This window comes from Capricornis sumatraensis, chromosome 15 (genome assembly GCF_032405125.1).
Source record: "Capricornis sumatraensis isolate serow.1 chromosome 15, serow.2, whole genome shotgun sequence".
NCBI classification, from domain to species: domain Eukaryota; kingdom Metazoa; phylum Chordata; class Mammalia; order Artiodactyla; family Bovidae; genus Capricornis; species Capricornis sumatraensis.
In genome coordinates, this window is record NC_091083.1 from 66,487,286 (window position 1) to 66,619,979 (window position 132,694).

A 132,694-nucleotide genomic window follows, 5' to 3' on the forward strand; every position below is an offset into this window, starting at 1 on the left:
TCACTCCACTCCAGCCACACCTGCCCTCTAGCTGTTCCTCTCTCATATAAACTAGTTTTGTTGCAGGAAGGGGGATCCCCTTCCAGGGCCCAAAACTGGGCTCTTGTCTAACACTCGGAAATGAATTGTCCGAGGAGACACGTGCTGACAAAGCGAGAGATTTTATTGGGAAAGGACTCCCGGGTGGAGAGCAGTAGGGTAAGGGAACCCAGGAGAATAGCTTTGCCACTTGCAGTCTCGGGTTTTATGATGATGGGATTAGTTTCCAGGTTGTCTTTAACCAATCATTCTGACTCAGGGTCCTTCCTGGTGGTGCACGCCTTGTTCAGCCTAGATGGATGCCAGAGAGAAGGATTCTGGGAGGTGGTCGGACATGCGTCTCCTTTTGATCTTTCCTGAACTCTCCAGTTCAGTTCAGTTCAGTTCAGTTGCTCAGTCGTGTCCAACTCTTCACAACCCCATGAATCACAGCCCACCAGGCCTCCCTGTCCATCACCAACTCCCAGAGTCTACTCAAACCCATGTTTATTGAGTTGGTGATGCCATTCAGCCATCTCATCCTCTGTCGTCCCCTTCTCCTCCTGCCCCCAATCCCTCCCAGCATCAGGGTCTTTTCCAATGAGTCAACTCTTTGCATGAGGTGGCCAAAGTATTGGAGTTTCAGCTTTAGCATCAGTCCTTCCAATGAACACCGAGGACTGATTTCATTTTGGATGGACTGGCTGGATCTCCTTGGAGTCCAAGGGACTCTCAAAAGTCTTCTCCAACACCACAGTTCAAAAGCATCAATTCTTCAGTGCTCAGCTTTCTTCATAGTCCAACTCTCACATCCATACATGACCACAGGAAAAACCATAGCCTTGACTAGACGGACCTTTGTTGGCAAAGTAATGTCTCTGCTTTTTAATATGCTATCTAGGTTGGTCATAACTTTCCTTCCAAGGAGTAAGCGTCTTTTAATTTCATGGCTGCAATCACCATCTGCAGTGATTTTGGAGCCCAAAAAAATAAAGTCTGACACTGTTTCCACTGTTCCCCCATCTATTTGCCATGAAGTGATGGGACCAGATGCCATGATCTTCGTTTTCTGAATGTTGAGCTTTAAGCCAACTTTTTCACTCTCTTCTTTCACTTTCATCAAAAGGCTTTTTAGTTCCTCTTCACTTTCTGCCATAAGGGTGGTGTCATCTGCATATCTGAGGTTATTGATATTTCTCCCAGCAATCTTGATTTCAGCTTGTGCTTCTTCCAGTCCAGCGTTTCTCATGATGTACTCTGCATATGAGTTAAATAAGCAGAGTGACAACTCTCCGATTGGTGGTGGCTTATTAGTTCCGTGTTCCTTACCAGGACCTCCTGTCATAAAACAACTCATGTAAATGGTTACTATGGTGCCTGGCGAGGGTGGGTGGTTTCAGTCAGTGTGTTTCCCCTAAGAGTTTCTGCCTCGGGGCCTTTGCACTTACCCTCTTTCTAGAATGCTCTTTCCCCAGATTTTCCTATAGGTGGCTCCTTCCCTCTATTCACTATTGTCCAAAAGTCTGCAGAGAGGTCTTCCCTGGCCAATGTTTAAAATAAACCGCACCCACTCCCATTATTCTCTAGTCTCTTACCCTGCTTCATTTTTATTCATCTTTGACATTATATTAGACACTTCTTTATTGTCTGTTCCCCTCATTAGAAGCCCACAAGTTCAAGGACTTTTGTCTGTTTTGTTCACTGGTATATCTACAGTGCCCAGAACTTCCCTGGAATTGCTCGATCAATATTTGTTGAGATAATCTGAGAAAACAAGGTCCCCTCCACAATCCCCTCCTCCCACCTCACAGAGGCCAAGTTTCCCCAGTAAGAATCCTCCATGTAGGCTGAGAGAGAGCTGGGAAGTAATGTCTGATATGAAGGGCTCTTTCCTTTGTCTTAAAAGGGAGCTGAGAATATCTGGGACAAATGAAAAGGCGGTGGCTTGGAAGTCTCAGCTGACAGAGCAGGTATCCTGCCTGGCCCAGGAGAACCGGTTGGACCCATTTTATCACCCCTGGGGAGGAGGGAGTGACAGCGGCAGTTGCAGATGCTCCCAATCCCCAGGGTTGCCAGCATGTGCCCTACGGGTTCTCAGGACCTGGAGGGGGTTGGTGTCACGGAGTTTAACAATTCTACATCAGGGTTGGGGGTGACTCCCTCGACTGGCCAAGGGTCGCTGGCGTATGGTTCGTCACAGAAGCTGAGGCAGGAGGTCAAGGCCCAACTTCACTGTGTTGAATCACAGAGAGTGAACTGAAGCCCGGAGAGGGGAAGGGTCTTCTTAGGCTCACTGAGTTCATATCCAGCTCTCCTGACCTGAAGGATCATAGTGACTCTGGCGAACCTGAGGTTCTTTGTTGGGAAAGAATTCAGAGACAAGCAGAGAAGTTAAGAAAGTAAATGAAAGTTTATTTAAGCAAAGATATATTCTCAGAGGCAGAGGGGGCAGACAGGTGAAGAACTGCTGCCCTAGGCCTCTTTGGCAATCTGGTTAGGAGGGGCCTACAAGTAAAGGGGTGGAATATTCACTGGGGAAGGAGGAGTTTGGGGGTCGGCTTCCCTGACTTTCATGGTTGGTGATGCCATCCAACCATCTCATACTCTGTGACCTCCTTCTCATCCTGCCTTCAATCTTTCCCAGCATTAGGGTCTTTTCTAATGAGTTGGCTGTTCACAGCAGGTGGCCAAAGTATTGGAGCTTCAGCTTCAGCACCAGTCCTTCCAATTCAGGACTGATTTCCTTTAGGATTGACTGGTTTGATCTCCTTGCAGTCCAAGGGACTCTCAAGAGTCTTCTTCAGCACCACAATTCAAAGGCATCAAGTCTTCGGTGCTCCATCTTCTTTATGGTCCAACTCTCACATCCATACATGACTACTGGGAAAAACATAACTTTGACCAGACGGATCTTTGTCAGCAAAGTGATGTCTCTGCTTTTTAATACACTGTCTAGGTTCGTCATAGCTTTTCTTCTAAGGAGCAATAATCTTTTAATTTCATGGCTGCAGTCACCATCTGCATATATGTCACCATACATGGTTACAAATTGTTTTTTTTTCTTGTGCTGAAGATATTTTCAAAAAGCAATCCCAGACCCCCTCCCCGCCAAAAAAAAAAAACCCTGACCTGAATCTGACTCCCTCACATTGTTATTCATGGGCACCTAGTCCCCATGAACCACCTGAAACCATGCTGGTGGCTCACTGTAGAGTCCGCTTGACTCCCACTCTGAATTGAGGAATGTACACTTGAACTTTAAAACAGATTCTCCTTGGGAAGGAGAGCCACAGGGCAAGCTGCTTGGCAGAGTGGCTGCCAGGGCGTTGTTCGGGGAGACGACCCTGGTCTCCCGAGAACTGCCACTGGTCATGGGACGTTTGGGAGCTTCAGGAGCACTGAGGGCCAGCACAGGTCTCCCTCGTGAACAGGCATCCAGAACATGGGACTAAAAGGTGGGCTCCCAGGCTGAACGCAGAGACCCTCAGGAAGACAGTGTCACCAGCACGAGGCATGGGAATGTGTGTCCCTCTGGTCTGTGAGATCCAGGGGGTTATGCAACAGACACACAATGTCACAGTAGGTCAGAGGTTCCAACAAAGGAGCCCAGAGAGGGGCATGGAAGGAAAATGGCTCTATCTCTGGTGGCCATCTTGAAAAGGCCAAGTGTAGGTTTTGAAGCAAAACCAAAGGTCTGTGTCCCCCATCAGAATGATGCCTACAAGGTACCAAATATATGGCAGGGTGTCTCTAACCACACGACCTTGGGTGATTTCTACTTTGGTGGTTCTCAGTTTTCTCAACTGTAACATGGAGATGGTATAATAATGCTTCTTTCATGGGGCTTTGGTGGATAGAGACGAGATTTTTGACTGCAAGATATTTTGTAAACAAATCAAAACTTTCTATGCTTCTATTGTTGTTTTTACTAGGGACATTTTTTAAACTTCAATGTAACATGTTTAGTTAAGTGTATAAAGTATGCAAAGGACACTGATCTTAAGTATAAAAATATATATTTGTATACACCCATGTGAACACCACTGAATCTGGATATAGAACCTGTCACCACACCCACCATGGTAATTTTGCCTGGTATATACTATCCCAGGAAGTAACTACTATTCTGACTTCTGTCACCATTGATTATGCATGCTTTGCCTGTTTTTCTACTTTGTGTAAATGGAATCACACAGGCTTGTGTGTCTAATTTCTTTCAGTTAGCATAATATATGCAAGCTATTCAAGTTATTGCAAGTCATGGTAGCCCATTCTTTTCACATAGTTTTTAATGAGCTAATACTGAGGTAGGAGGTAGATGGGCCCCTGGGCTGGACAGTTGGTGTTTGTTAAGCGGAGTTAAATTCAAAGTTTGTTCTCACCCAGACACACTCCAAGGACAAAGCTAGTGTCAGAAGCTGAGCTTTGCTAAAGTAGAGATAGAGTGCCCACTCCTGAGGTCAAAGAAGACTTCCCTATCTGCACGTGCGCAAGAAGGCTTTTTGGGGGTTGAAAAGGGAGGCAATCCCACCCATAATAAATGTGGGCATGTGCCCAAAGTGTTCTGAGGTAGGATACAGCTTAGAGAAAATTTGCATATGCATCTAGGGGAGGGTACGTCGACCAGTTAGGTGTGAAGAAAGAAACAAGATAATTGGCCAAATGTAGAGAAAGACCTTGAAGCACTGTCTTATATAAGTGACTTGAATATTTATTTATTTGGCTGTGCCGGGTCTTCACTGTGGCATGCCATGATCTTTAGTTACGGCATGCGTACTATTAGTTGTGGCAACATGGGATCTAGTTCCCTGATCAGGGATCCAACCTGTGCTCCCTGCATTGGGAGCACAGAATTTAGCCACTGGACCACTAGGGACCTTCCCTATGTGAGTGATTTAAATGACCTTTTTACTGCGCTCCCCGTTCCGGACACCTGTATGCTTCACTGGGTGTGTGTACCTGCCTAGCTTCTGACTTACCGTGCTCCTCCTCTTTGGAGAGGAGGCCCATATCCTTTCTCTCTGGGTACGTATTTCTGCCTTGCTTCTGTCTTAAATAAACTGTTTCTCTGGGCGCTCTCCTACATGTTATGCTATGTCTCTAATAATAAACTTTCCTATTTTCACAGTTTTTTGCCTCCTTGAAATATTCTTGCTTTCAAGCTTGGTAAAGAGTCAGGGCCCTTTGCTTCTGGCTTCTAGCCCCTGGGTTTTCATCCAGGTTACCCACCCAGTTCAATTTCTGGGCAGGGAACTAAGATCTCTCTTCAGGACTGCTCACTGCTCTCCCTCTGAGATCAATAACAGTCGGCCTCAGTTTGAAAAAGCTATGCATTTGCCCAAGAGACCAGAGACCAGAAAAAATGAAGACTAGGGAAGCCCAGTATTGCCCTGAGAATCTCTACCAAGGCAGCTGAATCCTCAGTCATGATGGCAGCTACCTTGCCCATATGTCACCACCTCCCATCTCACACACACTAGGCAGACATCATGAATTGATCTCAGCATATTTTTACAAAATGTCCTGATGCAGACTCAGACTTCTTCTCAACCCAATAATCTGAGTGACCCACACCAAATGATTGTGGTTGGTATTAAAGATTACGTGTTCTGCTATCATATCCCCAAGATGTTTTTCTGGGCTCCCAGAGTTATGACATGAGGGGCTCTGATAGCATCCATGGTTTTCCCCACAGCAATACGAGACTGGTGGTGGTGAGGTCTACAGAGTCTGGTCATTCAAATATTCTTTGGATCATGGCTCAAACCCAGCAAGTGTTTGTTACCTGTGTGTCTGGTTGCACCATGACTTAGCTAAGAGGGGAGAGGCTGATTGCTTAGATATGGAGGGGTTGTTCTACCCATTAGATGACTTGATGGAAACCTCCTTGTTTCTGTTTCTTATTTTGATAAAAATATTGTCATTGTTGTTTAGTCGCTCAATAGTGTCTGACTCTTTTGTGACCTGACGGACTGCAGCCCACTAGGCTCCTCTGTCCCTGGGGTTTCCCAGGCAAGAATACTCGAGTGCGTTGCCATTTCGTTCTGCAGGGGATCTTCCAGACCCACGGATCAAACCCAAGTCACCTGCATTGCTGGCAGATTCTTTACGACTGGCAAAGCTTGTTAAAATACTGCAATGTCTCAGTTACAAAACAAACTCAAGTCTGGCTTATGTTTCACAATTTATGTTGCTGAGAATTCTTGACAATTCTAGCATGTCTCTTACATTTGAAAAAGTGTTTCCAACCTAGAAAGCTGGGTGAGATGGACTCTTTCATCCTCTGGAAATAGTTACCTGTAGATGCAGGCTGGGGTTGTGGCAGATTACAGCAACAAAACATCAAGGATCACATTCAAAGCTTGTTTTTGTCTACATGCAGATAATAGTCTGGGGAGGAGACAAGATTCATATATGTGAAATAATAGAGGAGAAGTTCCATTAAGCTCTCATTTATCTGAAACTCTGTTCCTAGGCAACAGAGTCCAGGAAGTGATAAAAAAAAAGAAGAAGAAGTTAAGTTTTTCTTCATAGGTAAGCACTTCAGCTCCTCATTCAGAACAGGTTTACTCAGAACTGGTTTACTAATGAAAAAGACTGGAAGCAACAAATTAGATTGGTGGGCTTGAGGGAAATATTGGCTACTAGACTCACTGCTAATAGACAGAGAAGTGATTCTTGACAGCAAAAGACAAAGGAAAATAATGATATGTGAACCCATAGCCAGTTGGCCTTTGTAATGAACGGGCAAAAAAATAAAATAAAAACAACCCTCAATACTTCTGCTACTTTTTGAAAGTTTTGAGTCTTCTCCTGGTTTAATTGCTATTGTGCATAATAATGACCTAGAATAAAATACACATTTCTGAGCACCTACTGTGCTAGGCCTATAACTCCCTATCTTACACAAGCTCAGAGGTGGTCCTGTTATCTCCAGTTAACAGTTTCGGAAAGGGACACACACAGAGGAAGGGAGGTAACGTGTCCGAGTAAGTATTCAAGGAGGGTTCTGAACCTTTGCAGTCCAGCTTTGCTGTTAGCCTCTGCTAGGTTTCAAAGAATCAGTTAGGTGAATAAAGCATAGAAAGGCATTGCAGGTAGAGGAACAGCATATGTGAAGACATGGCTAGTAAGTTAAGCTAGTCAGTCACTCAATTTCTGAGTCTTGGTTGTTGCTGTTCAGTTGCTAAGTTGTACCCAAATTTTTGCGAACCCCTTGGACCGTAGCCCACCAGGATCCTCTGTCCATGGGATTCTCCAGGCAAGAATGCTGGAGTAGCCTGCCATTTCCTCCTCCAGGGGATCTTCTCTAACTAGTGATCAGCCTGTGTCTCTTGTTTAGCAGGTGGATTCTTGACTACTGAGCCACCAGGGAAACCTGAGTCTTGCTGCTGCTGCTGCTGCTGCTGCTGCTGCTGCTGCGTCGCTTCAGTTGTGTCCAACTCTGTGTGACCCCATAGACGGCAGCCCACCAGGTTCCACCGTCCCTGGGATTCTCCAGGCAAGAACACTGGAGTGGGTTGCCATTTCCTTTTCCAATGCATGAAAGTGAAAAGTGAAAGTGAAGTTGCTCAGTCGAGTCCGACTCTTCCCGACCCCATGGACCGCAGCCTACCAGGCTCCTCAGTCCCTGGGATTCTCCAGGCAAGAGTACTGGAGTGGGGTGCCATCGCTGTTACCTGCAAAATAGTAAGTCCTAAAGGAGATCACTCCTAGGTGTTCATTGGAGGGACTGATGTTGAAGCTGAAACCCCAATACTTTGTCCACCTGATGCGGAGAGCTGACTCATTTGAAAAGACCCTGATGCTGGGAAAGATTGAGGGCAGGAGAAGGGGACGACAGAGGATGAGATGGTTGGATGGCATGACCGACACAACGGACATGGGTTTGGGTGGCCTCCGGGAGTTGGTGATGGACAGGGAGGCCTGGCGTGCTGCGGTTCATGGTGTCACAAAGAGTCGGACACGACTAAGCTACTGAACTGAACTGAACTGAACTGAACTGAACTGAAAATAGTAAGAGTATTATTTCACAAAAGCTTATGACAAGTAAATGTGATAATGCAAGTAAAGCACTTCACAATGTTTGGATCACAGAAACTGCATAACGTTAATTACTGTTTTATAAAATATTCTTACTTCTCTTCCTGTTTTTCCACCCCCGCCCCGACAAAACTAGTTCCAAGGAGACTACATTTCCCAGCATGCCACCCCGCCCTTTGATCCTAGCTAGACCAAAAAGACGCGCCGCCGAGTGTCTTCAGCCGGAAGACTATAGCCTCCCGGCATCCAGCGCGCCTCCTTCCATTAGCTTTGAAGCACGGCCGGCGCGTTGCCTACCGGGAGTTGTAGTCAGCGTCGTGTTGCCCTGACGCCTGCCGGGCCGGGCGTGGGGGCCTGTGGGAGGTGGCGCGGCCGGGCCCAGCTGCGGGGCGGAGGTGAGGAGAGGCCTGCGACGGCAGGGAGCGGCGGGGAGAGGAGCGGGCGCGCGAGCCGAGCCGAGCCGGAGCGGACGGCGTAGGCCGGCGCGGCTAGGAGCAACCATGTCGGTGTTCGGGAAGCTGTTCGGCGCTGGAGGGGGTAAGGCCGGCAAGGGCGGCCCGACCCCCCAGGAGGCCATCCAGAGGCTTCGGGACACGGAGGAGATGCTAAGTAAGAAGCAGGAATTCCTGGAGAAGAAGATCGAGCAGGAGTTGACGGCTGCCAAGAAGCACGGCACTAAAAACAAGCGCGGTGAGTCGGCCGGGCCCCCTCAGACTCCCTTGGCCGGACTCCACCTTCGTCAGACTTGCTCCAGTGTTTGCTCGGGACCTGAAACTCTTTCTTACCTTGTTAGACTCCCTTCCTTGCCTTTCTGGGTCCGGGACCCCTCCCCATCCGACTGCCTTCAGTGTCTCCCGGAGCCTTGGACCCCTGCATCGTCACACTGTCATCCCAGCCCTCTCGTCTCAGGCTCTCCGCTCTCTGCCAGGCCCCTTCAGACCCTAATGTCACAGCACTTCTCCCTCTTCTTCCGCCTTCACTCTGTTCTTTCTCTTCCGCCTTTTCCTCCTCCCTCTTGCCTGCCCTCACAGCCCCCCCCCCGCCCCCCCCGATACTGCCGTCGCCTCCTTGGCTCATTTCAGCCCTCCATCCCAACACTTGTGTCCTTCCTGGTCCCACCCCTGCCCTCTCCCGATTCCTCTGTGAAGTCCATGAGCTGTCCCTGGCCTCTCCCCATCTCCTGTTTCAGAATTCTCCTTGAGAAGCCTCGATGGAGAGGAAAGGGAACTAGGGGAGAGGAAACTCCCTGGTTCCAGCTCTGTTCACTTGCTGAGTGATCTTGAGCAAGTTACTATTCTTCTTGAGCCTCATTTCCCCCATCCATCAGCCAGGGTTTGTCCTCTGTAGGCCTGAAGTGCCTTCCAGCTCTTGTGATTCACTTCTTGTTGCTTTATCAGAGTTTCACGTAGCGCAAGCCTTCACCCGGTGACTCACCGCTTCGCGATCCCTGTGTACCAGAAATAAGGATTCCTTGCCTCCATTGGCTCTGACTCCTCCCCCAGTCCCCACTACTGTGGTTCTGGGCGGGGCTGTTGAACTCTGAGGCACTTTACTTACTGTTGTGTGGCTTTCTGGGCAAGTGGTTTGTATTCCTCTTAAGTCAGGTGAATGTAAAAATGCTTTAATAACTATAAAGCAATTTAGAAATATTTGATTTTTCTCGTTGTTATGGCAATAGGAGGGTGAACCGTAGCATGACAACCCTTCCCCTGAGAAGCGGGAAAGGTGAGAGGGGTTTAGGAGCTTGACAAACAAGTATTTAACTGAGAAATCTGCAAGTCACTAGCTGTGTGACCTTGAGCTAGTGAATTTACCTCTGAAAGGAAGATCGTGGATTTACAGTGCCCAGAATATAGTAGGGGTTAATTCGATGTTTTCATCATTCTAACAGAGGAGCAGAATAACCCACCCTGAGGATGCTCCTTTGCTGATGATAGTCAACAGATACTCTGGAAATTCTTTTGGGGGGCTTACTACATTCATGGTATTCAGAGGGTGAACAAAACACAGCTTCCACCCTCATGAGGGAGAAGACAGAAATATAGATGAAGAAAATATTGTCTAGTGGTGGAAAGTGCTAAAAAAAAACAAACCAAAACGGGTTGGGAGTGATGGGGTAGGAAGGGGTGCCACTTTAGATAAGGTGGTCAGGGAAGTCCTCTTGAAAAAGGTCAAGTTTGAACTGAACCTTGAGAAGTTATTAGTTCTGTAGAAATCTAGGGGAGAATCCTTCCAGGCAAGCAGACAGCAGTGGAAAAGGCCCAGAGATTGGCCTCTTTTAAGAAACAGAAGACCTCTGTTTGTGGAATACAGTGACTGAAGAGGAGAGTGGTGTAATGCAAGTGGGTGTGGAGTGGACTTTGAACTTCCTGGTGAAGAGTTTAGATTTTATTCCAAGTGGATGGAAAACTGTTGGAGGATAATTATGGCTGTCCTGATCATTCACATTGTTTTAAAAACACATTGGGCCTCTCTTTGGAAAACAGACCTGTGGGGGTGAGAATGGGAATGGGGGGTGCAAATGGGAGAGGGAAGACGGGTGAGGACCGAGGCAGCTGGGCATTTGCAGCTTGGACTCCAGTTGTAGTTCCGGAGCTGGAAAGCAGGGTTAGATTTTGCTGTCTTTAGCATTTTTCTTTCATGACTCTCCCTCAATCAGGATCCTCTGTTGTTCACAGAGGTAGTGAGCGTTGGTGTTTTGACCAGTCTGCATTTGGGGAGGGCTTTGCCCGTTGCTGGGCGGAGGAGGGCATCAGTTTACATCATCTCCCATCTGAGAGGGCAGGTCTCCTGTGGTCTTTTGGTCTGGAGCTAGTTTTGTTTCTGCAGTTCTAGAGGTGATTGAATTGTCAGAGAGATTGCCAGCCAACTATGAGACTACCAGGCTCAGCTAGCTGTGAGAACATTTTGGAAAGCAGTCTGTTTTCTTGAGTTTACCTAAGAGGACAGGAGCTACCTCCTCTTCTTTTTAGTGTCCTCCAGGGGAAAAGTTGTATTTACTTATAGGGACAGTGCTATGAGGTGTTAACACCACAACCTATCATTTAGTCACTGATTGACTCGAACTCTGCTGGGACTTGAAAGAGATGAAAATACACTGTGCCTGCCCTCCTTTTGGAAGTGTGTGTGTGTGTGTGTGTGTGTATGTGTGTGTGTTTAGTTTGTGTGTAAGAGGATGAGGAGGAGAGAGGAGGAAGAGTGGGAAGGGAAGGAGGAAAGAACACCAGTCAGTGCTGAGATATGAGTGTGTGTGTTTACATGGGGCTTAGGCTGCCGAGAAGAAGACTCTTGTCTGGAGGGCAAAGGGCAAAAGCAGCTTGGCTGAGGAGGGAGATGTGAAGTGGTCAGCAAGGGTATTGGGGAGCCCCAAGTGACAGCATCCCCTGGTGGGAGTCTCTTGGGCAGGAGAGCAGGTGGGTAACCCTGGGGAGTGACCTGTAGCCTTGAGACTTTGACCTGGAGATGGTGAGGAGCACTGGCTATCTTAAAGCAGAAGAGATCAGTCAGCTTGGATTTCTGAAAGCACTGCAGCAGTTTCAATGAAGGAGTGTCAGCTGACCAGGAAGGGACTGGGGGCAGGAGTCCAGTAAAGGGTCAGGGTGGAATCTCATGGCCAGTGCGTTTGAGCTGGCTTCGTCATGAACCGTGTCTTGGGCAGGTCACTCTGTACCTCAGATTCCTCTTATCAGTAGGGATACTAGTATCTACCTTATCAGATTAACTTATGATATGCATGTAAAGCTCTTAGTAGAATGCCTGGCATACAGTGACCAATCAATGGTGGCCATTATCATTATTACAAGGAGACTCCAGGTGGGAACAAAGGGCCTAGAGAAGCATGGAAGACTTGACAGGAAGTAATAGACATCGGAGGCTTTTCTGAAGGAGAATCAAAAGGCTGGTGGTTGATCACAACTGTGGGCACGATGAGGGAGCGGGAGGAGTTGAAGGTGATTCTTAAGTTGACAGCTCAGACAGTGGGTGGATAGCGAAGCCACTAATCAAGTTTGGAAACACAGAGGCGGGGCAGGACTTCATAACTGTGAGTCTTTTGACGTTTGTGAAACTCCTTTTTTCTCATGATATTTCCTTGAGACTGAGCCCCATGAGACAGGATATGTTAGTCATGTTCATTACTGTGTCCACTGGACTTTGCACGGTGCTTACATGTAGTATTTATGCTCAGTAAGTATCTGTTAAACGCATGCAAACAGTCTTGAGGGTATGTTCTGTCATTCCTGTTGTCTGGAGAGGAAATCGAGGCTGGAGAGAGGAGGTAACTCGACTCAGAGACCAGGTTTTCCGGTGGCCATGGGCATCTTGTGTTCTGTTTACTCCCGTGCTGGCTGCAGGCCTCATCATGACCTTTGTCATCGCTTAGCTCATTAAACACCCACCTGTGCAAGGTGTGGTGCTGAATCGGGGAAAAGAAGTGAGACAGGGCTAGGCCCTGCCCTGTGAAGTGTGTAACCAAACATGGATGTTATTTTTGTGATATACATATTAGAAAGATGACAACTGGTTCTTTGAAACAAACCTCTGCAGTTCAAGTCAATTATTTGCATCAGGCAAGTATGTTCCAATAAGTGGTTTTAGTTAGGGGCCTAGAACAAAGTTTGGATTACATATTTTTTTCCCCAAATTTCTTTTCACTTTCTTTAGTTATATATTCATTCTTAGGCATGTGGCAGGTTCTTAAACTGTGTCTTAGGTCCCATGCTTAACACGAGGAGCTTAGTACTGGGAATATAGAGAAAACAGATACATCCAAGGCACTTAAATATTGTCATTTTTCCTTTTCTATCAAGTGGAAATAGTATTCATCTTACATGACTATGGTGTGGATTAGCTAAGATAATATAAGAAAGAGTGTGGCACACTGTAAATATTGAATAAGTAAACTATCCTTTACTGATAAAGTTATTGATCAAAACTTTTTAAAATTTTTATTTTTAATTGGAGGATAATTGCTTTACAATGTTGTGTTGGTTTCTGCCATACATCAATCTGAATCAGCCATAGGTACACAAATGTCCTCTCCTTCTTGAACCTCCCTCCCATCTCCCACCCCATCCAACCCCTTGAGCAATCTTCTTGGGTTCAGTTGTCAAGTGGAAAAGTTCTTTCTCTGAGAACTGGATGGGAACCAGAGTTGCGGTGTAGGTGAACTGACAAAAATCTCCCCAGCTTAGGTCTTTTTTGGGATCTTTCTAAACAGTGCCTGGTTGGTTTTCTCCTTAAGAAAGATGATCATATAGCAAACATTGTTTTCTTCTTAAGGCATTGTAACTAGTTATGAAATGAGCTACCCTATGTGGCTCAGATTTCTCTGTTTTCCCATTTTAATAAAAATGAAAGCTGACTGTTGAAATATTTTTAGTTTAACAAGAGACTTACATGAGATTGAGAAATACAGGTTGGATACCTCCCCCTACACTGGTACATTTCTCTTGGATTTATGGATGCAAATCAGTTCATTTTTAGGTTCATTTGGGTTCAGTTGAAAATGTCTCATGGAGGCAGATAGGCCAGACGCTCATGGGAAATAAATCTTCATTAAGTCCTGTTCATTGCTGGAGCCAAGGTGGCTTTCTCATGTTTAATAAAGTTGCTCTAAAATGTTAGCATGTGGGAAGACATCTTCATAAGTTAAATTTATAGTGATCGTGGCTTTTTGGTCCTCTGTAATCAAGATGTCAGGTTGAAAAGGACAGCGTCTTAATGGTACATGTACCAGCAGGAGCGCCTGTCCCAGAGGCCCAGGGACGGAAAACCTGAAACCCACCCAGGGAACTGAGCAATGGCGATTGCCCCTGGTGCTGCTTAAGTTTCTTGTTTAAAGAGATGGTTGGCCAGATTGGCTTTGGTTTATTTCTTAAGACAGATGGAGTGTCAGAGAGGCCTTATGTGTTGGCTCTCCAAACATGCTAGCGCCTTTGATTCAAGTTACAAAAAAAAAGATTTTTTTTTCCCTATTGGGTGGGAAGATTAAACATTTTTAAAGTGCCTGCCAGTGGGTTTCTAGTGTGATTTGAAATTCAAGATAGATTTTGTTTGGAAGTTTAGCTAAACGTGAGGACCTTTTGAGCTGGAGTATTTTGCTCAAGGAAGTTCTGAGTTGTTCTGAGTTGGGTTTGAGTGTAGAGAGCTAGGTTCTGGAGAAGAGCTTGTGAAGATGTGTTTGAACCATATACTTCTGGGGCAGAAAGCCAGGGCCTGATGTTTACAGTGGTCCAGAGTCCTGAGATGGAGTTCTGGCCTGCTGGGAGGAGACTGGGGTTCTTGGGGCCTTGAGAGATTCCTTTGCATAGGAAAAGTTTGTGAAAACTTGATCCTCTTACCCAGAGTTGTTTTGTACTCTGCCACTGTCTTTAAAAAAAGTGAGAAAGAGGAAATCCAAAAATTGACAACCGTATATTGGTCACTTTGAGGATTTGTTGCTTAGTCTCCCAAGTCGTGTCCGACTCTTCTGTAACCCCGTGGATTTTCCAGGCAAGGATACTGGAGTGGGTTGCCATTTCCTTTCCTCCTTTGAGGATGGATGGTTATAATTAGAAGGAAAATTTGAGCATAGCAACAGGAAACAAGAGGCCTAGCTGCATATAGTACTGGGCTGTTTTTAAGGTGTCTGGCTCAAGTCAGCAGACGTTTGTTGAGTTCCTTTTAGGAGGAAAGTAGCACAAAGGTGTAGGTAGAAGATTTCCAAACGGAGTGCCAGTTCACCACTCACCAGCAATACCTTGGCATCCTCTCTGAGTCTTGTTTCCCCATCTATAAACACAGAGAAAGAACAATACTTCTTAGGGTTCTTGTGAGGCTGTAGAATAAAGTGACACGTGTAAAGTGCCTAGCAGAGTGCCCAGCACAGAGGAGGCGCGTACGTTTCCTTGGGTTCCCAGTGCAGTCTCAGGCACACTAAGAGGTGGAAAGATGGATGAGACGCTACAAGGGCACACAGTTAGTGAAGATGACACGCACACGTACGAGTAACTGATAAAAGGCAAACCATGTACAAATGAAGTGTTAGAGAAAAATCCAGCAGGAAGAGATGAATTCATTTCTGAGGGTTGGCAGGTTCATCTCACACAGCCGCGCATCCAGTACCCAGATTCCCTTCGCAGTGTTCCTGCTGAGCGATTAGCCTCTGATTGAACCTCTCTGCCGACAGGATTTGTATTAGGTGCCTTGTCCTCTCACGCTACTGCGTAGTCTGCCTTTGGACGGCTCTGACTATAAATCCACCTTTCTTACTTGAAACTGAGATCCGTCTTCCTGTAGTGCCGACTTCTGGTACAGGCTGGGGTGGTGGCTCCGCAGGGAAGCAGCTTGGGCTGGTGGAAAGAACGTGGGATCTGGAGTTAGAAGGTTTAGGGGCGAATGCCACCCCTGACACTAGACAATGGTGAACTGTTTGCTTCAGCTGGAAAAACAGGTGGTGAATTCTGCCTCGGAAAACAGGTCTAATCCCCCTTTGGGAAGATAGATCAAGGCAGATGGGGCTTAAGTCTCAACTTGCACCTCTCTTGGACAGATCTTCTGTGTTCCTTTGACTGTTCCTGGCCTGGTGTTTTTCTTCTTTCCTTGTTACCCTCCTGTAGGTGGGCTCCTGTTCATCAGTGTCGCTCTTAAGGTGTGAAGTGGGCAGAGCTGACCACTCTATAAATGTGCCAGCTGAGGTCTGAGCACTGCAGCCCAGAACACGCAGGACTGGCTGTTTGTTAGGAATTAGTTTAGTTCTGTGTGCTGTATGGCCCTGATAATTTCCATATCACTGAGAATTTTTCTTGTTGTTGTTTTTTTTTCGCACTTGATTGATTACACTTTCCCGTGGCCTTTCATTAGTGAAGGAGCAAGCATCTAGGAGCCCCTAAAATTTGTTCCAGGTGGCACAGTGGTAAAGAATCCCAAGAAACACTGGTTTGATCTCTGGGTCAGAAAGATCTGCTGGAGGAGGAGATGGAACCCACGCCAGTATTCTTTTTTTTTTTTTTTTAATATTTATTGTTTTTGTTTATTTGGCTGCACTGGGTCTTAGTTGCAGCGTCGGAATCTTCCATGTTCATTGCAGCATGCAGGATCTTTAGTTGTGGCGTGTGAACTCTTAGTTGCAGCATATGGGATCTAGATTCCCCACCAGGGATCGAACCAGGGCCACCTGCGTTAGGAGTACAGAGTCTTAGCCCCTGAACTGCCAGGGAAGTCCCCTCCAGTATTCTTGCCTGGGAAACTCCATGGAGAGAGGAGCTTGGTGGGCTATGGTCCATGGGTTCGCAAAGAGTAGGACACAACTGAACATGTGAGACACACACACAGAGTTTGTTTGATCCTTCTTAAGGAGCCTTAGCTGAAGGATTGAATGATTTAAGTTCTTAACACGAGCATCTGGCTGGCTTGATTCTCCCATAGCTTCTATTTCTAGCTTTCCCTCCTCCCTCTACGTTACATGGCAGAGCTGGTGGGAGGGCTAACTTGAGGGATGCAGGAAAGCTATATGTCTTCATGGTCCTGGATGTTTAGCTCAGGAGGATATGGTCTAGTAAAAAAAGCTCTAAGTTTGGGATCGGGCGACCTGAATTCACATTCCACCTCTGCTTGCTGGTAAAAGTCTCCTCCTGTCTCTGACCATCAGCTTCTTCAGCTGCAAACACAGGATACAATATTTACTATACAACTTTGCTTCTCATGCAGAGAATAAACAGGTGGTTGCTGGAGGAGGACAGGAGTGTGTGGATGTGAATGACATAGGTGAGCGAGATGAAGAGGTACAGACTTTCAGTTATAAAAATAAATGAGTTAGACTTCCCCGGTGGTCCAGAGTTAGGAACCCCCCTGCCAATGCAGGGGACATGGGTTTGATCCCTGGCCTGGGAAGGTTCCACGTGCCACAGGACAGCCAGGCCTGTGCCACCACTACTGAGCCCACACGCGGCAATGACTGAAGCCTGCGCTCCTAGAGCCCGTGCTCCACAACAAGAGAAGCCACCGCCATGGGAAGCCTGCCCAGCACGGCTAGAGAAAGCCCGAGCACAGCGTCAAAGGCCCAGTGCAGCCCCAAATAAAACAATGTTAAAAAAAAAGTCAGAGGACATGTGCACAGCATGGGGAATTTAGTCAGTAATATTGTAATAACTTTGTATAGTGACAGATGATAGCTCGGCTTATCAGGGTGCTTGTTTTGTATAGAAATGTTGAGTCACTGTGTGGGCACCTGAAACTAACAGAATGCTGTAGGTCAATTATACTTCAGTTAAAACAAAAGACACCAGTGTTGTAAATTGACTTCAGTTTTTAAAAAATTGAAAACAACAGCAATAACAGCAGAACTTTGCTGCTGGAAGTGTGGTCTGTGGGAACACTGTGAAATTGTTAGACATGCGGACCCCCAGTGAAGCTGAACCTGCATTTTTGTGAGATCTTCAGGTGGTTTGTATGCACGTAAAAGAGACGCCTCTCTATAGTTACATAGCTTTCCCTCTTCCTTCTTGCTTACGTTGTAGGGATTATGTGAGGATGCTGGGCGTTTTTCACATGTCCATGCCAGTATTCTTTCTTTTCCTAGACACTCAGGAATTCTGTGTACCTGGCTAATTTGCTCACTCGTTTTGCGGCTTAATGATTGAACTCTTATCCAGCTTAGCCTATCCCAGCTACCTTCAGAGTTCTGATGAGGCCACAGAATAGTTGGAGATTTCAGTGAAAGGCTGCCTTCCTTCCCTTGAAAAAGAACTGGAACACGTGTCCTGCTGATGGGGTAGCAGCCTTCTTCATGAAAGAAGCCTGCCATCTAGATAACTGACATGCATTCAGTAAAGCGGTCGGTCATGAAGGCCCACTGACTGGCAGGCGCCAGCAACCCCGGCTGGTGTTGCTCATAAGTTAGAGGTAGTTGCTAATACGTTAACGGTAGTTCCCTTCCTCAGTGAGCATCACTGCCTGGTGGGAGGACCAGGGGGTAAAGAAAGAACTTTCTTTTGCCCAGTGAGCTTGTGTAGAGCACCAGAAGGACCCCAGGTGCAGAGATAACTCCACCTGGAGTGGGCTAGGAAGTGAGTTTTTTAAAGTCATATTTTTTTTCCACCAGAAATCTTTTTTCAGTGAGTTCTGATTTCTTGGTTCAGTGGCTTTATGACTGTTTCCTGTTCTGTTCATCTGGCACTGATACTGTTCTGGTCCACCAGTTTTCTGCATCAGGAGGAACAGATGTTCTCCGAGTGCCTGTTCTGTGTTGGGAGCCGTCTGAGATGCTGTGTGGATTTCCAGGCAGTGAAAAAGACACAGCTTGGACCAGTGGATCCTACCATTGGACAGATCTGTGGCTTTCTCAGAGAAAGAAGTTATCACAACTAAATAGCGCATACGTTTTCTGACTGGAGTCTTAGAACCATCCTAGGTAAAGTATCTCTTTCAGGAGTTTCTGGATAAAGTAAAGCTAGAAAAATCCAAGGAGTTTCTCAGCTAGGCAAGAGGGAGTGAGGTGGGATGATAAAACAGGGAATTCCACCATTAAACTTGCCCTATTTGATTCTGTAAAATGACATCTTTTGTGGATTTTAAGGTGTTAGTGAGTTTTTGAGCAGGGATTCCTGATTGGGTTTAAAATCCAGCAAAAAGCTTTGTCATCTCTTTTTCACCCTCAAAATAAAACAACAACAACAACATATTAAAAAATACAACACAACAAAACAGAAAGCCCCAGCATCAAGCATCAGGTTGCTTAGAAGTCTTGGCCTGGAGCTTGGCACAACCTGCTGAAGTCAGTTTTCTCCCATTGAACAATCAGGGCGGTTGGGTTTGCTCAGTGCCAGGAGGCTCTGTGGTCCCAAAGCAGGAGTTCAGGCCTTCACCCAGTCAGGGTTTCCAGCTGAAATGTGGGGCCCTGCCTTACAGTCCTGCTCCCGGGAGGCCCAACTCCTGGTGAAGGGATAAACCCTGGACAGCAGTAATTAAAGTCCAAAATTGGCCATGGGTGCCACCCAGGAGGACACCCTAAATGCAGCTCGGTGGAGATTTGAGTTTGGGAGATTGGCCTCAGTTTAGGATTGGGGATGGCAATGTGATCTTTTGCATTAGGCTGGTGACTCAGACGGTAAAGAATCCTCCTGCAATATGGGAGACCTGGGTTTGATCCCTGGGTTGGGCAGATACCCTGGAGAAGGGAACGGTTACCCACTCCAGTATTCTGGGCTAGAGAATTCCATTTACTGTATAGTCCATGGGGTCAAAAAGAGCTGGACATGACTGAGCGACTTGCGCTATAAAGGAGTAGGTAGCTGCGAGGTGGGGCAGGGTGAGATGGGGGTTGGGTGTAAGCCTTTCATTTTTGGTATATGACACCACCTCAGCTCTAGTTACAACGGGGAGAACTTTTGCTTTCATCTGGCTTTTTGAGGAGAGTGTGTTTGAGGAAGGGGTTTGAAATGAATTTAGAGATTGTGCACTGTTTCGGGACTCTGCTGTTGAGATCCCAAATCTTTTCTGTCTTCATTCTGCATAGGTAAGACATTTGCGTTTTGTTTTTTGTTTCAGATGGTCCATTTTATTTTTTAAAATTTGTTTTTATTTATTTACTGATTGTACCACATGGCAGGCATGTGGATCTTAGTTCCCTGAACAGGGATCAAATCTGTATCCCTTGCATTGGCAGTGTGGAGTCTTAACTGGACTGCCAAGGAAGTTCTGAGATAGTCCATTTTGAAAGAAGGTTGCTAGAAACTTTTGTTTCATTCATGTACCCATTTGATAAATATATGTGAACTTGAGCTGTGTGCCAGATACTGTCCTAGTTTACTGGGTAAGTGCAGATGGAGTCAGGTCATTGCCAGTGAGGTGCTCACAATCTAGCCAGAGCGACAGACAAGTAAACAGATGTAATCAAGGTACAGTGTGATCTGTTCTAGAAGCACATTTAGATTTCACGGTACAGGATATGCTGTGAGGGAGTCAAAACAGCTCTGTGTGTGTGTGTTACTTGAATCTGTGTTTTATTAAATAGTTATTTTGGAGAGTAGTAGAATGTTAAAGCAAGTAGGGAATTCAAAACGTGTGAGTGCTTGAAACTTTGAATTAATAGGAAAAGTTTTGAGAAAGGACAACCAGGAGCATAGTAATATAATGTGCCATGTGATCAGTCGTGTCCGGCTCTTTGTGACCCCAGGGACTATAGCCCACTAGGCTCTGTCCATGGGATTTTCCAGGCAAGAGCGCTGGAGTGGGTTGCCATTTCCTCTTCCAGGGGATCTTTCTGACCCAGGGACTGAACCCGTATTTCCTGTGGCTTCCTGCATTGCAGGTGGATTCTTTACCCACTGAGCCATCAGGGAAGCCCTATGGTAATATATGTAGTACTTTGAAAACATACCTTATTTGAATCAGAAGCCCCTTTGGTGGGGAGGTAAGAATGGATAAATGTTTAACTTGGTTGGGTGATAAAAATAATTAGCTTTAGAATATTGAAGTGTAGCTTATTCTTACTTCCTATAAAAAGAGATAGTGACTAATAAACCTGAGGAATAGCTTCTTTACTGTCTGCTAAAGCAGGAACTGTAAGCTCTTTGTAATCTGTGTAGATTTGATAGTTGTAAAAGCAAACAGACTTGTACACATGAGTAGCCTGGCTGCTGCTCTCTGCAGAGGCTTGCAGAGGAGTTGCCACTCAGATGAAGCCATCTGAAAGGCTCCCCATTTGGGTGAGGAGTTTGATTAGCTCTCTGTCCCCAGAGTTCATGAGACTAGTTTCTTAATTTTCTGTTAGCTGGATCAGTCGCTTTCACCTCTCCAGAGCATTTTCTCCTTTTAGAATCTTGCTCAAGGGTAGTCAGTGGTTGTAGATTGCTTGGCAGGTCTGGAGTTAAAAGATTTAGGTGATGAGTTGTAGTGGATGCTGAGCCCTGTGTGGCCATGTCCCAGGGGGGAGTTGGTATCAACCTGGCATTCAGCTTGTTGCTCTTAGGAGTCAGGGCTGCAGGGCTTGCGGCTACGACAACCCCCCCACCCCACCCCACCCCTTTCTTTTGGCCACATCATCGGCATGTGGGATCTTAGTTCTCAACCAGGGATCCGGACTATGTCCACTGCAGTGGAAGCATGGCGTTTTAACCACTGGACCACCAGGGAAATCCCCGACCACTCTTCTTATGTTTAGATTTTAGAGGTAATTTCAGAGGTATAAAGGACAAATAACACTATAAAAACACCTTAAGTTATTTTCATCATTCTAAAAAAATTTTTTTGAAGCAAAAAATTATTTTTTCAGGGGAAAAATCTTCAGAAAATGAAAATATTCCCCCCATCTTTGGGAAATGGCATGGACTCTACAAACTTGATCACATTTGACCTTTTCAACAACGTTGTATATGAAGTGGTATTACCTTCCCACTTTTAGAGATGAGAAAGCCAAGGTTCAGATTACTTGAATCACTGGGCTGACCCAGGAAGCTTGGGCATCCTGAGATGGGCTGCATCACGGTGGGCTCTGGTATCTTTGGTGTTCCATAGGACCAGGACTCTATAATCTTGAGTGCTTATAACATACCAGTGGATAAAGTCTTGTCATTAGAAAGTAATTTTTACAATATTCCCTCTAGAGTATGAGCACCTGTTACTCTGCAGGAGAGTGCTTCACATTTGTGCTGGGTCTGTGGCTTCCAAAACCCTTTCCACATCCATGATCTTATTTTGAAACCCAGAGAAAGTTCTATAAGGCAGGTGGGACAAAGTGATGTTAATCCATTTTGCAGAGAGAGAAACTGAAAGCTCAAAGCAATTAAGTGGTTTCCCTAGGGCCTGAGCCAAGGCTAGCCTTCCTGAGGCCCCAGGTCTCTCCTGCCCCATCCTGCACCATCCTGACTCCCTCTCATTTACGCTCAGTCTTGAAAGGCTGAGTGTCAGTAATGGGCTGGGTCAGATTGAGGAGGAGCAAGGCTGTGGGTTCTTAGAGTGACTGAATCATCTTAACACAGTGGGACTAGTGCCAGAGAGAAGATGGACAGGAGATTGTTCTTACGTGTCTGGAATGGTTTGAGAGCTTTTCTTATTCACTGTATTCATTCATTCCCAGTCTGCTACATCAGCATTGTGCACTTCCCAGCCTGGTTCCATTCTTCTACACCAGTAAGCTCCTTCTCTCAGTGGCCTCTAGAGCAGTGTTTCTCTGCCTCAGCACTGTGGACATTTTGGGTTGGATGGGGAGTGGTCCTGTGCATTGCAGGCTGGTTAGCAGCACCCTTGGCTTCTAGCTCACTAGATGTCCACAGCACACCCCCACCCCAAACTGGCCACCAAAAATGTCTGCAAACACTGCTGAGTGTCCTAGAAGACAAAAGCTCCTGGAGTTGAGGACCACTATTCTAGGACTGGTGAACCCACACAGGTACAGCTCTAAAGCTTCAGAGGTTGGCCTAAGGGGGAGGGATCTTAAGGAGCAGAGCCGGGAACACCTGTTAGAGTGTTTTTTAATTTTTAAATTTATTTTGTTGAAGTATAGTTGATTTACAGTGTTTATTAGCTTCTGCTGTACAGCAAAGTGGTTGATACCTATATACATTCCTTTTCATATTCTTTTCCATTATGCTTTATCACAGGGTGTTGAATGAAGGGAGGGCTTCCCAGGTGTCTCAGTGGGTAAAGAATCTGCCTTCAATGAAGGAGCCACAGGAGACACGGGCGGCTTCAGTTCCCTGGTTGGGAACATCCCCTGGAGAAGGAAATGCCAACCCGCTCCAAGATTCTTGCCTAGGAAATTCCATGGATAGAGGAGCATCGTGGGCTACAGTCCGTGGGGTCACAAAGAGTGGGTTTGTGATAGTTGATTTACAGTGTTTATTAGTTTCTGCGGTACAAAGTGATTGGTACATTTATACATACATTCTTTTTTATACTCTTTTCCATTATGTCCATATGTTTTTTGGAACTAGGTAAGGGTCCTCCAACCTGAAAAGACCGAGGGTCTCTGGGGTGATGAAAGAGTGCTCTACAGTAGGATCTTGTTTATGCATCCTGTATGCAATAGTTTGCATCCACTAATTCCAAACTCCCAGCCCTTCCCTCCCCTCCCCCCCACTGTTTTGGCAACTGTAAGTCTGTTCCCTAGGTCTGCAAGTCTTTTTTGTCTCATAGATAAGTTCATCTGTGTCATGTTTTAGATCCCACACATGAGTGATACTGCGTGGTGTTTGTCTTCGTCCTGCTTCCTTTAGTATGATAACGTCTAGGTCCATCCATGTTGCTGTCTGTGTGTATATACCACATCTTTACCATTCATCTGTTGACGGACCTTTAGGTTGCATCCTTGTCTTGGCTGTTGTAAATAGTGCTGCGTGAACACAGGGGTGCATGTGTCTTTTTGGATTATAGTTTTGTCTGGATATATACCCAGGAGTGGGATTCTTGGATCATATGGCCCCTCTATTTTTAGTTTTTCGAGAAACAACCGAACTGTTTGCATTAGTGGCTGCACCATTTACATTCCCACCAACAGTGTAGAAGGCGTTCCTTTTCTCCACATTCTCTCCAGCATTTGTTATTTGTAGGTGTGTGTGTCTGTGTAGATTTTTAATGATGGTCATTCTGACCAGTGTGAGGTGGCACCTTATTGTAGTTTTCGTTTGCCTTTCCTGTTAGATTATCTTTGTTGTTGTTCTGCTGAGGAAACCAAGGTTTGGAGATAGCTCAGGGCCTCCTGGCTCTGCTTTCTGGGAGTGTAGTTAGTATCAGGATCTGGACCTGAATCCCCCACCAGGACTCTTTCATCACCCCAGAGACCCTCGGTCTTTTCAGGTTGGGGGACCCTTACCTAGTTCCAAAAAACATTTGGTACGGTCGTGTGGTAATAGTTGTGCTTTTAGTACCCGTTAATTAAGAAGGTACATTATTCCCTTCAACCAGTGTTTATTGAATACCGACTATTTTGTGTCTCTGTCCTAGGAGTGTGTCTGAGATGAATGGTAGAAGGTGGTGAGGTGGTGGTGGTTTTAGTTATTGTGTGATATATCCATCACTCAGTGTGCAGAGAGTGCTGGGTCGGTGCATTCAGAGAGCAGCGGAGTGATAACTGTCCCCGTGGGCCCACACCCATAGGCCGGGAACCAGTTGACGCATTATACCATGCGATTTGAGAGAACAGCAGGCCTCAAACTCCAGGCTCTTCTTGAAACCATGAATTGATAGCCACACTCGAGATGGAAATCTCTACACTCTGTGGAAATAAAAAGCCAGCAGGCTACCCAGTGTCCTCAGGGCAGCCCTCTCAACAGCTCTACACTGGGGCATTTGTGATACAAGAAGAGGCATTTGGCTGGAAACAAGCTTTAAGTTCTTAGCATTAGTTGGTCAATGGGGCGTGGGCCTAAGGGGAGTTGAAAATAATGACCTTGTACTTGAAAATGTGTGTTTCCAAAGCCTCTCATCTCAGACACTCAGCTTCTCTGACAAGAACTATTGCTCTTATTTCAGAGATAAGAGGCAGAGAGGCCAGGCCACACAAATGGTCCCTACTCCCAAGTTTTGGAGCTGGCACTCTAGTTGGCATCCCAGGATGTAGCTGTTTGTTTCTGTCAGATGATGATGGAAAAGGGTGGTTAGATTAAGTTCCACCCAATTTGGCCAACATTTTGAGTGTTCTGTGAAAGACTCCATGTGAAGGGACTGTACAGGACCCAGCTGAATGGGGCACAGATGAAGGGATTGGGGACAGGGAGGGGATTAGGGTCATTCTAGGCAGGGGGGATTGTGGGAGCCAAGGTCCTATGCCTTGTGTACATGGCAGGGGTGGGAGGATTATGGGGTATGGGTAGGGGTGGGGGTGGCCCCGGGTGGAGTAAGAGTTGGAAAGGTAAGCTGTGGCTTCTCTGAGGAGGCCCTGGATGCTAAGCTGAGGAATCTGTGTTATTGATTTTAGTGGGGCACATGCCTGAGAGACACATTCTATCTGGAGAGCAGTTTGGTGGGGCCTAGCAGTCCATGGGGAGAAGGCAATGGCACCCCACTCCAGTACTCTTGCCTGGAAAATCCCATGGATGGAGGAGCCTGGTAGGCTGCAGTCCATGGGGTCGCTGAGAGTTGGACACGACTGAGCAACTTCACTTTCACTTTTCACTTTGATGCATTGGAGAGGGAAATGGCAACCCACTCCAGTGTTCTTGCCTGGAGAATCCCAGGGACGGTGGAGCCTGGTGGGCTGCCGTCTATGTGGTCACACAGAGTCGGACACGACTGAAGCGACTTAGCAGCAGCAGCACCAGTCCGTGGGGTTGCAAAGAGTCGGACACGACTGAACAACTGAACTGAGAGCTGAGCGGCCATGTTTCTCCAGCACCTGGTGAGGTTTCCCACCGGTAGACTTTCTACCCATTATTACTTGAGAGGATGAGGCGGGTAGAGGGGCTGTTGCCTTATAACAGGGGACACATGGCTCACCACCCTTTTTCTCCGTTGCTTCTTCCTGGTTCCCCTTCTGCTTTTTCCGAAGCCCAGCACACCCTAGGCAGCTGGATAGAGGCAGAACAGCAACTTTTTTTTCCACTCTGAGAGAATCTCAGGTTACATGCTGAAGGTAAGCAGGCTCATAAATATTTCCTGCCTAAACTAGCTCAACCCAGCCTCCTTTATTTAATCAGGTCGTTTGCTGCTTCATATAGTGCATTTCACCCCAGCTGCCTGGCTGGCTCACTCAGTTAGTTGTGATCTTTGCTATTATTTAATCGTCTCTTTATATTTATCTTTGAGCCAAAAGAGAGCTGGTGACTCCCTTGGCTGATGACAAGGGCCTCTGTTCACGAGGCCGTATACTTCAAGTTCGGCCTGGACTCTTCTCTCCTAGTCACAAAAATCTGAGAACTAACTCTTTTTCCCCCCTTTTGTTTGCTGAGGTCCTGGACTCCTGTTAGTTTTCCTGTTCCCTGGGTGCTGCCTCCATGCAGGATGGTCGAACTGAGCCTTAGGACTTACAGCAGCCTGGTTCTAGTTTTGACTCTGTCAGCTGGTATCTTTGGGCGAGTGCCTGCCCAACTCTGGGCCTTTGTTTTCTCAACAATAAAACGAGAAGGACGGATTAAATGAATGCTAAGGTTCCTTCCTGCTCTAACATTCTCTGAGTCAACAAGTGCCATATTACAGCAATCCTCCAGAGAACCAGATGTTGTTCCAAGCAGTTTTGCTGTGTAAAAAGATGGAGTAGCTCAGCATTCATTTCATGTGTTAACAGCGCGTGTTCGTCCCTGCTCATTGTAAAAGTTGGGGAGGCTATAGACTATTTTGTAAAAGGTCATTTTCCATTTCAGTTCTCTGGTTCAGAGGCCAGAGCTGCATAATGGCATTTAGCTGCTCCCCTGAGGCTCCATCCAGGCAACAGCACAGACGCTGGAGGACATCTCTCCTCATCTGGATCAGTAGCCTGCCTCTGACTAGACTGCCAGCTTTTTGGCAAATCAGACCCACAGGTTTCTGCTGGGGCTCGAGCAGGTTCAAGCTTGGCTGGACAAAAACTCGGCTCCCCTGCAGTAGGACTTGACTTCCTCACTGACCCAGCTTTGAGGCCATGGAATGTAGGGGACTTATCTCCTGTGTGAGGGGAGTGGAGAAAAGAACCAGCTACCAAGACTGGCCTGACTTGACTCACTTAAATTAAATCTGCTCTTGAGGATTACAGTTGTAGATGATGCTGGGGGTCTTGGGAAGAGCCATGGCCTTCTCTGCAAAGGCGTTCTGCGCTTAGTGTAAATCTGCTACCACCACAAGCAGCTACGTCTCTTAGGAATATGGAAGACATTTACTTACCTGGTTCTAAATTAAGGCCTTCAAAACCTCAAGTTTCTACTAGTGCCCATTAAAAGAGTTCGCTCCCTTATATTAACTTCCACACTACATTCCTGTCTCCTAAACAGCTCTGGAGGATCACACAACTTTAGAACTCTTTTGTCTTGTATACAGAGGGGTGTCCCAGGCCCAGAGAGTTTGGTGACCAATTGAAAGTGACATTACTCATGAAAGCCAGCCTGGGACTGGAATCCACAGCTCCTGTCTCCTCGTTTCAGTGAGTTGTGCCTCACTACTTCTCAACAAATGCTGTCGTGGCATGTTCCCAGCCCTGCCAGAATGATCTTGAAAATAAAATTGCCATGCAGGAAAGCCCGCTAACAGGCGTGGTGGAGCAGACAGCTGCTATTTTGAAGGGTTTTTTTTCTTTTGAGTTATAACTGGCTGTTGGTGGTTTTGTGGGCTGCCTGGAGGATCTAGACCTCAGGGTCTTGTTGCTACATTCCTGACACTCTGTGTAACCCAGCTGTCTTTCTCTGCCTCTCAGGATCCTCCTGTGCAAGGGATCTGAACAGTCCCTACCTCTGGCCCATTTTGCAGGACTCCGGAGGACTAGGACGTCTATAAAGAGACCTAGGAAAGAGTTGGCATATGAATAGCAATTTTTGGTGCTTCTTGATTTTTTTTTTTTTTATTGAGATATAATTTATTTATGGTGAAGTGACAGGTCTGAAGTGGACTGCTTAGTGAATTTTTACAAATGTATGTACCCATGTAACCACCACCCCAGATCAAGATATTGAATACTTCAGCACTCCAGCAGCCTTGCTTTCTTAGGATCCCAGGACCTGAGAAGAGAGTGGTGTTTGTTTACTTTCAGGAATCTCGGAGGCCATTCTGTCTTCGTTCTGTTGCTCACTCAGCGTCTGTTTTCCTAAACACCTAGTGGTGCAGGGTTCTGTGCTGGGAGTATAGAAAGCAGTAAGTGTTGTCCTGTCTCGGCTCACAACCCATCAGGGATGATAGAATCCAAGGGACAAAGAGAAAGGCTGTGAGAGACAGCGTGGAGGAGGGAGGCTGACGCTTGCTGGGAGGGGAGAGGATGTGTGTATTCTGTAGACGCAGATTTTTACCCGCTTCCCTTACTGTCTAGGAAAGGGGCCAGATTATAGACTTTCAGTCTCTTCTCAGCCAGTTGTTTACATTCTCAGGCCATGCTGGGAACTTGGAGAGGTGCAGGCCCAGATAAAACCTCCGTCTGTGGGGTTTGCTCAGCTTTTCCTTCTCTGCTGAGAAGCAGGGGAGAGTTCAGCAGTGTGGAAGAAAGCAAAACCAAGAGGGACCCCCACCCCTGCCCCCTGACTTCTTTGGCCCTAGGCTCTTTAGGAGCTGACTTCCCTTCTCTCTTCAGTTTTAAGACTCGTAAGGCCACAAGTCTAACGTGAGTTAATGTTGATTTTGACCTGAATTTCTCTGCCCACTTTGGCTTAATACTTAAAACAAACATTTTCTGTCTCTTAAACAGACTTTTCTGATCTTTTTTCATGTGTGACAACAAGTTTTTGTTCTGTTTTGATTATTAATAAAGGCGTATGGCTCTGGTTGACAGGAGGGCAGAAGGTCATTCCAAAGTAGACACAAGGTGATTCTTTTCTTTAAAGAGTTCCTGAAGCAGTGAAGACCAACACCTGAGACACGGTCATCATGACGAGATAACATGCTACGACATCTGCATGTGATGGGACTGTATCTTGGACCATGTGTAGCCAGGGAAGAAGGAGGGGCGGAAGCCTTAGTCTGACTGATACTTGTTCAGGTTCTGATGAATTACTGTGTCTTGGAAATATAAGAGACTTGGATCAGGGGTCCCCAGCCTCCAGGCCGTGGATCTGGTACCTGTCCGAGGTCAGTTAGGAACTAGGCTGCACAGCGGGAGGAGAGCAAGCAAACGAAGCTCCATCTGTATATACAGCCACTCCCCCTCGCTTGCATTACCGCCTAAGCTCTGCCTCTGGTCAGATCAGTGTCGTGGGCATTGGATTCTCATCGAAGCACAAACCCTACTGTACTGGAATCATCCCAAAACCACCCCACCCTACTGGCCATGGCAAAATTGCCTTCCATGAAACCAGTTCCTGGTGCCAAAAAGGTTAGGAACCTTTGACTTAGATCATCTGTGTCTTTTCTGCACCCTCATTTTAAAGACGGAGAAACTAAGACTTTGATTTGACTAGAGCTGGAACTAGAGCCGAGTTTCATATCTGGTGGCATATGAAGATGTTCTCAAGGAGTGAGTGTTCAGCAGGACTTGAAAGAAAGCTTGGCTGAAAGAGGGTGGCGGTGATGCAGTGAACAGAGTGGCAGGAGCATGGGGTGGTTCCCCACATTTGGAGTCAGAGAACCAAAGTGCCGAGGCCGATGGGAAGTAAGAGTGGAGAGGCAGCCAACCATCTCTGGGGAGGCCCAGGAGCCCCACAGCAAGGGGACTTGGGGCTGTGGTGGTCGTGATTAAGGATATTAATTGGCTGGAGAATCTTTAGTGTTTCTCCTTATCTTTTTGTTTTCTGGTTGACTACTTGGGGACACTTGAGGTACATACTGCTTTCCTTGACAGGAAGCTTGCTTTCTGACATTGCTTTCTTTGCATTCTTTTCTAAATAATCAGACTATAATCTAGAACTGTTGTATATTTTTCAGGGAATAGAGATGATCTGCCGGTTCTGCTAATTCTGTGCACTTTAGAGTAGATACTCCAGTTTTATTATTCTCAGTCACATGTATGGTTACAGGCTACAGTGTTCAAGAGAGAAGTGAAGTTGCTCAGTCTCTTTGCGACTCTTTGCGACCCCATGGACTGTAGCCTACCAGGCTCCTCTGTCCATGGGATTTTCCAGGCAATAGTACTGGAGTAGATTGCCATTTCCTTCTCCAGGGGATCTTCCCAACCCAGGGATCCATCCTGGGTCTCCTGTATTTAAACAGACGCTTTACCGTCTGAGCCACTCAAGAGAGAAGACCAGATAGCAAACCCATGAACCTATCTGGGTTTTTTTTTTTGGTGGTAAATTATACGTAACATAAAATTTACCATGTAGACCATTTTCAGGTGTACTGATTTGTGGCATTAAGTACATTCACTTTGCTGCAGCAGGTCTGTTTTTACTTTTCAAATTTTGGTGGGCCAGGATTAACCATTCAGCAGAAAGGTACTCAAACTGGATGTCTGCCATTAAGAGAAGCTCTCTGAGTGTCTGTGTCCTTATCTATAAAATGGAAGGAATAATGATAGTAATAAGAACTTTGGAGTCAGACAAACTGGGTTTCAATTCAGGCTTCATTACTGTCTTTTTTTTTTTTTTAATACGTCTATTTGTGTATTTTTGGCTCTGCTGGGTCTTCACTGCTGTGCAGGCTTTTCTCTGTTTTCAGAGAGTGGGGGCGGCTCTCTACCTGCAGTACTTGGCTTTTTATTGCGGTGGCTTCTCTTGCAGATCACGAGCTCTAAGGCTCATAGACTTGAGTAGATGCAGCCTGTGGGCTCGTAGTTGTGATGCGGGGGCCCAGTTGCTCTGTGGCATGTGGGATCCTCCTGGAACGGGGATCGAGTCTGTGTCCCCTGCATTGACAGGTGTACTCAACCCTTGGACCACCAAGGAAGCCTTCAGGTTCCGTTACTTTCTAATTGCAATCTTGGGGAAGTTACTTAGCTTTCTGAGTCTCTTGTTTCCACTCTCCATTTTGAAGGGGAAAGGAAGGAGGATTTACTGAACATCCGCTATAAAGTATCATGCTACACAAGTATCTCGTATGTGCTGCCTTGGTGCCCAGTGAGATGCTGATGTTATTATTCTCATTTGACACATACGGACTGTGAACCTCAGAGAGGTTAAGTGACTTGCCCAAGGTCACCTGCTTAATCAGTCTTAGGAAGAGCCTTTTAGAAGTGACTGTCATGGTACTTTCTGAAATGGGATTTTTTTTCCTCATACAGATTCTGATTCAGTTCATTTTTGCTGAGTCTGTCTCAGGTGATAGGCATGGTTGGTTCATGCCAGGATTATTTTATAAATGAGGAAATAAAGGCTCACCTAGGGTCACCCAGACTGTAAATGATAGAGCCATGCCTGACTCCTACCTCGAGCCCATGGGCCACATCTACTGAAGTCTATGCACTCTAGAGCCTTTGCTCTACAAAAGAAGCCACTACAATGAAAAGCTGGAGTACTGCAAGTAGAGAATAGCCCCCTACTCTCTGAAAAGTCCGCACAGCAATGAGGACCAGGCACAGCCAAAAATAAATAAATAAGTATGTCTTTAAAAAAAAGAGCAAGAGAGAAAGTAATGAAGCCTGTACCTCAGGATGGCCTGATTGTGGCCCAGTTGTTTCAAGCAGTTGTTGATAAAAGTGACTTTCATTCCAGCGTTAGAAATTGGCTAGTCCCAAGAAGTTAATTGCAATGAGATTTGACTTGAGTCACAAAATAATAAAAGGTATTGGAGTGGGGCTGGGGATAAGGAAGAGGCCTTCTCAGCCATTATTAGCATGTCTGTTCAGAAGCTTTGCAAAGAACAGAAATAGAGAAGCTATCATTCTTTGTCTTATATTCTCAGGAGGTTGGAACTAGAGACAGATTCCTTCTTTCCTCTCTCCCTGACCTTGGGAGGTAAACCTGTGGGGGTCTGGCAAGGATAAAATTCTTATTAGAGCTTGCTCCCAAAGTTTTCAAGATCTCAGGTTGTTGTTGGGGGTTTTGGGGCTTCCCTTTTGACTCAGCTGGTAAAGAATCCACCTGCAGTGCGGGAGACCTGGGTTTGATCCCCGGTTGGGCAAATCCCCTGGAGAAGGGAAAGGCTACCCACTCCAGTGTTCTGGGCTGGAGAATTCCATGGACTCTATAGTCCATGGGGTCACAATTAGTTGGACGTGACTGAGTGACTTTCACTTCACTTCACTTATTCCTTTGAGGTAGTTCTCAATTTTTTTTAAGCAACATCATTCAAATTAACTCTTATGGAGAACAATGACGGCAGGTCCTTGGGCAGTTTAAATCCTGGCTTGGTAGAAAATGTTTGGTTGTTTGACAAGCTTCTAAAACATTTTCCTTAAGCCCAGGGGTCCTAGAAAACCACTGACAGAGGCAGAGTAACTGCCCAGACTGTAGGCATTGCTTCCTCGTCATTCATTCAAATGACACGTGGGCTCGAATACCTCACCTATGCCAGGGACTGTGCCCAGGAGGTTCACTGGGCTGTCTAGGGGCATGCCAGCTATAGCACAGTGTTAGGGCTTTTGAGCAGCCTTCAGCAAGAGTCTGTGCAGGAGCATGCAGGGGAAGGGTCGTAGCCTGGCTGGGGCAAGGACACGAGGGCAATGGTGGTTGGGTGATAAAGAAACTGGTGCCTGGGGGCTTCCCTGTTGGCTCAGTGGTAAAGAGTCCGCCTGTCAACGCAGGAGACATGGGTTTGATCCTTGGTCCGGGAAGATCCCACATGCCACAGAGCAGCTAAGCGCATGCGCCACAACTACTGAGCCTGCGCCCTAGAGCCCGGGAGCCACAACTGCTGGAGCCCGTGCGCCCTAAAGCCCGTGCTCTGCAACAAGAGCAGCCGCCGCAATGAGAAGCCTGCGCGCCGCAGCTAGAGAGGAGCTCCTGCTCACTGCGACCGAAGGAAACCCCACAGAGCAATGAAGACCCAGTGCAGCCAAAAATTTTTTTAAAAAAAGAAGCTGCTGCTGCCTGGACAGTCCTGTAAGACCAGTGGAGGATAGCCAGATGATGCATGAGAAGAGCAGCTGGGGAGAACTGGAAGCCTAAGGAGGCTGCAGAGAATGAAAGTCAGTATCATGTTTTCTTGGCAGGGGAGTAAAATGTTACAGTCTGTGTTTGGAAAGACCACTGGTGACAGGTGATGAAGGGACCAGTGGGGGGTGTGGCCTGGCAACCCCTAATCCCACAGGGTCCTGCCCAGGACACAGTACTCTTGCTCTTGGGCCTTCATTGCTCCAGCTACTGGGGACGCGGGTGGGGGTGAGGGCCTTCCCTAGGTGTGCTGAGGAGCTAGGAGCTGCGGCTTAGGCCGATGATCTGTGTGTGGGCAGAGGGGCTTTCTGAACCCCTAAGGAGGGAGAAGCTGAAGTTGTCTTCTGTGTTCTGGCCTTGATTCAGGTTGGCTAGAATTGAGAGGGGTGGCAAGTGACTATGGGAGAGGAGGTGGGGATTGCTGACCAGCTAACTTCTTAGTTAGGGAGAGTGAGTTAGAAATAAGAGGCAGGAGACAGGTCTTTAATCAAAGTCCAGCCATATCCCTGTGACCCAGGTGGCTGGCAGGGTGCATGTAGGGGAAGAAGTGGCCCTGTCTTCTTGAGATGCACTTAGCTCCACTTCCCTTTTGCCCTGAGATCCTCAGAATCTTCACTGTATGTTTCTCCCCACCTTAGGACAGGATCTGTGATTGAAAGAAAAGAGAAGAGGGAGGTTTTCATCCTGGAAAGTAAAGTGAAAGTGAAGTCGCTCAGTCGTCTCCGACTCTTTGCGACCCCATGGACAGCAGCCTACCAGGCTCCGCCATCCATGGAATTTTCCAGGCAAGAATACTGGAGTGGGCTGACCTTATATCATCCAAACAGAACACTTAGAGAGTGGAAGGGGATGCCATTAATGTTTACTCTGGTACAACAGATATAAACTGGGACTGTCCCAGGAAAGCCAGAAACTTATGATAATCTAGTTCTCTGTCTCTCTCTCACACACACACAGACACACACATGTTCCTGAGGGCAGAGGAGAGCTAGAAGAAAATGTCAGTTCTGTAGTTATCTTTATGGAGGCAGTAAGGTCTGTGCAGAGGCTATTGCAATGGTAAAGGCATGGAGGAAATTCAGGGCAGCAGGGCTGGGAGATGAAATAGTAAGGAAGTTGACCTACAGAACTTGGTGGACCAGGGGTTCTGCTTTGGGAATGTCTGTCTCTTTTTGCTGTAGCTCCCTCATATTTAACTCTTTGGGAGTCATGGGTTCTTTCAAAAATATAGTAAGTGCCTCAGAAAACTGCACATACAATATACATGGGAAATTTTGCATGTTGTGTTAGGGATTCTGGAATCCAGGTTGAGAATCCCTGCTCCAGCTTCTCTCCCCTTGCTTTTTTTCTGTTCTACTTCATTTCTAGAATGGGCCAGTCGGTTTTTAGTTGCTGGTGAGGGGGAACTTGTTGAGTCATGACTGTAGGGAAGGGCAGGATGGACCTGGTCTCTTTCTGCTGATTATTGATTTACTGACTGATTTTCTGTGAATCTGGGCCATGGCCGAAGGCTGCTCTGGCTTATCTCTTTGGATCCTGGGTGTAAAAGAATCTATACCTGCATTCTTCCCTTGTTTCTCTCCTTTGGAATCTCTTAGCAGATTTTTGGAGAAGGAATCTGATTGGCTGCTTGGGTCATGTGCTCATGACTAGATCAATCTCTGTTTTGGAGGCCAGGGCTGTTCTGCAGCCCAGCTTGCATCACAAACCTACTCCACGCCTATGGCCAGGGAGGCAGGGTCTGTTTGCAAAGGTTTGGAGTTTGAGGGGTTTGGTCTCTAGGAAAATAACCGCACCTGCACTTTTCTCGCCATCCCTGGTAGAGCTCACTGCTGGTCCTCATCCATTTTTTCCCCAGCCCCAGTAGGGCTTGTGGAGGACTGAAAACCTGGGTTCTGGTCCTAGGCCTGCCCCTGCACCAGGCTTGGGTTCAGTAGGGGTTTACTAAGTACTTACTCTGTGCCTAAATATCCCTTGGCCTTAGTTTCCTCCTCTGTGCAAGCAAGGTTGGATTTATTCCCCCAGAATGTGTTTGTCCAGCCATCAGTCCCTCACTGAGCACCTGTTGTGTACCAAGAATACTGAGGTGAAGAGAGACAGTCCCTCCTCCCAGGAGGTCACATTCTAGTTGAATAACAGGCAGTATGAGGGACTTCGTTGGTAGTCCAGAGGTTGAGAATCGGCCCTCCAATGCAGGGGACTTGGGGTCGATCCCTGCTTGGAGAACTAAGATCCCACAGGCCTCAGAGCAACTAAGCCTGGGTACCACAACTAGAGAAGGCCCGCATGTCACAAGGAGGAGCCTGCATGCCACAATGAAGACCCAGTGCAGCTCCCCCCCCAAAAAAAAAAAAAAATTACAGGGAACATAAAAATGGAGATATTTTCATAGGGTTCCAGGACTCTGAGATTCTGTGCCCCTGAGATTGTCTTTTTCCAGAAAGGCATCAGCTTCCTGTGGCTCCCCTTGCCCTCCATCTCTTGCTGCCATTTGGGTAAGAAAGGTGGTTTGTCTTTATAACCCTCTCATGTGCCTCTGATTCTAAAAGGAGAAAAAGCTGGTTTGGTGTTCTCTCTTGCTTGGGAGAAACCCTGAAAAGTGATATTCTGTTGGCATTCCCTCCCTCCCTACACAGCCCCCTCACTTCCCCACTAAAGCCCCCAGCCCTCTGTTGTCATCTCAGTTGCCAGGGTGTCATCATGCTTGCTCCAGCAGAAGGGGCTCTTGTTGGCATGGGTTCAACTGGAAGCAGAGAAAGAAAAGCCAGCTGGAAAAGAAACATTTCATTCTAGTCTGGGAAAGGAAACCAAGGGCAGGCTCTGCTTCCCCTCTGTCCCAGCCAGGAACCTGGTCCACCTGAGTAAGCCCACCTGGACCTGGGAGATACTGGGAGGAGCTCCACGGTGAGTGCCTTCACGCCACTGACTGGACCAGACCACAGTGGCAGTGCTGGGCATCATGAAGTTGTTCTTAGTAAGTGTCTACTAATTTAAATATGACAGCCTTTCCGCATCTGCGGGTGAGAGGGAACTGGCCATTTTATTTAAGTTACTTCTTTTTGTTTATTTTGATTAGACAGTCATGTAAATGGTATGTAGTTTTTAAAGTGCATCCTCTGCTTCAGCCATGCAGTGCCCCTCCATGAGGCAACCGATTTAAAAAAAGCCCAGAAATAGTCTGGGCAAATTACAAGCATATACCTGTATTTATAATTTTCCTGACACATATGCACAAATGGTAGCAATTCAGGTTACCTTGGAATCCTGTGCTCTTTACAATTTTGTAAGAAATAACTTAGATTTGACCCACCCAGGAGTCCCTGAACTTTTTTCTTTTCATCATAAGGATTTAGAGAATGTTATTCAAATTTCAGGTGCTAATTTGAATTTAAATTCATATCTCCACAGAAAGGCTTACTGAGAATGATCCTTCCCTTCCTGCCTCATCTTCTCTTCCCTGAGTCACTATATTCCCTGAGAAATGGTATCTGAGTCACCTGGTTGCCCCTGCCAGGAGCCTGAACGTTGTTCCTGACTGCTCCAAGTCCTTCCCCTGTACATTCAAACAAGTGATATAGGCCCATGGAGTCTTCCTTCCTGTCATCTCTCAGGTTCATCCTCTCCTAGTCAGTCCCTCAGCTGTGGCCTTAGTTCAGGCCCTGAAATCCAAACCCTCTACATTATTATAGTGGGTTGCTAGTCCTTTTTCCCCCCGCAGCCAGGGCTGTCTCTGAAATGCAGATCTGATCACGTTCCTGGTCTGCTTTGAATCTTTCAATGGCTTTCCTCTAACTCTGGATAAAGTCCAGCAATTCCTTAATAAGACATAAAGCCTGTTCTTGAGTTTCTCTCTTGGGTATTTCTCTCCCTCCCTCATTCTCTCCAGCCCTCCCTTCCTCTAGCCTGGCTGGGATATGTCCCTCTTGGCTATCTCTTATCATTCTTTAAGATTCAATAACTCCAAAGGTTGGGTTCTCCTCCCTGGGGCTCCCACAGTGCTTATTTCTTGTCATATCACATTGTCCATCTGTCTGTTGGTTTGTGAGTGCCCCCAGCCTTGGGGCGATATCATTTTTGTCCCTGCTTTCAGAGCAAAGCGTCGTTTACAAAGAGTAATTCCTGGCATAGTAGAAGGAGCGTAGATTTGGGTTGAACAAGGTATTTGTCATTCTGAGCTGTCAAAATTATTGGCATGAATTTGTTCATATTCCCTTCCTTTCCTTTTAATATCTGGGGAATCTATAGTGATGTTACATCTGTCACTCCTGATGTTGGTAACTTTTTTTTCCCTAGTCAGTCTGGCTAGAAGTTCAGTTTTATTCATCTCAAAGAGCCAAGGTTTTTTTCATTGATATATAGTGTTTCTCATTTATTTAATTTTTAATTGAGATGTAACTGGCATATAACATTGCATTAGTTTTAGGTGTACAGCATACTGATTGGTGTGTATATATAATCACCATAATAAGTGGTGACCCAATAAATAATCACTATACCAAGTCTTCCCAGGGTGGAGCTAGTGGTAACGAACCTGCCTGTCAATGCAGGAGACCTAAGACAGGTGGGTTTGATCCCTGAGTTGGGAAGATCCCCTGGAGACGGTCATGATAACCCACTCCAGCATTCTTGCCTGGAGAATTCCGTGGACAGAGAAGCCTGGTAGGCTACAGTCCATAGGGTCGCAAAGAGTCCGACATGACTAAGCGACTTAGCACTGCTGCTGCTGCTGCTAAGTCGCTTCAGTCGTGTCCGACTCTGTGCGACCCCATAGACAGCAGCCCACCAGGCTCCGCCGTCCCTGGGATTTTCCAGGCAAGAACACTGGAGTGGGTTGCCATTTCCTTCTCCAATGCATGAAAGTGAAAAGTGAAAGTGAAGTCACTCAGTCGTGTCCGACTCTTAGCGACCCCATGGACTGCAGCCCACCAGGCTCCTCCGTCCAGTTAGCACAGTATGCAGCAAATACTAGTCTAGATAACGTCTATTTTCTATTTTAGTGATTTTCACTCGCTTTTTTCTACTTTCTTTGGATTTTCACATGTTCCTTGGTTTCTGATTTCTTAAAGTTGAAGATGAGGTAGCTGATTGGAGGTCTTTCTTCTTTTCTAACATAGGCATTTAGTGCTATAAATTTTCCCCTAAGTACTGCTTTCATGGCATCCCATGAGTCTTGATATGTTGTGTTTTCATTTTCATTCAGTTCAAAATACTTGGTAATTTCTTGTTTTATTTCTTTTTTGACCCATGGGTTATTTAGCAATAGTTATTTAGTTTCCAGTCCCAAAGAAAGGCAGTGCCAAAAGACTGTTCAAACCACCATACAGTTGCACTCATTTCATATGCTAGCAAGGTTATGCTCAAAATTCTTCAAGCTAGGCTTCAACAGTATGTGAACTGAGAACTTCCAGATGTATAAGGTGGATTTAGAAAAGGCAGAGGAACCAGAGGTCAAATTGCCAACATCCATTTGATCATAGAAAAAGCAAGAGAATTCCAGAAAAGTATCTATTTCTGCCTCATTGACTACACTAACGCCTTAGTCTGTGAGGATCACAACAAACTGGAAAATTCTTCAAGAGATGGGAATACCAGGCCACCTTACCTGCCTCCTGAGAAACTTGTACACAGGTCAAGAAGCAGCGGTTAGAACTGGACATAGAACAACAAACTGGTTCAAGATTGGGAAAGGAGGTACATCAAGGCTGTATATTGTCACCCTGTTTATTTAACTTATATGCAGAGTACATCATGTGACGAGCTGGATGAATCCCAAGCTGAAATCAAGATTGCTGGGTGATGGGGAGGGAGACGGGAGAGAGATTCAAGATGGAGGGGATATATGTACACCTATGGCTGATTCATGTTGACGTTTAACAGAAAACAACAAAATTCTGTAAAACATTTATCCTTCAATTAAAAAACAAATAGATTTAATTTAAAAAAAAAAGATTGCTGGGAGAAATATCTATAACCTCAGATATCCAGATGACACCACCCTTATGGCAGAAAGCAAAGAGGAACTAGAGCCTCTTGATGAAAACAAAAAAGGAGAGTGAAAAGGCTGGCTTAAAACTCAATATTTGAAACACTAAGATCATGGCAACCGGTCCCATCACTTCATGGCAAATAGATGGGAAAACATGGAAACAGTGACAGACTTTATTTTCTTGGGCTCCAGAATCACTGCAGATGGTTACTGCAGCCATGAAATTAAAAGACACTTAACTCCTTGGAAGAAAAGCTATGACCCACCTAGACAGCATATGAAAAAGCATAGACATTACTTTGCCAACAAAGGTCCATCTAGTCAAAGCTCTGTTTTTTCCAGTAGTCATGTATGGATGTGAGAGTTGGATTATAAAGAAAGCTGAGCACTGAAGAATTGATGCTTTTGAACTGTGGTTTTGGAGAAGACTCTTGAGAGTCCCTGGGACTGCAAGGAGATCCAACCAGTCCATCCTAAAGGAAATTAATCCTGAACATTCATTGGAAGGACTGATCCTGAAACTGAAACTCCAGTACTTTGGCCACCTGATTTAAAGAACTGACTCATTTGCAAAGACCCTGATGCCAGGAAAGATTAAAGGCAGGAGGAGAAGGGAATGACAGAGGATGAAATGGTTAGATGGTGTCACCAACTTGATGGACATGAATTTGAGCAAGCTGCATGGACAGGGAAGCCTGGTGTGCTGCAGTCCATGGAATCGTATAGAGTCGGACACAACTGAGCAACTGAACTGACTGACAGTTTCAAGATCGCATAGGGTCAATCAGAAAAAAACCTGGATTTGTTTCTACCAGTTACCAGAAATCTTAGTATACAGGCTCATATATTGTTAGAGCTGAAGGAAGACCTTAGGAGGGAACCGATCCATTCTTCTCATATCCTTGATGAGGAGTCTGAGGCTCTAAAAAAGGAGGGTCCTTGGTAAGTGACGTAACTTGGTCTTGGCAGAGTTAAATCACAGGACCCGGGTTGCAGTTCTGCCTGATTAGGAGTTTTCCTAGCAGAAGTTGAAGGGGCATGGTCCAAGAGTAGGGCACCTGGCTTGGGTTCTTCCTTTCCTGTTACCTCTAACCACGTGACCTTGAGCAGTTTTGAACCTTTGCGACTTCCGTTGCCTGTCTTCAAATTTTGCCTGGTCAGTCACTCAGTTGTGTCCAACTCTTTGTGATCCCATGAACTGAAGCCCTCCAGCCTCCTCTGTCCATGGGATTCTCCAGGCAAGAATACTGGAGCCGGTTGCCCTCCTCTGGGGGGATCTTCCTGACTCAGGGATTAAATCCACGTCTCCTATATCTCCTGCACTGGCAGCTGGATTCGTTACCACTGGTGCCACCTGGCCGAAGGCAACAGATTGTCCTCCAGAACTAAGATGTTACGGTGTGGTCAGGTGTAAGGTGGTGCGTCGTGGTGGGTTCTGAGGTCAGTATGTGCCCCTTCTAAAAGGACGGCTGCTACTTGGCTCCACTCGATTGTTGCCAGACAGCAGTGTGGGCTGTGTTGCCAGATAATCTACATTTTCAAAGGAAGCCAGAAATCGGGACTTTTGTGTGAAATGGGCATTCAAATCAGATTTACGCATTAAGACATGGTACAACTAAGACAAATCTGTGGGCTGTATGTGTGTGCAATATTAGTCTCTGATAATTGTTTAAAGGAAGTTCTGTGACCTGCTGCCATACAGGAAAGAGTCTGGCCTTAAATCCCAGAACATAGGTTATCTGACTGTGGCCCTCAGTAACCAAGGGCAGATCACTTTCCTTCCTGGGATCCTAGGGCCTCAGCCTGGCCTTGAGTTCCCTTATCACAAAGAGGTAATTCCTAGATGCCTGCTGTTTGTGGGAAGTGAAACATCTCTTCTTCCTTCCCGAGTTGAACCCAGCTTAAGCAGAACCAGGGGAAGCCATCATCTGCCCTTTCGGGAACAAGAGGACAGAGCCACACAGGCCTTTGCACTATTCCCCTGGGTGAGTCCGAGTCCCCTTGGCCATTTCCTTTTCCTCCTAGGGCCCTGGCTGCTCAGACTGGCCCACTCTGGAATAATCTGCTGTTAACTGTTGTTCTCTGTCACTTCCTTATATAGTCACAGGGAGGTCCTAGGCTCATTGTCCCTTAAACAAGCCCCAGACCCCTTGGGTTTTGTATGTGTGTCTGTGTGTGTGTGTGTATGTTTCTTCAGCCATGCCATGTGGCATGTGGGATCTTAGTTCCCCAACCAGGGATTGACCTCAGCCAGGGATTACAGTGGAAGCACAGAGTCTTAATGACTGCCAGACAAGTCCTGGACCCTTTGATTTTAAAGTTCTAGGCATTCCAATGGGGATTAGTTAACATGGACAAAAAAAGTGGGCAAGTGACAGGAATTTGAGAAGCCTTACCAAGTTCTTATAGCTGTGGCCTCTGGGTCTTCTAGAAAAAGAGGGAAGGTCATTTTAGGTCTTGGAAAAGATCTGAAGGCCATTACAGAGTGAGAAGACAGAGGGCTCAGCCCACTGGCCTCAGAAGAAATGACCGGGCATTTTGGAGTGCCCCCTGCTCCCTTTATCTCAGTGCTGTTATGGCCTCAGAGATGCAGATTCCACCCTTGAGAACCTTGTGGTCTAGCAAAGAGATAGGGCAGGCACAAGGAGAGAAGGCGTTTACTCTTTAACTACAAACCCCTGACTATATAGAACTGTCATCCTAAATGCAGAGGGGCAGACTAAATGGTTGTGTTTTATCACGTGTACGTCTAGCCAATTTAAAATCCACTAGAAAATTTTTTTTCTTTTTTATTTTAGTCAGAGGCTTTTACTGCCTGCTTGCATGGATTACCAATTAGTCGAGAGTTTCTGGGCAGACTGAGCTGCCCCTTGGTGCCAGACTGCTGGCTTGGAGCCTCAGTTGGGAGAGGAGGCACAGAGGCACTCAGATCCCCAGACTCAGGCAGGAACAGGCCAGCTGGAGCAGGGTCGACTTTCCTCCGTGGAGTAAAAACATGCCCTCTGCAGATAGGCTGCCTGGCTCTGATCCCATGCTTGCCACTCCTTAACTATAACTCCAGCAGGCGATAAACTCTTTGAGCCTCAATTCCTGATCCTGAGATGGGACACTGCTGTACCTACCACATAGCGTAAGTTTTTTGGGGGGAGGCCAGTCAACACATAAAGCATAAGCCATGGTGCCTGGCAGCCAAGAAACCTCTCCTAAGTGTTAGCTGCTGTGACGTCCCTCTCTCCACTGGGCCACAGCTGTATGCTCTTTCTCAAAGAGACATGCTGGGCTGGGGGAAGGACACGAAGATACAGAGCTCCTCAGAGAATTCAGGACACAGGCAAGGAGAGAGGGGAGCCGATGAGGGAAAAATGGGCAAGATGGAGAGAATGCTCACATTTGTCAAGCATTTCCTTTTCTTTTTTTAAAAAATGTTTATTTGTTTGCACCAGATCTTAGTTGCAGCACGGGGGATATTCCACCTTTCTTGCACCACACTAACTCGTAATTGTTGCACGTGGGATCTAGTTCCCTGACCAGGGATTGAATCCAGACCCCTGTGTGGGGAGCGAGGAGTTTTAGCCACTGGACCACCAGGGAAGTCCCTCGAGTAGTTTCAGAGGGATTTATCTTTCTTACCTGTCCTTCGGGTAGCCATATTGCTCCTGTTTATTACTGTTTGATGAAGAGGTGAAATAAGTTACCCACGGCCAGGATTCTGACACCAAGCCCTGTGCTCTTTCCTCTGTGCCTCGGCGCTGGTACGAGTCAACCAAGGTTGTTGATGTTTGTGTTGGCTACATCATCAAGGTAGCTTGAAACTGTTTTTTTCCCAAGCTGTTTTTGGGGCGGAGGGCAGGGAGTCATAATGGTATTGATTCTTTTTCTACTGAGATAGGCTCTGAGAAGTCCTGCAGTTAGTAATACCAGCGACCAACATGGACTAAACATGTACACGTCTGGCCCAGTGCCAGGAGCTTCACAAACGTGTCTCATTTTCATCCTCACAGTAACCGTGAGGTGAGTTTATTATTATCTGAGGATAAATGAGGTTAAGTGATTTGCTTAGGGTTTACTTGATAGTGGAGCTGAAACTCACAGCTGGACTACTGGGACTCCCTTAGTGACCATTGTAATTTGATGTGACCTTGCATTTCCTGGGCTTATATGAGCTTGTCTTATCTTGCCTTCGCCTTCCTTTTACAGAACATACATCCTGTGTGTTGTTTAAATGATTTTGGAGCAGTTTGTCATTCTGTTAGATTGTTAATTGAGTGGGGGCTTATTTCTTTCAGCTTCATCCATGTTAACAGATAAGGGGCTTTGTTTTCTTTCTCTCTAGCATTTTCCCTCATGAGGAGTGCTGTACTCCCTGTGTGTTTGCTGATGAAGTCAGCAGGGTTTCAGATTCTGCTTTCCTGGTCATACACAAGTACTTATTTTACCATCGCTAAATGGAGTGCATTAGCTCCAGGCCACGGAGAGCAAATTAGGGGAACTGGGAGATAGATCACAGAGAAGGAGGCTGCTCTGAAAAATGCCGTCTGCACCTCCAGCCTGAACACTCCAGCTGTGGGGGGTAAACACGGCCTGTCAGGGACCGCGTTCCAAGGCTGTGGCGGGATGAGGCCCTCTCTTCTGCAGGTGAGCCTGAGACGCTGAGTAACGGTGAGCACAAGTCCGACTGTCTGGGCTTAAAGATGCTTTTTGGTTTGGAAGACCTTTCTGTAGGTTCCTGCCACCTTTATACAAAATAGAGAACTGAGAGCCCAGCCCACCCCTGCCTTCTGAACCTGCGGGCACCTGTTCTAGGGAATGTCCTCTGGAAAAACAGCACCTCTTTTCCATTCGTTTTTCTTTTTCTTCCATCTGGGGACTTAGGAAAGCATATTGGGTAGCTTCCTGGTTCTTTTATTCATTAGTGTGAGCTTTTAATGGAGTTTGCAAAAGAGAGAGTTTGAGATTGGCTGAAAGAGCATTAGGAGACTGTTTTCCTAATGGCAAGTGAACTGCTGGTTTATTTATAATTACTTACCTTGGAGATAACAGAGTTGAGGTGGTATAAAGAGCCCTGGGCTGCAGACCTGGGTTCTAGTCCTGATTCTTCCTCTAACTCACTGTGGGGTCCTGGCAGGCTATGTCACCTTTTCTGGGCATCGTTTTTTCTCAGTTTCTAATGAAATAGATTGGACTTTAGGGTCTCTGAGAGTCCTTCAGGCCCCCTCAGCCTTTGATGCTAAGATTGTAACTCTTGGTCAGGATTTGGTGGACATCCAGTGCCATGGATGTGTACAAATAACCATCCCTCCAGGAGGATGGTTTCTTTGACATTGGTGATCTTGTAGTTTTGACTTGGGTCTTTTCTTGCCCTCATACACAGGGCAGATGACAGGTAACCCCAGCAAAGCAGCTACTGGCTTGAGGGCCGGGTGTGCTTCTCTTGGCTGAGGGTACCTTGAACATATGAGGTTTACTTATGGCCAAAAAGAGCAGGGAGTGAGCATCTGACTAATTGCTGGAGGTGGGCAAGGCAGGGTTTCTGCAGCTTCACCAGCTTGCTGCCCAGCAGTAGCCCTGCCATGACTGAGCTGCTGAGGGTTCTTCAGAATTCTCACTTAGCATTATGTGTGTAGCTAACGTTTTATGTTTGTGTTTTCTATGTAGTTCCTGCTGAGAGTGGGCAAGGACCAGCCCTCTCCTCCTCTCCCAGCTCCTGGACCTTCTGGTGCATGAATTCAGTTGTAGAATCTTGAGTCTTTGAAAGGACTCTAAACATCATCATTCATTCAGTGAGAGCATGTCACCGCACCCTTCTTCTCCCCAATGCCTGAATCTCAGTGTACTAATCTCAGTCATTAGTATACAGTTATGACATCTTAGCATCTGTTGAGATACCAGGGGCTAATGGCCCCTGTTCTGAATGCCCCCAGATCAGGGCAGACAGACTTTCCCTCCTCGGCAGCTCTGCAAAGAGAAGTTGTGTCTGCCTTTGTCGAGGAGAAAGGAGCATCCCATCTGGTAGTTGTGTTGAACTGATGTGTTCTTTGAAAGTGATTTCTGTCCAGTCACTAACAGATACCTTGCAGAAGGACTTTCTTGTCCTGGGTGAATGCCTTTTCCACTGATCTGTGCTTTTTTGGGTATCTCTTCTGTATTTTTTCTTCAAATAGCTGTCTTTAGAGTGTCTAATGAAGCAACTATCTGGAGACCAATGTTTATTTCAACATGGTTGGAGTTGTTTTTGCTTCAGCTTTCAGAGCCAATAAAGCTGGTTATTAGATTCTGTAATTGCTGCTGTAATTACTCTCTTGGAACCAGCAAAGGCATAATTAAATATGGAGATTCCAAGGACTATTTTTTTCCAGCTAAAAGCAGCCTTTTAAACTTCTGTTGGCCTGGGTTAGATTTCAGTCATTAAAGCATCGTGTTTATGAATGACATGGGGTGGGGGTTCTTTGGCAGAAAAGGGGTCTATTTGGACACCTCTTCTTTGAATATTTGGTTTGGATGTTAACCTTAACAACTCCCCGTACTTGTTTTTATCCTTTTTTCCCCTTTTACCCCAGTTTTATTGAGATATAATTGACATATAACATTGTTATTTTTAGGTGCACAACCTAATGGTTTAATATATGTGTATATTATGAAATAATTATCAAAATATACTTAGTTAACTGTGTATTACCTCACATGATTACATTTTTTAAAACCTCATAATGAGAACTCAGTACTTGTTTTTTTAACTCAGGAATTTGGGGAAGTATAAGTAAGGCAAGACATATGTAAAACATTGAGTCTGACCCTTTATGCTTTTGCTCTATAGAAGCAAATTTTTGTGGTCAGCAATAAGCTTGGAGTGGAGAATGTTTACTTGAAGTGGAACGGTGTGCAGGAAGTGTGGCGTGTTACTCATTTATTTTGCCCTGAGTTATACTTCATCACTGTGCCGCACGTTTAGACATGGGGTAGATGGTGAAGGAGGGCTGGGTCAAGTGCTGTGAATATTTATGTTTACACATAGTCTTGCAGCCCAAAGACTGGCCCCATGTCTCATTTCAAGGTTACTCTGCTGGTGAACCATGTATGGAGGGGGAAGTTAATCACATACCCTTTATTTTTAGGGTTCTCAACTAGTTGAGAAATGGAACAGGAGTTAGGTTAGGGTAAAAAAATGGACTGTCTCTGCCAGAAACCATTTTGGAGATTTCTATGCAAAGAGGCGAAGAGATCCTGCGAACCCTGCAGGTTTGAGGGGGAGCCCTAGAGGCTTCCAGCTCAGAACCTTTTCCTCCTTTCAGGCACACCTCTTGGCAAGGACAGAGGGGAAGGGCAGGCACTTGCCAAAGTTCCTGTTTCATGGTTCAGGACAAACGCAGGGAAAGAATCCTGCCAGATGACTGTTTTAGCCACTGTTTCAATGAGATGTTATCTTTTCTCTGTTCAATCAGAGGTTCACAGAAGATAAAATACGGGTGTACCCCATATGAGGAACCCTGCAGAGAATATATGAAGAACTTAAAATAGATGAAATTGGAGATTCAGTTTAATATAATTAACCAGTGTGTACCAGGCATTATGCTGGAGGATGGCTTGTAAAGATGCATAATACAAACATTATTTCATTCGTGGGGGTCTCTGGCTTACCCCCCTGATATGTTTGGGTATTTGCTTCCAGATAATTTATTGCCTAGGAGATTTTAGCAGTGGGGTCCAGATCAGAGAAATGGAAGACTGGCTTGCAAGGAGTCCCTGCCAATTGAAAATGTATTAGAGAAAAAGGTAAAGCAGTTCTAAATATGCTGTGATGTTAACAGGGAAAGAATAAATTTGGTTTTAAAAATCAGAACAAAAATAAATAAATAAATAAAAGTCAGAACACAGCTGACTGTAAAATCACGGCTCCTACTGTACTCAGGACACTGAGAAGCAGGGCAGATGTCATCTCGCTCTTTGTTCTTAAGAACTGTCCCTGTGTCACTTAGCATCGTCCGGAGGCTGTGTGGGAAGCAGGGACCTGGGGGTTCACACAGGCCAGTAGTTGAGCCCTCTGCTCCTCTCATACCAGCTGGCTGATGCGGTTGAGCCACTCCACCTTTCTGATCTGTTTGATCTGTGCCCCAGGACTTTGCGGGAGGATTAAATGAGGAAGCGGATGGTATTACACAGCAGGTGCTCAGAACACCTGTTAAATCTCAACTGATGAACAAGTTCTAGGCTGGGCTATGCGAGGGTAGTGAGGGCGGCTGAGGAGGGCCTGGGAAGGGGGCGCGTGTGGAGTGTTGACCTGAGAAGGTTCGAGAATCGCTTGTTGATTGGGGTGTGTCTGAATCAGTTTCAGCACCGGGGAGTCAGGAGGAAGCAATGCCAGGCCCTGACTGCTTGTACAACAGGGCCTAGGGTATCGTCCCTGTGCCTCGATGGTCAGTGGCAAAGGGATCCGAACTTGGGGCTGGGGCTTCCAGAACCTGGTTCAAGGCGAGCATCCAAGTCCATTGCTGGCCTCGTTAAACCACACAGAGGCTTTGACCTGCGGGCAGAGGGAGCGGTTGAGGGTTCTTAAGCAAAGGAATGACATGACTGGGTTTGTGTTCCCTCTTCTGTGATCCTCCAGTTCCTTTGACACTCCCTACTAGACTGGACTGAGCCTCCGTGGCAAGATCCTGCCTGGTTTGTTCAGTGGGGGGCATAGCAGTTAGCGTGGGAGCCCATGACTGTGGAGTTCCATACCTGGCTTAATCTACTCTCTGCCGACTACCACCTGGTAACCTGAATTACCTCTCTGAACCTGTCTCCTCCTCTGATAAACAGTGGTCATTTCTACTTTAAAGGGTTGCTGTTGTGAGATAATTACTTGGCAGGCATGGCTTAGTACTAGCAGAAGGTGCAGGTGCTCAGTAAAGGGTCTTGGGGACGCCTAGATGTGACTGCAGGTTGAATTTCTTGATGTCATAGGCCGTTCTGACCATTCACACCAGGATCAGAGAAGTAACAAGTGGAATGGCTTTTCAGCTTTTAATGAGGCACATTTCATTGTTCTTTGGATTTTTTGCAGTGTTTCTTTAGCCTGCTTTATCCTTTGGCTGGAGGAATTTTCCTGGGGGGTTTGTCTGCTGCTTTTGGAAGAACTGTGGACTTAAGGATTGCTTACATGCAAGCCAAGGCCCTTTTCCCTTGGCAGATGGTTTTCAGAGGGCAGTCCTAGGCTCACAGGGCACTTTAGTGGAAGGAGTACAGGACCAATTCAGGTGACATGTGGAGAAACCACAGCCCTGTTGGGGAGGAGATTGGCCATGGCCAACAGCCTGCAGGGGGTGGCTCTGGTGCAGAGCTTGGGGACACAGTGGGCACAAGTGCATGAGTGTGTATGTGTCTACATATATATGTGAGGCTAGTGCTGTTCAGGCCAAGGCAGGTGCCAGGCAGCTTCACTGACCCATCATTCCTTCTGCTTGAGTCTGTGCAGAGCCTCCTTCCTGAGCTTTATGCTCAGCTGATACTTTTCAGTGTAAAGAGGGAAACTAAAATAGTAAGGAGAGGGAAACTTGGGCTTTGAGTAGGGAGGTGTGGTTTGGCTCTTGCTCTGTTACCAGTTCACCTTGATCAAAGTGCTCACCCTGACTGGATCTTAAAACAAGGTGATTGCTGCAGCCTTAACACGCTGGGAGGCCAAGAGAGGTGGTGGCATTGATTTGACCCAGTGGTCAGACTCTAGATGAGGCCCTGACAGGGAATTCTGTCTTTATTTCAGTTGCTCAGTCCTTTCTATGACAGAGAATGCTGTAGTTACCATCTTCAGGCATGGGGCCTTTGCTCTTATTGAATACATTTCCAGAAGAAAATTACTGGGTCGGAGGGCAGGAACAACATTATGGCTGTTGCTATGTGTTGCCATGTTACTTTTCAGAAGCACTATAACAATTTACAGTGTGGGCTGTGTGTGATAGCATTTTAACCCCAAATGATCCAGTATTTGCTATAGTCATTATTTAGTATTTTGTAATTTAGTTGACATAAAATGATACTTTAAAGCTGCTTTGTAATAATTAGAGGGGTTTTGGGGGTGCCCACTATGTTAAATGTTGTGCTAAGTGTTTGCATATATGTTATCTCATTCATATCAACCTATCAGGGAGGCTCAGCAGCTCACTGAGGCTGAGAGCTGGGGTTTCAACCTAAGGCAGTTTGACTTCAAAGCAGTCTCTTGTTTGGGGTGCCTTCCATGCTTTGATTTATGCGTGTGGTTACCAGAGAGTGTGAACTTTGGCTTAGTGCCTGGCTGCATTTTGAAGAATGTGAATTTTGTATAGTTTTCTCAGAATATTGAATATGCTATTTGTGGAGAAGAGAGTATTAGCCCTCTGTTGTAGTGAAAGCAGAAACTGAAGTGGATCCATCCCAATTAGGAAGACGACTCAGTGAACTCTAGGACGCTACCCTGTGTCCGGGCTCTCTGAAACCGTGTTTTCTTCCCCTCATGCAGCGGCACTCCAGGCCCTGAAGCGCAAGAAGAGATACGAAAAGCAGCTGGCGCAGATCGACGGCACGCTGTCAACAATCGAGTTCCAGCGAGAGGCCCTGGAGAATGCCAACACCAACACCGAGGTGCTCAAGAACATGGGCTATGCCGCCAAGGCCATGAAGGCGGCCCACGACAACATGTATGTGGCGCCCGCTGTTGGAGGGGGGCACACGCGAAAGGGCGGTGCTGGCCGTGCAAGCCCCAGCCCCAGACCCCTTGACTCATCCATTCAGGCACCCAAGTTTGTTCTGATTTTCATCTTTTCTGGAACTCCTCTGAAATGGATTATGGTGCCCTGCTGCCCCCAGAAGCAGATCTCATGGAATGAAACTGTTTTCTGAGTAATTCAGGGTTATTGGAATGAATGTAGAGTTTTAAGCTGGAAAGCTTTGGCTTCTTAGAAGGTTCTCTTACCCAGGCCTCTGATCATCTAGGTGGAGAAGTTTGTCCCAGGGAGGGGAGGTGACTTGCCCTGGGTTATGGGGGAACTTGGATAGAACTGGGATTAGAATCAGTTCCCGTGACTTTCTCCTGAAGCTGTCAGGGGCCCTGAAAGGTGTGGTACATTTGAGGGCTTTAGCTCTTTCTCTTCCTGGGTCTGTTTTTGATGGAATTTTCCCTCCCCATCACTCTTGGGCTTTGGCTCTCATATTGACAAGTGTTCTTGACCTCCGCCTTCCTTCCTTTATGTGGCTACTTCTCACATTCTGTGGCCGAAGAAACCAGATAACTGAGCTGTTACATTTGTAATTAAAGGCCAGGTTAACATTAAGCCCCAAATGAGGACTTCTCCCAAACAGAACAGAATTCTGCGTTTGTTTTAGAGCTTGAACTTGGCATCATATATGTGGGGGTGCTGGGAGCCCCTTTTTGCTTCCTTTGGGGTCCTCAGCCATGCTCTAATTCAGGGGTTGGCAGAATGTGGCCTGTGGGCCCCAGGCAAGTCCCCTGCTGCCAATTTCTGTAAATAAAATTTTACTGAAACACAGTTGTGTCCCTTAATACATACCGTCTGTGGCTGCTTTTGTGGCACACAGGAGGCTTGAATTTTTGCAACAGAGATCGTGTGGCCCACCGATTCTAAAACATTTATTACTTTTTGGCCCTTTATGGGAAAAGCTTGCTGATCCCTGCCCTAGAAGTGTGGGATTGCGGGAAAAGTAGCCTTCAGATGACTGAGCTACTGTCTGAGGGGATGTTCATCAGACTGAGCTTCCTGAGTAAGGTGCGTGTCCCCTTCATGGCTGTGTTCTCCACAGCACCTCTTAGTGAATACCGTGCTTGGAGATACACGTGTATATGTGATATTGACTGACTGTAAGTCTGTTGGCGTTAGTGGCAGTGCATAGGGAATAATCTGCATTGTTTGCCCTTCCTTTGGGGCCTCGTGCAGGAGCCATAGTAGATTTGTGTAGATGGGAAGGGCTGGTCACGTTGCATGGTTCTGTTGTAGGATTTGTGATTTTACCTATCACTGTGCAGAGTTGCCCTTGAACTTGAAGAGCTATTGACCCAGGAGTTCCCAAGTCCCACGGTCTCATCTAATGTGTTTATCAGCTTGCATAAGAGACTCTCACGATGGCATCTAACTTTGCCAGCTTTATTTCCTCGGGGTGTTAGACTGGGTGATGTCTAAGGATGTTTTTGTCCTCTTGATTCTGTGATTCTCTAGTTTAAAAGAGGGGGAAGAAGACAAAGACAAAAAAGGAATTCCGCAAGACTTCCCTGGTGGTCCAATGGTTAAGACTCCGTGCTTCCACTGCAGGGGGCTTGGGTTCGATACCTGGTCAGGGAACTAAGATTCCACATGCCACTCAGCACAGCCAAAAAAAAAAAAAAAAGAATTCCTCAGAAGGAGTGATTGTGGGGCTGGGGCCAGGCAGCAGATCCTTGTTTCTGCCTCACAGACCCTCTGTACATAGACTAACACAACGCTTGTTTCATTTAAAGGGACATCGATAAAGTTGATGAGTTAATGCAGGACATTGCTGACCAGCAGGAACTTGCAGAAGAGATTTCAACAGCTATTTCAAAACCTGTAGGGTTTGGAGAAGAGTTTGATGAGGTGAGTGGTTTTGTGCTGACCACACCAGCTTCTCAGCTGGTGCCCGGGCTGCCTCTGATGTGCACTTGAGTCCTCTCCAGCAGTGGGTATGTGGTCTGGAAATCACCAGGTCTCCTCCCTCCAGAAACCTGAACGTAGACACAAGGTGTGGCATGCACCCTTCCGAATTCTGGGTTTTGAGAGATGCTTTCAGTTTTGGGGGAGTGAAGGTGGAGTAAAGGAACCTTTGTCAGGACATCTCAGCAGACTTCAGGTCAATACTGGTTTCAGCAAGCAGTGACCCTGCACCCTTCCGTGGTGGGCCCCTGAGCTCAGAGCAGGGGCAGCTGAGGTCACCATGCCCTGAGGAATTTATGGGGTTCGCCCTCAGACAGCTCTGCTGGGAGATAAAGGTGAAACCAAGGAAGGAATGTTTGCATCTGATCCCTGAAGGATTCATCTGGAACTTGGTCACCTACCAATTTCTGCCATAGCAATTGGAACCTTGAAGCTCTTCAGTTCAGTTCAGTTCAGTCGCTCAGTCGTGTCCGACTCTTTACGACCCTATGAATCGCAGCACACCAGGCCTCCCTGTCCATCACCAACTCCCGGAGGTCACTCAGACTCACGTCCATCGAGTCCGTGATGCCATCCAGCCATCTCATCCTCGGTCGTCCCCTTCTCTTCCTGCCCTCAATCCCTCCCAGCATCAGGGTCTTTTCCAATGAGTCAACACTTCGCATGAGGTGACCAAAGTACTGGAGCTTCAGCTTTAGCATCATTTCTTCCAAAGAAATCCCAGGGTTGATCTCCTTCAGAATGGACTGGTTGGATCTCCTTGCAGTCCAAGGGAATCTCAAGAGTCTTCTCCAACACCACAGTTGAAAAGCATCAATTCTTTGGCGCTCAGCCTTCTTCACAGTCCAACTGTCACATCCATACATGACCACAGGAAAAACCATAGCCTTGACTAGGCAGACCTTAGTCGGCAAAGTAATGTCTCTGCTTTTGAATATGCTGTCTAGGTTGGTCATAACTTTTCTTCCAAGGAGTAAGCGTCTTTTAATTTCATGGCTGCAGTCACCATCTGCAGTGATTTTGGAGCCCAAAAAATAAAGTCTGACACTGTTTCTACTGTTTCCCCATCTATTTCCCATGAAGTGATGGGACCAGATGCCATGATCTTGGTTTTCTGAATGTTGAAGCTCTTAGGTTTTTAAAATACAGTTACAGGCTCTGTACCTCATTCTGCTTTAGATTTGAGTCCACTGAAGGTCAGGGCCTCTCCACTGAACCTAATTCTTTGTGCTGATTGCTGCCATATAGCTGAAAAAGCAGCCTGTAGCTCTTACCTTTGGCTCCCAGCGCCAGGGTTTCCATGTTTTCAGACTGGAGTTTGATGGACTAGTCAAGTTCATTTCAATTCAGCAGACATTCCTGAACATTCACTCAGTGCACCCAGTTCTGAGAGAGAGAGAGAAATGAAAACATACGATCCCTTTTCTCAAGATGCTCCCTGCCTGGTGCAGGGACCCCACGTAGACGTCAGTAATTGCTTGATAGTGTGCTCCGTTCACCAGTGGAAGTGTGTTCAGGATGAGTCACAGAGTGTGCACTTGGAGTCCATCTGCCCTGACCTCAGAAGGGAAGTGTGGCCCCTGAGCTGTCGGGTAGGAGGCACCCCGGGAGGGGCTGGGGTTCCTCAGGGTGTTGCCCTCATTTTTGTGTTTGCTTTTCCCAGGATGAGCTCATGGCAGAATTAGAAGAACTAGAACAGGAGGAACTAGACAAGAATTTGCTGGAAATCAGTGGACCGGAAACAGTTCCTCTACCGAATGTTCCCTCTATATCCCTACCGTCAAAACCCGGTGAGTGCTTCTTATCCACGGTCATGACACAGCCACTACCCGTGGGGTCGGTGATCCTGGGGTCGGCTGGCTTGTGTGGGTCCTGAGTGGCCCAGAGTTGAGAGCCAGGTGGCATCTGTTGTGACAGCCCTGAAGACAGTGCCACCCGCTCTTTCCTTGTCTCCTGACCTTGGCGCTGTTGACACAGCCAAACCATTCTTTTAGTGGGGACTGGGAGGGGCCCTGTGCTGTGCCCTCTGGATGGTGAGCAGCACCCATGGCCTCTGCCCTCTAGATGCCAGTGGCATCCGCCTCCCCAGGTTTTGACAACCAAACATGTCACCGGATTTTCCAAGATGTCTGGGGGCTGGGGGGGTGGGGGAGGGGAGACATCTCATCCAGTTGAGAACCACTATTCTAGAATTGCTGTCCCTGTTGTCACCAAACAAGGTGAGAGTTTGCATCCAGGACAGCTCTCTCTTCCCGTCTGGTATCTTGTGCAGTGCACAGCTGGGGCTTATAGGTAGCCGAAACAGCTTTGGGTTTTTTATTTTATTTTTATTTTTATTTTTTTATTTTTTATTTTAAAATCTTTAATTCTTACATGTGTTCCCAAACATGAACCCCCCTCCCACCTCCCTCCCCATAACATCTCTGTGGGTCATCCCCATGCACCAGCCCCAAGCATGCTGTATCCTGCGTCAGACATAGATTGGCGATTCAATTCTTACATGATAGTATACATGATAGAATGCCATTCTCCCAAATCATCCCACCCTCTCCCTCTCCCTCTGAGTCCAAAAGTCCGTTATACACATCTGTGTCTTTTTTGCTGTCTTGCATACAGGGTCGTCATTGCCATCTTTCTAAATTCCATATATATGTGTTAGTATACTGTATTGGTGTTTTTCTTTCTGGCTTACTTCACTCTGTATAATCGGCTCCAGTTTCATCCATCTCATCAGAACTGATTCAAATGAATTCTTTTTAATGGCTGAGTAATACTCCATTGTGTACATGTACCAAAGCTTTCTTATCCATTCATCTGCTGATGGACATCTAGGTTGTTTCCATGTCCTGGCTATTATAAACAGTGCTGCGATGAACATTGGGGTACATGTGTCTCTTTCAATTCTGGTTTCCTCGGTGTGTATGCCCAGCAGTGGGATTGCTGGGTCATAAGGTAGTTCTATTTGCAATTTTTTAAGGAATCTCCACACTGTTCTCCATAGTGGCTGTACTAGTTTGCATTCCCACCAACAGTGTAGGAGGGTTCCCTTTTCTCCACACCCTCTCCAGCATTTATTGCTTGCAGATTTTTGGATTGCAGCCATTCTGACTGGTGTGAAGTGGTACCTCATTGTGGTCTTTATTTGCGTTTCTCTGATAATGAGTGATGTTGAGCATCTTTTCATGTGTTTGTTAGCCATCCGTATGTCTTCTTTGGAGAAATGTCTATTTAGTTCTTTGGCCCATTTTTTGATTGGGTCGTTTATTTTTCTGGAATTGAGCTGCATAAGTTGCTTGTATATTTTTGAGATTAGTTGTTTGTCAGTTGCTTCATTTGCTATTATTTTCTCCCATTCAGAAGGCTGTCTTTTCACCTTGCGTATATTTTCCTTTGTTGTGCAGAAGCTTTTAATTTTAATTAGATCCCATTTGTTTATTTTTGCTTTTATTTCCAGAATTCTGGGAGGTGGATCATAGAGGATCCTGCTGTGATTTATGTCAGAGAGTGTTTTGCCTACGTTCTCCTCTAGGAGTTTTATAGTTTCTGGTCTTACATTTAGATCTTTAATCCATTTTGAGTTTATTTTTGTGTGCGGTGTTAGAAAGTGATCTAGTTTCATTCTTTTACAAGTGGTTGACCAGTTTTCCCAGCACCACTTGTTAAAGAGATTGTCTTTACTCCATTGTATATTCTTGCCTCCTTTGTCAAAGATAAGGTGTCCATATGTGTGTGGATTTATCTCTGGGCTTTCTATTTTGTTCCATTGATCTATATGTCTGTCTTTGTGCCAGTTCCATACTGTTTTGATGACTGTGGCTTTGTAGTAGAGCCTGAAGTCACGCAAGTTGATTCCTCCAGTTCCATTCTTCTTTCTCAAGATTGCTTTGGCAATTCGAGGTTTTTTGTATTTCCATACACATCTTGAAATTATTTGTTCTAGTTCTGTGAAAAATATGGCTGGTAGCTTGATAGGGATTGCATTGAATTTGTAAATTGCTTTGGGTAGTATACTCATTTTCACTATATTGATTCTTCCAACCCATGAACATGGTATATTTCTCCATCTATTAGTGTCCTCTTTGATTTCTTTCTTCAGTGTTTTATAGTTTTCTATATATAGGTCTTTAGTTTCTTTGGGTAGATATATTCCTAAGTATTTTATTCTTTTCGTTGCAATGGTGAATGGAATTGTTTCCTTAATTTCTTTTTCTACTTTCTCATTATTAGTGTATAGGAATGCAAGGGATTTCTGTGTGTTGATTTTATATCCTGCAACTTTACTATATTCATTGATGAGCTCTAGTAATTTTCTGATGGAATCTTTAGGGTTTTCCATGTAGAGGATCATGTCATCTGCAAACAGTGAGAGTTTTACTTCTTCTTTTCCAATTTGGATTCCTTTTATTTCTTTTTCTGCTCTGATTGCTGTGGCCAAAACTTCCAGAACTATGTTGAATAGTAGCGGTGAAAGTGGACACCCTTGTCTTGTTCCTGACTTTAGGGGAAATGCTTTCAATTTTTCACCATTGAGGATAATGTTTGCTGTGGGTTTGTCATATATAGCTTTTATTATGTTGAGGTATAAAAATATGGAACGCTTCACGAATTTGCGTGTCATCCTTGCGCAGGGGCCATGCTAATCTTCTCTGTATCGTTCCAATTTTAGTATATGTGCTGCCGAAGCGAGCACAGCTTTGGGTTTTTTAGAGACCTTGTTCTATAAAACCTTCATTTCATTCTTTGAGCCCCTCCTCCCCCATTATTTTACCTTTGGGTAGAAGTATTCCACCCAGAACTTCTAGGAAAGGTGAAGCAGCTTGATTTGGCATGGAGAGAGAACCCAGGGAGCAGGGTGTGACCAAGCTCTGTCCTCTCATCCTCCCATAGGTCAAGGGGAAGTGGTGCCTCTGGTTAAGTCAGCTGCCCAGGGGTGGGGTGCAGGTCTGAAAGCTGTCCAGCCAACTGCCTGTGGTGGAGAGGCGGCTTAGGCCCTTGAGGTGGAGAGGAGTGGCTCAGACTAGAGCTCTTCTGGGTTCTTCCCACTCTTCCCCACGTTAGATGCTCTGGCCGGAGGCCACGCGTGGATCCTGATGGACTCAGTGTTGAATCCTCCCTATTTCGTCTCGCTCTGGCATTGGGGAGGGGAGGTGCTGGAGAAGCTCTGCCTGGTTATCTGGAGTTCTGCGTTGCAGCTTTTAGGCACAGAGAGGCAGTCTGCTGATAGCCTGGAGATGCGGCGGGCTGCACGGGCAGGGCCGTTTTGTAGACACGGGGTAGCGCAGCCCTGGCATCCAGCCAGAATGTGTGGAGAACGCAGTGACCAGCCTTCTTAAACAGCCTTTTCTGTCCTCATACAGCCAAGAAGAAGGAAGAGGAAGATGAAGACATGAAGGAATTAGAGACCTGGGCTGGAACCATTTAACCAGTCCAGTGCGGGCTGGGCCCAGACAGACTCTGGTGGCCTGCGTGGCGGGCAGGCACGTGCGTGTGCGGGGCAGGCCGGACGTGGTGCAGGCAGGTTCCATCGCTCTCAAATCTCCCTCCAAAGCAGTAGGGCTGCATCACTGCTCACTCCGCATAGCATGGTCTGCACCCAGCGGGACAGGTGGGGGGGAGGGGGTGGGGAGGGGTGGGTGGGAGGTGCCTGCTGTTTATAATGTTGAATTTCTGTAAAATAAACTGTATTTGCAAATCCAACATTGAGCTTCTGGACTACGCTAACTCCACTGCTGAACCTCAATGGCAAGGGTCGACCGTTTGCAGTCAAAATGACCTGAAAATGTAGCCTCTGTCCTTTTAAGTCAGCTGACTTGTCGCACATCTCTTTGTAAGACATGTATGGTACTGGCAGAAGAGTCGTTTTTTAAAAGCCATAGGCTTTTCCTTGTCATTAGCTGTAATAATGCATCTATTTTGGTTTCCTCGAGAGCTGTATTTCTGTCCATCACCTGTGTACTGGCCCCTGTGTTCCCCACTCTGGCCCACTCCTCACTCCCACTCCCCTGGTCTTTTTGGAGTTTGTGACACTGATTTGAAATGGATGGTGTTCTCTTGAGAGTGTGTGAGATTGAGTTAAATTCCAGCTATACATTTTTCTAACATAGCTCTAAGGTCCTTGTTGCTGTTTGTGATAACTGATAGATAACCCATTGGAAACATGTGCATACATTTATATTCAGATGAAATTATGGTTTGCACTGTCTATTAAATATCTCGATTAATTTTCATACTTTGCCTTTGTGTTTAATCAAACTATCATTGGCTTTGGGAGGTGACCTTTTCCAGGCCAGTGTGGTGTCCAGGGGAGTCTGGAAACATGGAAGACCCAAGCATGATGTGTATCAACAATCAACCAAGAGCAGAGTGTGTCTTACTGGAAACATGTTTAGGTTCCAGAAGCCCTCACCTTGTTTGGGGAACCCCTGGGCACAGTTCAGGAGTAGTTGGTGCTTGTGGGGCTCCAGGATCTTCTCTAGTTCTTCTCTGTCAGCGTCCATGGGCAGTGCCCGCAGAACCACAGACCCTCCACCTGTTGGAAGCATTGGTGTGCCCACTGACGAGGCCCATCTGTCTATTGAAGGAAATAGCCTTTCCTGTGGGGTGGAAGATGTAGGGCAATGACTGAGAATTGAGGGCACAGATGCTTGTCTCGGGTCCGCTGTGACCTGCCCTGTGATTTTGGCCCGGCCTCTTCCACTGTCTCTGGTTTTCTGTAGTCTTACACTGTCTTAAGAATCTGATGAAGGGTTTCCCTGATGGCTCAGTGGTAAAGAATCCACCTGCCAGTGCGGGAAACACGGGTTCGATCTTTGGTCCGGGGAAATCCCACATGCTGCGGAGCAGCTAAGCCCGTGCACCACAACTATTGAGTCTGTGCTCTAGAGCCCGGGCTCCGCAACGAGGGAAGCCACCGCAGTGAGAAGTCTGCACACTGCAGCTAGAGAGTAGCCCCCCGCTCGCCCCAGCTAGAGGAAAGCCCATGCAGCAATGAAGACCCAGCCCAGCCAAAAATCAATCAATCGAAAAAGAACCTGGTAAACACCGGACCCTCTCCTTCAAAAAAGTTGACCTATGCACATTAATCCTTTATTCTGCATGCAAATTGGCAGAATTGAGGCTCCCCTTCCAGTGCCCATCCCTACACCTTTTGAGATTAAAACCAACCTGATAAACAAGGTCCTACGTATAGCACAGGGATCTCTGCATAGCATATACTGTATAGCACGTGCAGTATATATACATGTGGGATATACTGGGTAGCACAGTATCCTGGGGTAAACTATAATGGAAAAGAATATAAAGAAATGTATATATATGTGTGAATGAATCACTTTACAGCAGAAATTTACACAACATTGTAAATCAACTATACTTAAATTTAAAAAAAGTCATAAAAAACACCCAACCTGAGTTCACAGTTAAACATGCTATTGATCACTGGGTGCCCTGTGGCAAGCTGCCTACCTGCCCTGAATGTCATTTGCTCGCCTGTGAAACAGCCAGGCCGGACCAGATCATTTCAGATGTCCCGTCTGCAAAGCTATTCCTGCCCTGCTCCTCCACCCAAGCTGCCACACTTGTAATCGGGACTTCACCGTGGTGGCTTGAGGATTTATGGCTTGAGTGGATGTTGCCTGCGGTGTTCTCAGAAGTTCTTTCCACCTTAAGAAGAATCTAATGGCAGTGATTGCTGCCAGATGCCCCCTTCTCAGCCTGCAGCTGGTGTTCGGCAGGCATCATCTGATGTGGGAAATGCACAGTGGACATTACACTTTTCTCATCAGCTGCTTCAGGGGCGTCTCACCCTGGGATTTGGAGAGGGGAGCTGGCAGACCCAAGCATCCAGCTCCGGCAGGCCCGAAGCTAATTCCTGGGCAGTGTCTGGGGCCCCTGTGAGAAACTTATTCCTACTTATTCCTACTTGATGTGGGCTTTGTGCCAGGCCTGTGGGATGCTGTGTTCAGTAATGCCCAGTCCCCTTCCTGTTCTCTGGATGTTCTCAGGATGGAGAGAGAAGTGACTGCGTAGGATTCCTTGGCTTATAAGCTACAGAAGATTTCAGCTGGTACAAACAGTAAAGACATTGACTTAACCATTCAAAATTTACTCAACAAATATTTATTGAGTGCACAGTTACTTTAAAACTATAGAAATTTATTCTCTTACAGTTCAAGAGGTCATAAGTACAAAATCGAGGTATCAGCAGGGCCACACTCCAGAGGCCTTGTAGGGAGGATCCTTCCTCGCCCCTTCTATCCTCAGGGAGCTCCTAGTAGGGAGGACCCTTCCTCGCCCCTTCTATCCTCAGGGAGCTCCTAGCATTCCTTGGCTTGTAGCTCCATCACTTCAGTCTCTACCTCCATCTTCACATGACCTTCTTCCCTGTCTGTGTGTCCTTTTCTGTCACTTATAAAGACACCTCTCATTATGTGTTAGGGTACCTAATTCAATGTGATCTCATCTTGATCCTTAATTACATCTGCAACGACCCCCATTTCCAAGCAAAGTGACATTGTAGAGTTGTTCCAGGTGGACATTAGTTTGGGGGACACTATTCAGTGCACGATGGTGCCTCACACAGCTGTGAGGTCAAGGCCTGCAAAGCACCCATCAGGGCTTTGGCAGCTCTGTGAGGTGGGTAGAGGTGGGAAGAACAGGTTATTATGAGCCCCATTTGCTAGAAGTGAAAACTATGGCTTAGAGAAGCTTCTGGTTCCATGCTAATAAGCGACAGAAGCAGCTAATGAGTTTCTTGTCCTATGAAGGCCATTTACCCAACATCTGTATTTTGGGCAGCTTTGTGCCAGCTCTCACAAGGCTCTTGGTGAGGAAATTAGGCCACTGCCATCCTCCTCCTCATCATTATTGCTACCACAGGCTGGATAATCAATACAGTGAAACCAGTTAAGAAGGAGACAGGGCTTTGGCAGTCCAGTGGTTAAGACACCACCTTCCAATGCAGGGGGCATGGGTTCAATCCCTAGTCAGGGAACTAAGGTCCCATGTGCCCTGGGATGTGGTCAGAATTTTTAAAGAAGGAGGCATCCGACCGAGGAGGGCTTGTGGGAAGAAGTGCTCTCTCAACCAAGATTGAGGGGTGCTAAGGACGCAGCAAGGGAAAAGTTGTGAAAGACTTGGAACTAGGAGGATAATTTTCAACAGCACATGCAAAGGCCTGGAGGCCATCTTGGGCTTGCTTGTGGGTCTGAGCGGGACAATCACACAGAATCAATAGACCTTTGATAAGTATTTATTCAATGAATGACAGATAAGGAAACTGAGGTGCCAAGGTACGTCAATTCCCATAGTAAGTACAGGCTGAGCTTGAGTCCCTGTCTCCCCAACCAGATCTCTTCCCGTCTGCCCTGGGTACCCACCTTGCAGAAAGAGCTTCCCTCCTTCCTGCTAAGCTGCATTCTGACCTTACCTAGTAAACAGAGGAAGCAGATGGAGCTGGGAGAGACACATAAATCTTTGGGTCCTGCAGCCCAGGCTCTGCACCAAGCCCAGGCTAGATTTCTGTGAGGCTCTGGCTAACCTGGGCCCAAATTCCCACAGGGCAATGTAGGCCACAGCAGGAGAAAGCAGCAGTGTGTACTCTTGCTCACAGTGATGTTACTTGCCTGGACTTTGGTTTTCAACAAGAACAGTCTCAAAAGAATGGCAAACGTTAAGCGAGCATTTACTAAGATCAGGCGCTTAATCTGCCTTCATCTCATCTCATTTAATTCACACAAGAACTGTTTCAGGGGTGAACCACTCACTGCCCTATTTTACAGCTGAGAAAACAGGTTCAGAGGGATAAAGTGACTGGGGGCCCAGGTCACTGAGCTGGTGAGCAGCAGAGCCATGAGAATCCAGCCCCAAGCCCTTCCCTGCTGTGGTGGTGGGGGAGGGCTAGGTTCACAGACTCCTGTCTCCCTTAGAAGGTGCCAACTCTGAATGTGATCAAGTGCTGAGGCCCAAAGAGGAGGCCAACTCTCTTGGAAATCCTGCTGAGAGTAGAAAGGCCACAGGCAACAGGATCTGGAATCATCCAGCTGACCTGGAATGGAGCTGTGGGTCAGAGTCATACAGTGGAGTTGGGCTCCTCACTCCTTCCCCAATGGGCTTTTTTAAAATTAATTTTTATTGGAGTATAGTTGCTTTACAATGTTGTATTAGTTTCTACTGTCCAGCAAAGTGAATCAGCTGTATGAATACACATATCCCTTCTTTTTTGAGTGGATTTCCTTCCCACGTAGGTCACCACAGAGCAGTAGTAGAGTTCTTTGAGCTACAAAGTAGGTTCCCACAGGGGCTTTGAAGATGGGACTCCTTTGGGGCTGGTTTCCCCTTCCCATGCAAAGGCCCGACCTTTTTTCCCCAAACCATCTCACGGGTACTACCTCAGTTTCCTTCTCTCCCTCCTCTGCTTGGGCAGCTACATGGGGGGCACTTGGTTCCTTCGCAGAAAGCATGGACAAAGACACTATGGTACACACTATGGCAGTTCTGCTTACCTATTGCTTCACATAAACCACCCTGAAACTTAGTTGTGAAATGCAACTATTTCCTTATGCTCACAGATTCTGTGTTCAGAAACTCAGAAAGGACCCAGAGGGTATGACTTCTCTCTGTTCCGTGGTAATTAGCGCCTCCCCTCCCAAGCCCCAGAAGGCTGGTGACGTCAGCAGTTGGAACATATGGAGACCTCTTCAGTTGCGTGGTATGTGTGGCTATGGGTGCGGGTTGTGGGCTAGGACCTCCCCTGGGAGCTCAGCAAGAACACATGGCTTCTCCATGTGGCTCGAGCCTCCTCACAGCATGCAGGCCTTGGTGTTGTCCAAGGTCAGGGCCCTAAAATTGATGGTCCCAGCCAGTATTGTTGATGGTGTATTTATCACCTTTATGACCTAGCCTTGGAAGTCATGTGAAGTCACACTGCTGTGTTTTACTGGTTATATGAGTTGCAGACTCATCCAGGTTCAAGCGGAGGGGAATTGGACTCCACCTCCTGATGAGGGCAGGATTAGTTCTAATAGAGCACCGGATGTGGGGAAGGATAAATTGGGAGATTGGGACTGACATATACACACTAGAGAAGGGAATGGCAAGCCACTTCACTATTCTTGCCTTGAGAAGCCCATGAACAGTATTAAAAGGCAAAATGATAGGATACCGAAAGAGGAACTCCCCAGGTCATTAGGTGCCCAATATGCTACTGGAGATCAGTGGAGAAATAACTGCAGAGAGAATGAAGGGATGGAGCCAAAGCGAAAACAATACCCAGCTGTGAATGTGGCTGGTGATAGAAGCAAGATCCGATGCTGTAAAGAGCAATATTGCATAGGAACCTGGAATGTCAGGTCCATGAATCAAGGCAAATTGGAAATGGTCAAACAGGAGATGGCAAGGGTGAACGTCGACATTCTAGGAATCAGCGAACTAAAATGGACTGGAATGGGTGAATTTAACTCAGATGACCATTATATGTACTACCGCGGGCAGGAATTCCTCAGAAGAAATGGAGTAGCCATCATGGTCAACAAAAGAGTCCGAAATGCAGTACTTGGATGCAATCTCAAAAATGACAGAATGATCTCTGTTCATCTCCAAGGCAAACCATTCAATATCACAGTTATCCAAGTCTATGCCCCAACCAGAAACGCTGAAGAAACTGAAGTTGAACGGTTTTATGAAGACCTACAAGACCTTTTAGAACTAACACCCAAAAAAGATGTCCTTTTCATTATAGGGAACTGGAATACAAAAGTAGGAAGCCAAGAAACACCTGGAGTAATAGGCAAATTTGGCCTTGGAATGTGGAATGAAGCAGCGCAAAGACTAATAGAGTTTTGCCAAGAAAACGCACTGGTCATAGCAAACACCCTCTTCCAACAACACAAGAGAGGACTCTACACATGGACATCACCAGACGGTCAACACCGAAATCAGACTGATTATATTCTTTGCAGCCAAAGATGGAGAAGCTCTATACAGTCAACAAAAACAAGACCAGGAGCTGACTGAGGCTCAGATCATGAACTCCTTATTACCAAATTCAGACTTAAATTGAAGAAAGTAGGGAAAACCGCTAGACCATTCAGGTATGACCTAAATCAAATCCCTTATGATTATACAGTGGAAGTGAGAAATAGATTTAAGGACCTAGATCTGATAGAGTGCCTGATGAACTATGGAATAAGGTTCGTGACACTGTACAGAAGACAGGGATCAAGACCATCCCCATGGAAAAGAAATGCAAAAAAGCAAAATGGCTGTGTGGGGAGGCCTTACAAATAGCTGTGAAAAGAAGAGAGGTGAAAAGCCCAGGAGAAAAGGAAAGATATAAGCATCCGAATGCAGAGTTCCAAAGAATAGCAAGAAGAGATTAGAAAGCCTTCTTCAGCGATCAATGCAAAGAAATAGAGGAAAACAACAGAATGGCAAACACTAGAGATCTCTTCAAGAAAATCAGAGATACCGAGGGAACACGTCATGCAAAGATGGGCTCGATAAAGGACAGAAATGGTCTGGACCTAACAGAAGCAGAAGATATTAAGAAGAGGTGGCAAGAATACACGGAAGAACTGTACAAAAAAGATCTTCATGACCCAGATAATCATGATGATGTGATCACTAATCTAGAGCCAGACATCTTGGAATGTGAAGTCAAGTGGGCCTTAGAAAGCATCACTACAAACAAAGCTAGTGGAGGTGATGGAATTCCAGTTGAGCTGTTTCAAATCCTGAAAGATGACGCTGTGAAAGTGCCGCACTCAATATGCCAGCAAGTTTGGAAAACTCAGCAGTGGCCACAGGACTGGAAAAGGTCAGTTTTCATTCCAAATCCAAAGAAAGGCAACGCCAAAGAATGCTCAAACTACTGCACAATTGCACTCATCTCACATGCTAGTAAAGTCAGGCTCAAAATTCTCCAAGCCAGGCTTCAGCAATACGTGAACCGTGAACTCCCTGTGTTCAAGCTGGTTTTAGAAAAGGCAGAGGAACCAGAGATAAAATTGCCAACATCCACTGGATCATGAAAAAGGCAAGAGAGTTCCAGAAAAACATCTATTTTTGCTTTATTGACTATGCCAAAGCCTTTGACTGTGTGGATCACAATAAACTGCGGAAAATTCTGAAAGAGATGGGAATACCAGACCACCTAACTTGCCTCTTGAGAAATCTGTATGCAGGTCAGGAAGCAACAGTTAGAACTGGACATGGAACAACAGACTGGTTCCAAATAGGAAAAGGGGTACGTCAAGGCTGTATATTGTCACCCTGCTTATTTAACTGATATGCAGAGTACATTATGAGAAACGCTGGACTGGAAGAAACACAAGCTGGAATCAAGATTGCCAGGAGAAATATCACTAACCTGAGATATGCAGATGACACCACCTTTATGGCAGAAAGTGAAGAGCAGCTAAAAAGCCTCTTGATGAAAGTGAAAGAGGAGAGTGAAAAAGTTGGCTTAAAGCTCAACATTCAGAAAACGAAGATCATGGCATCTGGTCCCATCACTTCATGGGAAATAGATGGGGAAACAGTAGAAACAGTGTCAGACTTCATTTTTTTGGGCTTCAAAGTCATTGCAGATGCTGACTGCAGCCATGAAATTAAAAGACACTTACTCCTTGGAAGAAAAGTTATGACCAACCTAGATAGTATATTCAAAAGCAGAGACATTACTTTGCCGACTAAGGTCCGTCTAGTCAAGGCTATGGTTTTTCCTGTGGTCATATATGGATGTGAGAGTTGGACTGTGAACAAGGCTGAGCGCCGAAGAATTGATGCGTTTGAACTGTGTTGTTGGAGAAGACTCTTGAGGGTCCCTTGGACTGCAAGGAGATCCAACCAGTCCAGTCTGAAGGAGATCAACCCTGGGATTTCTTTGGAAGGAATGATGCTAAAGCTGAAGCTCCAGTACTTTGGACACCTCACGCGAAGAGCTGACTCATTGGAAAAGACTCTGATGCTGGGAGGGACTGGGGGCAGGAGGATAAGGGGACGACCGAAGATGAGATGGCTGGATGGCATCACGGACTCGATGGGCGTGAGTCTGAGTGAACTCCGGGAGATGGTGATGGACAGGGAGGCCTGGCGTGCTGCGATTCATGGGGTCGTAGAGTCGGACAAGACTGAGCGACTGAACTGAACTGAACTGAACTGAACTCTCACCCCCATGCTGCAGATGAGGAAACTGAGTCCTAGAAAGAATGACTTTCCCATGGCCTCAGCATTCATGTTCCGGGAACTGAAGGGTTAACTCAAGTCGGACTTCAGGGCAAATGTCCACGGAGCATCTCCAGGGGGCGTTTTCCAAGCTTCTCATCAGCGTGTGTTGGTTCCACCGGACACTTGATGGGAAACACGGTCCACCGCTCCATCCTGCAGGCGGGGTGACGCTGTGGACCAGGGCGGGAGCCCAGGCCCCGGGTGTGAGGAGCCGACGCCGCAGGGCACCCGGGTGCCTGAAGGTGGCGCCATTTCCCCGGAAGTGAGGCCCCGCGCTGCGCTGGAACCTCGGGGCGGGGAGTTGGGGGGCGGTGTGGGCTCTTCAGGAGGATCTGCGCTCCAGAAGGGAAAGGCGAGAGGAGGCGAGGTGGGGAAGATGGGCTGGGAATGGGCTTAGAATTCCCACCCCCAGCCATCCCAACTTGCCTGCTTCCTGGGGTCTGATGAGACAGACTCGGGGGCGGAGACAGGGGATTTGGGGTGGGATGAGATTGATGTATGTGTGGAGGTCCTGGCTCCTGCCAGAGTGGGGATGAGAGGTAAGGCTGTAACAGAATGGAGGGAAGCCAGCCAGGAGGTGGGGCCATTATAGCCACAACATTCGTAATATAATAGTCATTATCTACTGAGCGCCAGGGGCCGGGCGGTCGAGGAGAGGGGGCTGGTGTGCGCTGCTCCCGCGTGGTCTAGGAGGGCTCTGTATTGGTCCCGTCTTCGCCCCGGGAGTCTAGCCAAGTGGGCGACCTTGTGGGTGATGTCTCCCCCATGGGCTCAGCCTCCACGTGGGACAGTGGGGTTGGGTCCCAGGCCCAGAACTTCTGTTTTTGACCCTAAGCGGGACACCCCCACAATCCCACTCCGCAAATCCGGTTTTCTCTAGCCCTCCCTCCTATGAAGCGTGTGGACGCACTGTGGTGGGCCCCAGGCTTCCTGCGCTGGCCCTGCAGCCTCAGGGGGCTTTGGCGTCACCTAGAAACTATATTTTTAGCACACTACCCAAGTGTGGCCTTGGACACACTCTGGGACATGTTGATGAATAAATGTCTTTGAAAAAATAAGACTGACTTGTAATGTTAGCTGATTTCCGTGGTGTAAGTACTCCCACCAAGGCCAATTTCAGGCTACTAACAAGACAACAAAATTCCTCAAAGTTGGCTCTCAGAGATGGTACAAGCTCTATTACAGCCACCGGTGCAAAAAGATTTGTGACTTTGAGTGTTTAAGAAAGATCCTTTCTCTGCTTTTGTTGGCCCTCTATGTAATTTATAGGGGCCAGGGCAACATGAACACACAGGGCCCCTTCTTCAAAAATTATTAGCAATTTCAAGACAGTGACAAGTATTAAACCAAGTGGGGGGCCCTTCTGGATGAAGGCCCTGTGTGGTTGCACAGGTTGCACACCCATGAACTTGCCTTGGCTCTGGTTCAGGCCACCCTCATTCCTTGCTTGTCATGGCCTCCTCACTGGTTTCCCTGTCTCCCTGATCCCCTATAAACCATTCTCCACTCAGCTGCCAGGAGTACTTCTTGATATCTAGGCCAGGTGTTGTAGCTCCCCTGCCTGCCTTTTATCCTTAACAGCAGAGAGGCCCTTCTGCCTGGCTTGCTCTCCCATCCCTGACTCCCCAGCTCCATATTCTCATAGCTCCACGCATAGCCCTGTCTCATTATCATCACCTTAGAGGCACTCCATTTCCTTGTCGGGTGTCTTTCTCCTGGCCCTAAATTCCATGACAGCAGAGGCTATTGTATTCCTGTGCTCAGCACCCATGTGTGCCTGCACTTAGTAGGTGCTCAGTACTTGCTAGCTGAAGAAATGAATTATTTGAGGAAAAGGATAATTTCATCAAATTATCCATGGACATTTGCTTTCATCAAAACAGCCTGCAAGGAGGACCAGAGCCCTGACCTTGGACCCTATATGATCAAGTCTCTGCAGAACAATGATAATTCAATGGATCTGGTTTGGTGACAATGTTGTCACTTCCCTTTTCTTCCTGCATTTAACCTTAGCCAACCCTTCATGGTTAACATTAAGGTTTGTTTATATTGGCCAGACTCTGAACTCTTAGCTGTCACATTGGTTATAAATCTAGATGATGTTCCCATGAAGAGAGAGAGGAAGTCACTGAGGCTGCCTCTTCTGAGCGCCTACTGCACACTGCCAGGAAAGATGGGCTGGTGTCAGTGGGGGGAGCCTGCCTTCTCCCTGTCCCTGGCCATGCAGACCCTCCTTGGCCACCTCTCAGCTCTCAGCACAGCGGCTGGGCTGTCATGAGCAGAGGACTGGGTGTCCTCTGAGGAGGATGCTCATGGTGAGCACAGGCTCACAGCCACAACCCCATCTGTCAGGGGACCAGCCTGCCTTGGCCTACTATGTGGTCATCCTGGCCACACTGGCCATAAAGTGACCTTCCGTGGCCAGAGGCTATGTGCTGCCTCTCAGTGGCTTCTAAGCTCACCCTAACACCAGCCAGCACTTATTGAGTAGTCAGTGTACTGCTTAGGGCTTTGTGAGTTTTTTTTCAACCATTATTCATTCATTTTGTTTTGTTTTATATTATTTATTGGAGTGCTTTTGGGGGCTTTATTTCCATCAGTCCCCTCAATAACCCTAGGAGTGGCTGTTATTATGTCCCCCATTTCACAGATGAGAAGATGGAGTCTCAGAGGTAGGGAGTGACTTGGCCAAGGTCACACAGTGGATGAATCAAACAATCTACCCACTCTGACCCAGGCTGCTGAGCCACAGACCAGCCCTTTATCACCTTCCTCTCCACATGTATCATCTGTGGTCTCTTGTAAGACATTGGATTTAGGGCCCACTTGGGTAATCTCGGATATCATCTTAAGGTCCTTCATTTAATTACACCAGCAAAGACCTTTTTCCCAAAGAAGGTCACATTCACAGGCTCTGGGGATTTGGATGTCGGTATATCTTTGGGGGAATCACCCTGCACCCCACTATGGGGGTCATCACAGTCAGCACACCTCACAGGCGCCTGGCCAGGAACACAAACATGGAGAGAAGAGGGTGTCTCTGATGGCAGTGCTGCTTGCAGCAAGCTCAATAAATGTGAACCCAAAGAAAACTCGAGACGCAGGGAGGAAAAAAGCCATAGGGAGAGCCTTTCCCTTCAGCCTTGTCTCGGCAGGGGTCAAGCTTGTCTTCCTGGGCCAGGCTGGAGGTGCACCCGCAGCTCCAAGGCCTGTCTCCTGGCTGAGCCCCAGGCAGGGTGGGGCATCTCTGCACCCCATTCTGGCAGAGCACTACCCAGAAACATATTTTACCCGTAAACGGGCCAATTAAGAAGGCAAATGTTTTCAAACAGGAGGATTTATTGGCATAGAATGCGCCATCCCTCCAAGTGGGAGGAGTGGGTGTGCGTGCGGAGCCATCTGGAGGGGAGTTGTTTATCATATTTATTTAGTTACGAGTTGCTGGTTTGGAACTGGCAGGGCTTCATTAGGTGTGAGCATGGATCCCCGGGAGGGAGCCCAGAGTTGGGCGGCTGTGGGAATGTACATGGGCCTGCGTCTGTGCAGACGCTATGTCTTTATGCCTGAGGAGGTGTGTCCACATGCCTACGTGTGTGTTTGCATGCCCGCTTGTGTGTGCATACTTCTTCATCACATTTTCCTTTGTGTGTGTGCATATGTGTCTCTTTGCCCTTGGACATCGGGTATCTTTTTTTGGTGGGATCCAGCATTCCCCTGTTAACGGTTGTTCAGCAGCAAGTTGTAATTTTGGAGTTCTCGCAGGAGAAGATGAGTGCATGTCCTTCTATTCCGCCATCTTGGAGGTCCAAGGGCAAAGGACGCTGCTGCTGCTGCTAAGTCACTTCAGTCGTGTCCGACTCTATGCGACCCCATAGACGGCAGCCCGCTAGGCTCCTCTGTCCCTGGGATTCTCCAGGCAAGAATACTGGAGTGGGTTGCCATTTCCTTCTCCAATGCATGAAAGTGAAAAGTGAAAGTGAAGTCGCTCAGTCGTGCCCAACTCTTAGCAACCCCATGGACTGCAGCCTACCAGGCTCCTCCATCCATGGGGTTTTCCAGGCAAGAGTACTGGAGTGGGGTGCCACTGAGCTCCAGTAAAATGGTAGAGGGTGGTGAAATCGCATTTAGAGTCAAACCCCATACCTACCAGAGATGCTCAGAGGGCTCAAACAAATCTTGTGTTCAAAAGGACCCAGAGACCCCAAAGAGACTGAGCCAGAACTGTGTTTGAGTGTCTCCTGTGGAGGCACGGGTCTATAACGGCCTGCTGCAGGGGCAGGGGCTCTGGGTACAGTAGACCGGGGTATGGCATAAGCCCTCTTGGAGGAGGTCGCCATTAACCCCATCATAGAGCACCAGAACTTGCACAGGACTGGGGAAACAGACTCTTGGAGGACACAAACAAAGCCTTGTGCACACCAGGACCCAGGAGAAAGGAGCAGTGACCCCACAAGAGACTGACCCAGACCTGCCTGTGAGTGTCCAGGGGTCTCTGACAGAGGTGCGGGTCGGCGGCAGCCTGCTGCAGGGTTGGAAGCACTGAGTGCAGAAATGCCTGCATGGGACCTTTTGAAGGAGGTCGCCATTATCATCACTACCTCCATCATAGTTTGACCTCAGGTCAAACAACAAGGAGGGAACATAGCCCCGCACATCAACAGAAAATTGGATTAAAGATTTACTGAGCATATCCCCCCATTTCCCCCCTCAGTCAGTCTCTCCCACCCAGAAGCTTCGACAAGCCTTTTATCCTTCTTCATCAGAGGGCAGACAGAATGAAAACCACAATCACAGAAAACTAACCAATCTGATCACATGGACCACAGCCTTGTCTAACTCAACAAAACTATGAGCCATGCTGTTAAGGCCACCCAAGATGATGGGTCATGGTGGAGCGTTCTGACAAAACTTGGTCCACCAGAGAAGGGAATGGCAAACCATTTCAGTATTCTTGCCTTGAGAACCCCATGAAAGCATGAAAAGGCAAAAAGACAGGACACTGAAAGATGAACTCACCAGGTCGGTAGGTGCCCAATATGCTACTGGAGATCAGTGCAGAAATAACTCCAGAAAGAATGAGGAGATGGAGGCAAAGAGAAAACAACACCCAGTTGTGGATGTGACTGGTGATGGAAGTAGTCCGATGCTGTAAAGAGCAATATTGCATAGGAACCTGGAATGCATCGGAACCTGGAATGAATCAAGGCAAATTGGAAGTGATCAAACAGGAGATGGCAAGAGTGAACATTGGCATTCTAGGAATCAGCGAACTAAAATGGACTGGAATGGGGGAATTTAACTCAGATAACCATTATATCTACTACTGTGGGCAGGAATCTAACCCTAACCCTAACCCTTAGAAGAAATGGAGTAGCCATCATGGTCAACAAGAGTCCGAAATGCAGTACTTGGATGCAATCTCAGAAACGACAGAATAATCTCTGTTCATTTCCAAGGCAAACCATTCAATATCACAGTAATCCAAGTCTATGCCCCGACCAGTAATGCTGAAAAAGCTGAAGTTGAACGGTGCTATGAAGACCTACAAGACCTTCTAGAACTAACTCCCAAGAAAGATGTCCTTTTCATTATAGGGGACTGGAATGCAAAAGTAGGAAGTCAAGAGATACTTGAAGTAACATGCAAATTTGGCCTTGGAGTACAAAACGAAGCAGGGCAAAGGCTAACAGAGTTTTGTCAAGAGAATGCATTGATGATAACAAATAACCTCATCCAACAACAAAAGAAAAGACTCTACACATGGACATCACCAGATGGTCAATACCGAAATCAGATTGATTAAACTGCTAGACCATTCAGGTATGACCTAAATCAAATCCCTTATGATTATACAGTGGAAGTGAGAAATAGATTTAAAGACCTAGATCTGATAGATAGAGTGCCTGATGAACTATGGAATGAGGTTCGTGACATTGTACAGGAGACAGGGATCAAGACCATCCCCATGGAAAAGAAATGCAAAAAAGCAAAATGGCTGTCTGGGGAGGCCTTACAAATAGCTGTGAAAAGAAGAGAGGCAAAAAGCAAAGGAGAAAAGGAAAGATATAAGCATCCGAATGCACAGTTTCAAAGAATAGCCAGAAGAGATAAGAAAGCCTTCTTCAGTGATCAGTGCAAAGAAATAGAGGAAAACAACAGAATGGCGAACACTAGGGATAGCTTCAAGAAAATTAGAGATACCGAGGGAATATTTCATGCAAAGATGGGCTCGATAAAGGACAGAAATGGTCTGGACCTAACAGAAGCAGAAGATATTAAGAAGAGGTGGCAAGAATACACGGAAGAACTGTACAAAAAAGATCTTCATGACCCAGATAATCATGATGATGTGATCACTAATCTAGAGCCAGACATCTTGGAATGTGAAGTCAAGTGGGCCTTAGAAAGCATCACTGCAAACAAAGCTAGTGGAGGTGATGGAATTCCAGTTGAGCTGTTTCAAATCCTGAAAGATGACGCTGTGAAAGTGCCGCACTCAATATGCCAGCAAGTTTGGAAAACTCAGCAGTGGCCACAGGACTGGAAAAGGTCAGTTTTCATTCCAATTCCAAAGAAAGGCAATGCAAAACAATGCTCAAACTACCGCACAATTGCACTCATCTCACATGCTAGTAAAGTCAGGCTCAAAATTCTCCAAGCCAGGCTTCAGCAATACATGAACCGTGGACTCCCTGTGTTCAAGCTGGTTTTAGAAAAGGCAGAGGAACCAGAGAGCAAATTACCAACATCCGCTGGATCATGAAAAAAGCAAGAGAGTTCCAGAAAAACATCTATTTCTGCTTTATTGACTATGCCAAAGCCTTTGACTGTGTGGATCACAATAAACTGCAGAAAATTCTGAAAGAGATGGGAATACCAGACCACCTGACCTGCCTCTTGAGAAACCTATATGCAGGTCAGGAAGCAACAGTTAGAACTGGACATGGAACAACAGACTGGTTCCAAATAGGAAAAGGAGTATGTCAAGGCTGTAAATTGTCACCCTGCTTGTTTAACTTCTATGCAGAGTACATCATGAGAAATGCTGGACTGGAAGAAACACAAGCTGGAATCAAGATTGCCAGGAGAAATATCAATAATCTCAGATATGCAGATGACACCACCCTTACGGCAGAAAGTGAAGAGGAACTAAAAAGCCTCTTGATGAAAGTGAAAGAGGAGAGTGAAAAAGTTGGCTTAAAGCTCAACATTCAGAAAACGAAGATCATGGCATCTGGTCCCATCACTTCATGGGAAATAGATGGGGAAACAGTAGAAACAGTGTCAGACTTCATTTTTTTGGGCTTCAAAGTCATTGCAGATGCTGACTGCAGCCATGAAATTAAAAGGTGCTTACTCCTTGGAAGAAAAGTTATGACCAGCCTAGATAGTATATTCAAAAGCAGAGACATTACTTTGCCGACTAAGGTCCGTCTAGTCAAGGCTATGGTTTTTCCTGTGGTCATATATGGATGTGAGAGTTGGACTGTGAACAAGGCTGAGCGCCGAAGAATTGATGCGTTTGAACTGTGTTGTTGGAGAAGACTCTTGAGAGTCCCTTGGACTGCAAGGAGATCCAACCAGTCCAGTCTGAAGGAGATCAACCCTGGGATTTCTTTGGAAGGAATGATGCTAAAGCTGAAGCTCCAGTACTTTGGACACCTCACACGAAGAGTTGACTCATTGGAAAAGACTCTGATGCTTGGAGGGACGGGGGGCAGGAGGAGAAGGGGACGACCGAGGATGAGATGGCTGGATGGCATCATGGACTCAATGGCCGTGAGTCTGAGTGAACTCCGGGAGATGGTGATAGACAGGGAGGCCTGGCGTGCTGCGATTCATGGGGTCGCAAAGAGTCGGAAACAACTGAGCAACTGAACTAACTATATTCTTTGCAGCCAACAATGGAGAAGCTCTATACAGTCAGCAAAAACAAGACTGGGAGCTGACTGTTGCTCGTATCATGAACTCCTTATTGCCAAATTCAGACTTAAGTTGAAGAAAGTAGGAAAAACCACTTGACCATTCAGGTGTGACTGAAATCAAATCCCTTATGATTATACAGTGGAAGTGACCAATAGATTCCAGGGATTAGATCTGGTAGACAAAGTGTCTGAAGAACTATGGATGGAGGTTCATGATTGTATAGGAGGGAGTGATCAAGACCACCCCCAAGAAAGAGAAATGCAAAAAGGCAAAACGGTCGTCTGAGGAGGCCTTACAAATAGCTGAGAAAAGAAGAGAAGCGAAAGGCAAAGGAGAAAAGGAAAGACATACCTATTTAAATGCAGAGTTCCAAAGAATAGTGGAAGTGAAAGTGAAGTCGCTCAGTCATGTCCGACTCTGTGCGACCCCATGGACCTCTGTCCATGGGATTTTCCAGGCAAGAGTACTGGAGTGGGGTGCACGGAGAGATAAAAAAAAGCCTTCCTCAGTGATCAATGCAAAGAAATAGAGGAAAACAACAGAATGGGAAAGACTAGAGATCTCTTTAAGAAAATTAGAGATACCAAGGGAACATTTCATGCAAGATGGCCATAATAAAGGACAGAAATTAATGTACCTAACAGAAGGAGAAGACACTAAGAAGAGGTGGCTAGAATACACAGAACTATACAAAAAAAGATCTTCATGACCCAGATAATCATGATGGTGTGTTCATTCACCTAGAGCCAGACATCCTGGAGTCCGAAGTCAAGTGTGCCTTAGGAGGCATCACTATGAGCAAAACTAGTGGGTGCTGGAATTCCAGTTGAGCTATTTCAAGTCCCAAAAGATGATGCTGTTAAAGCGCTGCACTCAGTATGCCAGCAAATTTGGAAAACTCAGCAGTGGCCACAGGACTGGAAAAGGTCAGTTTTCATTCCAATCCCAAAGAAGAATGTTCAAACTATTGCACAATTGCACTCATCTCACGCGCTAGTAAAGTAATGCTCAAAATTTTCCAAGCCAAGCTTCAACAGCATGTGAACCCAGAACCTCTGGATGTTCAAGCTGGATTTTAAAAAGGCAGAGAAACCAGAGATCAAATTGCCTATATCCATCTGCTGGATCATGGAAAAAGAAAGAGAGTTCCAGAAAAACAGCTACTTCTGTTTTATTGACTATGCCAAAAGCTTTGACTGTGTGGATCACAATAAACTGTGGAAACTTCTTCCAGAAATGGGAATACCAGACACCTGACCTGCCTCCTGAGAAATCTGTATGCAGGTCAAGAAGCAACAGTTAGGACTGGACATGGAACAACAGATTGGTTCCAAATAGGGAAAGGAGTATGTCAAGGCTGTATATTGTCACCCTGCTTATTTAATTTATATGTAGAGTACATCACGTGAAATGCCAGGCTGGATGAAGTACAAGCTGGAATCAAGATTGCCAGGAGAAATATCAATAACCTCAGATATGCAGATGACACCACCCTTATGGCAGAAAGTGAAGAAGAACTAAAGAGCCTCTTGATGACCGTGAAAGAGGAGAGTGAAAAAGTTGACTTAAAGCTCAACATTCAGAAAACAAAGATCATGGCATCTAGTCATCATCCATCACTTCATGGCAAATACATGGGGAAACAATGGAAACAGTGGCTGACTTTATTTTGGGGGGCTCCAAAATCATTGTAGATGGTGACTGTAGCCATTAAACTATAAAACACTTGCTTCTTGGAAGAAAGTTATGACTAACCTAGAGAGCATATTAAAAAGCAGAGACATTACTTTGCCAACAAAGGTCCAAATAGTCAAAGCTATGATTTTTCCAGTAGTCATGTATAAATGTAAGAGTTGGACTATAAAGAAAGCTGAGCACTGAAGAACTGATGCTTTTGAACTGTGGTGTTGGAGAAGACTTTTGAGAGTCCCTTGGACTCCAAGGAGATCCAACCAGTCCATCCTAAAGGAAATCAGTTCTGAATATTCTTTGGAAGGACTGATGCTGAAGCTGAAACTCCAGTACTTTGGTCACCTGATTCAAAGAACTGACTTTTTTGAAAAGGCCCTGATGCTGGGAGAGATTGAAGGTGGAAGGAGGAGAAGGGCACGACAGAGGATGAGATGGTTGGATGGCATCACTGACTTGATGGTCATGTGTTTGAGTAATTTCCACATGTTGGTGATGGACAGGGAAGCCTGGTGTGCTGCAGTCCATGGGGTCACAAAGAGTCAGACACAACTGAGCAACTAACTGAACATGTGTTTCTGTGTGTGCAGAGGCAGGTATACTGGGAGTGTAAATGGCCTGCGTGCTTGCTCTTGTGTATGTGTGTGTATACATGTGCCTATGTGCACGTGGGCGTGTGCACTCATTTTTACGTGTGGATGCACGTGTGGCCTTGTGTGCACAAACTCTCGTCACAAACGAGTCATGCCTGTCTAACTCGGCTTCCGTCAGCACTAGCTATTGCTGATCACTCTCTCCTTAAAAGTCTATTTCCTGATGATGCCCCCTGTCGCCCTCCCTGTCTGCTCTCTCCCTGTGTCCCTCGTCTCTTTTCCCTCTAGGCCACGGATTGCTAGCAAGACTTGTGGATGAGAGAAGAGGGTCTGGCCTGGCTCGGGCTTTTGACACAGACTCATTCTGCATATTAAAGGCAAAGGAATTGGCTTGGTGTCTGCAAAGATATATGCGTTCCCGTTTTACTTGAAACACTGAACTTCAACCCTCTGAGACTATCCTTTATGACGAAAGTGTGGGATGTTGAAGTCATTGCAAGTGCAATAACTGACAGCAGAACTACTTAGCCTCGGAGTCTATGAGACAATAGGGAAGGGTGGGGAATGTGGTGAATGGAAGAGCATGTATTCTGTCTTAATTACTTAGTTCTGAGTTACTCCTTTTCTTTTAACATTTATTTTTATTAATCTGGCTGCACCAGGTCTTAGTTGTTGCACATGGGATCTTTGTTGCTGCATACAGGGTAATTTCAGTTGCAGTATGTAGGATCTTGCGGTATGTCTTAGTTGTGACATGTGGAATCTAGTTCTCTGATCAGGGATCAAATCTGGGCCCCCTGCATTGGGAGAGCAGAGTCTTAGCCACTGGAATATCAGGGAAGTCCTGTTAGCTATCCAGCTTCTTAGCTTTGTTGTTGTGTAGTCACTAAGTCCTGTCTTAGACCGCACAGACTATAGCCTACCATGCTTCTCTGTCCATGGGATTTCCCAGGCAAGAATACTCGAGTGGGTTGCCATTTCCTTCTTTAGGGAGATCTTCTCGACCCAGGGATCAAACCTGTGTCTCCTGCATTGGCAGGCAGATTCTTTACTACTGAACCACCAGGGAAGCCCAACTTCTCAGCTACTTCTCAGCAATGGTTGCCCTCAGGGGTTTCTAGCCCATGTGGCCAAATCTTCTGATTTTCCAAGAGAAGACAAATGTTTGTGTTTTAACTGAGCATGCCTTGATTTTTAAACATGGACTCATATTTTAAACACAGTGCAGGTCAAACTGAACTAGGTGAGCCCTGCTGCTCTGTGGCTTCAGGGATCATTGCCAAGCTGACAATCAACAGCCATGCCTCTAAGTTGGGCCCAGGCCACACGTAGGCCAGACCCTCTCCTCCTGGGCTCTTGTTTTTTGATTGCCAAGAGCTGAGCGTTTCCACGGTGCATTGCTGCATTATTCCCCAGGTCTGCCTTGGGTCCCTGAGTCAGGCAGCCCCACCATCAGCTCTGCAGACAGAAATCTGGACATCATCCTTGGGTCCTCTCCTCCCCTCAGCCTCCTAGGGTATCCAGTCCAATCAGCCACCCAGTCCAATCAGCCACCCAGTCCTGCTATCTATGCCTCCGTGAGTTTCTCTAACTCCCTCATCTCTTGCCTTGAGGACTCTGACAGCCACTCCAGAGTCTCCCAGCTTCTGGCTCCTGCCTCCCAGTCCCTGCCCCACCCAGCAAGGTCCATGAAACTCTGTCATCTGTTCCCACCCGCAACTCTAGCCTCATCCTTTTCCTCTCACTGTCGGCACTTTAAGCCTCAGCAATACCAAACTGCTTTTCTTTTTATACACTGCCTCTTGCCTTTGCACGTACTGTTTCCTCCGGGTGATTCCTTTCCAGGGCCCTCCTCTTCTAGCTAACTCCTCTTCCCCCTTTGAGACCCCACAAGAAGTGCCCTTTGCAAGAGTGTGATAATAAATCTCACCTTCCAGAGTTGTTCTCAAGAGTCCATGAGGTCGTGCCTTGCACAAGACCTGGCACGCAGGAAATGCTCCAGTTTTGTTTGCCTGTTTGTTTTTTGTGGTTTGTTTGGTTTGTGTTTTGTGGGGGTTTTTGGCTATGTGTTGGGTCTTTGTTGTGGTGTACAGGCTTTCTCTAATTGTGGCAAACAGGTGCTTCTCTCGTTGTGGAGCACAGGCTCCAGAGTACTTGGACTCAGTAGTTGTGGCACATGGGCTTAGTTGCCCCAAGGCATGTGGGATCTTAACTCCCCAACCAGGGATTGAACCTGAGTCCCCTGCCTTTGAAGGTGAATTCTTAACCACGGGACCACCAGGGAAGTCCCAGGAAGTGACCAGCTGACATGAGTGCCTCCCTCTGTCTGCCTCCATGGGGTGCCACTCCCTGTGGGAGGGGGACTATGGGTATCTCCTGGGACTGGAGACATTGGGCAGCTTGGCCCCAGGACTGAGGAGCTCCGTGCCTTTTCCAGGCTTGGACCCCATATGACATCAGTCACAGAATTTCACCAGCACATGGATCTTTTCAATCAGCCTTCTCCCATTAAATGGGCATTTTAATACTTTCATTGGACACACATTAGTCACGGAGAATTCTGACTTTTATCGTCTGTGTTTTAGAGTGTGGCGTTCTGGGCTGTAAAGATAATCTTGGCTCTCATAAGAGATGGTTTCTTGGGTGCTAAAGGCGGGGGGAGCATGGAACAGCGTGATTGGAACTCTAAGTGTCTAAAGTGACTGTCGAAAGTCCCCAGAGCCTCAATTCAATCAACCGCTGCAAATGGGAACTCAACAACAAGTATTAAAAAGACAGGAGATGATGAAAATGAGAAAAGAGAAATATTCAAGAGGGAATTGAATTCTGAAGTCATTTGATGGAAGTTTTTAAAATGAACAATAACAGCCCCCAACGTGCATCTTTCTCACCCGGCTGAAGGGGAGAAGGGTTTGCTTTCTGGGATCCTGCAAGACACTTTGAATGCTTTGCTCCCCTCACTCTCTCCTTCCTTTCCCCCTTTCACAAATGTTTCCTGAGCATCTACTATGTGCCAGGCACCACATTAGGCACTGAGGGTATAACAGCTGAGGGTTAGGCTGGTGTTGCCCCTGCTCTTGCTGTGTCTATGACCCTCCCCTGCTGATAGTTGCTGGAGTTGTTGCCAGTTTTTTATAATTGCTGGCAGTGGCGCAGTGAATGCTTTTGCACATGCGCCGGTATGAGGCATGGAACAGGGTTTCCTGTTGGCCTAACAATGATGACTGAGACCAACATGCGTGCTAAGTTGTTTCAGTCATGTCAACTCTTTGCAGCCCTAAGGATGATAGCCTGCTAGGCTCCTCTGTCCATGGGATTCTCCAGGCAAGAATACTGGAGTGGGTTGCTGAGCCTTCCTCTAGGGGATCTTCCTGACCCAGGGATTGAACCTGGGTCTCCTACATTGCAGGCAGATTCTTTCCCATCTGAGCCACTAGGGAAGCCCAACTGAGACTATAGCTACACACAAAGGCAGCAAGTCTCATACATCCTCAAGAGTGCAGTTAAGGGACCTCCCTGGTGGTCTAGTGGTGACTCCATGGTTCCAATGTAGGGTTCGATCCCTGGTCAGGGAACTAGGTCCCACATGCTGCAACTAAGAGTTCACGGGCCACAGCTAAGACCCGGCGCAACCAAATAAATAAATTTTAAGAAAGAGTGTGCTTAGGGGCTTCCCTAGTGGTCCAGCGGCTAAGACTCCGAGCTTCCAGTGCAAGGGGTGCAGGTTTGATCTCTGCTCGGGAAACTAAGATCCCACATGCCTCATGGCATGGCCAATAATAATAATAATAAATAAAGAGTGCAGTTTAAAATAAATAAAAAAGAAAAGAATGACAATAACAACAACAAAAAAAATTGCAGTTCAAATTGGGGCCAAACAACCTTCAGGGCTTATAAAAGATAGTCCAGCAAGTTCTGTTATCCTGACTCTCCACCCCGCCACCCCCTACCACCTTGTCCTGTCTCCATAAGCACAAAATTAGCGAGAGACAGAGAAGAGAATTATTGGATTGTAAATTGTCAGCCCTGGGAGTGGGGGGTTCGCAGGTTCTCTCTGTGGGAGGGGCGAGGGGATCTCTAACGGAGCACTTGCAGAGAGGGGGCCCATCAGAAGGTCAGGCAGGCACCCTGTGCCACGTTAGAGGGTATGGATGGCTTCTGCCTAGACATTCACATGGCTTCTCCACTCTGGACAAGATACAGGCAGGTAGGGAAGGGCTGTACAGAGGAGTCTGTGGCCAGACTGCAGACCCTGAGTGGGTGGCTGGAGCTGTCTGCTTGGACAAGGACTCAAGGGGCATTGGGAGGTCTGGGAGGGGCTGCCAGGGAGCTGAGGGGCAGAAAGGGCCAAAGCCACATCCCATGTCAGTACCCCCAAGGCCTGCAGGCCTGCCCCCACCCAGGGATCAGCACCTGGCTGGGGAGCATCTTTGCACTCATTCTTCCTCTTCCTCTTCCTGGTACTCTGACCCTGGAAGCTGTCTCTGTTTGCTCTCTCCCTTCCCCCATACCCACCAGGCTGGGACCCCCCAGGGGTCTCAGCACCAGCTCCTCTGGCCTGTCCCTGCCTGGGATGTGTGTGTCTCTGGCTGACAGCACAGCCTTTGTTGACTTGTTTACCCCTTATACTCAGCTGCAGCCCAGTGCTGGGCACAGGGCTGGTAAACCGTAAGCGCTCACTGTGTGCTTGTGGGCGGCACCTTTTTGGAGAGCATCGAGTCAGGGGAGCTGCTGGCTCAGGTCCCTTGGGCTGGAGGATGCCCGTCCTCTGCCTGCCTCTTTATTATCCCTTCTCTCCTCTTTATGCCCAACCCCAACCTGGCTTTTACTTTACAACCAAATAAATAAATCTTTGTCCCCAGAGAGTGCGTTCCTCTTGGCAGTGTTCTGAAGACCTGGAAACACTCCCAGCCCAAGTTACAGCAAACGAGCCACTGGAGAGGATCTCTTAAGGCCCCCAGGACTTTTTGGAGGCTGTGCTCTCTGCCCATTATGCTGTCCCTTCCTCCTCTGCTGGCTGAACACCTCCTCTTCTTCTAGGCCTGACTCAAAGCTCACCTCTCCCAGGAAGCCTTCCTTGATTTCTTTGGCTATGTTAGGTGGGTTTTTTTGTTTTTTTTTTTTAAATAATTTTATTTCTTTATTTTTGACTGTGCTTGGTCTTTGTTGCTGTTTGGACTTTAGTTGTGGCAAGCAGGGGCTACTCTCCAGTTGCAGTGTGCAGGCTTCTCGCTGTTGTGGCTTCTCTTGCGGAGCACAGGCTCTAGGCATGCGGCCTTCAGTAGCTGAGGCACATGGGCTCAGTAGTTGCGGTTCCCAGGCTCTAGAGCACAGGTTTAGTAGTTGTGGCACATGGGCTTAGTTGCTCCAGGGCCTATGAGATCTTCCCTGATCAGGGAACGAACCTGTGTCTCCTTCACTGGCAGGCGGATTCTTTACCTCTGAGCTACCAGGGAAGCCCTATGTGATGTCCAGGCTTGGAGTCATGAGTGAGGGGTCTGGAGAGACCCAGGATCTCGGGGTCTGAGACTGTTGATGTTGGTGTTCAGGTGGATATTGTCCTGGGGTCCTCGGAGCCAGTGAAAGTGTTTCAGCGGCAGGAGGGAAGGCAGATCAGATGTTGTGTCTGGAAAGCTTACTCCAGCTGGGCAACAGCTAGGGAGGGGATGAGCCATGATGGAGCCTGACCTCGGGTTGGGGCAGCAGATCTAGAGAGCCGGGGACAGACTCCAGCAAGGTTCCAGGGGTAGAATTGATGGGGTTGGAATTGTCGGAGTAGAAGGGGAAGTCAGGACAGCCCCCAGGACCTGGGCTCTTGCAGCTGGGGTTGGGCGTGGACAATGGGGGCAGATGTGCCCCCTGTGTGGGAGGCAGACAGGACCCCCAGGAGAGTGGATTTGCCCCAGGGTTACTGCTCCTCTGATAAATTAATCATCAACATTACTGAAAATAGAAATATTTATTTTTAAGATAAACATATTTGAAATTTTAAAATTTGGATTAAGAAACATTTCAAATAAAGAACAAGGACACAATGTAGCAGTCAGTTATACGTTAGCAGTCAGTTATACGTTGTTTTTCCCAAATATGTTTAAATGAAAACAAACAAAAAACCTTCTCTGTGCTTCTCCTACCACCTCCATCCCACTCCCCAGAGAGTAACCGGCATTTGCTCCAAACGGGATTTTCAGTTGTTTGCTGTGGCGTGGTGATATAAACTCTCCCTTCCCCACCTCGTGGAGGTCTCACTGCTGTCACTGATGTTTTAAAGTAAATGCCTTTGTGGAGGGCTTCCCTGGGACTCTGCACTCCCACTGCAGAGCATGGGTTCAATCCCTCATGCTGCCTGGCATGGCCAAAAAAAACCAAAAAACACATTTGTGGGAAAAGAAAAGGAGCCTGGGCTTGTGCACTGGAAGTTCACCTGGGTGGGGTACGGGGGTTTGGATCCCAGAGCCAGAGAAGATGAAGCAGCCTGACATCTAGATTACACAGCCACCCTGGGGGCCATGTACTGTTGTTCCCATTGTACGGAGGTGGAGACCGAGGCTCAGAGCGGTGAGTTGCCTAAGGCCATGAAGCTAAAAAGTGTCTGATCTGGGATTCAAAGCTGGCACTGCCTGGCTCCAGAGCCCAGGTTCTTACCCATATTTGTAGGTGAAGACAAAGACCAAGTTTGTTTTACATCAGGTGAATCCAGAGGGATCCCAGAGCTCTTGTGCCCATTTTACAGGTGGAGAGACTGAGGCCTTGAGAGCAGTCACCCAGCAAGTCCACAGCAGAAAGGAGAGTAGAAGTCAGGTCTGTTGCCCCCAAGTCTGATATGCTCACCACCAGCTATCACTTGGCAGAGGTAGCACAGAGGAAGTGACTGGTAGGCAGGAAAGATGCCAGTTTGACAGGGCCAGGGTTCGAATGTTGTGCAATGAGCGTTTCGGAACCTTCCCATTGGTCCTGTCACTGCCCCTTCCCCTGCCCCACATCCGCCCCATACACACGCCACCATCACAGCAAGGCCCCACATCACCCACTTGGTCCTCTGTGAACCTACAGCTCCTCCTGAGAGCTGGTGGCCAAACCCGTGTTTTGCTGCAAGTTAGGGAATGAGCTCTTCAATGAAGAATCATGTCCTTCATCTTGTCCCCTACATTTTACACCACCATGTAAAATTTTCCATTAATTCCTCAGAATAAAATGTAGTGGCTGTTAATTTTTGATGCCAGCTGAATGCTTTTTTATGCCTGAAACTATTTTCCACCATTAGGGAAGTGTAATAAAAAGTTTTCTTTCTCTCTTTGATTTTATTTTTTAATTAGGCCGGAGGGTTTTCCTGGCTCTGCTGGCAGAGCTGTGGCCAGCAGCTGGGAACCTAGGAAGTCGCAGAGAAAGGCCACAAATCCTCACTCTTCCAACGCCATCCTCGCAGCCAGGCCCTGCCTCCCTGAAAACCCCAATCAGAGTAAATCCCCAGTCTTCATTGTTTTTCAGAAAGGAAGTTTGTGAGAGGTAACATGGAGCAGTAAGGAGTTTCTGTTCTCTGCTTTTTTTTTTAATGTGGACCATTTTTAGTCTTTGTTGAATTTGTTACACTGTTGCTTTCGTTTTATATTTTATTATTTTGACCAAGAGGCTCGTGAGATCTTAGCTTTCTGACCAGGGAGCAAACCTGTACCCTCCTGCAGATGGAAGGCTAAGTCTTAACCACTGGACCAGCAGGGAAGTTCCTGTTCTCTGCTTCTTTAAATTTTCTTCTTCAGAGCTTCCTTCTAGATTAATCAAGTTTTCTTTATTTAGCTGTTTTCGCCTACTTGTCTGGAAGTTGTTTATGTACATATGTATTATTTTTATTGTTTCAGGTATCCTTTATAGCATAAGTCATCCCACAGTCAGTCAGTTCAGTCGCTCAGTCATGTCCGACTCTTTGCAACCCCATGAATCGCAGCATGCCAGGCCTCCCTGTCCATCACCAACTCCTGGAGTTCACTCAGACTCACGTCCATCGAGTCCGTGATGCCATCCAGCCATCTCATCCTCTGTCGTCCCTTTCTCCTCCTGCCCTCAATCCCTCCCAGGAAAAGAGTCTTTTCCAATAAGTCAACTCTTTGCATGAGGTGACCAAAGTACTGGAGTTTCAGCTTCAGCATCATTCCCTCCAAAGAAATCCCAGGGCTGATCTCCTTTAGAATGGACAGGTTGGATCTCCTTGCAGTCCAAGGGACTCTCAAGAGTCTTCTCCAATACTACAGTTCAAAAGCATCAATTCTTCGGCACTCAGCTTTCTTCACAGTCCAACTCTCACATCCATACATGACCACTGGAAAAGCCATAGCTTTGACTAGACGGACTTTTGTTGGCAAAGTAATGTCTCTGCTTTTCAACATGCTATCTAGGTTGGTCATCCCACGTGAGTGGGTTAAAACAATTTCTTATCAATTCTTCTGCTTCAGGTGACTGAGGTATTGAGACAACAAAAGGTCTCTCCAAAAAATTCTCTCTCACCCTAACATGACTGGCAATTGTGTTCACTGCTGGCTGGGAGTTTGATTGAAGCTGTTGGCTGAGGGAATTGCTTCTTCTTTGCTAGTCTTTTTCACATTGAATTTCTTTACAGCTTGTGGGATCTTAGGTCCCTGGTCAGGGATCAAACCTGGGCCCATAGAAGTGAAAGTGCCAAGTCCTAACTGCTGGACCACCAGGGAACTCCCTTATCTTATCTTTTATTTTCCATATCTCTTTATTTTGTGTGTGTGTTTTATTCTGGGCAGTGGCCTCAGAGTACCTAGATCTTCTAGGTAAAAGCTGTGCCCAGGCTACTGTCAAACTCATGTATGAAGTTTATTTTAATTTCACTTTATCTTAGATGACTTTTTTCCTTCCACGGCTCAGGGTAGGAAATTTGTTTCTAGGCTGTTCAGTTTAGTCGCTCGTCTCTGACTCTTTGCGACCCCGTGGACCGTAGTACACCAGGCTTCCCTGTTCATCACCAACTCCCGGAGCTTACTCAAACTCATGTCCATTGAGTCAACGATGCCATTGAACCATCATCCTCTGTCGTCCCCTTCTCCTCCCACCTTCGATCATTCCCAGCATCAGGGTCTTTTCAAATGAGTCAGTTCTTTGCATCAGGTGTCCAAAGTATTGGAGCTTCAGCTTCAGCATCAGTCCTTCCAACGAATATTCAGGACTGATTTCCTCTAGGAGAAGACAGTGGCACCCCACTCTAGTACTCTTGTCTGGAAAATCCCATGGATGGAGGAGCCTGATAGGCTGCAGTCCATGGGGTCACTAAGAGTCGGGCACAACTCAATGACTTCACTTTCATGAATTGGAGAAGGAAATTGCAACCCACTCCAGTGTTCTTGCACTTAGCAGCAGGACTGGTTGGATCTCCTCGCAGTCCAAGGGACTCTCTCTGACACCACAGTTCATGCAGGGCTATTGGGCAGTTTTTATCCAGTCATCATGCAAGGAAGAAATTTAATTTCCAACTTCTACTTTATATGGGAAGCTTGGTTCCAGCTCCTAGATTTTCAGAGTCTAGAGCTTCATCTTCCATCCTTACAGAGGTGGAAAACTTAAAACCCTAAAACCCTAATGCTTTCCAATTGGAAGCCCTGGTCTTGTGTGGTCTTCGGGTCCATGAAGCTGCTGGAACTCATTCACTTCTTTTAAAAAATAATTAGCTTTATTTCTTTGTTTCTGCCTGCCTTGAGTCTTCGTTGCTGTGCTTGAGCTTTCTCTAGCTGCAGTAAACCGGGGCTACTGTTCGTTGTGGTGGGAGGGGTTTCTCATTCTGGTGGTTTCTCTAGTGGAGCACAGGCTCTGGCAACTCAAGCCAGTAGTTGTGGCTCGTGGGTTTAGTTGCTCTGAGATGTGTGGGATCTTCCCAGACCAGGGATCAAACTCATGTCCCCTGATTGGCAGGTAGATTCTCAACCACTGGACCACTAGGGTAGGCCCTCGTTCACCTTAGATTTTCCCACTCCATCACCTCAGAGGATGGTGTTTACCCCTCTTGTCATCCAGGCATCTGTCTTCGAAATGCCCCCGTGGATTCTCACCTCACTGTCCAGAACTGGGTCACGTGGTGACCTCTACTTGCAAGGGGAGCTGAAGGAGTAAGTACTGTTCCTTCCCACCATGCAACAATTGCGGTTCTCTTAGGAAGGTGATAGAGCGAATGGGTATGGAGTGGCTAACTTGTAACGTCTGCCACACAGAATGTTATCCTCATTTAGGTGAGAGAGGTGTGGTGATGTTCACAGTCCAGATTAACTGTTATGGGCCTTTTGTCTTCCTCTGAGTCCTCCCCTCTCTCACCCTGCTCTGACTCAGAGATCCTGGTCTGGATCTTGGCTGCTGGGTTTTCCCTGGCCACAGTGTACTGACTGTGCATGATGGATGGCCAAGCAGCCTCATTAAACACAGGTTTGATTTTTTTGTTTGTTTGTTTTTCCAAAGCCCACAGGAGCAGCAGGGGCTGGGGATCTGGGTGCAGGGGAGCTGAACCGGACCCCATCTGTCCTGTTCCCTCCCTCTCCCAGCTCTTGCTCAGACAGGCACCTGTCACATGGCAAGAGGGCAGCTTCAGTCACTTCATCTCTCAATGAGGGGGTCGCACAGGGGATGAGTAATAATGCTGGCCACTGGAGAGAGAGTGGGTGTTTATCGGGGGCCAGCACAGTTGTGGGGAGCTCAGGGTTTGACATTCACATCTCTTCTGAGAGGGAAGGAGCTGGCTGACACCTTCCTGCCCCACAGGGGAGGCCTCCTTAACTTCGCCGTTTGGTTTTTCTACCACGTGTTCCTCCCCGCCCCATCCATTCCCCTCTGATTGTCCCTCTCTGCTTGGACTCCCTTGCCTGCCCTGGATCTCTGCCCTGGATCAGTGGCCATGCACTGATCTTCCAGTTCTGGTCTTTTTTTTTTTTTTTGGCTGTGCTGAGTCGTCACTGTGGTGTGTAGGCCCTTCCTAGCTGCTTGCAGGCTCTCTTTAGCTGCAGTGAGCAGGGGTTACTCTCTGTTGTGGTGCACAGGGTTCTCACTGCGGTGCTTCTCTCATTGTGGAGCATAGGCTCTAGGGCGTGAGGGCTTCAGCAGTTGTGGCTCGCAGGCTCTAGAGCAAGGGGGCTCAGTCATTGTTTGGCACAGGCCCCATTGCCCCGTGGCATGGAGAATCTTAGTTCCTGGACTAGGGATTGACATGTCCCCTGCATTGCAAGGTGGGTTCTCAACCACTGGACCACCAGGGAAGTCCCCTAGCTCTCTGTCAACCACCATCTACACTGACCCTTCCAAGTCTGGTCGGATCACACTCATTTCCTTCTCTTTTTTAACATCCTTCTATGGCTCCCAGAAGAGTTATGACCAATCTAGATAGCATATTAAAAAGCAGAGACATTACTTTGCCAACAAAGGTCCGTCTAGTCAAGGCTATGGTTTTTCCAGTAGTCATGTATGGATGTGAGAGTTGGACTGCTGAGCGCCGAAGAATTGGTGCTTTTGAACTGTGGTGTCGGAGAAGACTCTTGAGAGTCCCTTGAACTGCAAGGAGATCCAACCAGTCCATCCTAAAGGAAATCAGTCCTGAAGGAAGGACTGATGTTGAAGCTGAAACTCCAGTACTTTGGCCACCTGATGCGAACAGCTGCCTCATTTGAAAAGACCCTGATGCTGGGAAAGATTGAAGGTAGAAGAAGGGGACAACAGAGGATGAGATGGTTGGATGGCATCAACGACTCAATGGGCATGAGTTTGAGTAAACTCCAGGAGTTGGTGATGAACAGGGAGGCCTGGCATGCTGCAGTCCATGGGCTCACAGAGTCAGACACAACTGAGCGACTGAAATGAACTGAACTGATGGCTCCCTACTGCCTGCATAAAAAACAGTAAACTCAGCCCTGCTGGCCTCAGCTCTTGTTCCTCATCCTCTGTACTCTTGCTTTGTTTGCTATTCAACTTTTTGGAAAGGGTTATTGTGATGCTATGAAATACATCTTTAGTCTTTATCCTGCTCCTGGCACAGAGCTCCTTGGTCTTTACACTATTCCTGGCACAGAGCTCCTAAAACTCTTGAAATTTTCTAAGTGATAAATTCAATGAAAGTGTCTTTTGCTGTTTTTAACAAGCCCTTTTCAACCACACCTGAGTTTATTACATTAATGAGGTGACTTGGAAAGTCACATAGGATGAGCTGGTTACAGAAAGGCCAAGTGATTAGAGGGTTGGAACTTTCAGCTCCACCCCACCAACCTCTGGGAAGTGGATGGAGTCAGAAGTTAAGCTCTCTGAAAACTCTTGAACAGGATTTGATGATCTTCCAGGCTGGTGAGTGCATTCATATACCTGGAGGAAGGTCAGCTCCATAGGGACAGAAGCTCCTATGCTCAGCACTCTTCTGGACCTCGCTCTGTGTACGTCTTCGTTTTGACTCTTCATCTGCATCCCTTCTAGTATCTTTTATAATAAGCTGGCAAATACAAGTAAATGTTTCTCTGAGCCAATTTCTCCAGCAGATTAATGGAGCCTGAAGAGGGAGTCATGGGACCCTCCATTTTACCACCAGCTGGACAGAAGCACAGGTGACAACCTGAACTTGAGACCAGTGACTAGCGTGGGGGCAGTTTGTGTGACTGAGCTCTTAACCTGTGGGGTCTGATGCCATCTCTAGGCAGATAGGGTCAGAGTAGAGCTAAATTGTAGGACACTGGCCAGTGCCCACTGAGAACTGGAGAATGGTTAGGTGATAGTGGAAAAACACTCCAGAGACATACAACTACAGATCTCACAAATCAAATTAAAAAGGGCACAGTGAAAAAATTCTCCCTCCCACACCTCTAAATACCCAGCTCTCATCACCCACTGTGTTGTTCCGTTTCTTGTGTCTCTTTCCAGTTTCTTCATGTAAATGTAAAAACATTTGGTTTTTTTACATTTTTACGTATGACTACCAAATAAGTAGTCATATTTGTCTATCCCCCCCACACACCCTTTTACATAAACGGGAGCTTTGGGCAATGCATCCTCGTCACAGACCCAGCGGCCCTGCAGGAGACTGAGAACGCCTTGAGCAGGGCCAGCACTTTGGGCTCCCAGGGACATGGCCATACTGGATGAGGAGTCCATGCTACCCCACTGTGACTGCATCTCAATTAATTGCATTTCCCCAACCAGGGATTGAACCTGGGCCATGGCAGTGAAAGCCCATAATCCTAACCATTAGGCCACCGGAGAACTCCCTCTCTCACATCTGAAAGATATTTTTCTTGGGCATAGTATTTGGGGGGGTTCATGGGTTTATTGCTTTTTCTTTCAGCTTTTTAAAGATGCCACTCCACTCCAAACTTAAAAAAATGAAAGTTTCTTCAGCACTTTTTTTTTTTTTTCCTTTCTGATCCTTTATTTATTCATTTATTTATTTAAGCACTTTAAAGATACCTGTTCTGGGGCTTCCCTGGTGGTCCAATGGTTAAGAATCCACCTTCCAATGCTGGGGACGTGGGACTCTTGCCTGGAAAATCCCACGGATGGAGGAGCCTGGTAGGCTACAGTCCATGGGGTCGCTAAGAGTCGGGCATGACTGAGCAACTTCACTTTTACTTTTCATGCATTGGAGAAGGAAATGGCAACCCACTCCAGTATTCTTGCCTGGAGAATCCCAGGGACAGAGAAGCCTAGTGGGCTGCCGTCTATGGGGTCGCACAGAGTCAGACACGACTGAAGCGACGCAGCAGCAGCAGCAGCAGCAGCAGCAGCAGCAGCAGCAGCAGCAGCAGCAGCAAGGAACTAAGATCCTGCATGCCAAAGGAAATGGAGCATGTGTGCCAAAACTAAGACCTGAAGCTGCCAACAATAAATAAATAAAGATACCTGGTCTGCATCGTTTCTGACAAGAAGTCTGCTGCAATTCTTACTTTTATTCCTCTGACTGTGAGGTACCTTTTTTCCTTTGGGTGCCTTCAAGATGTCAAGATTTTCTCTTTATTTTGGCTTTCATCAGCTTGAATATGCTGTGTTCAGGTTGTGTGTTTTCTGTTTGTCTACTTTCTTCCCCCTTCCTTCCTTCCTTTTTAGTTTTGTTTATTGTTCTCTGAACTTCTAGGGTCTGTGGTTGGGTGTCCATCGTTAATTCTGGAAGATTCTCCACCATTTACCTCTTCAGATATTTCTTCTGTCGCATCCTTTCTCTTCTCTTACTGGGATTCAGAGTATATGCATGTTATATTGTTCCATATTCCATAATATTATCCCACGGCTTTTGGATATCCTGCTTTAGTTTTTTTCCCAACTCTTTTCTTTTTGTGTTTTATTTTTTTATAATTAAATATCTTTATTTTTAATTGAAGAATAATTGCTTTACAATTTTGTATTGGTTTCTGCCAAAAGTCAGCATGAATCAGCCACAGGTGTACCTATCTATGTCCCCTCCCTCTTGAACCTCCCTCCCACCTCCCATCCCTGTTGTGTTTTAATTTGGGTAATTCCTACTGGCCTGTCTTCAACTCCACTGATTCTTTCCTTTCTATATTAAATCTACTAATGTGCCCATTGAAGATAATTTCTGTTACTGTGCGTTTTACTTGGAGCATTTCCGTTGATATTTTTGTTACAGTTTCTGCCTCTCTGTGGAAATTTCCTGTCCATGCATACTGCCTACATTTTCCACTGGAGACTTGAACATAGTAATCATAGTTATTTAATCATAATTGTTTATCCTTGTGTAATTAGTTCCAATATCTGTGTGGTATCTAAGTCTGATTGTTGACTATTTCATCTCTTGACTGTAGGTTATTTTCTCTTGCTTCCTGTGTCTAATTTTTTGCTGTAAGTTAGACATTATATGTGGTACAGTAGAGGTCGAAGGAAGTAGTGTTCACGCCTGGAGATGATCGTGCTTTTTTTTTTTTTTGCCAAGTTTTTAACATAGAGGGTTCGATCTATGTGGGCAGTAGTTGAGCTGGGTTTAGGTTTTGTTGGCAACCATAGTTCTCATCAGTGCACTACAGGCTTCCCATTCCTCTAACATTAGGATGGGAGCTGGGTTGCTGGATGGTGTTTTCCTCGATGATCTTGCTCTACCCTCAGATTAAGACTTTGCTCACCATCCTGCAGACGGTGGCTGCAGCCATGAAATTAAAAGACGCTTGCTCCTTGGAAGGAAACCTTGGAATGACAAATGTAGACAGTGTATTAGAAAACAGAGACATCGCTTTGCTAACAAAGATCCGTCTAGTCAAAGCTATAGTTTTTCCAGTGATCACGTATGGATGTGAGAGTTGGACCATAAGGAAGGCTGAGTGCCGAAGAATTAATGCTTTTAAACTGTGGTGTTGGAGAAGACTCTTGAGAGTCCCTTGGACTTCAAGGAGAGAAAACCAGTCAACTCCAAAGGATATCAGCCCTGAATATTCATTGGAAGGACTGATGCTGAAGCTGAAGCTCCAATACTTTGGCCACTTGATGCAAAGAGCCAGCTCATTGGAAAAGACCCTGATGATGGAAAAGATTGAAGGCAAAAGGAGAAGGGAGCAGCAGAGGATGAGATGAGTCAGTAAGATAGCATCACTGACTCACTGACATGAATTTGAGCAAACTCTGGGAGATACTGGAGGACAGAGGAGCCTGGTGTGCTGCAGTCCATGGGGCTGCGGAGAGTCCAGTGTGACTTAGGGACTGATCAACAACAAGTTTATGTTGCCTCCTTGGGCTATATCATTCTTTTAAAGGTCGTGCCCTGTCCCCCTCACTCCTGTTTCAGGACCCAATCCTGGTTCCCACAGCATGGTAGCGAAGAAGTCCCAGAAATGAGGAGAGCTGTTGGTGTAATTCCTTGTGAAATCTCAAGGCCTGAGAGCTGAGGGGGTGGCCGATGGTCTGAGTCCGAACATGCCTGAATACCTAAGAACCAAGAGTGGTGATGTGTGAGGACAGGTCTCAGTTCCAGCAGAGAAATTTACCCTTCCTCCCCCTTTTTGTTTTATCCAGGCCCTCAACAGATTGGGTGATGCCCCCCCACTTTGGGAAGGGCTGACTGCTCTACTCAGTTTACCAATTCAAATGCTAATCACTTCTAGAAACACTCTGATAGACACACCCAGAAACAGTGTTTTTATTTTATTTTAATTAATTTCTTTATCTTGGCCCTACCAGGTGTCTTGTGGGACCCAACCAGGAATTGAACTCTGGTTCAGGGTTTGAATCCTCTCCCTCATCAGTAAAAGCAGAGCCCCAACCACTGGACTGCCAGAGAATCCCCAACAATTTTTTTTTTCTTTTTTTTTTTTGGCCACTTAATGTGGCTTTTGGGATCTTAGTTTCCTGACCATGGATCTAACCCATGCCCTCTGCAATGGAAATGTGGAGTCCTAGTCACTGAACCTCCAGGGAATTCCCCAGAAGCTGTTTTATCAGTTATCTGGGCATCCCCTAGTCCAATAAAGTGAAAGTCACTCAGTCATGGTTGACTCTTTGTGACCCCATGGACTATGCAGTCCATGGAATTCTCCAGGCCAGAATACTGGAGTGGGTAGCCTTTCCCTTCTCCAGGGGATCTTCCCAACCCAGGGATCAAACCCAGGTCTCCTGCATTGCAGGCAGATTCTTTATTGACTGAGCCACAAGGGAAACCCAAGAGTACTGGAGTGGGTAGCCTATCCCTTCTCCAGGGGCTCTTCCAGACCCAGGAATCTAACTGGGATCTCCTGCATTGCAGGAGGATTCTTTACCAACTGAGCTAGAAGGGAAGCCCCAGTCCAATAAAGCTGACACATAAAACTCACTGTCATAGCCAGTCTTGACTGGGCTTCTGTTGATTTTTCTGGGTGATAAACGTACTGTTACCCGAAAAACTGGTTTGCTTCTTGGTGGCTGCTGAGCCAAAAGATATAATTAAGGCAAAGAGTGAAAGAAGGAAGGAAGAAGTTGTTACTTGCAGCAAGTAAGGATAACATAGGGGATCTTTCTCAGAGCTGTGTCTCCCTGAACAGCAAAATTGGGGAAGTTTTAAGCTAAGCATACATGCATATTCATGAACAAGCTTGATCAGAAGAGAATTCATCACAGAATTGGAGCCAAGGTCAACAGAGTCCAAGCTTTAGTTGATTGAAGTCACTGAGGGTCAATATCATCATTCCATCCTCCACCTGGCTGGGGGCCTTTGTTCCTGCAGACCTCAAAGACTGTATCAGATTGTTATGTTTATCCCAAGAGGAGGAACTGTTTTGTGCTGAGCTATTGATTCGTGACAGTTTTCTGTTTGTTCCTGCATTCCCTTACTTCCCTTAAGATCAGTAATTACTGAGACCTGTTCAAGGGCAAGCATTGTGGCCAGGCTTAGATTACAAAATGGTTTAAATGGCCAAAAAAAAGTGGGGGAGGGGCTTCTGTTATGCCAAGAAAGCCATACCTGGAATTTCCCTAGTGGTCCAGTGATTAAGAATCCACCTTCCAATGCAGGAGGTGCAGGTTCGATCCCTGGTCAGGGAACTTATCCCACAGGCCAAGGAACAACTAAGCCTGTGCCACACAACTAGAGAAGCCCCTGTGTACCACAAAGACCCAGCACAGCCAAAGTCAAAAACAAAACAACAACAACAACAAAAAACCCCATGCTTACTTCTCTTTCTCTGGGGACCCCCTACCCCATCTGCTTACATTACTGGCTATGGCTGAGGGGGAATGTGAGGTCCTAAGGAATGGGGTGAGGGGTGGTGCCAGCTAAACCGTAGTGTGCTGTGCCTATTGCTGGGACCTTCTCCTTCTTATGGGCCTCCCTGGTGGCTCAGATGGTAAAGAGTCTGCCTGCAATATGGGAGACCTGGGTTCAATCCCCGGGGCAGGAAGATCCCTTGGAGGAAGAAATGGTAACCCACTCCAGCATCCTTGTCTGGGAAGTCCCATGGACAGAGGAGCCTGGTGGGCTACAGTCCAGAGGGTCACCAAGCATCTTATATGACTGAACGACTTAACACACACACCTCTGCTTACGGAGCCCAGAGACAGAGCCATATTCACTCTGTCCCTGAGGCCTGGGCTTCAGATGAACAGACCCTCTGCACATGGGGAAGTTGAGGCAGGACAAAGTCATGCCGCTTACCCTAAAAATACCTGCTACGGAAACCTGCTCAGTAAGTTTAAGAGCCCACACTCAAGGCCCCTCCCCTCGCCAGAAGAGACTCCAGGATGGAAAGCCTAAAGCACCTGGGCTTCCCAGGTCATTCCTGCTCCCAGGCTGGAAGGACCCTGACCCTTCAAGTTTCCCAGTCTGAGCAAAAGCCTCTCCTTGGCCACCTTGCCCTGCTGACTGAGATACTACCACTGCCACTCACACTTGCCCACCTTCTCAGGTTGGAGACATTCCTCATCTGTCCTAATCCTCTTTCAGATACTTGAATCTCTTCTATGACACCACTGATAAGGAATCATCCAGTCTCTGCTTGAATGCCCCAGCCACGAGGTGCTCCCTTGCTCCTGGGACAGCTTGCTCCACCAGAGGACAACTCTGTCCCTCTGGGGTTCCTCCTAACAATCAGCTGTCATCTGTCTCTCTGAGGTCCCCTCCCGGCTTCTCCCCCCATCCCACCACATCAGTCCTTGGTCTGCTCCCGGGAAGCATCCAGAAGTGATCTGCTCCTCCCACAAGGATACATTTGTTCCTTATATAGAACAAGGTAGCTGTCATTTCTTTTTTTTAATTCCCTTTTAAAAATATGCCTTTTTAAAAAAAGTAGAAAAGTAATCCATATACATTATGGAAGGTTTTGGAAATGCAAAGTAGAAAGAAGACAAGAATTACCTATAATTTCTCTTCCTAGAAACAACCACTATTAACTTTTTTACTTCTGTCTTTCCTATTCATTTTTTCCCCATAATTGAGTGCACAGTGAATATATAATATTCCCACACTATTAAAAAAGCTCCTTGCAAACATGATTTTTACTTGTAATGATTATGTAATACACCATTGTCTAAGAAATGTATTGATCATTCCCAATTAGACATTTGGGTTGTTTTACATTTTTTACCATTGCATCACAATGCTGTGATTAAAACAAACCTTGTGTGTAAAGTGTTTTTTGCTGTATTTCAAATTATTTCCTTAGACTCCCATCCTAGAAGTGTAACTACTGGGTCCAAGGGTTGTAAAAATTTTAGAGATAATAGTTCCTATTTTTGAAAACATTAAATTTTTTGATGAAATGATAAATGCAGATTGATAAATATATTGACCTCAACATGTCAGACTGATAGCCAAGCTATAATAATGTATGCAGTGTCTATTTATAATTTTTTTTTTCTTTTGGCTGCACCGATTATGGGATCTTAATTGCCCGACCAGGTATCAAGCTCCCAGTCTTTGACAGTGAAAGCATGGAGTCCTAACCACTGGACTCCCTCCTTTTATAAATGTTTGCATTTGTTTTCAATTTTTTTACAAAGAGCCCATACCATAACATCACTTATTACTAGTCACATAATAGCTGGAGAGACCCCAAGGGCAGCACCTAGGACTGAGGTGTCCCATGAAGAACATGGGGAAGGTCAAAAAATCTATACGAGCAATCCACTTTTTAAAAATCAAATTTTACTCACGCTAACATTGTATGAGAATGTCCATTATATGTACCCTTTCCAACATTGTGTTATTTACTTTTTTAAATATAAATTTATTTATTTTAATTGGAGGCTAATTATTTTACAATATTGTGTTGGTTTTCCCACACATCAACATGAATCCGCCACGGTGTACATGTGTTCCCCATCCTGAACCCCCCTCCCACCTCTCTCCCCTTATGTGTTATTTATTTAAAATATTTGCTAACTTGATGGGTAAAAACGATTATTACATTTTTTATTTTCTTCAAATTTCTTATGTTTTAGTAGGACTGAACATTTTAAATCTAATATTTATTGGTCATGCTTTCTCGATGGCTCATTGGTAAAGAATCTGCCTGCAATGCAGTGCAGGAGACACAGGAGATTCGGGTGCAATTCCTGGGCTGGGAAGATCCCTTGGAGGAGGAAATGACAACCCACTCTAGTATTCTTGCCTGGAGAAGCCTATGGACAGAGGGGCCTGGTGGGCTACAGTCCATGGGGTTACAAAGAGTCAGACATGATGGAGCACGCACATACTATTTATTGGTCATTTATATTTTTTCTTGTATCCACTGTGAATGCTCTTTGTCCATGTATCTGTTGGAGTCTTGGTGTTTTACTTGTGATTTGTAAGAACTCTCTCTAATTACCAAGGATGTTTCTGCCACCAACATCCCAATCTGTTGTTTGCCTATATGTTTCACTTGAGAGTTGTTTCAGTGAAGGTGGTTTTTCATGAATCAAATCTATCAGTCTTTACTTTTGATCCCCCCCTCCACTGCTTTCGAATTTAAGATGTCTTTCCCCATTTGATGAATATCCATTTCTATTTTCTCCTAGGTTTTAGATGTTTGATTGTGGATTAACTGTATCCTACCTGGAATTTTCTTTTTGTATATTTTTTGAGGAGAGGATCTAAGTGGATCATTAAAAATTTTTTCCAAATGGTAAGCCAATTAATCACACACAGATGGTTTGAAGTATTTGTGCCAGCTTCATTACCCATGTGACAAGTTCCAGTGATTTCTTGTGTCTCTGAAGGTGTGGGGACCAGCACAGGGACAAATAATTTCTGAAAAACAGAAGGAAAACCCAAGCCAGATGCTTTTCAAGCCTTCTTCTAGGAACCCAGAGAAGGAGATTTATTGTCGTCCCCATGTTACAAATGAAAAGCTGAGGCTCAGAGAGGTAAAGGAACTGGCCTAAGGTGCCACAGTGAATCCGATCCAGGATTCCAACCCAGATTGTCTGGCTACTATTCCAGAGCTATCCTCTCAGGCTTGATATTTTCTAGCAAGCGATTATTGGGAGCAAATATCTCGTGGGTGCTGCACAGTTAGCAGAGTGGACACTGTTAGTGACCCACGAAATGCCCTCAGGTCTGATTTGCCCATTTCTGCACACCCATCCCTAACTTCTGGGGGCTTTCTTCTGACAGGAGTCCTATGAGACTCTTTTTTTTTGGCTGTGCCACTGCAAGACATGAGGGATCTTAGTTCCCCAATCAGGGATCGAACCCGTGCCCTCTACAATGGAAGCACGGAGTCTTAACCTCTGGATCTCCAGGGAAGTCAAGACTTTCTTCAGCTGATTGCCCTTGGGCTACTAGAGCCATTCACCTGCAGGGATCTAGAAGTGTCTGGGGGTTTTTCCTCTGGGTGGCCCTTGGCCTTCGACCACCTGATGCAGGAGTGTGAAAGCCCAGCTCCCATGCCTCCAGGTGCAAACCCTGAGGTGTAACTCACATTCCTCGGCTCCTGTGAGATTAGGCTGATGCTGAGACTCCCCTGAAATCCCACTCTTGCTTGCCATTTTCTCCTCCCTTCTTCCTTTCACATCACCTATCCAGCTCCTATAGCAGCATTTCCTTAACAAGCTACTTGCAGGAAATCCTTGTCTTTGGAGCTGTTTCTAAGACAGTCCTCTATGAAGGGGTCAGTGGCTGTAGCAACATTTAACATCCAGAAGCAAAGTAGGGTGTGAGTGTCTGATTCTTTCTTCAGCTCATGCTTTGGGGAGCCTAGATTCCCCGCCCCCCCGCCCCACTCTTGGATGGATGCCCTAAATCAATACGGCTTCAACTTTTCAGATAGTCTTTATGTTCAATAGGAAAGTATAACCCAATGTATTGAGTATTTACTTTTTACTTTTAAAAATTATGTTAGGGCTTCCCTAGTGGCTCAGTGGTAAAGAATCTGCCTGCCAGTGCAGGAGACATGGGTTCAATCCCTGATCCAGGAAGATCCCACGTGCTACAGAGCAAATGAGCCTGTGTACTGCAACTGTTGAGCCTGTACTCTAGAGCCGGGGAGCAGCTGAACCCACAACTACTAGATAGAGCCTGTGCTCCGCAACAAGAGAAACCACTGCAGTGAGAAGCCTGTGCGCCACACCTGGAGGGTAGTGCCCTCTCGCTGCAACTAGAGGAAAGCCCTTGCAGCAACAAAGGCCCAACACAGCCAAAAATAATAAATGAATAAAACTAAAAATTATGTTAAAACTTACATAAAGTAAGACTCACTCTTTTTTGGTATATAATTCTTCAGTTCAGTTCAGTCGCTAAGTCATGTCCGACTCTTTGCGACCCCATGAATCGCAGCACGCCAGCCTTCCCTGTCCATCACCAACTCCCGGAGTTCACTCAGACTCACATCCATCGAGTCGGTGATGCCATCCTTAGAACTGATTTATTTGCTTGTTTGTGTTTGAAAACTTTACACAGACTTTAAAAATTTATTTTTAATTTTTATTTTATTTATTTAAAAATTTTTTGGCTGGACGATGTGACATGTAGAATCTTAGTTCCTTGATAAGGGTTTGAACCTGTACCCCCTGTATTGGAAGCACAGTCTTAACCATTGGACCACCAGGGAAGACCCTCTTAGAATTTTTTAAAGTATATATAATTGGCAACTACTACCACAGTCAAGATACAGAACAGTTCCATTATGCTCCCTCAATTCTCTCAGCTGCCCCCTTGTAGTCAAATCCTCCTCCTCCCCGAAACCCCTGACAACCAACCACTGTTTTTCATCACCAGAGTATATTTGCCTTTTCCAGAATGTCTTATAAATGGGATCACACAATAGGTTATTTGCGTCTTTTCTTTCACTTAACACAGTACATTTGAGATTCATCCAGGTTGTTGCAGGTATGAATTGCTTGTTGCTTCTTAGTGCTGAGTCTATTGTGTGGCTACTACAGTTTGTTTATCCATTCCTCAGCTGAGGACATTTAGGTATTTAGGTTGCCTCTAGTTTTTTCATGATTGTAAATAAAGCTAATAGAAATATTTGCATACGGGTCTTTGCTTTAATGTAGGCTTTCATTTCATTTGGGTAAATACCAAAGAGAGGGATTTCTGGGTAGCCTGATAAGTGTATATTTTTGTCAGAAATGGTCCAAGTGTTTTCCAGAGAGTTTCCACCACTTTACATTGCTGTCAGCAGTGTGTGTGAGCTCCTATTGCTCAAAATCCTCACCAACTTGGTAGTATCAGGGTTTGTTTTTTGTTTTCCAATTCAGCTAGGTGTGTGACCTCAATTTTTAAAATAAGGTCATGTCATTCCTCTACTTAAACCCTCCAGTGGCTCATATCACACCTGGAATAAAACCCAAACCCTTCCTTGGCCTCCAGGATACTTCTTGACCAGCTCCTGACCGCCCCTCTGGCCCCTTCTTCCATTGCCCTCTCTCTCCAGCCATTCTGGGCCCCTCCGTGCTTTTCCTGAGACTTCCCATGACGCCCCCACCTCAGGGCCCTCATTTTTGCTGGAATGCTCTTCTGAAGTGTTCTTTCCTCAGATTTTCATGGGCAGCCTCCTTGCTGACATTCTGGTCTCAGATTTAAGCCCCCTCTAGTCTTTGCACCCATTATTGCTCACACCTTACTCCCACCTTCAAGTAACTCTCCGTGTTATCTGGTTTTATTTTCTTCATGTCTCTCGTTGTTATGTGGAATTAACTGAAACTATCGTTTAAATTCTTTCTCTTCTCTCATTCTCTCTTTTAAAAGTTTGTCTTAATTGATGCATAATATGCACATGGAAAACACACACATCTCAAGTGTACAGCTCAATGAATTTTTACAAATGTTATACAAATAACCCCTTCCCATATCAGGACACAGCTTATTCCCAACGCTCTAGATAGTTCCTTCTGCCTCTTCTCCCTAATGGTAACCACTATTCTAATTTCTATCTGATTTATCATAGATAAGTTTTGCCCGCTTTTGGACTTCATATTAATGGAATCAGATGGTTTGCACTCTTTGTGTCCAAATTCTTTCATTCATCTCTGTGAGATTCATCCATGTTTTTGTACATGGATGCACACAATGGCAGTTTGCTGTTTTTTATTGTTATGAAGTATTCCATTATGGGGTTCCCTTGTGGCTCAGCTGGTAAAGAATCTGCCTGTAATGCAGGAGAACTGGTTTCAGCCCCTGGGTTGGGAAGATCCCCTGGAGCAGGGAAAGGCTACCCACTCCAGTATGCTGGCCTGGAGAATTCAATGGACTATATATTCCATGGGGTAGCAAAGAGTCAGACACAACTGAGCGATGTTCACTGTTACTTTTCTTTTTCTACTCCATTATGTACGTAGACCACATTTTATTTACCCATTCTGCCGATGGCAGATCTGAGTGTTGTTCCTGCTTTGGAACTGCTGAGTAACAAGATCTGCTATGAAAATTTTTATGCATATCTTTAGGGAGATGTGCATTCGTGTCTCTTGGGTTAAGCCTGGGAGTGGAATTGCTAGATCATAAACTAAGAATATGCTTATCAGCTATTTACTCTTTTACTTGTTTGTATTATTTTTTTCCCGTTAGATTCTAAGTTATGTGAAGGTAGGAAACAGCCTGTTTTATTCACCATTGTATTCCCAGCATGTAGCACAGTGCTTGGCACATTATAGGTGCTCAATAAAAATCTGTTGAATAAATGAAAGAACAAACCTAAGCTACTGTCAGCTCAAAGTAAGTAATGGTTGGACTTCCCTGGTGGGCCAGTGGTTGGGAGTTCACCTGCCAATGCAGGGGACGTGGGTTTGATCCCTGGTTCAGGCAGATTCCATATGCCAAGGGACAACTAAGCCCAAGTATCACAACGACTGAAGCCTGTGGGCTCTAGAGCCTGTGCTCTGCAACAAGAGAAGACACGGCAATAAGAAGCATGTGCCCTGCAACTAGAGAGAAGCCCCTCTCGCTGCAACTAGAGAAAGCCTGTCCACTGCAACGAAGACCCTGAATAGCCAAAAATAAGTAAATAATAAATTAAAAAAAAAATTTTAAAGTAAGTTACGGTGGAGCTAGGACTAGATCCAAATGCTCCTGACTTCCACCATCTGCAAGCTGAGATTCGGAAGCCCAGCTGACTCAGAAAGAGACAGAGCTGCAGGTGTTGGGTTGATTTCAGCATCCCGTTATTCTCTGAAGAAAAAGTGGCTCCCTCTCCCCGTCTTGGCCTGCATTGTCATGGCTTGAAATATTCTTTTGATTATGAGAACATTTTCCATTAAGTGTGCTTCTCCAGCTCAGCCCCCCCCCAAGTATTTATGAGCTCATAACTCCAGGATATGTCACAATCAGTGTTGCAAAAGTGTATCTGAATGTAATGAAACAATTCAATGAGAAACACGGCAAGGAGACAGTTGGAATTTTCTCTTGCCTACAAACCATCCCCAGGGGATGGGTGTATATAAATCAGCTCCTCCCTTAATTAAGTGAAACATTTTAAGGAAAAAAAAAACAAATTAATTACCACTTCATGGCACCACCCCAACCGATTACCTAAACGGTTCACGTTCCATAAACCTCGCCTGAGTTTAGAGCTAATTATGGTTCTTTAGGTTTGCTTATACTTCTCAATATGGCAAAGATCTGTATTAAAAGTGGGTGGTGTGGGATAGTTTTCTCTGCCACTTTCAAGATGTAAGTTGTCATGTGAATCAGGAAGTAAGCCTTTTTGGTTTTTTTAAAGCTGAAAACACAGCATACGTAGAATGTAGAGCATCCAAATGGTCAAATAGAAATGACCTTGGGGTATTGCTGGGGTGATTTGGAGAAGCCCATGGGGTACAGAATGTGTGGAGTCTTAGCCTGGGTCAGTCCCTCACTTGCTGTGTAAGCTTGAGCAGGACGGGATGTTTCTGGTCTCTTCTCTGGGCCAGCTGAGCATTTTCCATCCAACCAACCACCTCCTTTGCCTCCTGATATGTGGTCCCAATAGGAGAGGCGAATCCTATTATCTCTGAGCTGTTGTGCAGCTTGACCTGATGTCCTTTCTAACCCTCCTGCCTGCTCTGGTCTCACCATTGCCAACTGGGACTGACCCATTATTGTCTTTGATCCAGAAAGGTCCCCGTGGCCAGAGCATCTGTTGACTAACGCTTCACCTATTCCCATCCTAAGTGACCCTTGGACTTCTTGGTGGTCCAGTGGCTTGGGCTCCATGCTTCTACTGCAGGAGGTGTGGATTTGGTCCGTAGATGGGGAACTGGGATCCCACACACTGTGTGGTATGACCAGATGCCTCCAGCATCTGGCTACCTTCTGATTGGTCCTGTCGCCTGATGGAGCAGGCTGCTCAGGCCTGGTTGTGGCTTCTTAGGCATTTGTGTGTGGGAGTGAGGTTCTCAACGGCATCAGATACAATTGGTCCTGGGTAGCAATGAGCCTTGCTCTAACTGCAGAGCCACGTGCCAGCTCCTTGGGGATAGAAAGCCAATCCCTAACCTTCCTTTACTTCTGCTACTTCGCTCATATGCGTGGCTGTGTACACTGTAGGCCCTCAGTCAGTACTGATCCACCATCTGAACTTCCGTGAAAGACATGGATCACCAGGAAGAAACAACAGTCTAACTCTTCAGAACATTTGTATTAAGGTTTGAGTTATACACAGTAAAGTGCATACATTATAAATGTATAACCCAATGAATCTTTACTTTGTGTCCATCCCCTTAATCCCCATCTAGGTCAAGACAGGATATTTCCAGCCCCTCAGAAGTTTCCCTCTTAGTCAATACCCTTCAAAGACAACCATTATCCTGACTTTTATCACCACAGGTTAATTTTGTTCTTGAATTTCATATAAATGCAATCACCTCGTATCTAGTTTTTTTCTGTCTGGCCTCTTTCACTCATCTGCTTTTTCTATGAGATTCATCCTGTGTACATATAGAAGTGTTTCTGAGCTCTTCTTTAGGTTAAAAACGGTGAAAAGTGGTTAGTGATTACTGGTTGTTGGTATTTAGTTTGATAGTATGCTGTCCTTTCAAAAAATAACCAAATGCCAGGATATTTGCGGATCTAATACTAACATGATAGTGTGCACTCCCACTCCCTTAAGAAAAAGTGGAATAATTTAATTCTTGAGTGTTTGAGTGGACTTTCCGGGTGGCTCAAGAAGTAAGAATCCACCTGCAAATACAGGAGCTGTAGGTTCGATCCTTGGGTTGGAAAGATCCCCTGGAAGAGGAAATGGCAACTCTCCAGTATTCTTGCCTGGAAAATCCCATGGACAGAGCCTGCCCCATGGGATTGCAAAGAGCCGGACAGGACTTAACAACTGAGCACGCCTGCACAGTGTTTGAGTATATTCAAGTTCCAAATCGAGGAGGGACGAGTTTAGTTGGAGGTATCTGACCACACTGGTCCCTTCTTGAGAACCTTCCAAGGCATCTGCTTGTTGCTTTAATTCTCATTTCCTGGGTTACTAGAGAGGTTGAGTATCTTTCTCTTAGGATTATTTGTATTCCCTTACATCCTGTAAGAACTCGGTCGCACACTGGGGGTGGAGGTGGTGGCTAGTCTTCAGGGAAGGAGTCTTCTGAAGGTTTACAGAGCTGAGAGCGGGCATTCGTCTTGCACCCACCGCAGCATTCCCCTGTCCTCCTCACCCTTGAAGGGGACCAGCTTTTCCTACCTTTTTGTGGTGGGAGGGCTGGTAAGATCTGAGCCATCTCTGGATTTCTAAAATTACAACGCATATCTTGTCACCATTACTAGATCCCTCCAATTCTTCCTCTAGAACGTCTCTGGAATCCAAGCCCTGGGCCAAACCTGAGACTAGGCTACTCTCATCTTATGCCTGGACGTCTGTACCACTGCCGCCCTGGTCTCACTAATGCCACTTGCTGCTCACCATACCATTCTAGAATCACCCAACACCTATCGTTTGTTCTGAATCACAGACCAAATTAGGTCACCATCCTTAAAACCCTCCAAGGTATGCCTGAGTAAAGAAAATGCAGTATATACATACAATGGGATATTGTTCAGCCTTCAAAAGGAAGAAATACATGTCACATGAGAGAATACAGATAAAGCTTGAGTGAAATAGCCAGTCACAAAAGTAATAGGGACAGAATGAAGGGACAAAATAGGTGATTAAATAGTTAATCTGACTAGGGGATTGTAAGTAAAAAAATACATACATACATACATATATATATATATATATATATGGGAGACCCCTGTAAGTTAACGATTACTCAAGAAAGCAGGTTTTCTTAACCACAAAACCCAAGCAGGTTTGCTTAGCAACAGAGCCATGCAACTGAAGCAAGGGACATGATCCGCAGCAATAAAACAATGGTGGCATGAGCCCCACATCCTGCCCAGTGAACTCAGTAAATCAATGATCCCTAAGACGTGCTCCCTGCACACATAGAAAACAATATTTTGTGGACGTAGCTTGGCCACGCAGAGGCAAGAAAACTCCCCTGCTCAATCTGGAGGAGAAACTCATGATGAAAATGAAGGAGGAAACAGAACAGGCTCTATCTTGAAAGCAGGACTCCCTCTTGGGCTGGACTGTGTGCTTTGAGCTATATGCCCAGTATCTATGGAAACAACATACCAACTGGAAAACCAGGCCCCTGGAAGGAAGAGCCCCAGAGAATCATAATCATACATTCTGTTATGCTTATTGGGGTATGACGACAGGCCTATTGATAATTGTCCAGTGTTAACTACCTAGGCTTAAGGCATACGATCGTGGGTTAACTTTGACTGTATCTTTCTTTTTGCTTTGTTCAGACTAGTTTTAGGGAACCTTATGTACTTAAGGTATATCCTTCAAGACCCAACTCAAATGTATCCCCTTCTGTGAAAGCTTCTCATTCCCTCTCCAAAAGAATGATGCTCAGAGGGTGTGCCCAGACACTTTTAACATCACCACCAGCAACCCCTGAGCTACTATTAAATAAGTGCTTAATGTGTGCTGAGCACTGGGCCAAAAAACCTCTATGCATCAGTGTCTCAGCTAATCTTTTGATAACCCTCTATCATCCCCATTTTACAGACGAGGAAATTGAGGCGCAGAGAGGAAAAGTATCATGCCCAAGATTGTTAAGTTGTGGCACTGAGACTTATACCTTCCTAATTCCAGAGGAACACTTTTAGCCACTCAAATCCTCTCCCCGTATACAACCAAATTACTGCATTGTCAATATATTGTTTATTTTCCGCTTCCCCTGTTAGGGGAGGGTTGTGCCTTTGTTGTCATCCTGCCTCTGCTGCACCATGTGTGGCCCAGGGCCTGGCACAGAGCTGGAGTTTTCGTGGGTGTTTCGTCACACACCCTCCAGTAAGTCAGTGTTGATGCTAGTTCCCCCAATTCCACCACTTCTATTTCCCCTCCAGAAATTGGCAGATCGGCAATGGCAAAAGAAACATCCCCACCAATCAATAAATAATAATGTTGGAGAATTTAAAATAAGAATCTGGATTATTAAAGTTACAAATCTTTGGTCTTTATACCTTTAATAAAACATACATCTATTAATAATGGATACTGATTCTGGCCTGCTTATGCTGAAAAGGGGAAAAAAACGACCAGTCGAAAGATGCTAATATTTTTTCTCCTTACCCGGCTTGGCTGCCAAGTGCTTCCCTGACAAATTGCTCATCATTTAAAAAGGTTTAAAATTTTTAACAGCACGAAAGGGAAATTGAAGATGGGATGCTCAGCCCTGTGGACCCTTCGTGAGAGATCACTCCTCTTGGAGACATCTCTCTCGTGGGCTGTGCTGGACCCGTCTCTGCTGGCTTCTGGCTTAGTCCTCTGGCTGTGGCTTCTCAGGCTCACTGTTTTTCTTCAGCCTCCTCCCTGAGTCCCTTCCTTTCCTCCTCCATTCTTCCTCTTCGTCTCCCCTCCCTTCCCCTCTTCATTTATTGTTTTTAGTTGGCTGGGTCTCCATTGCTGTGCTCTGGCTCTCTCTAGTTGCAGTGAGTGGGGGCCACTCTTCATTGCGGTGCATGGGCTTCCCATTGCGATGGCTTCTCTTATTTCAGAGCACAGGCTCAAGGTGTGTGAGTTCAGTCGGGATCAGAGGTTGTAGCATGTGGGCTTAGTTGCTCCTTGGCATGTGAGATCTTTCTGGCCCAGGGGTCAAACCCATGTACCCTGCATCGACAGGTGGATCAACCACTGGACCACCAGGGAAGCCCCCCGTCCCCTCTTCTCTCTGAACACCCATATCCTGAGTGACCTCACCGCTCCTGAGATAAGTAGTCATCATCTCTGCACTAAGGTGTATCAATCGGATACTGGTTGTCAATCGATACTGGTGTGTCAGTTGAGAAGTTGCTCAATAGGAGAGAAAGTCAAAGAGGAAACAAGGGGTCTCACCATGATGGTCCTTTGTAAAGACTGTGGAGGCCATGGGTGTACTTTGGCTTTTACTCTACGCATAATGGTGCCATAGCAGGAGCAGAGGAAGGCGTGATAGGACCTATGGCTTGAAAGAAATATCTCTGGAGGTTGTGACTGAAATAGACTGGAAGGTGATAGGGCAGAAGCAGGAAAACCATTCAGAAGACTATTGTCATAATCCAGGCAAGAGATGATGACAGTTTGGGATAGAGTAGAAGCAGAAAGGAGGTGAGAAGTGATTGGGTACAGGATATATTTCACTTTATTATTATTCTTTCTTCTTTTTTGGGCTGCATTGCACAGCTTTTGGGATCCTAGTTCCCTGACCAGGGATTGAACCTGGGCCTTCAGCAGTGGAAGTGCTGAGTCTCAACCACTGGACCACCAGGCAGTTCCCCAGGATATATTTTAAAGGTGGAGATGATAGGATTTGCTTATGGATTGGAGGGGGGTATGAAAAAAGAGAAAGAATCAAGGATGTCCCCAAGGTTTTTGTCTTGAGCAGCTAAAAGGTATGCGTTTTCCTTTCCTGAGACAAGAAAGATTGTGGGTGGAGCAGGCTTGGGGAGAACAGATTTAATCTCAAATGTGTTTAGTTTGAGAAGCCTGTTGGATATAATGTTATGGATTGAATTGTGTCCCCTTAAAATCCATATGTTGAGGCCTTAACCCCCAGTGTGACAGTACTGGAGTTAGGATTGCTAAGGAGGCAATTAAGGTTAAATGAGACAGAAAAGATGGGACCCTAATCTGATAGTCTGCTGTTGTTATAGGAAGAAACACCCAGAGATCTCTCTCTCTAGGTACACACAGATGAAAGGCCATGTGGGGACATAGTGAGTGACTATCAACAACCAGGAAGAGAGGCCTCACCAGAAACCAACCCTGCAGACACCTTGGTCTTGGACTTTCAGCCTCCAGAACTGTAAGAAAATAAATGTCTGTTGTTTTAGCCACGCACCCTGTGGCATCTTGTTATGGCAGCCTGAGCTGACTAATATCGATGTCTAAAAAGAGACGTGGGGGGACTTCCCGGGTAGTTCAGTAGTTAAGAATCTTCCTGCCAGTGCAGGGAGCATGGGTTTGATCTCTGGTCGGGGAAGATCCCACATGCTGCACCGTGCAGTCAAAAGAGAGAGATGAAATTGGCATTGGACATATGAGCTCAAGATCGGGGAGGCTACAGATACAAATCTGTCTGGGATACAGACAAAAATTGGGGCATCATCATCAGAGAGATGGTATTTAAAGTCATGAGGTGATATGAGATTGCCAGTGGAGGTAATGTGACGGAGATGAACATGACAAGGGAGCAGACCCTATAACCTTCCTCGTTTAAAGGTTGAGGAGATGAGAAGGAATCAGTGAAAGAAGACTGAACGGTGGCCAGTGATACAGGAGAAAAATCAAGAAAATAAAATGTCCTGGAAGCCAAACGAGGAAAGGATGTTAAGGAGAAGATAGTGGTCATCTATGTGCAGTGATGCTATTGGGATAAATAAGGTGAGAATTGAGGACTGATCACTTGATTTAGCAACATGGAGGTCACTGGTGACGTTGACAAAAGCATTTGATTAGCTTTGAGAGCTTTGGAGGTGAAAACAAAAAAGAGACTCAATATACTCAGTAATTCTCATTATCTTCCAGGAGGAAATCTACTGGTTGTTTAAGACACCCCATCTTTTTGTCTTGGGAATTCTTAATGTGAATTCTTACAAAGAAGGCATTGGGTAAACAATGAATCTTGTCAACAGCAATGGAAGGTATTTTCTTCTTTTCCTTCTGGCAGTTTAGCCCATAAACAAGTGGCAACCTTATGTATCCATTCCAGTCCAATTATGAAGGGGCTCAGAGTGAAATGTGTATCGAGAAACTTCACAGGTCAACACGCCAAGGGGGCGTTGGGAAAGGAGTGACTAACTCTGCCTCGGGACTTGGGAAAGAGGAGATGCCCTTGAGGTGGGCTTTGAGAAGATAAACAAAAATTCTCAAAGGGAAAAAGAGGACAAATGACATTTTATGCACAGGAAACAACATGTACTAATTCTAGCGTGTACTTTCACTATAAAATGATTTCTCTTTTTTCTCTGCCTTTATGATTTTGTTTCTCTCCCTCTCTTTCTCACACCCCTGTATTCACAAACACCACATGTGACTGCACATAGACGACCGCTCTCATCTCCTTAAAATCCCTTCTTCATTTGGCTTCCAGGACATTTTATTTTCTTGATTTCTCTCCTATATCACTGGCCACTGCTCAGTCTTCTTGCACTGATTCCTTCTCATCTCCCCAAGCTTTAAACAGAGAAAGGTCAAGCAGTAGTCTTGTTTGCAAATGACAGAAAACTCACCTCAAAATGGCTTAAACTAATAAAGGAAACTTTTTGGTTCATGTGATTGAAAACTTCAAGGGTAAATTTAAGATGTCACTGAACTCAGGGGCTCAGACGACTGGTACTCACACTTGGTCTCTCTCCATCATTGGCTCAGCCTTGCTCCATGCTGGAGCACGCACACTGAGCATGCTGCCAAAGGGCTGCCTGCAATCCTGGGCCTAAGGAATCGAAGGGAGAGTCTCTCTCTCTGTTGTGTCTCATTGGCTCTGATGGTGTCAGGTGACCATCCCTGAACAAATCACTGTGGTCAAGGGACTAAGATGCTCTGATTACTAGAGCTGAGACACAAGCCCATCGTAGCACCAAGCAATCAATTCTGACCACAGCACAGGGACTGAGAACCAGAAGGGAGAGCTCTCCTAAAGGGAAAACTTGTTGCCAAAGAAGGCTGAGTGGATCTTTAGCCATGAAAGCTTTGTATGTCCACTTCCAAGGAGTGGTATGCTAGGGGTCTCCCTATGGTGGAAGAGTTGGGCCTTGACCTAAGAATTCTTGAGGGTTGAATAGCCCTCAGAGCAGTGGAGCTGCAAGAGGATGGAGCTTTTGAGAGGGAGCATCTGAGAAATGCAGCTGGTCCAGGGCTTAGAGGTCATCATCTAGGCAGATGACTGTAGAAGACCAGAGAGGGTGAGGAACTCGTCTGAGGCCACAGCAAACTGAAGCAGCGCTGGGATTCAAAGCCAGCTGATGTTAAGGCTGGAACCAGGCTTGGTCTGTGTGTCTGGCAGCTGTCACATTCATTAGCTCCCTGACATCTCCTTGTTTCCTTGTGTATTTTTACAAGGTTGTTAATTACCAGCCATAAAGCTCAGCAAACATTTTGATCAGCTTTAAGAGCTCATGAAAACAACATTACATTTTAAGGCATGGTTTCCTAATTAATCTAATTAACTGTCAGCCTCGCATCCTGCTGGTTTCCAGACAAGGCGAGCTGCACCTCTTAGCTTCTGATTCGGCCCCGGTGGACAGGGCTGCAGGCTTTCACAGTCACAATCTCCATGCCAGGAAACTAGCCAACCTGTGATCTGAGGTTTGGGTTGTCCGAGGCAGTGTCTAGATGCTCAGCCTTGTTTTGATTTATTTTCCCCAATGATCTGTTTCTAGGACAAAGATGCAGTAGTTTGAAGATGACCCAGATTAAATCAAGTATGTGGATGACTGGCCACATCAGCCTAGTGCCATTCCAGAAGGCCAAGGCACATTTGGTGCCTTCTCCAATGATGTTCCCTTTCTCATTCACAATCCTTGCTATGCAATCCTGCTCCCCCTAATGGCTAGATGGACTCAGATGGACACCTGACCCAGGGATGGTTCAGTCCTTTCTGACCCATCAGACAGTTCAGTAGCTCAGTCATGTCTGACTCTCTGCTACCCCATGGACTGCAGCACACCAAGCTTCCCTGCCCTTCACCAATTCCCAGAGCTTGCTCCAACTCACGTCCATCAAGCTGGTGATGCCCTGGACATGGCCTGGCTCAAAAAGATGAGCTGGGTCAACCAGAGGCAACTTGGCTGGACCAACTGGGGATGGAGAAACAGATCCTTGGAAGGGTGTATTACTTTACTACAGCTGCCATAACAAAGTACCACAGACCGGGTAGTTTCAACAAACAGAAATGTACTTCTCAAGATTCTGGTGGCTAAAAGTCTAAGATCAAGGTGCTAGCAGGGTTGGTTCCTCCTGAGGTTTTAGCTCCTTGGTTTGCAGATGGTTGCCTCCTCACCGCTTCCTCACATGGTCTTTTCTCTGTGTGTGAGCATCCCTGGAGTCTCTCTGCGTGTCCAATTTCATCTTCTAGTAAGGATGACAATCAGATTGGATTAGGGCTCACCCTAAAAGCCTCATTTTAACTTAATCACCTCTTTAAAGACCATTTCTTCCAATAGTGTCTTTTGGAGGTACTGGCGGTTAGGCTGCAACATACCAATTGTGGGAAGACATCATTAAGCCCATAACAAAGGGGGAAGAACAGACTTTCCTGGCAGCCCAGTGGTTAAGACTTCTGCTTCCACTTCAGGGGACACAGGTTTGATCCCTCATCAGGGAAGATCCTGTGTGCTGTGGCCAAAAAAAAAAAAAGCAAAGGGCAAGAACTAGTGATGAAAACTCACACAGCATCTGGGCTGGGGTGAGGAGGCAGCCATGGCCAGTGCACCACCCGTAACTGTGAGGCCCTCTGCTGGACACTCTGAACACTGTTTACTGAAAACACCTGGGACCTGCCACCTTCCACCTGAGGACTTTTATCTTCCACTTTCTGCTGGGGGCACAGTCACCTGCACACCAGGAAAGCTAGAGTGTTAGAGGGTTAGTGGTGGCACAGCGTTAAAGAATCTGCCTGCTCTGCACGACACACAAGAGATGTGGATTCAATCTCTGGGTTGGTAAGATCCCCTGGAGTAGGAAATGGCAACCCACTCTAGTATTCTTGCCTGGAAAATCCCATGGACAGAGCCTGGTGGGCTACAGTCCATGGGGTCACAAAAGAGTCGGACACAACTTTGCGACTAAACAGCAAAGAGGGTTAATACCCGGGGAGCAGCCCTCCCTCCACCAAAGACTGATGGAAGTCGCAGGGAGGGGGAATGAGTATCCCAGCTCTCTAACCCATTGGGTGGGATAACTCTGTGTGTGTGTGTATGTGTATACGCTCAGTTGTGTCCAACCCTTTGCAACCCCATAGACTGTAGCCTGCCAGGCTCCTCCGTCCATAGAATTTTCCAGGCAAGAATGCTGGAGTGGGTTGACATTTCCTTCTCCAGGGCATTTTCCTGACCCAGAGATCGAACCCATGTATCTTGCATCTCTTGTGTTGGCAGACAGATTCTTTACCACTAGCGCCATCTAGGAAGCCCCTGTCCTGGGATAACTCTGACCCATGTTCTACACGGTCTCTGGAGCTCTTTGAAAGGATCAGTAGTAACTGGCACCATTCCTTTCCTTGGCCTGTCCCTCTCACTGATCAGTATTTTCAGGGATCAACTCCTAAATAAACTACCTGCATTTGAATCTGTGTCTCCAGGTCTGCTTCTGAGGGAACCCAAACAAAGTTAGGTGGCATGCACTTAATGTGGGAAAAGAAGCAGAAGAAGCTGGGGAGACAGAAAGATTGAATCCTAAGAGAGGGAAAGGGTTCCTGTGCTTTATAGGCTCTAGTTCCATCCCTGGGAGCACTGTCCTGCATTTCTTGCCCATAGCTCTCCAAGTTGCTGTTGCTCATTTGCTAAGTCATGTCCAACACTTTGCGACCCCATAAACTGCAGCACACCAGACTTCCCTGTCCTTCACTGTCTCCCAGAGTTTGCTCAAACTCATGTCCATTGAGTCGGTGATGTCATCCAACCACCTCATCCTCTTGTGGCCCCTTCTCCTCTTGCCCTCAATCTTTCCCAGCATCAGAATCTTTTCCTCTTCACACCAGGTGGTCAAAGTATTGGAGCTTCAGTTTCAGCATCAGTCCTTCCAATGAATATTCAGGGTTGGTTTCCTTTATTATTATTATTTTTTTTTGGCCTCCTAGAGGGGATGTAATGCCCAGACCAACTTTTTATTGAGCTTATGCAGCTAACAGACTTGTAAACAGTGCCAACTGACAAAGGTTTGCTGAATATTACAGCTTGTGTCCACTAAACACACCTCTCTCTAAGATTAAAAACAAAAATCCAAAGTAAACAAATACTGAGAGAGAGGATGGAGTGACACATCTCGAGTCTTCCAGGAAGGCAAAAGAAGAAAACGCCACAAGGTTTGGTCCCAGGCGTTCACCGTGCCTAGAGCGCTGCTGCTGCCACCAGTCTCCCCTCCCTGCCAGTGGCTGAGTAGAGGTGAGGGAGAAGGGTCATCGTGGGCCTGCTGCAAATACAGCATTTGCTGGTGTTGACACCCTCCTTAGCTGTGGCGGCAGACTGCTGTGTCAGGAGCCCGTTTCCTGGGAGTAGCAGAGGGAGCCCAGGTCCTCAAGGCAGCCTGAGATGGCAGCTCATACACCTCAGTGGGGATACCGTGCCCCTTTTCTCCAGTGCAGTTCAGCATTGAGGTCGTCTATTCCCAGTCGGCGGTGATAAAACCTGAGCTGTTTTCCTTGCAGGTTCCCCCTCCCTCCCCCAACTTGCGGGAAGTAGTGGGAGGGGATGGGGGAAGATCACTGAGGGGGCAGGGGAATCCCCCGGGGATCAGTGACCTGACCCTCTTGCAGGTTCTTCACCAGTTGTGCAAGCCAGCGTTTGGTGGTGGTGTCATCTTTTAGCACCTGGGCGAAGGTTGTATCCTTCAGCTGGTCAGGGAGACACTGCCTGAGTGCTTCACGTGCCCTGGGGTTATCTGAGAGTCGAAGGTAACATCTTACTACATGCTTCAGCAAACGGGCGGAAGGTTCTTTGGATAGCTGCAGGACCATCTTACCCAAGATCATGGCGACATGGGAGAAACGCTCATATGTCTGACATATATAAGCCAAACCAGTGTCATCTAAGAGGATCTTCTGGAGGATAAACGTGGCAACCGTTTTAGAAAGTTCACTTCCAGATTCCATAATTTGCAAACACAAAGGGATAATTTCTGTTGTCAATAGAAAGTTGATTACTTCTTGCTCATCTGTTTTCACCAGAGCCCCAATAACTCCAAGACTGGTTAGCCGAAGATACTCAAAGGGTCGTGTTTTGCTGACAGTGTGCAAAAAGGGGTATAAAAAAAGTGGGATGTGTGCTGCAAGAAATGCTGACCTGGTTTCTGGGTGTGATGCCACACATTGCAGTAATGCTAGAGCATTGCAAACTCTGTTAGACTGGTGTGCTGTCAAGGTGGGTGGATTGATAGATGGATAAATATTTACAATTTCCTGTAAAAGTGCTGCAATAGTACCAAATGAATGCCACAGCATGGGTGCAAGGTCAGGAACAGATTCTCGCTTCTTACTTAACTCCAGCAAAGCATTTTCCCTCGTCTCAGGACTGGACAGCTCGTTGATCCACTGATAGATCTTCTCTCTATCCACCTGAGCCAGTGCAGTAGGCACAGGCGCAGCCGTCGCCAGACTGTGCATGTTGGGAGAGGACGCCGCTCTCCTCCCACTGCCGGACGCGCCAAGCCGCGTCCCAGCCTCAGCGCCTCAGCCGCCGAAGATGATGACACGCCGCAGCCGCCATCCGCCTCCGGCTCGCTCCGCCCCCTCCGCAGCCCTCTCGTTGGTTTCCTTTAGATTTGACTGGTTTGATCTCCTTACTGTCCTTGTAAATTAGGATGTTGGGTGTTCTGAAACGCAAAATGATTTAGCCATTTCCCTATCCAGATGCAGCAGATTCTCTTGACCTCTTCCAGAAACTTCCCTCTGAAATGTGCAGTAATATGGTGACTTGATATCTATTGCTCCTGGGAAAGGTGTCACAGGATATGTTCTGTGGCTTCATCAACATGCCCCTCCAAGTAGACCCTTGATTTTCAGAGCTGAAGCTGAGGATGAACTGGGCAAGCTTGCATGTGAGCCAGAAGCTACATGGAGGGTCAGGAATCAAGACTCCTGTACCCTTTCCTTCTGAGATAAAACATGATCACAACTTTTCTGGTTGACTAGGATAAGTCTGGTTGAAATTCCTGAAAGAAATGACATAAAGAGACATAGAGAAAATGGTCATAACTGTGAAGGGAGTCTGCACTGGTGACTTGTCTTCAACACAAGCACTTTTTCTAGCACAGTTAAAAGCTGATGTTAGGGAGGTGCTTACTTGCAACTTTTACTCTATTTTTTCTTTTTGCTGTTCTATTTTGACCTTGCTATTTCATCTCAGTCATTTAACCTGATACTTTGGTTCAGCTATTTTTTAAACTGCAAAAATAGTCTGAATCTCTGCCTATTAAATCCTTGAAATCAGAATTATATGAAAGAGTAAAAATATTTGTTGAGAAGTTATTTTTCAGACGTAATAGTAAGACTTTTTAATTCCTTGGTCAATTTTTTTAAGATAGCAGAGTGAAGAAAAATCTAGTTTATCCACTTTTGCTTTTAATTCACTGAAGTTATTTCCATCAAAATCAATTATTTTTATGCAAATGACACTTTCATTCATATCTTATCATATTGACTATAGATGCTCTAGTATTTTAAGTGTTGTTATTTTTACCATCAACTTTCTTGAATCATTATGTATTTCAAAAAGTTTTTTCCCAGTTTTCTGAGACATAATTCATGTAAGGCACTGTATAATTTTAAGGTGTAGAGCATAATGATTTAATTAACATATATTGTGAAATGATTGCCACAACAAGTTTAGTTCACATTAATTATCTCATGTAGATTTTTTAATGGAAAAGATAAACAAAAGATTTTTTTCGTGTGATGAAAGCTCTAAGGATTTACGTTCCTCCCCAGGTGTATTTAAATTGATACCCTCAAAACTGCAAAACCAGGCCGGATTCTCCCTCCCTTCTGTCCACTCACCTTCAAAAATTTAATGAGCTTGTCTAGGTTAAAGTGTTTTATTCCAGCCCAATGCCAGCACTATCACTAAGGAAGTAAATCCTGAACTAATAGAAGTTGAGTGTAATGTAAAATAACAATTAATCTCTGTCGCAGAGAGTAAGAAAAATTAACAAACCGCTGGCCAAATATTTATTGGCAGGAGAGACGGGACAGATATCTTTATTCTATGACTGAGGTCAGCTGAAACTTTAGGAAGTATCTGGTCCTTACATCATGGAGGAGTTGGGCTCAGAAATGATGTTGGGGTGGGGTGGGGGGCTAGGGATGGTTAGTGGACCAGAGCCATCCTTGGGAAGGGTGAGTCCTGTGACAGGTCAGAATGGGGGGACCAAAGTCCCCAAATGCTGCTTCTCCCCTCCTCCGACTAAAATCAGATTGTGGATGTTGATTCTGACATGACAGACACCAGCTCACCTTTGACACATGTAAGGAGAACCCCCTCCACCATCCAGGGCCTGGTCCTGAACCTCAGCCTTGACCCTCCTACTGTTGCCATGCCTCTATATTCCCTTCAACTGCACACACACACACACACACACACACACACACACACCCCTGCCTTTTAATGGCCTTGGCAGTTCTTGACCACTCTAGATTTTTCCCTACAAACATTGGTCCTCTCCCAGGCATCACAGATCATCCGTCCTCTCCCATCAGTCTCCTACCTAAGATCTAGATAAAGTGACTATAAACTCTGGCACCCGGAAGAAGAGGTCCAGAATTTCTTTTCAAAAGTGAGACAAAAGACAGCCGCCAACAAAGCCTCCCAGCCTTGGACATGGGCACTGTTCTTCCTGTAAAGAGGCGGTGCTGGGCCTCCTTCCTGGAATCTGGGCTGGCCTTGTAACTTGGCTTTGACCTCTTGCTCTGTCAATTTCCGGCCTAGCCCTTAAGGGACCTGACAACTTCTGTTCTCTTGGAGCACTGAGCCACTGAGAAAGAAGGCCAACTAACCTACTGAAGAGTGAGGCCCAGCCACTGCAGCTGCCATCTTGAATGTTCCAGCCCAGCAGAATTCATGAGTGACCCCAGCAAACATGCCGTGGAAGAATTGCCCAGGTGTGTCTGGCCATCTTTTGAAATCATAAGAAACAGTAAATTGTTTTAAGCCACAGAGGTGTGCAGTGGCTTGTGAAATAGTGATAGATATTTGAGACACTAATCTTTCTAGGACTTAAGTCTGCCTTCCACCTGCCATTTTGGATGTTGCAAAAACTACCTTGTCAACTTCAGGACCCCTGTAGACACACATGTTGGACACCCTGATGCCAGCCACTTGCCAGGGCTGTCCTGTTGCCCTGCCCATCAAACTCCAAGCCCAAGTTCATTGGTTATTCATTAAAGACTGATTGTACCTAAAGCTTGAATTAAGCCCCGTTTGGCCCCGGAGAATTCAGACATACTCCCAGACTTCAAAGAGTTCACAGGTCAAAGGGGAGAAAGACAGGAAGATAACAAGCTAAAATTCAGGGTGCACGTATTGAAATAGCAGCAGGACATAGCTCCATGAGAATAGGGGAGATGGGGTGTGGGGGGATAGTCATGTTCACGTAAACTTCACAGGGATGCATTTTTAAAGGTAGCTTGCAAAATCAGTGTCAGAATTTGGTTCCAATCTTCTCATTTTTTAAATTAGGGAATGTGAGATGTATTTTTCAGGAAAAAAATTACCCTATGAAACAAACTATTAGTAATAATTCACTAATTTGTTTGTGTGTGTGACACAAACATGCATTTGTTTTATTTACAAAACACTCTGGTTTCCTAAAACAATACAAACAGCATATTCATCAGCAGGAAGCTGACCATGGGCAAGGGGCGCCCAGGCCACTGAGGGAACCCTGGGCACCCACCTGTACCGGCAGGTGGCCACCCAGGGAAACACTTTCTTTTGTTGCCATCAGCAAGGCCAGAAAAAAAAAGGACTTATTTTCTATAAAGGAAATAGCCAGGATGAGAAATATCAGGACATGGGCTCCCCAGCTCTCAATGGAAAAACGAACAGAACTTCCATTTTTGCAAAATCATCACTGTTAGGGGGCGGGGAGTGGGGTCCTATTCTGGGGTGCTGAGCGGGTGCTGAGCCGCTGGCTGGGTCTCAGGGTTTGGTGGGCTGCTCCCTCCGGCTCATGGTCGGAAAGAATCAAAGGATTTCCAAATTGAACGTTTCCCAAACTCAGGCATTTGGGAGCTATTTTCACATTTGGTGTGTGTGTGTATCATCACAACTAATTTACTTAGTATTTTACTTTAAGTCAACTCATATTTTATAAACCTAAAAACTTTTATTATAAAAGATTACTGTATATACCACTAAAAATGAAAACCAAAAATACTTGTGATAAACACATAACTATTAAAAATAAAACACAGTTACTCTTTGTCCTTCCTAAAATGATCTTGTTTACCACCATTGATATGTTTCCTGTACTTGGGGAAACAGTTATAAATATTAAAATTGGGAATTCCTTGGCAGTCCAGTGCTTAAGACTCTGTGTTTCCACTATAGGGGGTACGAGTTTGATCCTTGCTCTGGAAACTAAGATCCTGCAAGACACAGCACAGCCAAAAAAAAAAACCTAAAAAAATTCAACTTGGGTGTGATTCAGAGGGGTTTGTTATGAATATCAAAAGATGCTCCCCTCACTTTTATAGCTATTATCACTAGGAAATTCCTCAGGTTTTAGGAACTTTGTGCCAGAAATAGGAATGAAGACCAAATATATATTTCTTATTATAAATCACAATGTCACAGTTAGTGACAGAAAAAGAGAGCCCAGAGAGGGGATGTCCCTTCCCCACGTAACCCTACTCTCGAAAATAACTGACATAAAGAGGACAGGGTTGCTTTTCTATTTGGAGCAACTTGGAAGCCTCAAGAGTAAACACAGATGGGCCAGGCCAAGCTGAACAGTCTCTGGATGGAGAATGCTCCTGATCTCTGCAATATCTCTTCCAGAACAAGAAGCCAGGGAAGCCCAAGTTCCCTGTCTGATCAGACTCACAGGAAACTGGAGGAGCCAGTTTCGAGGTTTTTCAGGTGCTGGGAGAAAACATGTTATTTTATAAGGGGTCTGCGCTTATGTTCTCTACAGACAGATGTTAAGAGTTCTTCCTTTAAAGAGAATTGCTCTTCTGCTTGGGAAAGTATTTCAAGAGACCTATTGATTATGCAAAGAACTCCTGCTGAGAGTCCAGCCTTGTTGTTCTGTTGTTCGTGATTAAGCAACAGGGATTTGCACTTTTATCTAAGTATGGTCTTTTGTATTTGCCTCTTATCTTTCCCTTATCATCAACCTTTATTTAGCACTATTTTTTTTTATTAATTAATTTTTTTTATTTAATTTTAAAATCTTTAATTCTTACATGTGTTCCCAAACATGAAACCCCCTCCCACCTCCCTCCCCATAACATCTCTGTGGGTCATCCCCATGCACCAGCCCCAAGCATGCTGTATCCTGCGTCAGACATAGACTGGCGATTCAATTCTTACATGATAGTATACATGATAGAATGCCATTCTCCCAAATCATCCCACCCTCTCCCTCTCTCTCTGAGTCCAAAAGTCCGTTATACACCGCTGTGTCTTTTTTCCTGTCTTGCATACAGGGTCGTCATTGCCATCTTTCTAAATTCCATATATATGTGTTAGTATACTGTATTGGTGTTTTTCTTTCTGGCTTACTTCACTCTGTATAATCGGCTCCAGTTTCATCCATCTCATCAGAACTGATTCAAATGAATTCTTTTTAACGGCTGAGTAATACTCCATTGTGTACATGTACCACAGCTTTCTTATCCATTCATCTGCTGATGGACATCTAGGTTGTTTCCATGTCCTGGCTATTATAAACACTATTTTAACAGATTTTTGTAGTCATGTACAAAGGGGAGATGGGGAAGAGATAACCTGGCAACAGACCAGGGTGAACAGAGTCGGGCACCCAGTAAGATGTCCCCAGGTGAGGAACTAATGCTTGACTTAAACATATTGTTCATTCTGCGATGACATCTCTTTTTCTTTGTTTTGGTAAAAAACAAGACAACAGGGAATTCCCTGGTGGTCCAGTGGTTAGGACTCCACACTTCCACTGCAAGGGACACAGGTTTGATCCCTGGTCAGGGAACTAAGACCCCGCAAGCTGCAAGGCACAGCCTGAAAAAAACCCAAAGAAACAAAAACAACAAAAAAATAAAAATAAAAAAGGACACAAAATGGAGTCGCTTATGCTAAGCCCCAAGTATCTGAGGGTTAAAACAAGAGTTAACTTAGAGTTTTGACTCTCCCAGGAATGAAGTATTTGAACTGAGTCAATTAAGAATCACCTGATCAGCACTAGTTAGGTAATCTGCCTGATAGATGCCTGCCATCCTGTAAACCACAGTGACCTTGCCATAATCAACCCATTGTTTGTGTCATATAATTTTGTTTCTTTTAAAAATTATTTATTTATTTTTGGCTATGCTGGGTCTTTGTTGCTATGCTCAGGCTTTCTCTAGTTGCAGAAAGTGGGGGCTGCTCTTCGTTGCTGTGATTGGGCTTCTCACTGCAGTGGCTTCTCTTTAGAGCATGGGCTTAGTTGTTCCCAGATCAGGGATTGAACCTGTATCCCCTGCATCAGGGCATGGCAACCCACTCCAGTATTTTTGCCTGGAGAATCCCACGGACAGAGGAGTCTGCCGGGCTACAGTCCACAGGGTCGCAAAGAGCTGGACACAGCTGAAGCAAATGAGCACACACGTATGCATCCCTGCATCAGCAGGCAGATTCTTCACCATTGAGCCACCAGGAAAGCCCCAGCCTCTTATAACTGTCTTGCTCCTGCTCACTTCTGCCTATAAAATTCTTTCATTTTGTACAGCTCCTTGGAGTTCCTTTCTGTTAGATTGGATGCTGCCCGATTCATGAACCATGAAAGAAAGCCAATAAGACCTTTAAAATTTACTCAGTTCAATTTTGATTTTTCAAACAGTTCCCAAATCTTCAGTATCAGTTGTTACCCCCGAAAAGAGTTGAACTGTGACTCCCCTAAAAAGACATGTTCACTTTCTAATCCACAGCCCCTCTGCATGTGACCTAGTGGGAAAAAAGTTTTCACAGGTATAATTAAGGATTTTGCGTGAGATTATCCTGGATCTTTGGGGCGAGACCTAAATCCAATGATTAGTATCTTTATCAGAAACAGGAGAGACAACATAGGGGAGAAGGCTAGAAGATGGAGATGGAGGCAGAGATTGGAGTGATGTGGCCACAAGCCAAGAACACCTGGGGCCACCAGAAGCCAGAAGAGATAAGGAAGGATGCTCCCCTACAGCCTTTAGGAGGAGTAAGGTCCTGATGACAACTTGGTTTTGGACTCCTGGCCTCTGGGCCTGTGACTGAATAAATTTCTGTTGTTTTAAGGGACCAAGTTGATGGTGATTTTTCTATGGCAACCCTAGGGAAGAAATAGTCTCCAACAGCCTTGCATTGGTAGAGCTTTGGAAATTAAGGAGCTTTGGAAAGGCACAGGACATGAATGAGAAAGATGTTTTGCTGAAGATTTCATGGAAGACAGAGAAGAGAGTTGCCTCTTACATCACAGAACAAGCACTAATGAGAATTCCTGGTGTCTACCCTCCCACACTGCACCTGTAACTTTCCTTCTCTTCCTCAATAATTCTCTGAATTTCAAGAGAATTTCCCCATTTTCAACCTATTCAGCCTCTTCTCAGCTGAATGTAAGTGCCATAGTTATCTGACTAGAGATTATCTTTGCCGCCTCACAGGAGCCCTTGTGAGTCTCATTTTTTGAGTTGTTTTCTGTCCCTTATAATCAACAGTCTTTCTTAACACATGAAGTATGAAAGGATCCGGGGAGGAAGGAGAATAGAAAGAGAATGGTCTCTACTGACAATCCCCAGTCTTGGGTTGGGCTCCTTGGGAGGCATCTCTTTGAGCTTCTCTCTGTCTCCATACTCCCCACCCCTTACCCAGGAGCTCTATCTAGAAACTAACGAGGTATAAACAAATGTGAAATACACAGCATAAACCGGAGTGTTTCCTGTTATTTAACACTTTTGGAATGGAATGAAATAGTGGATGAAGTGAGGTGTAAACAGGCCCTGGGATGCAGGGGGCTGCCCTCCATCTCAGGAGATCTGGAATCTATTGGAAAGGAGTGGAGTAATGCCATGCAATCTGGGAGTAATTACTCTAGGAGCACCTTAACAGGCAATGCACCGTGGCCTCTCAGATTTCCAGTTTGTCTCCACCCAGTACCTGGCCCTTAGCAGGGGCTCGGTGAACAGGAACGTGTCAAGCTGAACTGTGAATCTGGTTTCTCAGCTACCTCCCACTCAGTACTGCTCTGAGACCCAGGCAGGCCCTGCTGCAGGCTCACACCTCAGGGGCCCTGCACTTTGGAGGGCCTTTCTCAAAGGAAGCCTCATTTTGGGTCTGAGACCATATGGAGCTGGCAGTAACATTCAGGCCTGATGCTGTAAGCCCAGATCTGGTTGTGTGTTTTGTTTTGTTTTGTTTTAAACCTTAACCATTTTTTAATTGTTGCTTTTTTATTATTTATTTGTTTCTGATGTGTTGGATCTTCGTTGCTGCGCTGCGTGAGCTTTCTCTGGTTGCGGTGAGCAGGGGCTGCTCTCTAGTTGTAATTGTATGGGCCTCTCATTGCCATGATTTCTCTTGTTGTGGAGCACAGGCTTTATGGCACACGGGTTTCAGTAGTTGTGGCGCACAGCTTAGTTGTTCCGTGGTATGTGGGGTCTGCCTAGACCAGGGATTGAATCCATGTCCCCTGCACTGGCAGGTGGATTCTTTTTGACTATACCACCAGGGGAGTCCCAGACCCGGTTCTATATTAAGTCCTGGTTGCCAGAAATATACCTGAACATTTTCTAAGAATTCCTCTGGGGGCTAGGACTGGCTAGGGTGGGTAGTGCCATCTGTTTGGGGCTCCCTGAGCCTGAACTGGGGTCCATGTGGGTTCCTGTTCCTACTTCTCTCATTTGAAAGTGGTCTCTAACCCTCTCCCCGATGTGTGGAGTTGACTGGATGATCTGAAGAGCTCCAGGTTTGTGCCTGTGGGGGTAGTCCTGTGACCTTGCAGTGGGATCTGCTTCAGGAGGCTGTCACAGGAGCAGAAAACCAGCCTCTGGCTGGTCTGGCATTACTTTTGTGGTAGTGCTTGAGACTGAGTTACTAGAATGATGCTCACACACAGATTTTGAGCGACTAACAGCAGACACAGGAGGGATTTGGAGCTCTGGTCTATTAATGGCCTACCTCTGACCCTTGGGCTTCATCCATATACTTGGGCCTGGGGTGGCCCTCGCCTATCTGTGTTCAGATCATAGTGCCACCTCCGGTCTGCACTGCCCATGGCTGCTGGGTGGCAACAGGTGTTCTTTCCCTGTGTGCTTTCTGCCGCTGGCCTCGACCCCTCTGCAGGGCTTGGTTCAGGTGTCCGTCCTCTAGAGGTGGCTGTGTCTACTCATTGTTCTGCTGCGCCCACAAGCCTATCAGTGTTCTTTCTTGCTTCTGAGTGATAAAGCAAGTCCTGCTCTTCTGGCCTTAAGCTATGCTAGATGAATACTGGATATGAACACTGGAATATGCTGTATGAATACTCCACTAATACTGGAGTGGGTCGCCTTTCCCTTCTCCAGAGGCTCTTCCCAACCCAGGTCTCCTGCATTGTGGGTGGATTCTTTACCAGCTGAGCCACAAGGGAAGCCCAAGAATACTGGAGTGGGTAGCCTATCCCTTCTCCAGTGGATCTTCCTGACCCAGGAATCGAACCAGGGTCTCCTGCATTGCAGGTGGATTCGAACCATTCTTGCTCCAATGGCTCCTCACCTATGCTCCCCACTGGTCGGGGGTATGGTAGGCAGGAATAAGGTCAGCATTCAAACAAATCCCATTTTAGGAATGCAGTGATGGGGGCCCAAAGTGTTCAAGAGAAGACATGGTTAGAAGATGTGTGTGTGTGTTAGTCGCTTAGTTGTGTCTGACTCTTTGTGACCACATGGGTTATAGCCTGCCAGGCTCCTCTGTCCATAACATTCTCCAGGCAAGAATACTGGACTGGGTAGCCATTCCCTTCTCCAGGGAATCTTCCTGACCCAGGGATTGAACCCGGGTCTTCCACATTGCAGGCAGATTCCTTACCATCTGAGGCAGCAAGGAAGCTCATGTGATTCTATATTTATATTAAAAATTCCAATGATAATCTTAACATGATCAGAAAATGCATGATCATTCACAGGTTCTCCATACTCTGGGTAAGACCTCTCTCAGTTCAGTTTAATTGCTCAGTCGTGTCTGACTCTTTCCAGTCCCATGGACTGCAGCACGCCAGGCCTCCCTGTCCATCACCAACTCCAGGAGTTTACTCAAACTCATGTCCATTGAATCAGTGATGCCATCCAACCATCTCATCTTCTGTCTTCCCCTTCTCTTCCTGCCTTCAATCTTTCCCAGCATCAGGGTCTTTTCCAATGAGTCTGTTCTTCACATCAGGTGGCCAGAGTGTTGGAGCTTCAGCTTCAGCATCAGTCCTTCCAATGAATAGTCAGGACTGATTTCCTTTAGGATGGACTGGTTGGATCTCCTTGCAGTCCAAGGAACTCTCAAGAGTCTTCTCTAACATGACAGTTCAAAAGCATCAATTCTTCAGTGCTCAACTTTCTTTATGGACCTCTTTCAGTGGTCATCATCAAGGAAGCATGACCTTTGGGGGTCAACGGAAGCCAGTATTCACTGGCAGCACGATAGATGGTGCAGCCTCATGACTAATGGTGTAGGCAGCATTAAATAAGTGGTCTTAGAGAAAGGCAGAGGCAGATGTATATTGTTTCAATATAAACAGAGTGTGAGAAACATGGCATTGTAAACAATAAAGTGTTACTGCCTTTATCTCGGAGTGGGAAATAGAACATTAGCCCAGAACAGCACATTAGACCGTAAAGTACAGGAAGTGATGGGTACCACAAGGAATCTTCATGTGTGCTGATTGAGCAATAAACACATAAGCACTTCTTCTGTACCCATTACTCTAAATCTTCTCAATAAATCCTTATACCTCACATGGGCCCAGGAATTCTATAATTCTAATCAAATTGTTTACATAGGTAGTGCGTGCATGCTAAGTCACTTTAGTCGTGTCCAGCTATTTGCGACTCTATGGACCATAGCCCTCCAGGCTCCTCTGTCCATAGGATTCTCCAGGCAAGAATCCTGGAGTAGGTTGCTCTGCCCTCCTCCAGGAGATCTTACCAACTCAAGGATTGTCTCTTGTGTCTCCTGCATTGGCAGGCGGATTCTCTACCACTAGCACCACCTACAAAGCCCTCATATAGGTAAGGGGCTCCCCAAAACATATTGATCAAGGGCCTATGCACCCTAAGGACAGCCCTGTTCCCACTTCCAGATACAGTGTCTTCCTGGAGCTCACAGATGGACCCCACATCCATTCATCCTTCTTCTAGTATTCAGACCCCAGTTTCCTCAGAGAGAACATTCTGTCCCATAGTCCACAAGGAATCTGATGAAATTGAAATCAACCTCCATTTTGGGGGTGAAACTCCTCACTCATCACATTCTCTCCCATCCCATAGCCTGCTCAGCTTTTTCAGTGTATAACCCTACTCACTGAGCTCTAGGGTCTCAGTTCAAGTCACGTGCCTGAGAGTTTTTAAACTGGAATCATCAGAATGACACTTTGCCAGCTTGTGGCACAAATATGACTACTTTATAATTTTTTTTTTTACTCATTCGAGTCCTCATGTGCTATCCATATTTATAAAAGTGAAACAGTCACTCAGTCGTGTCCAACTCTTTGTGACCCCGTGGACTATACAGTCCATGGAATTCTCCAGGCCAGAATACTGGAGTGGGTTGTTTTTCCCTTTTCCAGGGGATCTTCCCAACCCAGGGGTAGAACCCAGGTCTCCCACATTGCAGGTGGATTCTTTACGAGCTGAGCCACAAGGGAAGGCCATATTTATAAAAGGGCCGAAATCTTCCATTTTTAGGCCTCCCCTGATGCCTAGATTTTCAAAGCCTAGGGGACAATTTGGTCTTAAGGCTTCAGTAGAGTTCCAATGCCATCTGTTAAAGGAACTAGAAACAAGTCTGATCCATTGCTCCTCACTACCACATGGAGTGTCTGTTGAAGAATGAGTCTGTGTAGTCCCCTGGGTGCTTGTCCATAGCTGATGAATAGCTTTGCTGAGTTCCTGCACAGTCACAGTAGCGCCCCCTTTGGGCTCCTTCATAGCATTTTCTCACATTTTATCTTATTATTATTTTTAAAATATTTATCTGTTTGGCTGCACTAGGTCTTAGTCCCATCTTCGTTGCAGCTTGTAGGATCTAGCTTCCTGACCAGGGATCAAACCCAAGTTCCTGCAGCGGGTGTGCAGAGTCTTAGCCACTGGACCGCCAGGGAAATCCCCATTTTATCACATTTTAATTACATATGTGTTTGTATACTTACTCATGTCTGACTCCCCCACGGAACATACATTCCATGGGTGCAGTTTCCGTATCTTCTTTATTCATCAATACTGTATTTAGAGCAGAAGAGCGACTTAATAAATATAGCTTAAATCCATGTGAGAATGAAGAAATGTATGCACACATGCATGAGTAAATGAAATAAGTTTCTGAAGCAATGGAAGGATAAGACAGAGAAAAGTTTTCCAGAGACAGAATCTGGACCCACCACTTGAGAGATGAATGGCAAACGCTTGGCACATATGCTTCCACTCTCCACCCTTTGTCCACGGAGTCAGTAATCAATCACGCCTTCTTCCTTTCCTACTGGAGCTAAAGACAATGTCTGAATCCTCAGTACAGTAGTCTAGCTAGTTCCCAAGGAAGACAAAAATAATACTTTAAAATTTTTATTTTTGGATTTTTAAATTTTTTTGGCTGTGTTGAGTCTTCATTGCTGTGTGTGTGTTTTTCTCTTGTTGTGGCTTCAGTGTTGCAGTGGCTTCCCTTGTTGCAGAGCATGGGTCGTAGGCACACGGGCTTCAGTAGTTGGGGCCCACTGGCTTAGTTGCTCCTCAGGGATCTTCCCAGACCAGGGATCAAACTGGTCTCCCCTGCATTGCAAGGCAGATTCTTTAGCACTGGATCACTAGGGAAGCTCCCCAAATAAACTTTCTGCCATGCTTTTCCTATGATAATAGGATACAAGAGAAAGTTCTCATGCTGGCAGTTTAAAAAATATAGCCCTAAGATTCTTTGCTTCTCCTGCTAGTGAATGATGGGATCTATGTCCCCTTCCCTTTTGTCTGGGCTCTGTGAATGCTTAACCACTGAATATGGTAGAAATGATGTTGTACCAGTTTCTAGGCACAGGCCTTAAGAAACTGGCAGGCTCCACTTCTGTATCTTGGAAATCTCTTTCTTGAAACCCTGGTGCCATGCTGTGAGGAAGCCCAAGCAGCTTTGAGAAGAGTTGTACCTGGAGAAGAGCAAGAAACCAGCACCAACTTGCCAATCACACAGGTGAGCCATCTTGGAAACGGACCCACTAGCCTTAGTAGAGCTGTCCTCCTGTAGAGGATTGCTTAGCCTGTGACCACCTGGCTTCTCTGGGAGCTCATGCCGAGACCTTGGATGTTTCCTGATAGAATGTGGCTTTTAAAAGTTGGGAATTAGACATAGGTTTATTTCAGGCTGGTCTCCAAGCCCTTTCATTCCCGTGGCTGTATTTGTGAACACCTGAGCACAGAACTTAGCAGAAGTTAGCAGAGGTTGTTTATTAGTTGGGAAAGCTGTGTGCCATGTCCAATTCACAGCTTCCCCGTCATGCCCTGTCACTCTTTGTGGATGCTAGACTCCAGACTTGGGGGAAATGTCTCTGAAGCCTCTGTTAAGTGCTTCTGTAACATGTTTAGATGGCATTTAGCTGCTTGGATGAGCCAGTGACTGCCTCATTAATCTGACAAACTCTTGGAAAAAACTTGCTTCCTTCCCTCCTCCTGCATTAGGCACCAGCAGCCTCCTCACCTTGAAGGTACTTTGAATTTTAGGAGGCTAAGGGAGCTTGCTTTGGAGCTAGACAGTAGTTGGGGTTCTTGGGCTTCTCTTGTGTCGGGGGCTTAGTTTCCCTAAGGCATGTGGAATCTTAGTTCCCTACAGGTCTTAGGACCTGCATCCCCCACATAGGCAGGCAGATTCTTTTATTATTTTATACTTTTGATATTTCTTTATTTGGCTGTATTGGGGTCTTAGTTGCAGCATAGCATTCCGGATCTCTGCTGTGTCAAGCGAGATTTTTCCTTGCCACACACCAGGCTCTGTAACTGTGGTATTCGGACTTGGTAGTTCCAGAATGTGGATGTCGTCACCCTGCATGTAGGATCTTGCTCCCCAACCAGGGTTTGAACCCACATCCCCGACATTGGAAGGAGTATTCTTAACCTCTTAACCACTTTACCACCAGAGAAGTCCTGTCAACCCAGTGGTTTTTAAACTGTGCCTGATGGAAGTTCAAGGTCTGCCTTAGATAGCAAGGGGAGGCTTTATTCTGTGAGGCTTTGCTGTACCCATCCCCGCTTCAACGGGAGCAGTTTCACTGATGTCTCTTTTACAACTTATCCTTCTCTCTCATGAGACTTGCTTCACGGAAAGGGTTCTGTAGCAAAAAAATTGTAAGGAAAGAAACTACAATGAAATAAAAGGGGGAAAAAAAGGGACAGTCAGATGAGGTATCTGACTGCTATCACACAGCTCTCCCTCACCCTCACAGAATCCCGTGATGCTAATGTGTTGTTAGCCCTTGTTTCGCTGCTGCTTCCAGGGACTTTGTTCTCCATGGCTTCCCCAGTGTCTGACCAGAGGAAATCCTCTACAAATGTGGAAAAAACAAAGCATGTCAGAATTTCCACTCGCCTGGCTGACCCAGGAAACCTGCTTGGTAGCGACTTGGAAGAAGGGTTCTGTCCATGGAGTATGGGCTGGTTTCTGCCCCTAGAAGCCTTGCCATATCAAAAGAATAAAGGTCCATTTCTGGTTCATTGTATTTACCTAAAAGGGAAAATATGCTCTGCCTCTGGAAAATCCTTAATTGCAGCCTTATAAAGGGCCTCCACATGCAGAAAAGGGGGGGAATTAATTGGCCTTCCAGGGAGCAGCTGAACTGAGGTCTGGTAATTGAATTTCACGATGGATGCCTCCCTCTGGGTGGCCTGTGTGTGATCTGGAATAGATATTTGAAGTTTTTCTCAAATAGGAGCTTTGAGTTCCACAAGATTTACATTTTTCGGTGGGTATTATTCATTTACACTTTCATCTCGGACAAGAGGAAGAGAAACTTATATCATCTTACAAATTCTAAAATGATAGAAGGGAAGGACAAAGGGGTAGGAGAAACTGACTTTATTTTGAGATGCATTTGGCACATCCTTTGCAAAGATTGAAGAGCCAGTTCAGGGAATAAATTATTACTCAGATGCAGGCTGCCTAAGAGTGAAGCTGCAGACCCAGCCAGGAGGTACTAGAGCTTGGGGACCTTGTTCCAAAAAGAGAGGAAATCAGGAGAGGCGAGGAACACATCAGGTCATGAGGATAATTGATACCTTGAACTTGTAGATATATACTGACATGCCCCACAGAAGATTTACCTAGCACAGTGACCTGGTGGGGACTTAATTTGTGTGTCTTCCGTCAACAAAACATTTACCAGCAAATCACTGTGTCCTTGGGAAGGAGAAAAAAGTAATCCCCTAAATACTGTCATTGCCAGATGAGTGTCAGACCTTTTGGGTTTCTAAAGTCTAGGTCAACACTGGAAATGTAAAATACATTTCTAGATATGTATAGAGTAAGTAGAAACATAATATAAGCTACAAATGCAAGCCATATATATAATCAAAAATTTTCTAGGGAATTCCTTGGTGGTCCAGTGGTTAGGACTCCATTACTCCATTGCAGGGAGCATGGGTTCGGTTCTTGGTGGAGGAACTAAGATCCTGCAAGCTGTGTGGTGTGGCCAAATCAAAAAAAACAATAAATTTCTAGTAACCACATTGAAAAGAACACAAAGGAATAGATGATATTAATTTAATAATATGTTTTATTTGACCTTATATAAAAACATAATTTCAACATGTTATCAATATAATATTATTAAATGTAGACTGTGATGTATGTCATAAAAACAATTTACATTTAAAATATTTTATTTGTTTTTTATTTACTATTTTAATTCAAATACAGTTGATTTACAGTATTGTTTAGTTTCAGGTGTACAGCATAGTGATTCAGTTTTTTTGCAGATTATATTTCATCACAGGTTATTGATTATACAGTGAATCCTTGTTGCTTATCTATTTTATATATATTAGTTTGTGTCTGTTAAACTCATACCCTTAATTTTCCCCTCCCCTATCTGTTATTTTTCATTTGTATGATTTCTTATTTTGTACTGTCTTTGAATCCAATGTGTATTTTAGCTCATGTGTGCATGCTTACTCACTTCAGTTCAGTTCAGTTCAGTCACTCAGCCGTATCCAACTCTTTGCGACCCCATGAATCGCAGCACGCCAGGCCTCCCTGTCCATCACCAACTCCCGGAGTTCACTCAGACTCACGTCCATCGAGTCAGTGATGCCATCCAGCCATCTCATCCTCTGTTGTCCCCTTCTTCTCCTGCCCCCAATCCCTCCCAGCATCAGAGTCTTTTCCAATGAGTCAACTCTGCGTGAGGTGGCCAAAGTACTGGAGTTTCAGCTTTAGCATCAATCCTTCCAAAGAAATCCCAGGGCTGATCTCCTTACTCATTTAGTTGTGTCCAATTCTTTGTAACCCCATGACCTGTAGCCTGCCAGGCTTCTCCGTCCATGAAATTTTCCCGGCAAGAACACTGGAATGGGTTGCCATTTCCTACTCCAGGGGGATCTTCCTGATCAAACTCACACCTCTTGTGTCTTGGTAGGGGATTCTTTACCACTGTGCCACCCCAACCGGGGAGCTATTTTAACTTATAGTACATCTCAGTTCACACTAGATACATCTCAAGTGCTCAATAGCCCCATGTAGCAAGTGGCTACAAATTGGACAGTACAGATATAGTTCTTCCTAAAGGCAATGAATCCAAGGAGTGGGGTGAACAGTTTCTGATTCAGGAGTTACAAAGGAAACTGAAGAACCTTCTAGTTAAGAAAGGATATTGAAATGTCCTAATAGTTTATCCTTTCTTTATACTTAAGCATATGGGCAAGAAATAATAAAGGCAGGAAAAAAAGGCCAAACCACAACCTGGCAAACTAAACAAAACCAATAACTGTTAAAGAGTTGAACTGTGACTCACAAAATTCATATGTTGAAGGTCTAACCCCTAGGACTTCAGAATGTGACCTTATTTGGAGATAGGGTCTTTGCAGAGGTAATCAAGATAAAACGAAGCAACTAGGGTAGCCCAAACCACTAATGATGGACATCCTTATATTGGGTTGGCCAAAAAGTTGGTTCAGATTTTTCTGAACCATTGTATGGAAAAACATGAACAAACTTTATGGGCAGTCCAATAAATAAGGGAAATTTGATACAGAGACAAGCATAGAGGGAAGACCAGATGAAGAGACAGAGGTAGAAGACAGCCAGGAGAGAGGCCTGGAACAAATGGGGAGGGGACAACCAACCATCCATGTGCAAAAGAATGAAGTTAGATCCTACCTCACATCAGGTACAAAAATTAACTCAAAATGTATCAAGAGCTTCCCTGGTGGCTCAGCTGGTAAAGAATCCACCTGCAATGCAGGAGACCTGGGTTCAGTCCCTGAGTTGGGAAGATCCCCTGGAGAAGGGAAAGGCTATCCACTCCAGTATTCTGGCCTGGAGAATTCTGTGGACTGTATAGTTCATGGGGTTGCAAAGAATCAGACATGACTGAGCAACTTTCACCTAATCACTTATATCTATCATTATAATATCATACAGAGTAGTTTCAGTATCCTAAAAAAAAAAAAGTATCAAGCAGTGTATTATTATCTAAACATAAGAGCTAATAAGTATAAAACTCCTAGAAAGCAAACAGGTGAAAATCTTCTTAACTTTTATTTCAGCAGTAGTTTCTATACATAACATCAAAAGCACAAACAAGAAAAGGAAAAGTAGATAACTTGGACTTAGTTCAAATATTAAAACTTTTGTGCGACAACGGAAAAAACAACCTACAGAATGGAAGAAAATATTCGTAAATCATACATCTGTTGAGTCTAATAGCCAGAATATATAAAGAATTCTTGTTGTTGTTGTTTAGTCACTGAGTTGTCTCCAATTCTTTGCTACCCCATGGGCTGTAGCCCGCCAGGCTCCTCTGTGCTTGGGATTCTCCAGGCAAGAATAGTGGAGTGGGTTGCCATTTCCTTCTCCAAAGGATCTTCCTGACCCAGGGATCAAACTTCCATCTTCTGCCTTGTCAGGCAGATTCTTTACTGCTGAGCCACCAGAGAAGCCCAACAACAGCAAAGAATTCTTATAACTCAGCAATTTTAAAAGCCTAATTAAAAAACAGACAAAGTATTTGAATAGACATTTCTCCAAAGAAGAAATACAAATTGCTAAGAAGCACGTGAAAAGCTGCTCAACACCATTAGCTATTAGGAGACACAAAGCAAAACCACAATGAGAACCTACTTCATGCTTACTAGAAGGGCTATAAAAGAAAGGGGAAAATATGGCTAATAAGTGTTGGGGTGAATGGGGAGAAATCGGAACCCTCATTAGCAAAGTGAAGAGTATTTTTTCACCGCTCATGTAATTTATACAATAGTACCAGCTTACCACTGGTCTTATTGTCAGGGTAACAATTAATACATGTAACCAGATGTATCCTTGGGTTTCTCGCTGTGAGTGATCTCAGTAAGATGGAGTCACATTCCAGGCCCACGGTCTATATACATCCACGAAGCACTCTTCAAGAATCCGGCACCCCAGGGGTCCACAGGCTCAGTAACATCCGCCTCCGGGGACTGGTTCTGGCACAGATCTGTAACCCAGATGTGAAACTCACCCATAGATACATAAACTACCCAAATCACAAAAAGCATTCGTGGGTAAAATTAAATTTCTTTCTCAGTTGATAAAATTTTAAAATACAGAACAGAGGAGAGAGTAATCTAACAAATACCCATGTCCTCCAACTGTCAGAATTTAATGCTATTATTTTATAGTTTTTGCCCCTGATTTTATAAATCTAGTAAGGTTAAAAGTGAAATCTCCCATGTATATTTTCCTCCCCAGAAGAATTCACCATCAGGAATCTGGTGTCTGTCCTTCCAAATGGTTTTCATATTTTCACTGCATATACTGTATTCATAAATGCTTATAACACTATTTAGTGTAATTTTAAGATGTACAAAAATGGTATCATATTTTATTTTCTGCAACTTGCTTTTTCATGCAATCATGTATTTTTTGATCTGTCTTTGATGATATATATAGCTAGATATAAATAAACGTGTAGTTCATCCGTGGAATTTTCCAGGCAAGAGTACTGGAGTAGGTTGCCATTTCCTTCTCCAGGGGATCTTCCCAACCCAGGGATTGAACCTGGCTCTCCTGGATTGCAGGCAGATGCTTTACCATCTGAGCCACCAGGGAAGCCTCCATAATAACTTATATAGTGTTTTATCATATGAATATTTACAAATTTATCTATCTAAAGCTCTACTTGTAGACAATTAAGGCTTTTCCAAATTTCCTCTATTACAGACAATGCAACATTCTTGTACACATTTCCTGGTGCACATGCACAAGGATTTCTCTATAAAAATCCAAGAGTGGAGGGACTTCCCTGGCAGTCCAGTGGTTAAGACTCTAAGCTCCCAAAACAGGGTCTATGTGTTCAATTCCTGGTCAGGGAACTAGGATCCCACATACTG

At 45.9% G+C, this 132,694-nt stretch overlaps 2 protein-coding genes and 1 non-coding gene across 3 annotated transcripts; 1 reads left to right on the forward strand and 2 right to left on the reverse strand.

Moving 5' to 3' along the window:
• Positions 1-8,446: 8,446 nt before the first annotated feature.
• Positions 8,447-56,818, forward strand: CHMP4B (charged multivesicular body protein 4B). The gene is made up of 5 exons (XM_068987229.1): positions 8,447-8,751; positions 49,070-49,247; positions 51,059-51,173; positions 52,894-53,020; positions 56,588-56,818. Exons 1-5 carry the CDS (start codon positions 8,562-8,564, stop codon positions 56,650-56,652), a joined length of 675 nt encoding a protein of 224 aa, XP_068843330.1. The 5' UTR covers positions 8,447-8,561; the 3' UTR covers positions 56,653-56,818.
• Positions 55,814-55,920, reverse strand: LOC138091942 (U6 spliceosomal RNA). Its single transcript, XR_011145968.1, has one exon. It is a non-coding gene; the product is annotated as a U6 spliceosomal RNA (small nuclear RNA).
• Positions 56,819-112,218: 55,400 nt separating the features above from the next.
• LOC138091683 (CCR4-NOT transcription complex subunit 9-like) lies at positions 112,219-113,451 on the reverse strand. The gene has a single exon (XM_068987608.1). The coding sequence runs from the start codon at positions 113,357-113,359 to the stop codon at positions 112,460-112,462; it is 900 nt and encodes a 299-aa protein (XP_068843709.1). The 5' UTR covers positions 113,360-113,451; the 3' UTR covers positions 112,219-112,459.
• Positions 113,452-132,694: the final 19,243 nt, after the last annotated feature.

Excerpts from the sequence above, each read along its gene's own strand:
- CHMP4B (XM_068987229.1), top strand. The coding sequence starts at position 8,562 with ATGTCGGTGTTCGGGAAGCTGTTCGGCGCTGGAGGGGGTAAGGCCGGC. Across the intron at positions 49,248-51,058 it reads AAGGCGGCCCACGACAACAT|GGACATCGATAAAGTTGATG; the intron begins GTATGTGGCGCC and ends TTTCATTTAAAG. Across the intron at positions 53,021-56,587 it reads ATCCCTACCGTCAAAACCCG|CCAAGAAGAAGGAAGAGGAA; the intron begins GTGAGTGCTTCT and ends GTCCTCATACAG.
- LOC138091683 (XM_068987608.1), bottom strand. The coding sequence starts at position 113,359 with ATGCACAGTCTGGCGACGGCTGCGCCTGTGCCTACTGCACTGGCTCAG.